The sequence below is a fragment of the Pieris napi genome, chromosome 7 (assembly GCF_905475465.1).
Source record: "Pieris napi chromosome 7, ilPieNapi1.2, whole genome shotgun sequence".
Classification (NCBI taxonomy): domain Eukaryota; kingdom Metazoa; phylum Arthropoda; class Insecta; order Lepidoptera; family Pieridae; genus Pieris; species Pieris napi.
The window spans coordinates 12,783,996-12,905,891 of record NC_062240.1 but is presented as its reverse complement, the minus strand read 5'-3'; the positions used below and the strand labels follow the sequence as shown (position 1 = coordinate 12,905,891).

Below are 121,896 nucleotides of genomic sequence, written 5' to 3'. Positions count from 1 at the left end.
CGGGCCCCCATTCGCCTATGAATTTAAAATAGAAAAAGAATATTATATATATTTATACAAAATATGTGTATAAAATAAGGTCTCGCCCCACAAGAGTCGGGGATATTAGGAAATTTGACTACAATAATAAATAAAAAAACATAGGCATCAGCAAAACAAAAAAACAACGCGCAATTTCATAGGGTAAAGGTTCTAAAAGGAACTATGCTGTTTAGCCTTTACGAATTGTAGGTTTTTATGTGTGTACATTTGGTTAAGTTCTTATACTTAGTTTTATTTTTGAGTTCTAATGTAAAGAAAAATCTATGTTCTAATATAATCTATATGGGTTAGTAATGTTTAACATCATTGCTTGCAGTCAAAGTTAAAAAAACGACGCTTTGAAATATACTAATATAACCGCGGACGCGATTAATTTGTTTAATGGAAATGATAAAGCTTTAAAATATTAGGGTTGGATAAGTACGGTTCCATCAATTAACTGCTATTTTATGTAACTGGTTCAGATATACGGAAATTTGTAAAACTAGTTTTTAAAATTTTATACACCATATTTATAACTCTGTCCATGACCCAGAAATAAGTAAGGTCAAGTTAAGACCATGGAACTGTAAAGTTGAATATATAAATATCTAATATCAATACGTAACGCTTGGTATATAATGGCTTTTATATTATATAATTATGCTTATTTGGAGCTATAGTGTTTTAATGAGATTCAGGTGAAATATTTGACTGTGATAGTTTCTTAGACTGAAACAAACTTACCCTCGCATCTATACGAATATTATAAAGAGGCAAGATTTGTATTTTTTGTTTCAATTATCTTTAAAACTACTCGAAAAATTTAAATTTTTTTACCTATAAAAATTATACAATAGCTAGTTGGCTTATTTTTATTATCTACAGTAATATTACAAACAGGAAAGATATTTTGATTATTTGTTTGCATTGGAAATGCTTTAAAACTACAGGACTTATTTGAAAACTTCACCATTAGAACCCATAGCATTAATGGCCGAGAGCAAGGTCAACTCTAATCATGTTAGACAACTTCCACCACTGTCGTCTGTAGTAATATCAAAATATTTTTTTCGTATATAAGATCAGTGTCACAGAGACAGTTTATATCATTCATCAGTTGAAATTCATATCAACGAAACATGTTTTCCAAAGTAAGTAACGCAAAAGTAGGCTAAAGATTTATATAATCTATAAACATTTTAACATATTTTACCCGTGTGTTTATAGGTGGTAGTTCTCTGCGCCCTGGTGGCTGTGTCGTCAGCTGGTCTTCTCCCAGCTGCCGTTCACTACTCTTCAGCTGCGGCTGTCTCTTCCCAGAGCATTGTCCGTCATGACCAGCAACAAGCCAAGCTAGCTATCGCCGCCCCTGTAGCTTACCAAGCTGCCCCAGTCTACCACGCTGCTCCTGCCCCAGTTGCCTACCACGCTGCTCCTGCCCCAGTTGCCTACCACGCTGCTCCTGCCCCAGTTGCCTACCACGCTGCTCCTGCCCCAGTTGCCTACCACTCCGCCCCAGTTGCCTACCAAACTGCTCCAGTACACTACGCCGCTCCCGTCGCTAAGGTCCTTGCTCACGAAGAAATCGTAAGTTATATACAATAATACTACTTTGGTTCTTTTTTGCATTTGGAAATTCTATAACTTACTTTTAAATCTCTTTTATTTCAGGCTTACCCCAAATACGAGTACTCTTACTCCGTGGCTGACCCCCACACCGGTGATGACAAGCAGCAACAGGAGGTCCGCGACGGTGATGTTGTAAAGGGCTCTTACTCTTTCCACGAAGCTGATGGCTCCATCAGAACCGTAGAGTACTCCGCTGATGACCACAGCGGTTTCAACGCAGTCGTCCACAACACCGCTCCCACCGCCGCCCCAACCCTAGTCAAGGCCGCACCTGTCCTCCTTAAATCTCCCGTCTACGCTGCACCCGCTCACCAATACTACCACTAAGATTTAAAAACACTTTATAAGTGTTAAACATTGATTGGAGTTAACAATGATTATTTATTATAAAATATAAGAATGTAAAAAGTATTTTATGTTTTTATTTAAACAGTTTTTAAATTTAATTAACATCTTTTATGACTGAGCTCATAAAGAATAATTATTAAAACATAAGAAATAATGTTTAAAGTCTCTTCACAATTTACCTTTTATCTTAAATCCCAAGTGCCATATAATAACACCAGCTAAAAACAAATATTGAATTTTGAGGTCTCAAACCTACGTACAGGTACAAATAGCAGTGCTCCAGTACCTAGTCCTCAGTGTGCCGGATGGTTACGTTAGGAGGCGCCATCGACTGCGTTTACTATTCGTACCCTCAACGAAATCTAACCTCTCGAAAATGTCTTAACAGACGTTTTTAATCGTCCGCTCAGTTCACTGACAAAAGGTCAGGATACCTCAGTTCCTATACTGTAAGAAATTGTCTTTTTGTAAATATTTTAATCTATTACTGTTTTATTTACTATGTGTATGTATTGTTTATATATGTGATATAAATGTAAATAATGGTAGCTTATTTTATTAAAAATAAAAAGGTACACACTGCCATTCATCCGTGGTTTTTTTTTGTATAATAATTATGTTGAACTCTACCTTTTCTTTAACTGAATGAAGCATATTAATATAAACGGAAGTACACTTTAATCGTTGTTATTAATTTCCTGTAATTCAAGGTTCCAAATACTATTTCCCAAAGATTTACGTAATTTCCTCGATAGAAACTCGTTCCATTGACATTATTAACTCATCTTCACACATTTTTGACGGAAATTTACTAATTTAATAATATTATTACTTCCTTTATAACATTATGAAGTCGCACCGCACCGTGTGAAATTTGACCGAAAAAACATAAATAATATGTTCAATTAGTTCATTTTCAGACCCAAATAAATGTTTTGAAAAAATATATATCTAACATTTATTAATTCATTTTCCTATTGAAATGCCCGTTAGTTCACTGTTCTAAAAAAATGGACTGAATAATTGTTATCTAGTTACCCATAACGTTACCCACAACCATTAGGGTCTAGCGAAACATCAATTTTGTCACAACCATATTTCTGTCATGAATAATACTTTTATTAAATTCTTTTAAATGTATTTGATTTTTTAATCGCTGAAAATCTCTTAAAATGTCGTGTTTCATTTACATTCATTTTAAAATTTGTGGTCGTTTTTTTTAATTTAAAGAAAGTGTATATGCCACAACGGTTTTGCAAATATGGTTACACCAATTTATTTTTCAGACCCAAGTATTCTATAATAACAAATGTTTAAGTGGTTGTTAGAATTGGAATAAATTAATACCTTTCCTACCATCTAAACACTAATATGATTAACCTTCTTCTGAGTTCAGTGAATTATGCAGTTTTCCTTAGAATAAAGTTAACCAACTCAATGATTTTAAATAACGTTTATAATTTAAATTTTGGTGGTTTCAAACAACATCACAGAATTTATTAGTATTCAATATCATGGGTTTATCAAGTGTTGATATATTATTATTATTTATATATCATTGCTTCTATCAAAGAAAGGAGAATCTTCTACAGTAATTAAGTAAGCATCTGGCTGAGGCAGGAAGCAAGCTCGCTGATAGTTCTATCCACACGGAGTACAGTGCACACAGTGGAAGGAGAGTGCATGTACAACATTTGTTCCACGTTTTTCACTTAACTTCAAACCATGCGAAAGATGTTTTAACAAATTAATAATCTAATAATAGCCGTTTATTTCATATACGTTTACACTTAAACACATTTCTATCTTCTTTTAGGTATCTGTGTGCACTTTTTTAGAAAAGGCCTCCTACAAATCCCGCTGTTCCTCTCTGCACTGTGCCACTCTCTTCCATGTACCACCTACTGTTTCCTTAATTTGGTTTATCCACCTTGGGCACCAGTTTAGTACTTTCATCCTCCACTTTTCTGTTCCTCTTGCCATGTTAACCTGCCAACATCTGCTACCTTAGTTATTCTTCCTAAAGCTGCATTATTTATTTTCTCCCTCTTCTTTTATCAAATTAATAAATCACAAATAATGTTTTTTTTTTCATTTTCATTTTCTAAATATATTATGGATTGATATTGGAAAGTTCAAGGTCACATTTATACGAAATCAACTAATCTGAGTTTGATTTATGTTGACTAATGCGTCACGCGTAGGCATGTCAATGAAAGTAATCTATGTAATACATTCCGTTGAAGTGCCCTCAGGCAAGGTAACACAAGAAGCTAACCTATAAAATATGATCGACATATCGAAAAAATATCATTCGTCTAACAGAACAAAAACAATTAACATGTTCTCCAAAGTAAGTTTAAAAATAAATTAGATTTTATTTTATTTAGTTGCTCGATATCGGTCATCCGTTGCAAAATTTTAACGGTTATATTCTTTCAGTTGGTAGCTCTCTTCGCTCTGGTGACAGTGTCGTCGGCTGGTTTACTGCCAGCTGCCGTTCACTACTCCTCCGCTGCGGCCGTCTCTTCCCAGAGCATTGTCCGTCATGACCAGCAACAAGCCAAGCTAGCTATCGCCGCCCCTGTAGCTTACCAAGCTGCCCCAGTCTACCATGCCGCTCCCGCTCCCGTCTACCACGCTGCTCCAGTTCCAGTGACCTACCACGCTGCTCCTGCCCCAGTTGCCTACCACTCCGCCCCAGTTGCCTACCAAACTGCTCCAGTACACTACGCCGCTCCCGTCGCTAAGGTCCTTGCTCACGAAGAAATCGTAAGTTATATACAATAATACTACTTTGATTCTTTTTTGCATTTGGAAATACTATAACTTACTTTTAAATCTCTTTTATTCCAGGCTTACCCCAAATACGAGTACTCTTACTCCGTGGCCGACCCTCACACCGGTGATGACAAGCAGCAACAGGAGGTCCGCGACGGTGATGTCGTAAAGGGCTCCTACTCTTTCCACGAAGCTGATGGCTCCATCAGAACCGTAGAGTACTCCGCTGATGACCACAGCGGTTTCAACGCGGTCGTCCACAACACCGCTCCCACCGCCGCCCCAACCCTAGTCAAGGCCGCACCTGTCCTCCTCAAAGCTCCCGTCTACGCTGCACCCGCTCACCAATACTACCACTAAGAACTTACTATTAGTAGTAGCTCTGACCAAATGATTATTGACTATTTATTTAAAATAATAAACGAAGAATTTATTTCAATATACAATATCATTTTATTTTCAAAGTAAATATACAAGAGAGCCCAATAAGTAATTAAAACTATAAATATAAGCTATTTGCGACATTAAGCATTTGAAAAAGGAGTTTTCGCCCAGCCTGGCTAAATGATACCAATACAATAAATAAATATAATTGATACATGATAACAATCTAAAGTTAGATGACAAGACTTTAAAGCCTAAATTGTTGGGCAAACCGACCTATCCGGTCAAATTGCACACTTCTCTGATTATCTGAAGGTTGATCTACATTTAAAAACCAGTAGATAATGGCGCAATTATTAAATATTGTCTGTCGTATTATAATTCATTTAGTTGTCTAGTGATAGTTGGGTTTCATTTTATATATTACCTGGCTGACCCGGCAAACGTTGTTTTGCTATGTATATTATTTCTAGGAAATCTTTCTTAGTTCAATAAAAATAACTATCTACTATAATGAAAAATAGGAGTTAATCGTAGAGGGGTGAATTTTAAGGGTTACAGTATGTATTTTTAATGCCACGTAATAAAAGAAAAACATAATTTATCTATATAATTAAAAAAAAATTGGGGTGGACACCCCTTATCACTTAGGGGTTTGAAGATAGATAGTAGCCGATTCTCACTTACTGAATATGCATTAAAAAATTCATAAGAATCTATCGAGCCGTTTCGGAGGAGTATGGGAACGAACATTGTGACACGAGAATTTTATATATTAGGTCCTTACATATGAAATTGGCGTTTTACGTTTGGCCACTTTGACCTCAAATATCTCCTCTTTGGTTAAGAATTCCAAATTAAAATTTGTACAGCTATTTACTCATGTATTTGTGCTTCGATGACCGTCATTCATTTATTTTTTTCTTCTGTTTTTTTCTGTTTGCGTCACTCATTTTACAAAATGGAAAACTTAAAGTATCGCATTATTTACGAGTACGAGTTCCGCCGTGGCACTAGTGCTGTGGAAACGACTCGAAGGGTGAATGATGTGTATGGCGGTCATGTTGCAAAAGAAAACTCTGTTCGTTTTTGGTTCCAACGTTTTCGTTCTGGAAATTTCGACCTGCAGAACAAGCCCCGTGGACGGCCTGAGACCCAAGTTGATAATGAAGTATTGAAGGCTATTGTTGAAGCGGATCCATCGCAAACCACGTCCGAGTTAGCTGCAGGCTGCGGTGTTAGTGATAAAACTGTTTTAATTCACTTGAAGCAAATTGGGAATATTAAAAAGCTTGAAAGATGGGTACCTCACGAATTGACTGAAGCGAACCGGCAAATGCGCGTCGACTGCTGCGTTACATTACTGAACCGGCACAATAATGAAGGTATTTTAAACCGAATCATTACCTGTGATGAAAAATGGATTCTTTACGATAATCGGAAGCGCTCAGCGCAATGGTTGGATCCTGGCCAGCCAGCCAAATCCTGCCCCAAGCGAAAATTAACCCCAAAAAAGTTACTTGTAAGCGTTTGGTGGACTAGTGTCGGTATTGTTCATTGCAGTTTTCTCAAATCTGGCCAGACTATTACGGCTGATGTCTATTGTCAGCAATTGCAAACCATGATGGAAAAGCTAGCGGCTAAACAACCTAGGCTGGTCAATCGCTCCACGCCACTGCTACTTCACGACAATGCTAGACCACACACTGCACATCAGACGGCTACCAAATAAGAAGAGCTTCAATTGGAATGTCTAAGACATCCTCCGTACTCCCCGGACCTTGCTCCAACAGATCACCATTTTTTTGGAAATTTGGACAACTTCTTGCAAGGGAAAAAATTTAACTCTGATGGGGCAGTCCAAATCGCCTTCACAGATTTTATTGATTCCCGTCCGACTGGTTTTTTTAGTAAAGGGATCAATGAACTACCTATGAGATGGCAAAAGTGCATAGAAAACAATGGTTCATACTTTGATTAATTAAATATATTATATTTAAAAATATTCCACTTTTTGTTCCTCCCATACAAAACGCCAATTTCATATGTAAGGACCTAATATTAGATAAGTTCTATATCTTAATAATAATTTGATGAATGAGATTTATATAAAGTATGACAATACAAACTTACAAATAGATTAATAATATGGTTGTGGAGAATGACAATTATTTTTATTAGAATGTGAAGCTAAGAAAGTTTTGTGAAAATTTTTCTCGTGTTGCGAAGTTATTTTTCGTAACAACAGTTCGTTTATGTGAGGTAACGCCTTATGCGGAATAAACGCAAAGTTGTATGCGCGTGCAACGTTCAGATGCAGACGAGGCGTTTTAACAACAAGATATGGTTGAATATCTTTTGACTCCAAGTCTAACAGGTTCTTAGGATATCTGAAATGAATAGAAGATAAGTTAAAAAATATATGTTATAGTTGTACTATAGGAGAGAACTGCTGACACGAACGGCTGAACTTTTGCTAACATGAGGAAGGGGATAAATTGCAGAAAAAACTGCAGCTTTTGACAGTGAAAAAAAAAACATGTTGCATATTTTAGGGTTCTAAAATGACCGTAACTTAATAAATGTTGAGAAAATTCACCTTTTATCGCTTTCTATGATGTTATTTCTGTTTAATCGGCCTTCTTCTTTATATTTCATATCCGGTCTATCCTTTTGCATGGAAATAACGTTGTGCTGAATATTGTTACTTTTAAATGGAATTCTGGCTCTTTCTTTATCTATGTTATATTCTAGGATATGGGGTAAGTGGTTTTTTACCTGAAAAATTGATTTGTAAAGGCATAAATCGAATAATATGAAAAATTATTAATTATTTAAAGGCTGAAACACCGGACTTATTTCAATTAGCATTTTATAGGCGACCTGACATTTTTATTTATGAATTGGCAGTAAATGTAAATTTAGAGCATTACTTTTTTAATATTTTTTATTTATTTATAAGTGTTATATGCATTTTGTTAAAAACAGGATTTTGGTTTTCATGTTCGAGTTAAACGAACGAAACAAAAAGTACATATTTACTGATATGTAATACTAGATGACCTTGTGAACTTCGTATCACCTACATTTATTTGTTTCAATAAATGTTACACATTTTAAAAGGCCAACGAGATCGGAACTTATACTATAGCTATAAAAAACAAATTTTTGAATCTGTAAATAAATAAATGACGACTAAGGGACAGTTTGTTTATTTCTAAAAAGAGAAGTTTTTATTGGAAAATTCAAATGACTTTTTTAGTATTTTTCTTTACGTATTTTTATGTTTCCTACATTTTAAACTTTCTCTGAACTACCACAAATATTTCAAGATCAAATTTAGCCAAATCGGTCCAGCCATTCTAGAGTTTTAGCGAAACGAATGAAGAGCAATTCATTAAATGTATATAGATAATAACACTATTTTAAATTACATAAAAACTTTAATAACGTTCAATCAATACCTTGACATTTTGTTCCGTTCTACTTTCCTTTTCCAGAATTCTTTGTAAGTCTAAATTATAACCTGGTACAAAAGACGGAGGTTTTTTTGGGCGAGAATCTTCATCATAACGTGGTTCCAAATAGGAAATATCCTCTTCATAATTTTTAGTATTCTCATCATATTTAGTAGTTGCTGTATAGTCATAGTTATTTTCTGGTGGATTTAGGAGCAAAGGAGCGTATTGCATGATTTCATTGTTAGCTTTTGGTTGCCTTAGAGATCGGTAAACGGTAATCTTATTTGGAAAAGGATATCTAGTATAACCTTCAGGAGAACTTTGATTAGTTTTCGCTACCTGTATGATTGTGAGTATAATCTGAAAGTAATAAATTTTTCAAACCTATATAAACAAAAGTCGCCGATATATATACACGCATAATTACCGAATGGATCTTTATTTTCAGGACGAGGAAAGAAATAAAAATAATATATTGGAAATTGGTGGCGGGGACGAGAGACAAGTGTAAGAATTTGATGGCCTCCGTTGGAGGCTGTGTACTAATGTTAAGCATAATGCCATGGACTTAATATAATCCCCATTATATAGTGCTCGAATACAGGATATTTTATTTTTATTATATAAAAAGTGAGTGAAGGAGACAGAAGACTGAGTGGGTTTTTGATATACATTGACAAACGAGTGCTCCATTATTAGAGAAGGCTAAGACTACCGAATTGTCGTGTACGAAGCCGCAGGTCATAGCTAGTAAATAAGTAATAACTTTTAAGTATAACTAATAATATAGTAAGTGATAACTTCGACTTTGTGTTATATTGAATATGGCGAATTCGTTCTAAAAACGGCCGTGGGCCGATGGGTTTTTGTGCGTAATGAACACTCAATTTCGTGACAACATCGCAAGGACATTTGCATGTTTTATAAACAAAAATTGATTAGCATCAGGCATAGAAAGCCGATCACCTACTTGCATATAACGAAACATGCCAAGACACCGTCGTAGCGGTCCAAAATTACAAATAGTTTCACAAGCACTTACTATTAAAAACATGATGATATATTAATTTTCTTATAACACATTCATAGTTTGTATCACAGATTTACTTAAAATTTCCTTTCAACATCTTTAAATAAATATATTTAGACCACTGATACGTTAGAATGAATGGATATTAATGATTGACAAGACGAGATGAGCTCAGTTTGTTTAATTTCAGACTATAATAGACTATTGTCTTATATATTTATATATGTAAGCATTGGTTCCATTATAATTGGATAATACGAGTATATGTATTACGTATTGAATAATAAAACCGTATATAACGTTGTCATAAATATAATAAAACTTGATGTAAGTTCGTTAAAAAATCATGTCGCTACAATTCTTGGCTTTGGCCTCAGCAATACCAATAATGTTCCTGACGTTTTTAAATGCAAGTTCAATAGAGTTCAATATCCGTACAGCTGAAGTCCCAACCTAGGAACGCACTTGAAGTTAAATATATGTGCTCAGTTTTCCGTATCTGTTTTGTGATCATTAAAGTCAAATCATTTATTTCAATTAGGCATATTAAAAGCACTTTTGAAAGTCAAAATTACAAGTTACTAGTTGCCCTTCCAAAAGTTAGTTTCATATGGAGAAGTATGGACAAGAGATAGAAATATCTTAGAAAATAGTTTTAACAACATTTTGTATACATTGATTTGATAATTATATGTGAAGACCATGTACCTAAAATACATAGTGTTCAAAAAAATAATGCAGCAGATAACTTAATTATTATGTCGAGATATTACAAAATAATTTGAATTATTATGAATATTTTTTTAAAAGGCGAAGGCCTTTTGTTTCTAACAAATGCTGTCGTCTGTTTGGGTCTAAGGCATGCCGGTTCCAAGTAAAATAAATATACGATAGAAATTTCACTATATTGGATAAATGTTTGATTCAAAAATAGTTTTCTGACACACCAATAAGGCAGATAACACTGTGTTTTTGTATGTAAGGACAACGTCTGTCGGATCCGCTAGTCTTGTATAAAATAATAATATAACAATATAGTATACCTTGATACCTTCATTTTAATACTCCAAATGTAATAATTTCACAAAATAAATCTTACAATTTATATTACATAAGACATCTGCAGAGAATCCTCTCGCCCATGACTCGTCTTCATTCGAGGCAATGACCTTTCTATCGATTGAGATGGGTTAGTGACTTCTGCCTTACTGACCTTACACAACATTATTACTTCCTATTGTACAAGGAACCGGTTTGATAGTGTATTGACTAATACATTATAATGTATAAGCTTTTAAAAATATCGCATTTTTATAATAAATTTGTTTCTACATTTAGACATAATATAACATAGACATAACATTTATTACAAAAAAACACATACAAAATACAATAATCAAAGAAAAAAATAAAAAATAAAATAGAAAGAGAGATATCATATATGGGGTGAACTAATTAGCCAAGAATCAGAAATTCAGCAAGTCACCAAGCCTTCCTAAGCCTTCCTTAGCATTTTTTTCGAGGAAACTTACGAGGGATTACATAATTAACACAAAAAGCCCGTTTCGAGACTTAAAGCTATTGAAAATGAAAAGTGTGTTTCATTACATATTTTTAAATAATTCTTAAAGCTAAAAAGCTTAATTATATATTTATTTACTATTATTTATTGGTAATGAAACTAGTAGAAGAACATTTTTTCCAGGTTCTTCTTGTAGTTTTTACTATATTTCAGGAACCGGTGACTTTCCAGTTACATACAATAAGACAAAATTAAAATATATTAAGGACGGAGTAAAATTATACCTAATTATTACCGCGGTTAATGTAAATTCATACTAATTGTTTTGTAAATGCTAAAAGCCAGTCTGTCTTTTTAATTGAAATTACTAAGAGATTGAATTCATATTGAGGTCTAATGTGCAGTAAAAAATTTCTACACGAAAGTGACACATGTAGTTTTGTTACAACTAGAATTAGAATGTTACAATATTTATTACTTATACTAAATATACGGATACCGAAGTATTAAAAATACAATGAAACATATTTTTTAATTACTTTTTTATTTATTTCGTAAAATCCTACAGCTAACATAAATTTTATACAACAAAAACCAATTATTATACTAAACATAGTCAAAGATGGAATACATAATATATACAAGAAGGTTCAAACATGTAATTTTTTTATAAGTTTTATTATACTCGAGAAAGTAGAGAAATCTGGTTAGACCTAATATTTAATTAAAGGAAAATCATGCCTAAATGCGAGTATATTAGACTCTCACTTTTCAAACTAACATAAGGCCGGGTTCTAAATGTGCATCGTGTCTCAACATCTATTAGTCCACTGTTTTCTATGAAGCTTGCCACTTTTGATGGCCCTCAAGACAAGATTTCAATATCAGATACCTTTTGAATACAGGCCTAACATTGGAATAGTGAAAGTACACGCCCAAAGGACTTTTAAACATGTACCAATAATTTGCACTGGTTTTGGTCTACCCAAAAACCTGACCCGCTGACCTCGACAAATCATTGCTTACATGACTTAGTATTTAAGCAAGTAGTTACAGTTTCAATGCATCAGTGAACACAGAAAAAATCAGTAAACATGTTCTCTAAAGTGAGTAAACATTTATTAAAAAAATATTTATTAAATAATAATAAAATATTGTGCTCTTCTATATATAACATATTTTTAATTCTCTTTCCAGATTATTGCTTTGAGCGCCGTATTGGCGGTGTCCAGCGCCGGTCTTTTGGCCGCTCCCGCAGTTCACTACTCTCCAGCTTCCGCAGTCTCCTCACAGAGCATCGTGCGCCATGAGCAGCCAATCGCCGTAGCCGCTCCCGTCGCATACCAATCTGCTCCACTCTCATACGCTTCTCCCGCTCGTTACTCCTCCGCTGTCTCTTCACAGAACATCGTCCGCCACCAACAGCCAATCGCTGTTGCTGCTCCTATTGCGTACAACACCGCCTCTTATGCCTCACCTCTCTCTTACGCGTCTCCCGCTCGCTACTCCGCCGCTGTCTCATCACAAAACATAGTCCGCCACCAACAGCCCATTGCCTACAATGCCGGATCTCTCTCTTATGCCTCACCTCTCTCTTACGCTGCTCCCGCTCGTTACTCATCTGCTGCCGCAGTCTCTTCTCAGAACATCGTTAGCCACGGACAGGCTATTGCTCCCGCCCGTCTGGCCTACCAAGCTGCCCCTGCTGTAGTCGCTCCAGTCGTCCACGCTGCTCCCCTTGTCCACGCTGCTCCAGCCCACACCATCATCGCCCAACACGAGGAATACGACGCAAACCCAAACTACGACTTCGCCTACTCCGTAGCCGATGGCCACACCGGTGACAACAAGTCCCAGCACGAGAGCCGTCATGGAGACGTTGTTAACGGTGAATACTCTCTGGTCGAAGCCGATGGTTCAGTCCGTCGCGTTCAATACACCGCTGACCCACACAACGGTTTCAACGCCGTCGTCAGCAACTCTGCGCCCGCCCACCACGCCGCACCCGCCTACGCCCACTGATTACTTTTATAAAAGCAATAGAATAAGATCGATGTTAACAGTTATATTTATTCTAAATAAATGCAATAAACTTTAATTTGTTACGTTTTAATAACATGAAAACCAGCTGCTTTGATACACAGTAATTTATTTAAGGAATCGTTGTTGTTCGAAAATTATTTCGATAGACTGAAGCACAACAAACCTCTTAATCATTCATTACATGTTACTTTAAATTTGTTATCATGACGTTAGTCTCGTCAAAAACTTGACTTACTCCATAAAATGTACAGAACACACTCATCTTAGTATCTAAAATAGTATATATTTGTTAAACTTTTGCCAAGTAAAAATTATACTACGGTAGACTGGAATAAATGTTACTTATTGAAATAACAAAAAGTTACATCCTCATCTCGATCGGATGAGCAGAAAAATCATGTTTTTTGAATCATGATAATATAAAAAGATAATGAAATTTTTTATAAGTATATTCATCCCTGAGGTCGTAGGTTCGATATCCGGCTGTACACCAATTGACTATCTCTCTACGTGCACATTTAACACTCGCACAAGTATAACATCGTGAGGAAACCGACTTGCCTTAGACTCAAAAAAGTCGACAGCGTGTGTTAGAAGCCTGATAACCTACTCTATTAGAAAAAAAAATTAAACAACGCGAAGCCGCGTACAAATTACAAAAATACAAACTTAATTAATTACCGTCTAAAATTCGTAATATTAGCGCGTTTAACCAATTCAAAAGGGCATTAAAGATACATATGAGAATGAGAGTAGACTAAAATTGGGACGGCTAATGGCGACGTGTATCTCGTTCGTATATACATATTAAGTTTCTCATGTAAATAAAATACATTCTTTTTGTATTGAGAAATGATAATAAATAATGTAAGTACTTCTAGAAATCTGAGGCCCAAACGTTAAAAGGTTTGCGCCATTTTTTTAAAATTCTTTCTTATAACTTAAATGGTTTTACAATACTATGAAAATACCACAAATTAAAATTTAAAAGCATTTTACGTAAGCGGTATGGTAGCACTATCTCAAGTTAGAAAATAATAAAGATTAAATTTTAAGAGATTAAATTTTCGCAAAAATATTCCTGGCTTATACCATACAGCCTACACCATCTTTATTCAGTCGATTATTTCTTGAGGGAAATAATCTACTAACAATTATTAAATTATAATTAAAACGATTATAAAATATTAAATTACGGATAGAATAAATTACGTGTGTTCGGTTCGGATGTTACAAGGCACTAAATTATCATGGAGGATGATGGGCCGGCGAAACGCTCCAGAATGACTAGTGGGTAACTTTCATATAGCACTGTCTTATGTCAACTAATAGTAATAATAATCTTTATTTATTTTTCTCACAAAATCTTCGTACATAAACAAGTGAAAGTTATATATTATTATAAATAAATAATTGTCTATCTTCTATTGAGGGAAAAGCAAGCTGTCAAGCTCTCTGCAGCGCACGGAAAACTGATGCACACGATGCCTCTGTGGAGACTGGACTGCAAAGTAAAAAGTGAGGGTAGACGTGAAACTAGGAAGGGAGAAAGGAACAATTGTTGGAAAAATATTTGTAATTTTGTTCAAACAACGTTGGTCCAATAAATTAAGACTTAAATTTGAAAGATTTATATATATTCTAATTTTTTTTAGGTTTGGGCCCAAGTTTTCTGTGTCTGTTTCATGACCATTTGTCTAATAGGTTAATAGGTGATCAGGCTCCTCTGCCTGACAAACGACGTCGACTTTTTAGTTTAGGCAAGCCAGTTTCCTCACGACGTTTTCCTTCACCGTTCGAGCGAATGTTAAATACGCACATAGAAAGTCCATTGATGCACAGCTGGGGATCGAACCCACGACCTCAGGGATGAGAGTCGCACATCAATAAAATATCATAGTCGGAATATACAAGAGTAATGGAGCAGGAAAATAGTAGAACATAGAACTGCGTGGTCCCAAATTGAATTGACTATAAAATAAAAAATAAAACTTAATTTGAAACTGGTTTTATTTTTTAATATAATCTCCACTAATAGTCCAAGTCTAGCTGCAGTTTCCCTAATCTATGAACGGCGGTCACTCGATATCTCCTCTTATATTTGAGCAATTGTTTCAGGAGTCAACATATCCACCGACCGTCATGTACTATGTCTTTGAAGGATTTTCTTCCGATGTGGTCATTCACCCATTTGTTTACTGTACTGTAGCAAAGACTCCTTGCACATGCTATTTATTGAATATGTTGTTGGGTTATACTCTGTTAAAAATTCATGCTAAACTGGGTCTTTTGCAGGAAGCTTTTGATGTGTATAAAAAACATACTATGCGATGTAACAGAGCGTGTATTGACATATTGCGTAGAACTATATCAGGCCACTAGGTTCTTTCTGGGACCACCTAATAGTTGGACTGAAAAACGCATAGGCTAACATAAATTCATTATTCTTTACTATTACATGCATTAAAATTGGCTAATCTACGTTATCTATAAGCTTTCTATTTGCTAGCAATCACTATGTAAACTTTTATAAATAACTAGCTGGCCTGGCGAACATCGTACCGCCTAACAGTCGATTCTTTATTTTTTTTAAATACTTTTTCTGCTATTCGGGACACCGGTCTAGCTAAGATAAAAAAAAAGAAAGTTGATAAGACAACAAAGACATTATGTCAAAAAATAAAAATTTACCTTCCCGGAACCCCTCCACTAACACTTGAACTTTATGATATGGTATTAAAGTTCAAATTGACTTTAAAGTATTATTACGAATATTATGTATGGAAATATAGAAAAGTGTTGTTTTTAGACTTTTTCACTCAATTTTTTTAATTTTTCTCTCCGTAAGAACCATCCTCGTACTTCAAAGAATATTATAAAAAAAGAATTGGCCAAATCGGTCAAGCCGTTTTCATGTTATGTCGTGACAACGGAAAACGGGTTTCATTTTTATATATATAGATAACCGCTCGCATAAAATACGTATAGGTACAGTAGCCTTATGCAAGAATAAATTCTTATAGTCAAAAGTCAAGTTTACTTGAACAAAATCAAAAGTAGACCAAAAGACTTGTCGACCTTAAAGTTCAAACGGCACTTCGGTATAAAAGTTGATTTTTGCAAATAATAATTATCATTCGAACAACAACCTTACAAACAACATGTTCTCCAAAGTAAGTTTTTCTAACTGATATTTTAATCAATAGAGCTTTTATTCAAAGTTATGAAAATATGTAGTGTAGTGTTTTGTTTTTATAAGTGTACTTATAAAATTCTGATCAATGTACTATTTCCACAACAACTAATATTGCTTGATATTTCAGATTGTTGGCATCAGCGCTGTTTTGGCGGTGGCCTCTGCAGGCCTCCTCCCAGCTGCCCACTACTCACCAGCATCAGCAGTGTCTTCACAAAGCATTGTCCGCCATGAGCAGCCAATCGCGGTAGCCGCTCCCGTTGCATACCAATCTGCTCAGCTGGGATACGCCTCTCCCGCTCGTTACTCCGGCGCTGTCTCATCTCAAAATATCGTCAGCCACCAACAGCCCATTGCCTACAACGCCGCACCTCTATCTTATACCTCACCTCTCTCTTACGCTGCTCCCGCTCGTTACTCATCTGCCGTCTCCTCCCAGAACATCGTTAGCCACGGACAGGCTATTGCTCCCGCCCGTCTGGCCTACCAAGCTGCCCCTGCTATAGTCGCTCCAGTCGTCCACGCTGCTCCCCTTGTACACGCTGCTCCAGCCCGTGCCATCATCGCCCAACACGAGGAATACGACGCAAACCCCAGCTACGACTTCGCCTACTCCGTAGCCGATGGCCACACCGGTGACAACAAGTCCCAGCACGAGAGCCGTCATGGAGACGTTGTTAACGGTGAATACTCTCTGGTCGAAGCCGATGGTTCAGTCCGTCGCGTTCAATACACCGCTGACCCACACAACGGTTTCAATGCCGTCGTCAGCAACTCTGCGCCCGCCCACCACGCCGCACCCGCATACGCCCCAGCTACTGTTCTCGCCCACCATTAAATATCAAACATTCAAAAAAATATCGTACATTAAGTAATTTATTGTGAATAAATGAACTAGTTTTACTGACTGATATTTCTGAATTTTCATTAACATATAACAAAAGTATTTTTTGAGCTTTAAACACAGCACATGCAACATGTGTTCAAAACACATCATTTTCAACCCTCATTGTTAACATTGCAACACTCTGCACTGTTCTAATAGACAATTGTGAAATGTTTTCTATTGTAGTGTGAATTCCTAGAAATTATTTTTTTTTAGTATATTCAAGTCTTATACAGTAGTCTTATACATTGAATATATATTCTTACTTCGGTTATTATTTTAAAGAATGTAGAAAGGTTGCTTGATGAATAAATTCAATTTTGTTTAATACCTTCCTTCCTTGCTACAAACATTAAAAACCTTGTGTGACCTACTACTTACTACTAGTAAATCTATTAAGAGTTTGAACTATTTATTTGATACGTTTTTGTAATTTTCACATACATTTTTTATTAGTTCTCGACGGGTTGTTTTTTTTGTCCAACAATCTGATATTTTTAGTGCTCTCAGTACCTACTCAGGCATTGACCAGTCCGATGGTGAAAGAATTTTTCAAATCAGTCGAAAAGTCCTTGTCTTCGTTCGTAGACAACAAAACAACAAACAATATATGAGCCGTTACTTCACTTTTTTCTTAACTTACTTGACTTATTTTGGCGGCAGAGGGTGTCCACAATGCTTCGACGTCTCGTTCTTTCTTGAACCGCGCACCTAACTTCGGAACACGACAACTTTATGCTTTATGCCTAGGTTCCCCTTTTTTTTGGAGTCCAATCTAGTGCCTGTTTGGGGTTATGGTTGGGCTTCAAAAATTGTGTCCCTTCTATCTCCACTTGCGACCAATTATGGTGGCTGATTGGCGTTTCCCAGTATAGTTCTGTAGTTATTCGTTAGAAATCTTTCGGTGGATTAGCTGGCTTGGCCACTTCATTACCAACTCAGTGTTGTAGCTAGAACGCTGGAGACATTACTTTGACAATGTTTATAAGGAATCGACTGAACCTGTCCAATCTACCACCTCATAATGTCTTCTTCAACGACACTTTAGTCCCTTCATAAGGGGAGGTAGAGGATGCAATCCAATATTTGAAGTGTGGTAAAGCACTAGGAAAATCTGTTAACAGCGGAACTATTCAACGCTGATATAAAACTGCTGCCGAAGCACTAACGCCCCTTTGAAAATTGAAAAGATTTGGAAGTCTGAGACGCTTCTTGGTGAGTGGAACAAGGGTAATTTAATCACAGTTCCAAAAAAAAGAGATGTTAGTATATGTAGAATTGGAGGAGCATAGCTCTGCTCTCTATTTCTTCCAAGAACTTCTGTAAAATCCTACACTACAGACTTACGAGAGCAGTTGAATCGATCCTCAGTAATAAATAGGCTGGCTTTTGACATAGTCAAGTGGACTAGCATCTGGTCGCATCGGAAAAAAATTGGTGTACCACACAGAATTAGAAACCACCTAAAGGCTATCTACAGCAACTACTCGTGTAAAGTTAGTCACAACGGCCTTGTTTCCGAAGATATTGTGGGGTAGGCGGGCATTACGCAGGGTTGTCTTCTACTTAACTTTTCATCAGTGGCTTTCGTATGTCCGTGGTTACTGTAAAACTTAGTCCAAACTACTAAAGTTTCAGGTAGGATAGACCTAGAATCATTTCGCTGCACTGAACAATTTGGATTCGCAAAGACAAGTTTCTGCAGAGATATTCCTTATTAAGATACTAATCAATGAACTCAAAAAAATTGTTCAAGTTATTGACAGTTCATAAAGTAGTTATTTGTTTAAACTAGACGTAATACATTTTTAAGCTTATTAAAAGCTTATCTTTTAAGTTTATTTATTTCATATATTTGTTTCACTCATCGGTTTTCTTCAAAAACGAATTCACAGTCAGCCTTCAGGGCGTTAATGTGGGTCAAATCAATTTCAGGTGCGGGTTTAGTTGAACAATGGAGACGGTAAAGCATGTCTAACTCTTACATTAAAAGAGATACATATCAGGAAAATAAATATTTCGGACGTATTGAAACTCTAAGAATTTTAATAAAAAATGATAAAAGGAGTGTTTTTGAATGAATTCTTGAACTTGATTGCCAAACCTGTCTTCGAACTTTCACTAATGTAAGAATTTTTGCATTCAACCCAATAAATTATGCTTATACTTTATACCTCGTCGACCTTGGAAATCTTAAAACTTTAGTATAAAACTTGCACTAAGTCCTTTGATGAATCAGTATCAACCAATTCTGTCTTTCAACATGTTCTCTAAAGTAAGTCTAACTGTTAAATTATTATTCATTTTTGATTAAGAAAATGCTAAATAATAAAAATATAAATGTTTACTTTTTTTAGGTACTTGCTTTAAGCGCGGTGTTAGCGGTGGCCAGTGCTGGTCTCCTGGCTGCTCCCGCAGTTCACTACTCTCCAGCTTCTGCGGTCTCCTCACAGAGCATCGTGCGTCATGAGCAGCCAATCGCCGTAGCCGCTCCCGTCGCATACCAATCTGCTCCACTCTCATACGCCTCTCCCGCTCGCTACTCGGCCGCTGTCTCCTCACAAAACATCGTCCGCCACCAACAACCTATCGCCGTAGCTGCTCCCATTGCCTACAACGCCGCTCCTCTTTCTTATGCCTCACCTCTTTCTTACGCTGCTCCTGCTCGTTACACATCTGCCGTCTCCTCCCAGAACATCGTTAGTCACGGACAGGCTGTTGCTCCCGCCCGTCTGGCCTACCAAGCTGCCCCTGCTATAGTCGCTCCAGTCGTCCACGCTGCTCCCCTTGTACACGCTGCTCCAGCCCGTGCCATCATCGCCCAACACGAGGAATACGACGCACACCCCAGCTACGACTTCTCCTACTCCGTAGCCGACGGTCACACCGGTGACAACAAATCCCAGCACGAGAGCCGCGACGGAGATGTTGTACGTGGTGAATACTCCCTGGTTGAAGCTGACGGCTCAATCCGTCGCGTAGAGTACTCCGCTGATGACCACCATGGCTTCAACGCTATTGTCAGCAACTCTGCACCCACTCACGCCGCCTCCGCATACGCCCCAGCTGCTGTTCTCGCCCACCATTGAATTTGAATTATTGTTCTTTAATTCAAAAGAAATGTATTTATTCTTAGTTCTAAATAAATGTAATTAAAGTACATGACTACTTCTCTAATTAAATAATCCATGATACTTAATGATAAATCATCAGAAACTATTCTATTTAGACATTGAGATGCATAAAGAGAAGTTTTGATAGCGACTGTTCGAAATAGATACTTTTTTCCATTCTATATATATTCCATATTTTATATCCTTATAGATTACTATAAGGGAAAGTATTTTACATCAAAAATTACACGTTGAACCTATTCCTCTTTTCCTATGTTTTTTATACGTAACTGAAAATTTTGTTAGTGTTTTCGTTGGATTGAGTGAAACCAATGACATATTGCAAAATGTGTATTAACGGCCACCGAATAGTTCCTTGTACAGCGACATTCATATCATATATTCTAATGAGGAAACAAATATATATATGTAGTTATTGGGTCAAAGAGTTCAAAAAATATGGAACTTTCGTTCAAATTTGAAAAAATATGCGTTTTATATTTTCCTAATTAAAAGTGCGTAAAAATAATATCATGAACCCTTTGCACTCGAGCGGCGCTCAAATAAGAAGGTGAATTTGTGTAAGGTGCGACCATGTGTACTTTGATTTTTAAAGAATCTGTAAGATGATACTTAATTTGGCCAAAATCATCTCGAGTTGGCAGTTTGTGCAAGCGAAGAAGGCCTCGAGTGCGAGTGGAAACACAACAAAAATAAAAAATAAAAAATGTAAAAAAATAGTTAATAAACAATTTTACTATTTAATAAAACAATAAAGAAAACAGAATAACAAAGGATTTGACGTATTTGAAACAATAGACTTCAACTGAAATGAGATCAGGCTTTAGCTTCCGTTTCCTGTGGCTTTGTGCGACTAACCACAGCGTTAAAACCTTTCACTGGGTCAGCGATGTATTCAACTCTTCGTAGAGTTCCGTCAGATTCCAGAAGTGAGTATTCACCGCGAACAACATCACCTTCCCGGCTCTCTTGGTGTTGCTTGTTGTCTCCAGTTTGGTTGTCCATGACGGAATAGGCAAAAAGGTAGTGAGGTTTCTCCTAAAACGTATTCATTTACACATGTCATTAAAATAATAGGATTTTATTCTAGTTTTACGAAGGTGCAAGAACAAATAAATAATATAATATTTAATAAAAATAATATGTATTATTGTTTTTTGGAAATATTTTTCCAATATTTCAAACTTTGAAGATTGAGAAAAGGTTTTAACAATAGGAATGTAGAAACTAATTCAATACCTCGATTTCCGGTTTCGCTTCGATAACAGCCTCTGGGATAACGCGCTGATGTGAACGTAATACAGGTTCTACGTACACTACCGGCTCGTTAACGGCCAGTTCTTCAAATCCAGGTGCGTATTGGAGTGGGGCCAAGGTATATGGGTAGTTAGTTGGGGCATATTGGTATTGCTGGGGCAGATTGGGGTACAAATTAGCTGGATAGTTAAAGGGGTATTGATAGGTTAAAGGAATAGATGGGTTGGCGATTAAATTAGCCAACTCTGGTTGAAATGGGTTAAGTGCGACAGAAGGGAGGCCTGTATGTATAACTCCTGCGTTGGTGAGAGCCACTACAGCACAGAGAGAAAGTACCTGAAAAGAAAATAAGATAAAAACTCAGCGAGTTAGACCACTTAAACATTATAATGATTTTCGGAGATATGTTGTTATTAAATAAATTTATTTGTATTTTGAGACGAAGTGAATTAATACAAATATGTATATGTCATATGTGACAGACTAACTGAAAACCTCAAAGGAAACAGTTATATTATGTATTAAAGTAATAACTAAACTAAGTAACTACTAACTTTAGAGATCATATTGATGAGTTTGAACTAAACTACGAACTACAACTGATGCCATTTGAAAATGTTTTACAGCTTAAATAGTTATGACTTTTCAGCATAACAAAATAGGCTTGTCTATCCCTTTGTGTCAGATAAAATACGCCACAAATATTACTTCATACACACATACATAATTAGTGTTCTGAAAACGTCTAAGTATTATAGAATTCTTTTGTAACTATTGTCTGGAAGTATAAAAACTGAATTCGTTCCACAACGAATGGTTGAAACGTAGCAAATATTTGGGTGATATTTTGTAACGTGCTGAAGATCATATTTACACGGAAGATCATATTCATAAAATCGCATATTATGTTTTTATATTTAAATTTTAGAGGCTTAATTTATTGATTTGATAAATTTGGTGCATCTTTTTGTTATTAAAATGTATGATTTATGTTGTTATGTAAAATGTATGTTGATTATTAAAAAGTTATAGTTATATATTATAGTTATTGTTACTTATTATAGTTCTTGTGTATCTTATTAAATTACTATATAATAGTGAAAGTAGTAGTCGATTAAATGAGTGTTAATTAATATGATTTGTGAAATTTACCAAATTTTTAATTTTTGTTACAATAAAATAATAAACATTAAAATATCTGTACTAAAGCAAAGTTGATTCTATTATTAAAATCCACATTTTTAAATTGAACAGTGTTTACCTGAAGTAACCTAAGGAAATCACTAAAAAAATTTTGAGGCTTTTAAAATACAATATTATGTACTAATGTATCCAACATTTGTACATAATACTTTTATTGTTTACCGAATTTTATACATAAAATCGATGAAAGGTCACAATCTAAAAACGATTTGACAATGAGAGTTCTTTGATGGAGATATTTCAAGAATTTATTTTTTATGAATAAATGTGTGTGCTTAAAATCCATAATACTTTATATAAATAAAAATTAAATATTGAGTTATTGGCAGGAAGCATTAGCAAAGTCATATGGTAAATGTGCTTATTATGTCAGCCTGAATAGCGTTCTCATCACTCATATCACATCTGTGTGATGTCCGGCTTTTCTACTGGTAATCCTATATTTTTTTATGAAATATTGTGTAAAACAGCAATTCAACAGTAATATCTAAAACGTTAGCAACTCTCTCTGTTAGCAACCATCTCTTCTCATCCCAATTAGCAATATTTGTGATTACGCAAGAAACTTGTGGTAGGGGATACTTTTAATCCTTACTGAAATCATTATAATTATGAATAAATTTTTAGGTACATTCATATATTTTTCAGTTACACCAGTTCTCCAAATAACAATAATAAAAATGTATAGACTGTAAAAATATACTTCCTTGAAGATAATATACAAGTACAACGTCTAATAAGTAATAGAAGACTTCAGTTTTTAAATATATTTTAATTATATTAAATATTTAAATTATATTATATCACATGAACACACTTGGAAGTTATTGGTTACTTTAATTATTTAATGGTGAGCAAGAACGGCAGCTGGTGCGTAGGCAGAAGCGGCGTGAGCGGGTGCAGAGTTGCTGACAATAGCGTTGAAGCCATGGTGGTCATCAGCGGAGTACTCTACGCGGCGGATTGAGCCATCAGCTTCCACCAGGGAGTATTCACCACGTACAACATCTCCGTCGCGGGTCTCGTGCTGGGACTTGTTGTCACCGGTGTGGCCGTCGGCGACGGAGTAGGAGAAGTCGTAGCTGGGGTGGGCGTCGTATTCCTCGTGTTGGGCGATGATGGCGCGGGCTGGAGCAGCATGGACAAGAGGTGCAGCGTGGAAAACGGGAGCGATCACAGCAGGGGCAGCTTGGTAAGCCAGACGGGCGGGAGCAATAGCCTGTCCGTGACTAACGATGTTCTGGGAGGAGATGGCAGATGAGTAACGAGCGGGAGCAGCGTAAGAGAGAGGTGAGGCATAAGATAGAGGTGCGGCATAAGATAGAGGTGCGGCGTTGTAGGCAATGGGCTGTTGGTGGCGGACGATGTTTTGAGATGAGACAGCGCCGGAGTAACGAGCGGGAGAGGCGTATGCCAGCTGAGCAGATTGGTATGCGACGGGAGCGGCTACGGCGATTGGCTGCTCATGGCGGACAATGCTTTGTGAAGACACTGCGGACGCTGGTGAGTAGTGGGCAGCTGGGAGGAGGCCTGCAGAGGCCACCGCTAAAACAGCGCTGATACCAAAAACCTGAAAAGATAAATTTTATTTATAATAATTGAAATTTTAACTTTTTGAATATAGCTTAACCATACTGGTCTATAAAACACTTTCTATCATTTGAGTACTTACTTTGGAGAACATGATGTCAATTTGGTTGTTGTATGAATGCTGATTAAATTGTGCAAATTTTTTCTTTTATACAGCAATATTCATATTACTTTAAGGTCGACAAGTTTACGATCTACTTTTGATTTCTTAATGATTATACCTACTTGTTACTTTCAGCTGATGAATAATCGCATACCAGATACGCATATTATGTAACCTTCTCACCTCGTTCAACTCAAGTTTAGTGTGCCATTCATAGAATTAAAATATGAATGTTGATTGTTTTGCTTTATATCCATTTATAGATTTCATTGTTATATGGCATATAAATATTATGTATATGTATCCTCAAGTACTATTTATATCTTTATATATATAATTGTACTGTACGTGTGTATGTCACTGAACTCCCCTTAAACGTCTAGACCGATTAGAATAAATGTTTTGGTTGCGCTTGGCGCTACTCCTGCAAGGTTTAGATAGAATGATTTACATAATTCGATTTTTTTTATATTATGAAATACGTATGTGTGTAGATACCTACATTATATTTATGATACGAATATATTGTCATTGTCTTTAATTTAAATCAAAAGCAGCCCAAATAATCTAGGGTTGCCTGGAAGAGATCGCTTATTAGCGATAAGGCCGCCCGTTGCATCCCTTATAATTTTTATGTATTGTGTTATTTGTGTTTCTTTTATTTTTATTGCAACGAAGTGTAAATAAATAAAATAAAAATAAATAAATAATTTATGACCAAGAAATTTTGTTGCGTTACCAGTGATTCCGTTGTCTTCAGCGACTATTAACTATGAGATCGTGTGTTCAAATCTTGGTTAAACCAATAGCTTTTTCTTATTATGTATTAATTACAAGTCAATTAGTAGTCTTTAATTTTATTATTTATTACCACAAAAATAAAAGAGTAGTAGAAATTTCACTACTTCAGGATATTTCCATAATTTTGAAGAAATGTCTTATTACATTAAAAGGTAAGATGAAAAACCTGATAAAACTGACACGTGTCGTTATAAAGAACTTTAGAAATATATGCAGAAATCTACGGCTCATTAAAGGTCATAGATATACGTTTCAAAGTCAAAGTCAAAATCGTTTATTCATATAGGTAACAAAATCTACACTTATGAACGTCAAAAAAAGAAATACACATTAAACCCACTGTAAACTTATTTTCATCATTATACACCAAGTATTAAATAAATGTTAAGTCACAAAGTACTGAAAAATCTAAAATTCACATGTGGAGCGATCCTGATTATTGGGATGTCGGACAAGTGCCCCTAGACAAACGGCCTTATAGTTATGTAGAATAAAAAAGGTAACATAAAAAATGTATGGGCTTGAAATTTGTTTACGCTATATTGATCTAATATTCGAATAAATAATTGGTATCAAAATGTTATTAAGTGTAAAGTGGCACTTTTAACAGGGGAAATTGAGTACTAGCGTTTTGCCATATAAAAATTCTTACAGTACTAATATCACTATTAAACATTGGGATTTGTGGTAGAAGAGTGAAAATAACGGTTATACGTAATTTAATAAGTACAATTAATTTGTATCATCAATTAGTGCAAATAGTATACGACATATTAACTTACAATTTAATTAGTAACATTAATGAAAATATTGATTAATTTCACAATAATATTTCTAACGTGATTTTATTTATTACGCACTAATGAGGTTTAAATTTCTATTTAGTACCTGTGTTTTTTGACAACTGTTATTTATTGTGCGAGTATAATATGTAATGTATGTATAATGTTTACTTACACTTAAAAAAATTATAAACGTATACTGTTATAAGATTTGTTTTTATTCAGCTAAGTGTATAAGGATGTTCACGTAAATAAAAAGTAAATATTACATTTTCATTTAGTTTTATTTGTCTATTTTATATTAAAACGAAAATGTCATTTTATCACATACACATACACAAGATGCCGAACAGTAGTATATTATGTGGAAAGTCGAAAACTAAATTTCGTTGTTCTTTCATCAACGTCACCGTGGATCAAATGACACTGATGCAGGATTCTCTGTACAATTCGTCATAGTATTTTGAACACCATACGATAATGATTCAAAATAAAATTGTGAGATTAATACTAATAACTGAAGGTTAGGAAATCTCCAAGTGTTCTATGCTATTAAGTACGTACTTAACAAAGTTGTAATATCATTGAAATCTATAAAGCGAGAGTAACAATAATGACTAAAATAATTATACTTAAGTGACGATAAAAGTAAATAATATTGTTTAATTGAAGTAGTTACCAAATACGCTGAAATGTAGTCTTCGTAATTAACTGTGCGTAATAAATTTTTTTAGATTAAAGGAATATTTATAATATACCTAAAACAAATCTCTACATTTGTCAAAATGTCAAGTAATTTGAACTTTACTAACAAAACCAGTGACAAAGTTCGACAGCTATCGAACAATTGAATCGACTGAGCGTTCGACAACTCTACGTATACTACGTTTTGCTACCAATTTTATATCGATAATGCTACAGAGCTTTTAACTATGCCGCTTGTCTAGAGGGGAAGCTCTGTTGCGAATAATTATCCTATAAAATCTATTCAGAAAAAGTGAATAAATAAATCAATTGCCCTCTGTAGGTGTTTCTTTTTTTATTGTTCCATATTAGGGTTGCCTGGAAGAAATCGCTTGTTAGCGACAAGGCCGCCCGTTGCCTAAAAACTTATGTAACCTGCTTTTTTTATATGTATGTTTTTGTATAAGGTAACGAAGTGTAAATAAATAATTTAATAACATGTGTGAAGATTTATATAGTTCACAGCAGTGAAAAGACGTTAACTTTGTGTTTGTATGTTATTCGAGATATGGCGTTGCTTTTTTTCGCTTGTACACATATCTTTAAGATCACTCTGTGCAATAAGTACCGAAGAGAGCACCATCACCTGGTTGCGGCACGTAAAGTCTATGTTCGAAAAGTGAGTTACAGAATCGCATGGCTGTACCTAAAGCTCATCTCAATCTATCAATATATACTAAAATTTGTACAAGATCAACAGACATAATATGTAAAGTAAACTACTACGAAGTGAACATCGCACTAGTGTTGTGGTGTTCATTAAGTTTAAATTTGCCGCGTCGCCGCTGCCTCCTGATAGCTCAATGTCAATAAGTGATATCCAATAAGGTTTTTAGCGATGAGACAGTTTTGTTTTTGTGGCATATGTGAGTGATGGATAGTAAAATTTAATGCAGAATTATTGTAATCCTGAAAAAATGGCATTGTAAATGCAAATCAGTGTTGAACCTTTTTTTTGTTACTATTTATATATATCAATACATATAATACGATTTTTTTTTTAAACACAATGCAAACATGTTTTTTTAAGACAAAAACTTCAAAATTATAAAAAGCTAAGGATGTAGAAATAAGAGGCCTTATAGGATTGTAACAACATGTTTTTAATAAATAAATGCTTACATTATTAAGCTAAAGTTTCAGTCTAGAGATTACTCAGTGTGCGAGGTTTGTCTGAGTGTGAGCGGGTGCAGAGTTGCTGACAATAGCGTTGAAGCCATGGTGGTCATCAGCGGAGTACTCTACGCGGCGGATTGAGCCGTCAGCTTCAACCAGGGAGTATTCACCATGTACAACATCTCCGTCGCGGCTCTCGTGCTGGGACTTGTTGTCACCGGTGTGGCCGTCGGCTACGGAGTAGGCGAAGTCGTAGCTGGGGTGTGCGTCGTATTCCTCGTGTTGGGCGATGATGGTGTGGGCTGGAGCAGCGTGGACAAGAGGTGCAGCGTGAACAACGGGAGCGACCACAGCACGGGTAGCTTGGTAAGCCAGACGGGCGGGAGCAATAGCCTGTCCGTGACTAACGATGTTCTGGGAGGATACTGCGGATGAGTAACGAGCGGGAGCAGCGTAAGAGAGAGGTGAGGCATAAGAGAGAGGTGCGGCGTTGTAGGCAATGGGCTGTTGGTGGCGGACGATGTTCTGAGAGGAGACTGCGGCAGCAGATGAGTAACGAGCGGGAGCAGCGTAAGAAAGAGGTGTGGCATAAGAGTGAGGAGCGGTGTTGTAGGCAATAGGGGCAGCTACGGCAATCTGCTGTTGGTGGCGGACGATGTTCTGAGAGGAGACTGCGGCAGCAGATGAGTAACGAGCGGGAGCAGCGTAAGAAAGAGGTGTGGCATAAGAGAGAGGAGCGGTGTTGTAGGCAATAGGGGCAGCTACGGCAATCTGCTGTTGGTGGCGGACGATGTTCTGTGAGGAGACAGCGGCAGCGGAGGAGTAGCGAGTGGGAGAGGCGTATGCGATTGGAGCAGATTGGTATGCGATGGGAGCTGCTACGGCGATTGGCTGCTCATGGCGCACGATGCTCTGTGAGGAGACCGCGGAAGCTGGAGAGTAGTGAACTGCTGGAGCGGCCAAAAGACCGGCTCTGGCCACCGCTAACACCGCGCTTAAAGCAAATACCTTGAAAAAGAAAACATTTATTAATACAACATACTTTAACTTTTTTTTTTTTTTTCAAAATAATAATTTAAACTTACTTTAGACAACATGTTTAAAGAAAAAATCGCTTGGTACTGATTCAATGAAGGGCCTATGCAAGCTTTATACTAAAGCTTTAAATTTTACAAGGTCGACATGTTCGATATATGATGATATAAGTTTAAAATATAAAATATTACTATCAGCGAAAGTTTTGCGACTGGTCTTGATAGCAAGTTCAATGACTATTACAAATGTATATTTTTAGCAAACCCAGTCTGTTTTTTATGGTACAACTTTGAAGTGTATTACTTCTATTTAGATTATGATTGATTACTATAATTATTCAAAAACATAATTATTGGATCTAGTTTGCAAAATATTTCACTTGTTGCTTGCATATAATTCTTATAGCCTAAATCCTATTACACTAACATAGTACTGTCACTTCATATTCTTTTTTATACTTACTGATTATATTCAAATTATCGCATGGACCGTTCACATCATTCTAAGCTCAAAGTGATTAAAGCGTTGTCTATAATGAAAATGAAAGAATTTTATTTATTTTGACCCTTTGCTCCTAACACATCCTATCCTGCATCCACGATACGACAATATACGAAAATTTAATATTTCAGTTTGCTACAATATTATTTGTACGGTTCCTGGGTCATCGGGGTGCTTTAAATAATATAGTATTTTATTTTACTTTATATTAACGCCTCGTGTACAACAATAGAATATAAGCAAAATAATGAAATGTTTATTGCCATGTTAAAAAATATTTTTAGTGACAGCCCCATCGGCCACTTGTGGAATAACCTGTGACAAAGGTTATTTCACCAGAGCGATCAGTCAACCCCGATCCTAGTGGGAGTGCCATGCTGTTGTTTTCAGGCTTCAGCCAAATGGGCTAGCACTACCGGGGCAGTACCACTGTCTCACAGGAAACCGGCGTGATGCAATAGGTTCACCTCAGCATACGGTGGTGGCAGCAGACTGCCCTTCGTATTCTGAAGTAGCAACTCTGCGCTCTATGACTTCCAAATTCAAAATAAGTCTCTAATATATCGATTTCGGGGCAGGCGAGCAAACTATCAACGGTGCCCTCTTCCATACTCACTGTGAACTTCACAAATTATATGGGGCTTTCATATATCCACGCATCCATTCCAACATCCACCCTGTCCACTACCATTTGGAAAATGTGAAGGCGCCCTTGCTCTTATTAACCGATACTCAGGTTAGAAAAAACCTCTGGTATAAAATCTGGTGATAAAATCTCGCGGAAAGATCCTTTCACGATTTTGCTTTGGTATACGCCTTGGCACATGTGGTCACCAGTATACCAGATATGGATGGTCACAAACACTATGTTGGACTTTCTGCTGACTTCATAACTACCCACCTCTCTTCGGGGACTCAAGCCATCAGGCCTCTTGTCAAAATTATTATTTTTTTATTCTCCGCGTATTTGCAATCAGCCCTAAGGCTATGAGCGAATCTGTGCTGTGGTGCTGTGCCAAAATTATCTAAGGGAGATTTTGTCACCCCTTCATTCCACCACTGCACAGGAAGGATGACTCGCTATCCCACACCGCGTAGGAGAAGTCCGATGTTCTGGACTGTCTCTTCGCGTCGAACTCGACTTTGGATAACTAAGGGAAGTAAGACTGAGTCCTATCTAAAACCCTGTTTCTTCTGCATATCAATGATATGTTAAAACTTATCAACATTCATTGCTTTGCGGACGATAGCATCGCTGGCAATGCAGGTCTATCTTGGGCAGTTCTCTATTAGGAACAAGTTTGTATCTTAAGTCAAAACTCTGCAACGTGCCCGTCCACTTAATCTAGTCCAATTTAACCCTAATAAGACACAAGTCCGTCGTTCCAAAACTGAGTGTAACTTAAGGCACTGCCCACTAAAGCATTTCCGAACCAATTCGACTTCCTTCAAAAAAGATCGAACCAATTCTTAAAATGCTGAAATCGCATTTGCGAGGCTTCTGGTAATTTGAGTGTCCACGGGCGGCAGTATCGCTTAACATCAGATGAGCCGCCGGCTCGGTTGCCCCCTGTTTTATAAAATTTTATAAGAGTCTAATATTAGTTGTAATATAATTTTTACACTAACAAATTTTTAACTAATATATACACATTGATTTTAGTAGGAACGAAAATTTAATAACGATTTAATTAATGCTTTATATAAAATTTCAATCTTAAATATGTCTACAATACTTACAATAAGGCTGAATTTAGTATCACGCCGACCGCACGCGCACCGTCGGCGCTGATGGTCGAGATATATGAACTTCTAGGAAGCGTTTTTGAAAGACGCGTAGCTATCAGCGCGCACGGTGGTCAGCGCGGATGGCTGCGCGGCCGTACGCGTCGCGCGTCGGCGCCGCGTAGCTGTCAGCGCTGACGATCGCTAGAGCGCCTCTGCTTTCAGTGAGCGTTGTAGTGTCGAACGGACGTCGTCAGCGTGTACAGAGATGGCAAATCGCGAATTGGATACAGGTCGAGTAAGGCGGTCAGTACGATACTAAAACGAACCACGCTGAGCGTCAGGGCTGACAAACTACGCGCTGATCTATGATAGACCAGTGCAGATAGCCTTTAAAATAAATAAAAAGTGAAAAAAATTACAGTAGGATGAAACCCATTAGAAAAGGAGGGGAATATGATCAAAATGAAAGGAAAAATAAATTACGGTCGATCTGAGGTCGGGAAGGGGAAGGGGGGGGAGTTTTATGGGTAAATAACGGTTTATCTCGATTTCCGGCAAAACTAAAAGTCCTATCGAAGAAAGTTAAATGGCAAAGTTGTAGGCAATAAAAAGATCTACAACTTTTGTATTTGCAGATTTTTCGCATAACCTCAAAATTTAGGTGAAAAATTCAAAAAACCAACTATTTGGTTTTTTATTTCTATCTTTTACAAAAATTTATTTTTTTAAACGAAATTTGGTGAAAACTTACCTTATTATGTCCCAAATACACTGTAATTTATTTGATTAAAAATATTTATTTTTTCACCTTATTTTGAATTAATATCGAAAAAACACCCTAATTTTCAATCGAAAATTCTGACGTCAAAATTTCAGCTTTTTTCAAAAAGGTGATGTGCTTTCAGTGCGTTGAAATCTCTTCTTTCCTATGGCAAAAAAATATATATATATTACCATAGTAAATCTTCTCAGAAAATGCAAAAAATCGTATGCAGTAACGCCCAGACCCGTCATCCTTCCCTACTTCTCTATGAAATACGAAAATTTTATTTATTTATTTATTTATTTATTTAATTATAAGTAATCTTACAGCTAACATACAAAATATTACAAAACAAACACTTATACAGTACAAAAAGCCAAAACAGATTACATAGATATACAATATTATATAAGAAAAATGTAACAAATAAGCGCATCAATAGAAAAAATATATGCAGAGAACTGAAATTTAATATTTAAAACAAAAAATAATACCAAATACAACCTAAACAAAATTCGAGTCTTCCCGCCCCTTCAAATATTTTCTCACATGTTCCTTGGTGAGGTGGAAAATATCAAATTCCTCATAATTAGTGTTATAGTTAGATAAAACCCGAAACATTGGTGAATTATGCAGGTAATTCGAGTTCGTACGAGGCACATGGAACAATTTTGAGTGTCTTGTCGCATATTTAGAAGGAATTTTAAAAGAAATTAACGACAGCAAATAGGGGCTATCGATCCGCCCATTAAGGATACCATGTAAAAAAAGCAGGTCTTGCTGACTTCGCCGACTTTCTAATGAGTCTAAATTAAAATAATTGCAAGAATGCGCATAACTATCGAAGCATTGGTATTTTTTAAAACTAAGGAATTTTACAAACTTTTTTTGTATATTTTCTATTGCTTTTTTATACTTAGTATAATATGGAGACAAAGCAAAATATAAGCTTTTAATGCAATGTATGTTATTAAATGTCTTGCATGACCGCTTGACAAATCCTAGTTGCATATACGCTTTGCCTGTTATGTCATCTATATGTTGTGATAGGCCCATTTTTTCATCTAATAGTATTCCCAGGTCTTTTACTAATTTTACTTGTTTTATTGGGGTGTTATCGATTTTGTAAGTGTATTGAATTTTTTTGTTTTTACGCGAAAAAGTTATCTTATTACATTTGTTTATATTTATTGAAAGTTTATTTTGTTTATAGTATATTTCTAACCTATTAAGATCTTGTTGAATTTGATTACAGTTATCTATTGATTTTATTCTTAAGAAAATTTTTTGGTCATCCGCGAACATAAGATGTTTAGAAAAGTAAAAACAATATTTTATATCGTACAAATAAGCATTAAATAATAATGGGCCAAGTATTGAACCTTGGGGTACTCCTGATGTAATGTTAGTGAACATGCTTTTGTACCCGCATATTACTGTTGCTTGCCGTCTGTTAGTTATGTATGACTTTATCCATCTGTAAAGGTCACCACGTATTCCAAGGGAGAAAAGCTTATGTAACAGGATAATATGATCAACGCGATCAAAAGCTTTTTCTATATCCGTGTAGATAGCGTCAATTTGGTCATCCTCATCCATACCTCTCAGTATATAGTCAGTAAAAATAGTCAAATTAGAAACTGTTGAGCGATTTTTAGTAAAGCCGTGTTGTTGCTCCGGTAGTTGTTTTACAGCTTATTATGTACTAGTTTTTCGAACAGTTTGCTAAAAGAATTAAGGATTGAGATAGGTCGATAATGGTCAATTCTGTTTTTGGAGCCTTTTTTATGAATAGGAACTACATGTGCTTCTTTCCATTTTAAAGGTAATGCACAGAATGTGTTAAGGGACAGATTATATATATGTGATAGTGGTGCTGCAAGTTCCTTACTACATCTTTGTAGGAAAACTGCTGGTATTCCGTCACTACCTGGACCCTTGTTTATATTTAAATTTTTTATAGCTTTAAAGACGTCGTGTTCCGTTATGTGAATGTTATTATATATGATATCTGACTCAGGTAGTTCAGGTAGGTCATAAGTATCGTCAGGAGAGTGGAAGACGCTGTTGAAGAATTTATTAAAACCCTCACAAATCTCAGGCTCCGATTTATATGACTCATCTCCAAGAACTAGCATACTAGGGTACCCAGATTTACATTGCCTCTTGTTTCTTAAGTATGACCACAACGCCTTAGGATTCTTAGCCATGTTATCTTGTACATGCTGTTCATAAGATAGCATGCACTTTTTGGATATACGCTTTTGCCTACTACGTAACAACGAGAACTCGTCATAGTCTCGCGGGTTCTTGTACATTTTCCAACGCCTATGAGCTTTTAGTTTTTCTTTTATGACGTGTATCAGAGACTTAGTGTACCACACGGGGTACTTATTATTGCATTTATTACGGCTTATTGGGACATTGTTTATAATAGTTCTATTCACAATATCATAAAATTTTGTTGTAACTTCATCTATAGTGTCTCCATTAAGATGCTGTGTCCAGTTGACCTCGCTTAGTTCCTGATTAATAGCTTCGTAATTACCGCGATAGAAATTATACTTTTGACCAACTTTTGGAGACATTTTGCGCAGAAGTAAGTCAGTTGCATCAATACTTAAACAGGGGTGGTGCATATCGGGCTTAACCAATGCTATGTCAGCTCTGGTATTATCTAGAGAGACATTACTTAATATTAAATCCAACACATTGTTACAAATATTGGGAATAAAATTATGTTGTGTTAGGCCAGAAGAATTTAACTTTTTTATGAAATCTTCGGAGATTTCTTGTAACTGGGTCGTACCCTGCTTTAAAATAATAGGTCCCGTGGGAGACCAGTTAATGATAGGAAGATTAAAGTCACCAACAATTATGAAGTAATCATTTGGGTTTGATTCAATTATATGACTGAATGAGGAAATAAACGTCATAAGTCGTTGCGGCTGCTTAGAATCGGGAGGTATATAGACCAATCCAATATGAAGATTACGCCGACCATTAGCTCCAAGTGAATTTTCTGGTATAGTAAGCCACAAAGTTTCGACGTTAGTGCAGTTCCATTCAGGTCTTTCATAAGCCTGCAATTTAGGAGATATAAAAATTAACAAACCTCCCCCATATTTTTTATGTGATGTTTCTTTAGTTCTATCACGCCGAAACATAGTATAATTACCCCCGCAAAGTTCGCTGTCGTAAAACTTATCGCTTAACCAAGATTCAGTTATTAAAACAATATCAAAAGTAGATAAGAGTAGATTGCGATAAAATTCAGTCGTTTTCGTCCGTAAGCCTCGCACGTTTTGATAGAATATGGTTAGGGTTTTATCCAACATTTAAAGAAAAATCTAAACGTACCAACGTTTATGCAAACATTTTTATTTAGGTAGGAAGATCTCGAATTCTGCGTTACTATTAATGTGAAATTGTAAATCAAGAAACAAAGCGCTGCTAAAACCACTGAAAAATACACGAACGATGCCGTAAAATAATTAGTTAAATAATAAAAATACAAATGCAAAGTTGAATCTAAGAAATTTTTGATAAATCCCGCTCCGAATTTATTGTAATGGCTGGGGACTCTTCGTTTCTGCGTAAAAAAATGCAACAGTTTCTGACCCAAACGAATTTGTAACCTTTGTTCGTAGCCATTGTTTTAACCTCTTTTAGCAGATATTTGTTTTCAGGGGTCAGGTGCTCGTTTACAAAGAATTTCTTAGAATTACCAGCCAAACCAATATCAGACGTTTGAATTCCTCGCCTTTTTCGTAAACCGGACAAAATTTTATCTTTAATGTCGCGAGATCTGAGACGAACAACAATTGTTTTTGGCTTTCCTGGCGTTGATTGCTTCGGCTGTACGCGATTGGCGAATTCAATATCGCCCGGTTGCAAATCCACGTCAGCATGTTTTGCAATTTTTTGTATTAGTGAGCGTGTCGACTCGTTGCTAGTTTGAGGTAAACCTACAACCTCAATATTATTCATTCGGTTCCACTGCTGCTGCTTAGAAATTTGCGATTTTAGTTCACTTACAATGGCATTGCTATTCGAGAGATCATTCCTTAGTATATTTAATTCCTCCCTTAGAGATTTTGTTTCTTCAACGAATGGAATCATGAAGGACTTAATTTCTTCTCTCAATTCCATAATAAGAGAAGCTTTTAGAGTTTCGATCAGCTTATTCTGTATGTGACCCAGTTTAGCGTCGATTGCCTGGTTAATTCCCTCTGCAATTACCTTCTGCAAGTCATCCCTAGACAAGTGCTTGTCGCTTTGTCCTGGATCCTTTTTATGACGCCTCGTGGAGGCTTGTGGATTTTCAGGCGATGCATCAGGGCAGCGCCGTCCTCTACGCATGCAAGGAGGTCATATCCAAGTGTCACTTGATTGTTCCACTGTAAGTCCTGTACAGTTACTGTGACAACCTCTAAAGCACTGTATACATTGAATCTGCGTGCTTATGTCTAGGTCCTTGGAGCATGCAATGCATTTGAGCATTTTATCTATTCCTCAAATTTTCCCTTCCTTATTATATAGAAGAAAAAGGAAAATATAAAAATATAAAACAAAAATAAAACCTATATGTGTCGACACTCAGGATCGAACTGGCTTCAGTTAGATTTTACGTTAAGAACTTTTGTACGGAGCCACAACGTTCGTGACAAGTGATCTGAATAAATCGTATAGTATGATAAATTTTAGCCCATCTAAAGGCTAAAAAAATTTTTTAGGTCACTCAGGTATATATAACTTATCTTAAAATAGTAATAAATAGGCATCTAATTATAATTTAAAGAAGATTTTGGCAAAGGCTTATATTATAACATACATTCCCAAGATATAGTAATATTTTTACTGAATTTTCTTCGAATAATTTAGTATCGGAAGCGAATTAAATATCTAAAAGCTATCTATCGGTTTGAATATTTGAAAAATATAGTGGTTTTAAGCTACTTATTTATTATAAAATAATTGTTATTTAATATAAAATTATTGACGTTTTTATCTCAATATTTAATTCTTCAATATTTTTGGTCGATATTGAACATATACGCTCAATTTCGATGCAACAAACATTTAGGCTGAATTTAGTCTCACGCTCACCGTCAGCGCTCATAGACCAGTGCCGATAATTTTTGAAACCAAAAAAAATTACAGTAGGATGAAACCCATTAGAAAAGCAGGGGAATATGATCAAAATGAAAGGAAAAATAAATTACGGTCGATCTGACGTTCACTATTTAGGAAATATTTTTGCTATGAAAATATTTTCAGAAATGAATTCTCAATTTGCGAATTTGAGTTTTGTCGCTTTATTTATTTTAAAGACTTTTATTTTGTTAGGAATAACTTATTTTTATACTTTATAGTTGGTGTTTTAAATATTTATTCTTATTATTTAAAACACCAACTATAAAGTATAAAAATAAGTTTTTTTTAAAAATTGTAATAGAATTTACAAGAAGTTTTGGTAAAGTTGCGCAGCGAATAAAAATGCAGAAAATTTACTTTGATTAACTAGTGTGTTTATTTACAATAAATAACTTAATATCTATGATATCATTCTTAGATTGTTTTGCTGATGTTTAGTGGTGAGCAAGAACGGCAGCCGGTGCGTAGGCAGGGGCGGCGTGAGCGGGTGCAGAATTGCTGACAACAGCGTTGAAGCCATTGTGGTCATCAGCGGAGTACTCTACGCGACGGATTGAGCCATCAGCTTCAACCAGGGAGTATTCACCACGTACAACATCTCCGTCGCGGCTCTCGTGCTGGGATTTGTTGTCACCGGTGTGACCGTCGGCTACGGAGTAGGCGAAGTCGTAGCTGGGGTGTGCGTCGTATTCCTCGTGTTGGGCGTTGATGGCACGGGCTGGAGCAGCGTGGACAAGGGGAGCAGCGTGGACGACTGGTGCAACGAGTGCAGGCGCGGCTTGGTAGGCCAGACGGGCTGGAGCATAGGCCTGTCCGTGACGAACGATGTTCTGGGAGGAGACTGCAGTGGCAGATGAGTAACGAGCGGGAGCAGCGTAGGAAAGAGGTGAGGCGTAAGAGAGAGGAGCGGCTACGGCGATAGGCTGTTGGTGGCGGACGATGTTTTGTGAAGAGACAGCGGCGGAGTAACGAGCGGGAGACGCGTATGCGATTGGAGCAGATTGGTATGCAACGGGAGCGGCTACGGCGATTGGCTGCTCATGGCGCACGATGCTCTGTGAGGAGACCGCGGAAGCTGGAGAGTAGTGAACTGCGGGAGTAGCCAGGAGACCAGCGCTGGTCACTGCTAACACCGCGCTTAAAGCAAGAACCTAAAAAAGAAAATCTTTATTAGTTAATTATTTCTTATTTTCTTTAGTTATTAATTAACAAACATTTTCAGTGTCACTTACTTTGCAGAACATGTTGAAAGAAAGACTTGCTTGATACTGATTCATTAAAGGACCCAGAGCAAGCTTTATACTAAGGTGTTAAATTTTCCAAGGTCGTCAAGGTACAAAATATAAGCATAGGTAATTTACTGGCAAAAAATTAATCGATCAGTGAAAGGATGGGGACAAGTTTGGCTAGCAAGTTCAATGACAGTTGTCATATGTAGTAACATAATTACCCTTTTTCGTTTTATTATATCTCTTCTCTCATTCTAGATGTCTTATTTAGATGAATAATATTATGTGGATGTGTCCATAGTATTTTGTAATTATTATTTTGGATATCCTCAGTAATTCTAATAGACCAGTGCCGATAATTTTTGAAACCTAAAACAATAATAGTAGGATGAAATCTATTGGAAAAGGAGGAGAATATTATAAAAATTAAAGGAAAAATAATTTACGGGTGATCTGAGGTCGGGAAGGGGAAGGGGGGGAGTTTTAAGGGTAAAAAACGGTTTATCTCGATTTCCGGCAAAACTAAAAGTCCTATCGAAGAAAGTCAAATGGCAAAGTTGTAGGTAATAAAAAGATCTAAAACTTTTGGATTTACACATTTTTCACATAACCTCAAAACTTATGAGAAAAATTAAAAAAACCAAGTTTTTGGTTTTTAATTGTTATCTTTTACAAATTTCTTTTTTTGTTAAAGAAATTTGGTGAAAACATACCTTGCTATGTCCCAAATACGCTGTAATTTATTTGATTAAAAATATTTATTTTTTCACCTTATTTTGAATGAATATCGAAAAAAACACCCTAATTTTCAATCGAAAATTCACCTGTCAAAATATCAGCTTTTTTCAAAAAGTTGGTGTGCTTTCAGTTCGTTGAAATCTCTACTTTCCTATGGTAAAAAAATATATATATATATTACCATAGTAAATCTTCTCAGAAAATGCAAAACATCGTATGCAGTAACGCCCAGACCCGTCATACCCTTCGAAAATTAGGGTGTTTTTTCGATATTAATGCAAAATAGGGTGAAAAAATAAATATTTTTAATCAAATAAATTACAGCGTATTTGAGACATAGAAAGGTAAGTTTTCACCAAATTTCGTTAAAAAAAAAAAAAAAATTTGTAAAAGATAAAAATTAAAAACCAAAAACTTGGTTTTTTGAATTTTTCTCATAAATTTTGAGGTTATGTGAAAAATGTGTGAATAAAAAAGTTTTAGATCTTTTTATTACCTACAACTTTGCCATTTAACTTTCTTCGATAGGACTTTTAGTTTTGTCGGAAATCGAGATAAACCGTTTTTTGCCCTTAAAACTCCCCCCCCATGCCCCTTCCTGACCTCAGATCGCCCGTAAATTATTTTTCCTTTAATTTTTATAATATTATCCTCCCTTTCCAATAGGTTTCATCCTACTATTATTTTTTTCACTTTTTATTTATTTTAAAGGCTATCTGCACTGGTCTATAAGGCGTAATTCAAAAAATGAGAATTTAAATATTTGCAATTTTTCCACTGCGGCTTGTTTTTTGAATAAAATGCTTTTATTTAAGTCATCATTATACAACTTTACAGATTTGTTCGTTGATAATGTCACTATAGAAAAATTAATTACAATATTAATAAATTCTATAAAACACAATTGATTAAAATAACTTAAGTTGGGCCCATATAGTACAAAAAAATATAACAAACATTATGTAATACACAGATTCAGTCAGGTATAATACCTTGTAACGACTGCAGGTTTTGGAAATATGGGGACCTATAAAAGACCTACAAACTTACTACATTATATATCAAATCAAATATGATTTGTTTTAATGAAACTCATCTGTTTTATTGACAGAATTGTACAAACCCGAATTGCGCAACATTTGCACAGTCTAACTTCTTTCTATATGGACACTTTACTTATTAGTAAGTTGTAGCAGTGAGATTGATTGGGGTATGCGCGGCAGGTGTGTGAGAGAGGCTCAAATATGTGTATTTTTGTCTTTTTTCTTTCTCTTTCAGGGCTAACTGCTGGAGAATTTTTATGCATATAAAATCTTACTTTACTAAGAATTGAAGTTAGGCCCTTGTATTATTAAGCGATATATTCAATCCATCTAGACGGATCCCCAGATGGACCGACTAACTAAACATCTATGCCTTTTATATAATGGCTATAGCTATAAATGATTATTAAAAAGTAGTATCATTCCTCAATTAACCATTATTTTGCTATAGACGCCACCATATTGACATAATCTTTGTCTAAAAAAAATAAAACCCGGTAGATATTGTAACAAATATTCTAAAGAAGTAAATTTCAGAATTTAGCCAAACTTGCCTGGCCGCGAGGCCTTGGATAAAAACGCTTTTATCAATAGGTCTATCTGTCATGAACGATGCTTCATATATGGTATATCCTATACGAAGCTGATCCTTTTTGTGATAATCTCCATGTCTTTAAGCGTTAGATACTGTATTTATTGTTCGGGCTTTAATAAAAAAGGTTAACTAAAAAAAAGTTATTTTTTAATATTATTAAGTTCATCATTAAGAATTGTAATTTTGTTTCGGGAGTAATAATGTATATTTATCTGTCAAGTGTGTTGTTGTTGTTAAGCAAATGTTTCGAACATGAATTTTAGGAGATCGTGCAACAACAACTGAATATAATCATGCTTTTCAGTAGAACTTAAAAAAAACGCGGAGAAGGGGAGATTATACTATGATGTAAAAATGTACTTACAGAATATTAATGGCACTTTTTGCACTAGCTGTCTACTAAAGTATTTCGGATCCGATTTGACTTAGTGTCCTTCAAGAAAAGGTGTTCCAATTCTTCAAAGGCTGGTAACGCACTGGCGTGCTTTCTGGCATGACTGTATCACTTAACATCAAATAAACTTACGGCCCGTCTGCCCGCTGTTCTTTTTTAAAAAAAGTAATGTCAAATAACAATTAAATAATATTCCCATTACTCACTTGTAATTAGTTTTGAGTCTTAAATTTGAACTGGCACAAAAGGTTTTACCCTTTTTAATCTTCACATTGAGGGCGAGCAACTCGAACAGCATCGATATTTCGTGAAGAAGCCTCTCTGGCTTTGGCATATTTTTTAAATTCTTAGTCGACGCTTTCTACAGTTTGTAAAGTTATTTCCCAGGGTTTCATTAACATGATTCATGTTAATATAATACAACATTATACTCGCGTTGTAATTTACGAGTAGATAGACAAATAGGTAGGTAGGATAGGTAAAGGAAAGAAGAGAAAATTTACTTTGATCAACTAGTGTATTTATTTACAATAAATAACTTAATATGTATCGTGTATATTTTTAGATTTTTTGGTTGATGTTTAATGGTGAGCCAAAACGGTAGCCGGGGCGTAGGCAGGTGCGGAGTGAGCGGGTGCAGAGTTGCTGACGACAGCGTTGAAGCCGTTGTGTGCATCAGCGGTGTACTCTACGCGACGGATTGAGCCATCAGCTTCAACCAGGGAGTATTCACCACGTACAACATCTCCGTCGCGGCTCTCGTGCTGGGACTTGTTGTCACCGGTGTGGCCATCGGCTACGGAGTAGGCGAAGTCGTAGCTGGGGTGTGCGTCGTATTCCTCGTGTTGGGCGATGATGGCACGAGCTGGAGCAGCGTGGACTAAGGGAGCAGCGTGGACAACGGGAGTGGCGTGGACAAGAGGAGCGGCATGGGTGATAGCTACAGGGGCAGCGTGACGGACAATGTTTTGGGAGGATACGGCGGAGGAGTACTGTCTGGGGGCAGAGTATGCCAAGGGAGCAGATTGGTAGTAAGGTGAGGCGACAGCAATTGGCTGCTCATGGCGGACAATGCTTTGTGAAGACACTGCGGACGCTGGCGAGTAGTGGGCAGCTGGGAGGAGGCCTGCAGTGGCCACTGCCAAAACAGCGCTGATGCCGAAAATCTGAAAAAAATAAATGTAATTAATTGTTATGGAAATTATGCAATTGAATAGTTGGCTTCTTTTTCTTCTTCTTTACTTCTTATATAAAAATATTTATTGATCAACGGAAGTTAAACCTCTCTTGAAAACTTACTTTAGAGAACATGTTGTATGTAAGGTTGTAATTCGAATGATAACTATCAGTTGCAAAAATCAACTTATATAGCATGTCATTTGAACTTTGAGGTCGACAAGTTTTGAACTACTTTAATTTCATAATAAATTAACATGACTTTTCTGAAAGTACGTAGAAAGACGACATTTAATTGTTATCCAGAGAAATGTGTTTAAATATGTTACGTTTTTTAGGCAAAGGAGGATCAAACTTGTAGTAACAACAACGAAGTTGCTTTTGGCCCTTATCTAAACTTTTATAATGAAGATAAAAAGCCTTGTTCTACTTCCTTGTTTGCAGTATACAATATACATTCTATATAAGAAAAGAATTCCTCTTCTAACATCTCTCTTTAATTACTTTAAGATACCGTGTTACGTCATTGTTGCAAAAATCCTGAACACTAAAAGTTAATTTTATAAAGAATGACAAATAAAGTGTTACATATTATGTAAGTTTCAATAATTCATAAATTATTTTTGCTTACAAGGCTGACCTTGTTCTTCCGTAGCGCATTCTAAAGTCATCCGGTTTTTTACTATGGCATATCCTCATGAAATATTAACACACAAATTTTTACATAATATACTAAACTTAGCGCTTCAACACCAATTTGATATAGCAATTTGTCACTCAAATGAAATCAAAATCATTTATTCACTTAGGTAACACAATGTAGTGTATATGAACGTCAAAAAAATACATATTAAATGCTTCTAATTTTACATTCACTGCCAGTTCTCAAATCAAGGGCGTAGAACGGAAGAGAAGGACTGGCAATAAACTGTCCGCCAATCTTTTAAAACTATAAAACCTGTCACAACAATGACAACAAGCGATTGACCACGAAAAAATTCCCTTTGCATTCGTGAAAATGTATTTTAAAGCTCCTTCGAAAGTTGACGCTGGCAATTTCAAGCCTAGGCCAGATGTTAACTTCTATTTTTTTGCATCTGATACATCCGCAATCTCGTAGTTTGTAGAATAAAATCTAAAGATTTACCTACTAGACTGCTAGATTTGTGAGAAGATGAGAGAAACGCTGCAAGAGCTACACTTATCTTGCGTACTCCTCATCCTCCAACGCGAATGGGGAGCGATGCTAGATTCCGTTTCAAAACGGTTTTAAATAGATTTCTCAGTTTAAACTCTAAAATATATTTTCTTGTATGGCTGTTAATTTTTTTTTAAGAGTGTGGGTCTCCTTGCCCCTTCTTCACAGGAAATTCCTCTCTATGTTTCCAGACGGATTAACGCTGTTGGGGTTTTGTAAATGTATATAATTATATAATTTCGATATTTTTACTATCAGTGATTTGATTTTTTTTGCGTATTCCAGATGTAGCTATGTCTTAGAGAACCGAAAGTCTTATTATTGTCTACGAAAGCCATATGGTATGATAACCATATTATTTTAGCTTTTCGATAATTTATTTTATGACGAAAACATGATCTTTGGTAAAGTAGTCTACCGACTACTTCGAAAAAATACTCCAGAGGGTAAGAGGATACTCTGGGTTGGTTTTCATTCAACTGTTTTTATTATATTTAGAAAAAACTTTGTTTTATAATTATAATATTTATCTATACAAAGTTAAAGTTCTCTGTACTGTTAGTTATTTATTACGTTTTGGTGAGTGTTGTTCTATCCGTTTCCATGTATAACATGCTGTAGAATTTGGTGTTTTTCGCTTACCTAGCTAGATTTTACTTGTATATTTGGTGGTAGCCATTGTAAGTGGCCTGTAATTTGTTTCAATGCTTTTGTAGTTGCTATTTCAACTAGTATTCTGTAGTTGTCTGGAGTGGACAGATTTTTGTGTTTTCTTATTAATGTTTGAATATTACCACTGATTACTGCAATCATGGTTTTCTTTTCATTTTTCTAACATATGATTTCTCTCTTCCATTAAAACTATCGTTTCTTCTCCTAGTTCGTTTTCATTCTGTGTTGAAAATAGTTTGCCTATATGTGTTAGTGTTTTCTCTAGAGAAGGATCTTATTTATTTACCTATATACGTATATATAAGAACACTTCGAGGCTAAAAATAAAGTTATTAATAGGTGTTTATTAAAGATATAGTATAGTTGGCTTAAGATTTAGCTGACTCTTCTATTATATATGTGTAAAATTTGTGGTGTAATATTTCCTTGTATTATTTTATTCATACACGTTGTTTTAGAACTCATAACAATACGTAATATAAAAGATTAGTGTTCTATATTACGACTTTATAAATTTCTAGTACGAGTAACGTAGTAGTGATATCCAATGACAAATTTAGCTAAGTTAATATATGACTTAGCCAATAATATTTTCATAATTAAATTGAAATGTTACGATAATATGAGATGTGGGTATGAACATTAGAATCACACATACCTACATGATAAGTATTGCTTGAACTATAATAAAAATATAACAAAGTAGAGTTTAGTGCTTTTATTTTTTATAAATAGAACTCTTATAAACGATCCTATTCTACTCTATAGTAGGTCTCATTAATGGTGGGCGAGAACAGCAGCTGGGGTGTATGCGGAGGCGGCGTGAGCGGGTGCAGAGTTGCTGACGACAGCGTTGAAGCCATGGTGGTCATCAGCGGAGTACTCTACGCGGCGGATTGAGCCGTCAGCTTCAACCAGGGAGTATTCACCACGTACAACATCTCCGTCGCGGCTCTCGTGCTGGGACTTGTTGTCACCGGTGTGGCCGTCAGCGACGGAGTAGGAGAAGTCGTAGCTGGGGTGTGCGTCGTATTCCTCGTGTTGGGCGATGATGGCGCGGGCAGGGGCAGCGTGGATAAGGGGAGCAGCGTGGATGACTGGAGCGACTACAGCAGGGGCAGCTTGGTAGGCCAGACGGGCGGGAGCAATAGCCTGTCCGTGACTAACGATGTTCTGGGAGGAGATGGCAGATGAGTAACGAGCGGGAGCAGCGTAAGAGAGAGGTGTTGCATAAGAGAGAGAAGCGGAGTTGTAGGCAATGGGCTGTTGGTGGCGGACGATGTTTTGTGAGGAGACAGCAGATGAGTAACGAGCGGGAGAGGCGTATGAGAGTGGAGCAGATTGGTATGCAACGGGAGCGGCTACGGCGATTGGCTGCTCATGGCGCACGATGCTCTGTGAGGAGACCGCGGAAGCTGGAGAGTAGTGAACTGCGGGAGCAGCCAGGAGACCAGCGCTGGTCACGGCTAACACCGCGCTTAAAGCAAGAACCTTAAAAAGAAAATCCTTATTAGTTAATTATTTCTTTTTTCTTTAATTACCAATTATTAAACACGTTTACAGTGGCACTTACTTTAGAGAACATGTTGAAGGAATGAATCGCTTGATACTGATTAATTAAAGGACCCGGAGCAAGCTTTATACTAAGGCGTTAAATTTTCCAAGGTCGTCGAGGTACAAAATATAGGCAACTGGCAAAAAATTCATCGATCAGTGAAAGTTTGGCAAGTTCAATTATTAATTTCGAAACTATTTTTTTTCGTTTTATTATATTTCTTATATTATGCTCGTTATTTCGTTTAGATTAATAATCGGCGGATGTAATACGGAATATGGAATATGTAATACGGACAGTATTATATATTAGTACACGGATGGACGGATTGACCGCCATTTTACTAAACCGTTTATTAAGTGGTCTTAGTTATAAATACGATTATTAAAAAAATACTGGCTTTCTTATTTAACCATATTAAACCATAAAACCATATTAACTAAATTATTTTGCAGTAGACGCCGCCACATTGATATAATTTTTGTCTTGAAACAATTATGAAATGGTAGATTTTCTAAGTCTAGTTATACATTTGCAAAAAAATTATCAGACTTAAGCCAATTTTTGTCCTGGCCGTGCGACTTACTTTGCTTAAAAACGTTTCTCTAACTAAGTATTAGGTCTCTGTCTTGAACGATGCTTCGAGAATATATGAAGCAGTTCCTTTTTGCGATAATCCCCATGTTTTCAAGCGTAAGATGCTGCAGTTATTGTTATAGCTCCTATAAAAATGTTTCATTCAAAAAAAAGTTTTTTAAGCAAATGTTTCAATTTTGAATGTTGCGAGAATGTGCAACAATAACTCAATATAATCCGTACATAATGGATACTACTGCTATAAAATATGTCAACTCCTGAGCACAACTGATCTCACACCAAGTTTAACCAAGCCTCACTTTGACGGGCATAGAAGGCCTTCGCCTTAAAGAAGAAGAAGAATCGTCGCCTTGCTTGTTATTGTCTTATGGATCTGTTCTATACCATACAAGTTGTTAGACTTTCCACGCATGGGTAGTGCACGGTTTCCATCGTGTTCTTTAAATAATAGAGGATTTTATTTTTACTTTATATTAACCACTCGCTTATAACAATAGAATATAGGCGAAATAATGAAATGTTAATTGCTATGAAAATAAATGCAAAGTAACAGTTGAAGAGAGTGCCTACGTCTGGCAAAACTTTCGGGGCGTAACTCCGACGATTCAGGAAATCGCTACGCTTATGAAACTAAGAAAGCCTGAGTGAGCAAAATGCCCACCCTCTCGTACAGGGAGATTATGTGCCACGATAGAAAACTAGGGGGAAATAATCGGTGAAAACATTATCGTACTATCTAACGCGTTATTTTTGGTGTACCCCATTGGTGCACCCGGTTACTGATATTACGACCCATAATATATTATGGCCAGCTCGGTAATATGACTCGTTTGATACCTTTTACTTTTAAGATTTGTTTTACTTAGAATCAGGGAATTGATTTATGATTTTCATTTATTAAAAAGAAAATAAACTTTAATCATAATGCGATTAATTAATATAATTTGAAAATTAATTCGAAAAAGATTTATAATCTCAACTGACGATTGCATGCAAACTTCATAATCACGAATTCACACTCGCGAACATATTGTAATACATTTGCATAATGAGAGTAATTAACACTAGTGAGATTTTTTATTGATTAAAGGACTATTTAAATATTTACTTATGTACAGTTTCACACATTTCCGTTTTTCAGGGCACATTTTGCAGTGCACCACCACTATTTGTTCCAGCTGCCCACTGAAGTATTTCGGATACAATTTGACTTAGGGTCCTTCCAGAAAAGAGTGTTCCAATTATTAAGGCTGGCCACGTTCGCGAGCCTTCTGACAGTGTGACCGTCCATTGGTGACTGTATAACTTAACATCAGAAGAGCCTTACTGCTAGTTTGCCCTCTGTTCTTTTTAAAAACAAGTTATGTCTTAACATAACAATGAAATAATGTTTCCAGTACTAACTTGCATTTCAGCCCTGCGATTCTGTAACTCACTTTTCGAACTCACACAGTGGTTTTTGCATCGGCGGTCGCTCTGAAATTAGTCGTGAAGCAGTCATTTTATGATTTGGCATTCTAATAAACAATAAACTACAAGCTCCCACCTTTTCAGAATGCCAAATCATAAAATGACTGCTTCACGACTGATTTGAGAGCGACCGCCGATGCGAAAACCGCTGTGTGAGTTCGAAAAGTGAGTTACAGAATTGCAGGGCAGTTTTGATTAATCTTCACAGTGGTGTCGACGAACAAGAACGGCCTCGACATTTGGTGGCTTGGCTTTTTCAATTCTTAGACGCTTTTTACAGTTTGTAAAGTATAAGTTGTAAAAATCTAATTTGAGATTTCGATTATCAATTTGTTTAAGCCGTTTTGGAGTTAGATAAAACACATTGGATTTATGTTTATAAAATACAACATTATAACATTCTATACGCGATATAATTTAGATAGACAGTAGTGAAAGAAAAAACAGAAAATTTACTTTGATCAACTAGTGTATTTATTTACAATAAATAACTTAATATGTATCGTGTATATTTTAAGATTTTTTGGTTGATGTTTAATGGTGAGCCAAAACGGTAGCCGGGGCGTAGGCAGGGGTGGCGTGAGCGGGTGCAGAGTTGCTGACGACAGCGTTGAAGCCGTTGTGTGCATCGGCGGTGTACTCTACGCGGCGGATTGAGCCGTCAGCTTCAACCAGGGAGTATTCACCACGTACAACATCTCCGTCGCGGCTCTCGTGCTGGGACTTGTTGTCACCGGTGTGGCCGTCGGCAACGGAGTAGGAGAAGTCGTAGCTGGGGTGTGCGTCGTATTCCTCGTGTTGGGCGATGATGGCACGAGCTGGAGCAGCGTGGACTAAGGGAGCAGCGTGGACAACGGGAGTGGCGTGGACAAGAGGAGCAGCATGGGTGATAGCTACAGGGGCAGCGTGACGGACAATGTTTTGGGAGGAAACGGCAGAGGAGTACTGGCTGGGGGAAGAGTATGCCAAGGGAGCAGATTGGTAGTAAGGTGAGGCAGCTTGACGGACAATGTTTTGGGAGGATACGGCGGAGGAGTACTGTCTGGGGGCAGAGTATGCCAAGGGAGCAGATTGGTAGTAAGGTGAGGCGACAGCAATTGGCTGCTCATGGCGGACAATGCTTTGTGAAGACACTGCGGACGCTGGGGAGTAGTGGGCGGCGGGGAGAAGGCCAGCAGTGGCCACCGCCAAAACAGCGCTGATGCCGAAAATCTGAAAAAATAATATAATTAATTGTTATGGAAATTTATACCACTTAGTTTATAAAAAAATATTGACTGTTCAACGGGAGTTTCCATTAAGATGAAAAAAAAAATATTTGCTTAGTTTTTAACGTTTAAATAAAAACAATTTTTACTATTCACTATTACTATTATTTGAACCTCTCTTGAAAACTTACTTTAGAGAACATGTTGTCTGTAAGGTTGTAATTCGAATGATAACTATCAGTTGCAAAAATCAACTTATATAGCATGTCATTTGAACTTTGAGGTCGACAAGTTTTGAACTACTTTAATTTCATAATAAATTAACATGACTTTTCTTAAAGTACGTAAAAAGACGTAATGAAAGCGACATGACATTTAATTGTTATCCAGAGAAATGTGTTTAAATATGTTACGTTTTTTAGGCAAAGGAGAATCAAACTTGTACTAACAACAACGAAGTTGCTTTTGGCCTTTATCTAAACTTTTATAATTTAGAAAAAACCGTTGTTCTACTTCCTTGTTTGCAGTATACAATATACATTCTATATAAGAAAAGGGTTCCTCTTCTAACATCTCTCTTTAATTACTTAAAGATATCGTGTTAAGTCATTATTGCAATAAATCCTAAATACTAAAAGCTTATATTATAATGAATGACAAATAAAGTATTACATATTATGTAAGTTTCAATAATTCATAAATTATTATTGCTAACAAGGCTGACCTTGTTCTTCCATAGCGCATTCTAAAGGCATCCGGTTTTTTTATTATGGCATATCCTCATGAAATAAATAAAATTGTTTACACAATGTTTTGTATAATATATTAAACTCGGGGTTTTTACACCAGTTTGATATCAATGTCACTGATGAGATTGATCACGAAAAATTTCCCTTTACATTCGTTAATTTTTTTAATAAAATGATGTTCTAAGTTAAAACTTAATACTTGATAAAATCAAAAGGGAATCACAAATTTGTAGATTGATTCTATATTGTGTCTTTTAGAATTCAGATCTTTTTGTAAAAAATATCGAATAACACGCAAATAAAGAGTATTTACAATATTCGTAACTTACATGATAATATTAATACTTAAAACAGAAAACCAAAACAAATTAAAATAGTTCTGGCGCTGGCAACCTTTAATGTTAGCAGCATTTTTTCGCTGTATTACGATACTTATTCGTTGAGCGAGGAAAGCCCCAGCTCAGGTCACCGGTATTATCTACTAGACGTAAACTTACGAGTAAATCTTATTTAGCGCCTGTGCACTTTAAGACTTCCCAAGAGTCTCAAACCCAGTGGAAACCAAATAAAAGTTGGTGAAAAGACTTTCATATTTTTGCAAAAAATAATAAATTATGGCTGGAATGTTTACGAAGGCAAGTGAGCGGCGTATGATATCGTTGTGCGTGTAAGAAAAACGACATGCACTATTTTGGCAAAGGAGGCCAAAGTGTTCAAGGCTACTTACTTCAATGCCACAGGGACATGGAATACACATGGGCACCTTCCTAAGTGAAGCCCGATAGCAATTCGAAGGGTTTCAGGGTCCAAAAAGGAAACTGGCTTCCGACAGTGTATAGCTAAGGATAAGCATTTTACCTAGATCCCATTACCAACATTCTTCCGCGGTCTGTAATTGAGTTGTGAAAGAGGATCATCTCAGCTTCTTTTAAAGTTATCGCTGGAAGACTAAATCAAGCCTGGGCCAGATGCTAACTACGCATTTCTCGCATCTGTTAGATCCGCAATCTCGTAGTTTGTAGAATAAGATCTAAGGATTTTACCTACCAGACTGCTAGATTTGTGAGCAGATGAGAGAAACATTGGAAAAGCTACATTTGTTATCTTGCGTACACCTAAGCGGAGCGATGCTTGATTCCGTTTCAAAACGGTTTCAAATAGCAATCGCAGTTTTAAGTCCAAAATATATTTTCCAGTACGGCTGTAAAAAGTTTTAAAGAGAGCGGGTTTCCTTGCTTGACCCCCTCTTCACAGAAAATACCTCTCCATGTGTTTGGCCAACTAGTTGGCTTGTCGCTACTGAGTTTTTGTTAATTTCTTTTATGATTTCTATATATTTACTATCAGCTTTTTGATTTTTTTACGTTCTTCCAGAAGTAGCTACAAATTTCTTAGAGAACCGAATGCCTTATTATTGTCTACGAATGGCATATAGTATATAATGATAACCATTATTGTTTAGTTTATCGATTATTTATTTTACGACGAAAATATGATCGATGGTCAGCACGTCAGCACTCAGGGTTGGTTTTCATTTAACTGTTTTTCTAATCGGTCAAGTATTATTCTTGAAAAAACTTTGTCAACATTGGCTATATCTATGGTTTGTAGTTAATTATTAAGTTTTTGTGAGTGTTGTTTTATCCGTTTCCATATATAACATGCTGCAGAATTTTCTTGCTTCCCTAGATTTTACTTTTATATTTGCCATCCATAGTCTTGAAGTTGTTTCAAAGCTTATGCATTAGTTACTCAACCAGTATTCTGTAGTAATAAGTTTTTTGGGTTTGCTACTGATTACTGCGAAGTCTCTACTGTTTGATTCCTAGTTCGTTTTATTTGTTAGAGTTTTCTCTAAGTATTATTTAGTATAGTAAAGCATAGTGGTAATTTTATAATTAAGTTGAATTGTTATGATAATATAAGATGTGGGCATGAACATTAGAAGTAATCCTACTTACCTACATGATAAGTATTGCTTGAACTATAATAAAAATGTAACAAAGTAGAGTTAAGTGCTTTTATTCGTTATAAATAGTACTCTTATAAACGATCCTATTCTACTCTATATAGTAGGTCTTCTTAATGGTGGGCGAGAACAGCAGCTGGGGCGTATGCGGAGGCGGCGTGAGCGGGTGCAGAGTTGCTGACGACAGCGTTGAAGCCATGGTGGTCATCAGCGGAGTACTCTACGCGACGGATTGAGCCGTCAGCTTCAACCAGGGAGTATTCACCACGTACAACATCTCCGTCGCGGCTCTCATGCTGGGACTTGTTGTCACCGGTGTGGCCGTCAGCGACGGAGTAGGAGAAGTCGTAGCTGGGGTGTGCGTCGTATTCCTCGTGTTGGGCGATGATGGCACGGGCTGGAGCAGCGTGTACAAGAGGTGCCGCGTGGACAACGGGAGCGATCACAGCACGGGTAGCTTGGTAAGCCAGACGGGCGGGAGCAATAGCCTGTCCGTGACTAACGATGTTCTGGGAGGAGACTGCGGATGAGTAACGAGCGGGAGCAGCGTAAGAGAGAGGTGAGGCATAAGAGGCAGTGTTGTACGCAATAGGAGCAGCTACGGCGATCGGTTGTTGGTGGCGGACAATGTTCTGGGAGGAGACTGCGGATGAGTAACGAGCGGGAGCAGCGTAAGAGAGAGGTGAGGCATAAGAGGCGGTGTTGTACGCAATAGGAGAAGCTACAGCGATCGGCTGTTGGTGGCGGACGATGTTCTGGGAGGAGACAGCGGCGGCGGACGAGTACCGAGCGGGAGAGGCGTATGCAAGTGGAGCAGATTGGTATGCGACGGGAGAGGCTACGGCGATTGGCTGCTCATGGCGCACGATGCTCTGTGAGGAGACCGCGGCAGCTGGAGAGTAGTGAACTGCGGGAGTAGCCAGGAGACCAGCACTCGATACCGCCAATACGGCGCTCAAGGCGATAATCTGGAAAATAATTATATATTTATTAATATTTTTAAATCCTTTTTCTGTAATTTATTAACATATAATAAATACTAACTTTGGAGTACATATTGATTGAACGATTTTAAACGATACACTGATAATTTTCAAGTTTCAAACCTGGTTTTTATAGCTACTCAATTTTGAGATTTACCTACACGAATTGGCTTGTCGTCCTTGTGGTTTTTGCACTTACTTTTCGCTAGTTACTTTCACTAAAAATAAAATTGAACAAGTCTCGCCTGGGTCTGGTCTTGGGTCCCTCAAATAGAGTAGACATATTGTTCTGTTTCTAAATTTACATTTAAGAAGCATGTATTTTAATAATTATTATTATTAAATTGTTGATTAGAAATATTTATGCATTTCTTTTCCTCGACATTCGAATAGCAAAAAAAACATTACATAATTATTAATTTATTTCGTAATCCTACAGCTAACATAAATTATATATAACAAAAATCCATTATACTGATATTCCAAAAATGGAATACATAATATATACAAAAAGGTTCAAACATTTACGAAAAAAAAATCAATAAAATTATCAAATACATTTTACTAAGTAACACCTAAATCGGCTGTGTTGTGTGATGTACTTGAGGATATGTATGTGCTCATGATGCAAGTGATTTAGCGCTACAGATGTTCTTAAAACTCCATTAAGTATATTCCGCGATAGTTTAAACAAGTCAAGGCTTAAATAGTGGTCGTTGTATGTTCGGGCTGCGCGATACAAAACTGAGTTTTTTGCATAGGTGTTCCAGGAACATGGAAGTGCAATTATGTTTAATGAGACTATTTTCGTTTATATTCATTAATTATGTGAAAGAAGCGTAGGTCGCCTATAAGACCCATTCAAACATAACTGTCTTTTTGAGATTATATTTGTATTAATACTTAAATTTTCAGTCAACCATTAAAAACCTTGAAGAGAAGAGAGCCTTGAAAACTTTTACGTTTGAGGTAATTTATTTTTAGCCGTCTTACTGACCGCAACGACTTTTGGGAGAAAGGTGATTCAGATATTATTTGATCAGGAATACCGCAGATTAAACATTCAAGGATTTTCGTTAAAATAGTATACAATACATATAAAACACATTGCATTTGTATACGATTTTATACCGTCTATGCATCGATTTGAATGATTGATTGTCTAATTTTATTACTACAGGTACAGATATAGTAGCAAACAAAACAGGAACTAAAATGTGTACTGTATGTATTGTATGGGAAACGCGAGCTGTGGTTGCTAGGAAAGGTTGTAATACTATTAAATTGTTATTGAAAATTTACTTCCAAGCTCCATTGGGAGTCCGCGAGAGAAGATAATAATAAACTTCGATAATAATCCATAAAAACTCTTTTGATTATTCAGGGCAGGGCGTCTCCTGCGAGAACTAGAGAGTAATCACTAATCAGTGTCCGGTGAGAGTCGAGGACCTTGGCTTTAGCATTTGCGGGGTGGTCTATCGCCTGAAGTGCAGAACGGAGGCTCACTGGAGTGAGCATGATCTTTCGATTAAAGGAACAGTCACCACTATGCACAATCTAAGTAAAACAATATCGCGTTCCAAATGCAACTACTGCCATCTAGTGATTGACATGAGTACTAACTAACTGATTAATTAGTTATGTTTATATTAATATTTTTACTTCGATTCGATGTTAGGATACATCTGAGAATGTGCGGGTATAAAATAAAAATAAAAATACTTTCTTGCATTTGATTTTCCTCTTTAATACCAATATATAAAAACGGTTAAACCTAGTTTAAATAATACTCATGAGTGTTAGTGGTGATGATGAGGAATGATGTGATGGGTCCCAAATTTCACGTCCGCGTGGAATCTGCAATCAGTCAATATGAGTGTAATTATTTATTTAATATAAAAGAATGTTAGAGTGAATTTGAGACTGTTTACTCAAATTAGGACTCAGTGCCGAACGAATAAAGTATGACTGTAATCGATATCCAGCAAAACCATATTATTCGGTTTGGGATAAATATGAGTAATAAAGACTTGCTGACTATTCTTATCAAAATATATAAAACAAAGTCGTGTTAGTTACAACACTTATAACTCAAGATCGGCTGGACCGATGTTAGTCATCTCTTTTTTGGTGGATTCTTCTCCGCTCCGAATAGCAGAATAAGTAATAAAGTATTGGATAAGTTATCGAATAATAAAAAATTAATTAATTAATTTTACGAATGCAAACAGCATGTGGTGCCATCTGTGGACAAAACTACGCATATAAATAAAATTATCGCACAGATCAACAAAATAAATTGTACTTAGTTAATCATTGTATTATGTACACAATTTAACATTTATTTCATATGAAAAGATTGAGAAATTATTTCTAAGACGGCTGACCTGAGAAAGGTTTTTATGAAGAAAAAAAACTTGAAAAATTACTCGGATAAACCTAAAAACAGGTTTTATTTGCTGTAATTGTGAACGCAAACAGTTTCTTTGGGGTAGCATAGCAAAATATACCATAATATGTTGGTATGTAGCTACTAAAGAGGTAAGCTAAGTAAAATCATATTAAGGCGAAACGAAGTTCGCGGGGGCAGCTAGTAGTATTCTTATATATCCCTGCGAACCAGTACTTGTGGTACACTTTGTAAGAAGATATCACATTGTAAAATATTTACTTTTCAATTTATGAATTCTTACCCAGTGTGATGGTCTCCGTGGTAGTGCACAATCCTCTCAGAGCCATCAGGCTGGTGCAGAGCGTACACACCCTTTACAACGTCCCCATCACGGTGCTCGTGTTGAGATTTCCTGTCTCCCGTGTGATGGTCTTCCACTTTGTAACCGAATTCATACTTGGGATGAGTCTGTGAATAGAAAATACATTGTAAATCTAATATATAAAATTCTCGTGTCACAATGTTCGTTCCCAAACTACTCCGAAACTGCTCGATTCTTATGAAATTTTTTATGCATATTCAGTAAATCTGAGAATCGGCTACTATCAGCTATCTTTCAAACCCCTAAGTGATAAGGGGTGTCCACTGTCCACCCCCAAAATTTTTATTTTATTTTGTATACATTTTTTTTTGTCTTTATTTTTGTATGATACAGCATACAAAAATACATACAACCCCTAATTTTCACCCCTCTGCACCCTCAAACCCTATTTTTTATTCTTGAAGATAGTTTTTTTTATTGAACTAAAAAAATGTTTACTAGAAATAATGGCAAACGACGTTTGCCGGGTCGACTAGTAAACTATGAAATATTAACAAAAAAACGTTTGCTGTAACGACGAGGCGGTAATTATTTTACTCGAATACCTTCCATTTTTACTTTGAATGAAATGAGAATCTAATATGAGCGTAATCAGGACCGGATTTAAAGATCTGGAGGCCTCGAGGCAACAAAGGTGTAGAGGCTAAATTGGTTTATTGGCTAAATTATTTTCCAAATAACATGATTTTTAAAAAAAATTTTCAGTCGTGTTTTTAAATCAAGAATTTATTGTGAAACCAAGTAGATTATGTTAGTATTTAATATAGAAATATAAATACATGTTTGTACAAAGGTAAAGGTAAAACACCGAAACAAATTATTATCAAAAGAAAAGTTACTAGTAGTTAGTGTGTACTAGTCGGAATTTAAAACATTTTTTCCGAAGTCTCAATTGTGGGGCCCCTCTTTTGTGGAGGCCCCGGAGCTGTAGCCCCGGTTGCCCTCCCTTTTAATCTTTGCACAAACTCCAGCAAAAAATAGCAATACTTTGCTACACGGTAATAGTTTATTTCTTGGTAAGTATTTTTTACGTTATTAATCAAATTGTTACTTAGAGTTTAAATAATTAAACTTACATGGTAATCGACGTGACCATGAGCGTGATGACCATGAACATGTACTATTTCAGGATGACCGTCGTGCTTCAGGAAATGCTGAGAAGAAAAGGCAGGTCCATGGCATGGCGTGAAAAGGTGGGAGCTTGTAGTTTATTGTTTATCAGAATGCCAAATCATAAAATGACTGCTTCACGACTGATTTGAGAGCGACCGCCGATGCAAAAACCGCTGTGTGAGTTCGTGAAGTGAGTTACAGAATCGCAAGGCTGGACGGCCAGACCTTCGTTATTTAATAAAAGCTGAAAGTTCTTCTATGCGCGTCCCCTATACAGGTAAGAACGACCAGGGACTATAGAGTTTGGGTAGTGGTTACTTGGGTAGTAAAAGTGTATAAAATAGTACCTTAAAATCGTTAAAGTATAAAGCTCAATTTTTTTATATTTTATTAGGGATAACTTTAGAAAACTTTTTTTTGCATTTTTGTGAAGGAAAACATCGTGAAGAAACCGACATGTCTTAGAACCAAAAAGTCGACGTCGTGTGTCAGGCACTGGAGGCTGGTCACCTACTTGCCTATTAGATTTAAAAATGATCATTATACAGATTCAGAAATCTGAGGCCAAGACCTAAAGAGGTTGTAGCGCCACTGATTAATTTTAATAATGGATTATAAGATTAATGAACACTGCACTGCAATATTAAGTGGATTTGGGACAAATATACAACTATTTTCATTTTTAAAGAAAATATTTTATTTTTATATTAAATATTTTTAGCTTGTACACCTCAAACTTATACACATTTATAATTTAATAATTTAATTTAAATTTAATTACAAAATTCAGGAGTTTCAAACAATTATTTGTATCTTGATTGTCACGTTATATTAAAGTAAATATAATCTTATAAATAGTGACCATGGGGAGCGTGGTGGGGGACGACATGGTGCGTGCCATATTTTACATCTGCGTGGAATCTGAAAACAAATGTTTATTTATTACAACTTCAATTAACAGACAGACATTACATTTATTACTAACGAAACACCCACACAGAAACACACAAAATAATAATAATAATCAAAAAAGAAAAATCATAAAAAAAATACGAAAATAAAAAAAGGAATACATTTTAAGTGGTACTTCCAATCGAAACGATATAATATATCTCTCGTATAGAAATCATTATTTTGGTTTAAATAAACACGACTCTGGAAAACACTACGCCATGACATACAATGCAATTTGTCGATAAAACAGAGCAAGTGCGGGTGTCGGTTTTTTGTGACGGTGTGCGCGCGTATTGTATAAATTTATTCTCATAATTTTTCCCTAACGCGCCAAAAGAAGCATAACTTCTAAAATTAATTACCCTTTTTGGCTCAAACTCATTAAATAGGTATTGTAAATGCTGAAGATCATGAAAAATAAAATAAAAATTTACCCAGAATGATCATCGCTGTAGTAATTAACAATCCTCTCCAGTCCGTTTGGTTGGTGGAGAGCGTATGCACCTCTTACCACGTCACCGTCTCTGTGCTCCTGTTGGGACTTAATGTCACCAGTGTGGTGGTCTACTACTTTGTAATCGAACTCGTACTTAGGATGCGTCTGAAAAATATATTGGTAATAATTATTAAATAAGTGGCGCTCATAGTTCTGGGCCTCTGATTTCTGTATCTTTTTCGTGATCATTTGTTTTGTCTAATAGGGAATTAGGTGATCAACCTTCTGTGCCTGACATACGCCGTCGACTTCTTGTCTATGTTTTCCTTCACCGTACGAGCGAGTGTTAAATGCGCACATAGAAAGAAAGTCCAGTTGGTGCACAGCTTGGGATCGAACCTACGACCTCAGGGATGAGAGTCGCACGCTGAACATTCAACATTGTTCTTCTTAAGCTCACTGCTGGTTTAGTGATCGGGTTAAATCGGGTATAATCTTTAATTTATAAGAAATAACTCGACATTTAAAATAACTTGTTGTTAAGAAATCTCATCAATGAATGGCTATGATACGCCTACAGGTGTATCGCGTAAAAATATTGAAAGATGTTGTTTTAGAAAACTTGATTATTTCGAATAATCTTTAGTCAAAAACTTTATTCTGCATTTCCAGAATGTATAAAGGCACGTTTCATAGATTAAAAAAATATTTTTCACATTAGACTATGCCGCAAACTATTAAACAATTAAAACATTTTAGTACATTAACTAATTTAGAATTCGGAGTACATAAATACATATATCTATATTAGAAACGCCAATTGATCACGCAGTGTACGTACGACCTTTAGAGTCTTCTGAGTCATAATATGTTATAAGTTATAATATTGCATTAACCGAAAATATTAATATTTTAATTTCACAAAATTGTACTTGAGCGCTTGCGATAAAATCACCATCATACATTACGAAGAACCAAATGCTGATGGTTCTAAACAGGTCTAGATTGGAGACCAGTTGGCGTAGGGCGGCCTTCCACTAGGTGGACTGGTGTCATGGTAAGGGTGGAGGGAAAGCGTGAAGATTAGGCTGAAACCATGATGACCAGTTCTCTATTTTAAGTGCAATAATTTGTGTAAAGGCGAAAAATAAAAGTATTACATACATGATAGTCAATCTGGTGTCCGTGTCCATGGTATCCTCCAACGGGAACTACTTCTGGATGACCATCGTACTTGATCAAGCGTGCTTCAGATTGGGCTCCATGGCTTGGTATGTAATTACCAAACACAGCCGCGATGACAGACGCAAAACAAAGCACCTAGAAATCAAACAAATACCCTGTTATGAAACAAGTATTGTTTTGAACGACCGAATAATGAATGCTCTTGTATTAAATTAAACATGTATTGCGTGTACGCCTTTGCGTGATGAACGTAATTTTTTTATTCATAATAAATATACTTTGTACACACAAGATCAAATCATGTATACCAACTAGCTGAAATCCGCAACTTCACAATACAATACATACAAATATATATAAATAATACAAAAGGCAAATTCTATGAGTTTTTACAGCTGTTTTAAATTTGGTGTTCCTAGTGCAATCCAAACATGTAATACTTCAGCTAATACACGGTCAAATCGTTTTAAAAATATTACAAAAGTTAAAAGTCCAAGTGCAATGGCAAGTGCATGCCGATTATGAGGATCATTTAAAATAACAAAGGGTTAATTAAAACGGTTGCAAAATACGTCATTTCCCTTCAAAGGTCGAGTGTTGATTGAACAAATTAACCTAGATTTTATAATTGACAATCCTCATTACAAGATGTTTCATACGTGTTCAAGCTTAACCTTTAATAAAAACACAGATTTTAATGAAATCCAAAGCATCTTACGATCCTCAAGTAAGTATTAATCCCCAATAAGGGTGATACAAATGGTGAGTAAAAGTTACGTCCGGTAACAAAAGTAGTCTTATCTGATATACCCATCGTGATATAAACACTTTTTTATATAATACGGGGGCAAACGGACACCTATTTTTAGTAGATGCGTTGCCGGCCTTTGAGAGAGTACACTTTACTTTTTATTTTAACTGACAGTTATTAAATTTTCGAGAAGATTGCCTTAGGGCAGTAATAGGAGAAATAAAAACGTAATTTAATCAACGATATATGAACACTAAACTATTCAAACTTAAAAAAAATTGTCACCTTTGAGAACATTTTTCACTAGATTCTAACGTCCTAGGTAAAATATTAAACTGAATTCATTAAGGATTATTTTTCAATTTTATACTGTTGGCAACAAGGTGAACATCGAAATGTAGGATTTCTCTCAATTATTGATAATTACTGTTTAACCACGTAAGAGTAAGTGATTAAGCCTTATAGGATGTGATAATGATCATAACATACGTTATTTGGTTCGTAATGAATATGTAATTATATACAGTTATAATTTGGTGCGCTAATAATATGTTGGTTAAAAAGGAAAAAGATACATTAAGATATGTATTGTTAAAATAAGAATAAATAATAACAAGAGATAGCGGGTCTTGGCAAGATGATATCCATTTTACTGATTTTTATAGGCAAGTCTTCTAGGACTGGTGTCAAGCACAGAAGATATTTGGGTCTAAGCCGATTTCTTCACGGTGTTGACACAATAGTTGGACGCACAGAAAGAAAGTCAAGATTTGTACATAAGTTTTAAAATAGAAAATTAAGTATAACCTTTAATTAAGTAAACAAATACATAACTTTTGCTTTTATAAATAATATGTATATCTAACATTATTATATATCACATATTCACGAATGTGATTTTGGTTAATGTTATTGAGATACATAATGTTCAGATAATAAGTCGCGACAAGAATTCCTATGCATAATAATAATTCCGTGTTATCAAAGTCCTGAGCTGTCCATGAGCAGTGTTGGCCTAGTAGCTTCAGCGTGCGACTATCACACCTGAGGTCGTAGTTTCGATCCCCGGCTGTGCACCAATGGACTTTCTTTCTATGTGCGCATTTAACAATTGCTCGAACGGTTAAGGAAAACATCATGGAGAAACCGCCGACCCAAAAAGTCGACGGCGTGTGTCAGGCACTGGAGGCTGATCACCTACTTGCCTATTGGATTTAAAAATAATTATAAAACAGATTCAGAAATCTGAGGCCAAGATTTAAAGAGATTGTAGCGCCACTGATTTATTTTATTTATCAAAGTCCTAAATTTAATTAAGTTAATTAATAGTTATTAAGTTAAAAAAAATTAGTATTAGATGTTCTATGAAATAGGGGGCAATCGGCCCTCCTGATATTAAGTAATAAGCCGCCCATGGACACTGGGTGCGTTGTCGTAATGTTTTTCCTACTATTTGCTGGATTATTGCAATACGCTTTTAAACTGAAGTCAAGTATATATTTTTTACTATCCGTAATTAACTATTTCTAAAGAAATATGTTCGTACTAAAATTATAATCTGCAATATTTCCACTTAGAAGGATAAATAATTAAAAATATATTATTTTATAAAAAATTTAATGAGCTTATCCTAAATATATAACAGTTTGACTAGATTGCTGCTTAGTGGTAGTTGGGGGCCTGGTGGGAAGATTGTCCTTCACGATGCACGACGGCGTTGAATCTGAAAGATCATAAATTATATTTTCATACATATTTTGAAACATATATCTATACATTTGCCATAATATGAACGAGTGTTTTGTACTTTACAACTTTTATTTACAAGGAAGACTTTTATATTCAGTCTGTTCAGTTTTGTATATTCTTTAAATAGATGAAGGGAAACGGCTTTATCCCGTTTTTCGTGTCCTACCCTAAGGAATTCTACAGTGAACTAAGTCATAGCCTGATCTGATCCATTTTGATTCAGTTCGTCTATTGCCTTGCCATGAAAGTTCATGGTAGACCACCTGTTCTGCCTTAACGAATAAAGGATAAAAATTACTAATAATAATTATATTACTAGCTTAGATTTCCTGATCAAAATACTGACAATAGAAACTTACCCGCTGTGTGGGTCTGCGGTGTATTCTACACGTCTGACGGTGCCATCGGCTTCGTGGAGGCTGTATTCACCACGAACTACATCTCCTTCCCGAGACTCGTGTTGGGACTTGAAGTCACCGGTGTGAGGGTCCTGAACGCCGTAGTTGAAAGAGTAATGAGCTGGTGCCTGTAAATCATAATAAAAAAGTCAATCATTATTTTATATTTCAAACTTGCTGTAATTTTCCGCGTTAATTTCTACGTAGTGTGATGTTAGACAGTCTTAGGCCTTTCTCATTAATTGACCTGTCTAACAATTTTTTTCAATCCAAACCTGTAATACCTGAGATAAGCCCCTTCTAACAAAAAATAAATCTTAATATTATATTTATATAGATAATTGACGTATATAAATTATCACTAATTAAATCCAGAAATGAGACAATAAAAATTCATGTAAAAGTTACATTTCAACTATTAATGTTATTATGTATTTTACACACTTTGCCGTTTTATTCCTTAAGGCGCAATTTTATTAGTAGCAAACTTCAGAGACTCAATATACCTGGCCAGTTGTAATTGTAATAATAAACACTTTATTTACATCACCAACAATACCACAGAACAGGTAAAAATAAAAGAAGACAAGGGATGCAAATGGGCCGTCTTACTACAAAAAGCAATTCTTCTAAACTTAAACTTGTTTAATTAGTGTCCAAAGCAAAACTATATTACTATTTTCTATTAAGATTTTCTTGTAAATTTTCCTGCCCCACATCTGGAATATTAAAAGAACATTGTAATTAAATATAACTTACATGGTAATCTTGTTGAACAGCAGCAGCGTAGTGTGGTTGATGCTGAACAAGATTGTGGGAAGCCTGACCATAGCCATTGTTGTATCCATATTGCCCGGCGGCAACAGCGATGGTGGCAGCAATTACTAGGACCTGAAAAAAGAGTTAAAATAAACTAAAATATTTCACAAATATTTATACATGTTGATTGCTATAGCTTCAATGTTGGTACGTCGGATTCTAATGCCAAATGGAATAGTTATTTCAAAAATTATTGTTCTATAAACAAGGTATTTACTGTACAGTACACACAAATTGCCTGGAGATTTCTTTAGCCAAAATGTGTTTTCTTTTAAATGCTTAATAATTAAACAAAATAAATATTTCATCACAAAATTCCGTCGATGTTAAGATAATAAAAATTAACATACCTTGAAGTACATATTTGATTCGTAAGTTTACTGTTTGCAATGTAATATGTTAATGGTACTTACTTGATTATAATTACAGCTTATATACTTTTTGTTTCAATACAGCTGTAATAATGAAAGTTTTTAAACTGGTTTCGGTTGACACCCAATCGATTTTAAGTTACGCAGTTCAACGTATTATGTGATGTTTGATTTAAACAAAAGCCTATAATGACCACAATTTGCCATGCTACATTTAGCATAGAAACTAATATCTAGATTTCTTCTCGGTAGACACACTATTGTATTATTATACTGCACGGTGCTTTTGCGTTAAATATCAAGAAATACTTACGGCATTGTGGTATGGCACATTAGCCACATTTAACAAAATATCTCATATTAGCATTTAGCGCTACTGGTTTTCTGTTTCCGACAAATATTGGTCTCTTATCAAAAACTCTATTACTCAACAAAAAAAAAATGTTTTTGACTACAACTACTTAGTCGTGTTATACGTAAATCTCTATTAATTTGTAGGATATCATAACATTTTTAATTGGATAGTAATAGATGAAATATAAGAGAATTCTTCAATTATTTTACAAGAATTTTTACAATGGCTATTTTTCTTAAATAAACGTTTGTAGTATTCTAAGCGTTCATTCATTTCAAAGTTTATTGGTTTAATAAAAAACATAAATATTAAATTCATTTCATTTTATTTGAACACATGGGTATATAAAAAAGTAACAAAAATCATATTAACAGCGATTCCTTTCTCAGTAATGTTGATGATGATGTGGGACGATGTGATGGGTACCGAATTTCACATCAGCGTGGAAACTGAAAATATTATATAGTTTATAATTATAATTAATTTATAACATTATTTATTATACGTAAGCCATGACACTTTGTAAGATGAGGTTATTTGGCCTTTCTAAATAAAATTTAGTAGCAAACTAATGTATGATAATTATTTAGTTTGTGGAAAGTCAAACTTCGTAGTGAAATAGCGCCTCAGTGAGGGATGTTTCCCTCTTCCGTAGTCCAATAAGAGCATGATAAGCTTTCGATGCCTTTACTATTTCTACGAGAAGCGAAGTCAAGTTAAGGAACATAGTTGAACCATGGGTAAGTTTATAACAATTGAGCAACGGTCAAAAGGCATGTGACCTCGTTGCAATTTCGTACTTTTTTTTTTTTTATAGAACGGGGGGCAAACGGGCAGGAGGCTCACCTGATGAAACTACCTACCTACTTTTCTTTTTGTAATGTTGAATTATATCCATAAGTACTTTCTTAAAAATAAAGTCTTAAGCGAAAGCTTCAGAAGTTTTAAAAATTAAAATAAAACCATTGCTTGTATAAAAAGTCTCACCCGGTGTGGTGGTCTCCATGGTAGTGGACAGTCCTCTCAGAACCATCAGGCTGGTGTAGAGAGTAGACGCCCTTCACGATATCTCCATCCCGGTGCTCATGCTGCGACTTAATGTCTCCTGTGTGATGGTCTTCAACTTTGTAGTCGAACTCGTATTTGGGATGAGTCTGTAACAACATATACTCAGTAACTCAGGCTTCATGCAAAACGGTATAGAAATGGTATTATAATTACATGATAGTCATGATGTCCGTGATGACCGTGGACGATTTCAGGGTGTCCATCATGCTTCACAAAGTGCTGGGAGGAGTAACCATGGCCGTACCCGTGGCCATATTGGGCCAACGCTACTGCGAACATGGAGACGAAGCAGAGTGCCTGAAATAATAAAATCAACTTCAAATCCCTCTTCAGTTGTATTTGCACTGGCTTTGTTATGCAAAGTATATAAGTTGAACTTCAAGTATGAAGTACCAAAACTTTGTTTTAAATATCGCTTCAACAAATAAAATAAAAACATATTAGGTATTTAAAGATACCTAGAGATATTTCTTAAAATAACCAAAAAGAATATAAATTAAAACTGCTTTTCAAATTTTTATACTTTAAGTATAATTAAAATACCTTTAAAAACATTGTGAATTTGGCTGTTGTAGTAGACTAACTGAAATAGTTGTTTAGAATGATCTACAACAATAAAAATCAATCTTTTATATCTAATATTCAAGGAGAGCAATGCAAGACAATATCGATTTCACCTACATAATTGCCGTTCATACTCATGACGAAAATTTTCGTCACATACACTTTTAATATGAGTTAAATATATATAATGAAAACATAGTGTTACGAAGATGGACTGCAATATTTCCCGATATTTCAATTAGTTAGAGACGTTTTCAGCAAGTTGAAATTGTATTTCTGACCGTTTCAGGAGAGGGTCAGAAAATTGTAATTTGCATAATGTTACCCTCGTTTTCAGAAGGCTTGAACATTTTTACAGGCAGTTTCAAGTGTAGTGAATTGGTACAGTTTTCAGGGAACTCGTTAGATTAAGCTATTTGCTCTATAGTCAATTTCAATTTGCCTAGGCCGTTGCGATGGCGCGAATATTTGAGTTACCTACTTACTTAGTTACTTATATTTAAATAAATCAGAGTAGTAAGGACTTAGACGACGTGCAACAAGACCTACCTTACATGAAATCAGCGTAAATATGTTTAGTCTTTAGGCGAGTAAATAAAAATGTTATTTATTCTTAAACGACATACATGCTTAAAAATAGAAAAAAATATGACGTTAGAAGTTTTATATATACAAATATAGAGATTATAAATAAATAAATATAGCCTTTATTGACCATCCTGTAAGTTACATTTAATCTTACTTCTACTTAGTTATTTATGAAATTTAGTTAAAGTAAATGTAAATATTATCATATTATTTCCTATTAGACACCGGTTTCTGAATCGTCTTCTCCACAAAGTTCTGTCTCTTGCTTGATTTCCTCATCCATGTCGCTCCTGCCACCTTTTTAATATCATCTTGCTATCTACAATGTTGTCTACCTTTACTTCTCGTTTTATGCCTAGGGCACGATTCCATAACTTCTTTGCTCCATTTTTTATTTTCAGATAATAGAAATACATAAAAGCAGAAAATAAAACGCAAATTTTCACTAAAACTCAAAAGAAACTTTTGTTTATAGAAAATGTAAAAATGTTTTAATCAATATACATTTAATAATATTCTTGTCATAATATTAAAAATAGATACAAAAGCAATTAACTTTGATAAGATTTTGCAAGCTCTATATTAAAGTTTCTACACACGTTGCGGTTTTGTGCCCAAGTATCAAGAGTGAAATCAATTTTACCTTGATGAATTGCATTGTCTATCGATATATAAGACATGGAAATAATTCATTATGTATCAGTTTGAATTTTATCTGAGACAAATAGTAAAATAATAAAAATGTACTCAAAGGTAAATTTAAAAATGTTTTTCTAAAACTTGATTGGTGGATTCATTCTCAAAAGAGAAATTCTCGAAAGAATTTTTTTAAGAGTTCCTAAATACACATGGTTTGGACAGTTACGGAACATAAAAATATGTAAACTTACCTCCTTAGTAATTTCAAGTGCAATTTCTTTACGAGTTTTTCTTTACAGATCCTCTGCTTTACGACCCTCCTTGCTGTGGTCGCTGCCCAATATGGCCACGGCCATGGGTACTCCTCCCAGCACTTCGTTAAGCACGATGGACACCCTGAAGTCGTCCACGGCCATCACGGACACCACGACTACCATGTAACTATCATGCCTTTTATATTTCTTCACTCAGATCTCAGTTATTATAGGGTTATATTTCACAGACTCATCCCAAATACGAGTTCGACTACAAAGTAGAAGACCATCACACAGGAGACATTAAGTCTCAGCATGAGCACCGGGATGGAGACGTGGTGAAGGGCGTCTACTCTCTGCATCAACCTGACGGTTCCCAAAGGACTGTCCACTACCACGGAGACCACCACACCGGGTAAGAATTAACTTGGTATAAATACACGTTCTTCTTGGTGTAAATAAATATTATTTTTGGTATAAATAAGGTATTCACTTTCTGTCAAATTGTGTTTAGATTGTGATAAAACTCTCGTTGTGATGGACTCTTCCTTTATTATACTTAAATAAAATTTAACAACTATAATTGCAGGTTCCACGCCGACGTGAAATTCGGAACCCATCACATTGTCCCTCATCATCATCATTATTAATTTTGGTACAAATCTTTATCTGTTTTTATACGTTTATAAATTGTTATCAAAGGAAAATGAATAAAATTTATTTAAAATATGTTGGTCGTATATTATTCTCTTTATCTCAGCAATTAAAACCATGACAAATAAAATAAACTTCTTCAAAATATATAAACCCGATTGCTGTAATTATCATTTATAGCTTTCGAATACTTTAAAGCAGTTTAATTATTTATTAATTAATATAAAATCTAGAACATTCCACTTGCTTCTCTAGAAACGCTAACAGAAAGGAATACGTTAAGTGTGTTTTCTCAAAAGTTCTATATAATTTTGAGCAATTGACGGGTATATTAACGGTATAATAGTGGAAATATTAAAAAAGACGAGAAAAAGATGGCTGCCATAAAAATAAAAGTCATTCGCGTCATTTCATTTAGGGTGTACGACCAAGAAATTCCAGAGAAATTTCTAAAAATTTTCTATGGTGCAAGTATTGCTTTACAATCTTAATTAAGGTGATATGACAAAGAACGGTTCGGTGGCCGTCCATACACAATTTATACTAAAATAATAAGTCCTGAGTACATATCTCGTTACGATGTATCCTTACCAAGAAGAAAGGCACACAATATTCTCAGTCGTATGGATTTGGAGAAATTGTATTAGTTTGGGAACAAAGAGAGGTTAGAGTGATACTGATATCTTGCCTCACAATAGTTCGCAAAAACGCACAACACACTTACTATAAAGTTATAAAATGAGGACGTAACTATTAACAAATGTAATAAAAAAGTATATATCAAAATAACAATGCGTCTAACATAACCCGCGGAAAACTAAGCAGTGACTAACAAAAAAATGTGACGATCGGCCGAGTAAAAATATTTTGGATCACCCTAATCAATTTTTTACTGAATTTTTTTTTTTGTTAACAGACATCAAACCCTTAAGTCCCAAAATGCGCGGGCTGCGTGCAGCCCAGTGAACCTTTAGCCTCAAGCTAATAAATTTTCTGAGAGCGCAAATCATTCGAATTTGAAACTATGTATTTAACCTTTTATAGATTTTTTATAGAATTTGATAATATTTTCAATTACTTTAACTAAATTTCGTTAATAACTAAGTAGAAATAAGATAAAATGTAACTTAACAAGATTGTCAATAAAGGTTATATTTATTTATTTATTTAAACTTTAATAGATATTGCAATATTTTTACCTTTTCCCCTAATTCATAGGTAATCCGAGACCAGACCGCTACACTACCATCTTGTTGCCTAGTGCACCACGTACCCTCGACATAAGGATTTAGATAAGTATGGAAAGTGTTGGAAATATGAAAGAATTCACATGTATTGCCATTGCGGAAAAACTAAGTCCGTTTGGGAAATGCGACCTTTTCCATATTTTATATAACCCTGACTTGGTAGACATGATGATTCATCTCACGCGCATCGTGCGGGTCAGCAACATCTAGCTATTTATGAAACGAAGAACTTGAACTTTACATTCAAAATAAGTGAAAGATAAAAGTGAAATTATTCAAGATAAGCCAGTTTTGCGTCACATCTTTTCATAAACTTTTCGTATTTAATACTTTGTCAAATTTCAAGCGCTGAACACTTTTGATCTAGGCGGGTAATAAGGATTATAAATGTGGCACTTAATTAAACGGATATTTATCCAGGGCTTCTTGTTTGTGGAACGCCAAACACAATGTTTGATATAAGAAATACATTGCGAATTACGACAGATAGACCATTGCCATAATAGGCTAAGGAGACAGTCAAAATTAAACAACAATAAATATTGATAGTTGCCAAATTCATTGAACATTGAAATGATCAGTTGAATTCTTAATTTTATTTAAATTTTCATGTATGGGATGATCAAATCAAGAGAAGTTTTTGGTAGCCGAAAAAAACTGAGGAATTTTCCTCAAAAAGGTTGGGATGTGGTTGGAGGTTTGAGCGTCAGAAATGAGGAGATTAAGAAGAAGGTATCGCATGGCAACATTTACATCGTCCTCCTTTATCCAACGATTATGTTTTTTACAAAATATTATGATTAGTATAGTACATTTATTATAGGAATTCATTCGTTGAAGTTAGAGGTTGAAGGCTGGAATTCGGTACTAACTAAAACAGTGAATAGTATTTTATTCGCCTAAAACTTAGCTTTAATCAGTTTAACTGCACTCTTTTGACTAAAGTAGCCTTTCTTTCTGACATATTTGTTTACGATGTGATGTTAAGTGACAAAAGAGTAAGTAATTAAAAATTTTTTTGACGTGACAACGTCTTATAATTCGATGGAGCCGGCTGCACGCACGAAAAAACATGACGCATGCGGCGTTACCTCGCCGCGAGGCGTTACCTCTGAGGCGTTCCATTTAAGGCTTGAAGTGCAAGCGAGAGCGAGGAACGAGCGACAAAGGAGCACAAAAGAATGACATAATTGAATTTATGCGTACAAATAAATGTAACTTGATCAATTCAATTGTGATTTCCATTTACCTCCTTCTCTATATCCATACAAAATATCTATCAAACAAAAAAAATTCTTTTGAAAAAAAATGCAACCATTCCATCAGTATTTTCTTATGACGTTGTCACGTTCAACCATCGTCAGTAAACCGACTTTACAGACAACCGATTTTTTTTTATAAATTATGGGTTTTAACAGGAATTAAAAGAAAATAATAAAATCAACAATTTATTATTTCAGAAACACACAAATATTATATACAAGTTAACATAACATGAGGTATTGAATTAAATAATTCCAAAGCACTTAATGGTGATGATGATGAGGAACAATGTGATGAGTTCCGAATTTGACATCTGCGTGGAAGCTGCAAAGAAAAAGTATTATAACAAGATGAAGCAATTACGAGTATGAGATGGTAATATTCGTCAGGTATATATTTTATTATTTATTAAGGGAGCTGCAAGCCCACCCGTTTTTAGGAACTTACATAACAGCGCCGCCTATGGACACACTGCCAATTGGCTTGTGAGCACGTGGCTGATCCTTTAAAAGGTCAGATATCCAAAATAATTTCTGTTATGTTTTCAAACAATAGTGCTCACCCAGTGTGATGGTCTCCGTGGTAGTGGACAGTCCTTTCGGAGCCATCAGGCTGGTGTAGAGAGTATGCACCCTTCACCACGTCTCCATCTCGGTGCTCATGTTGAGATTTCATGTCTCCCGTGTGATGGTCTTCCACTTTGTAGTCGAACTCGTATTTAGGATGAGTCTGTTTAACAAATCTTAATTAGGAACTGGGATTCTGTGTCAAACAGTATTGAAGAAGTATTATAGTTACATGATAGTCATGATGTCCGTGATGGCCGTGGACGACTTCCGGATGTCCATCGTGTTTAACGAAATGCTGGGAAGAGTGTGCATCACTGTGGCCGTGGCCATATTGCGCTGTCACAACAGCAAGGAGAGTTGTGATGCATAAAGCCTGTAAAAAACAAAAGTTATAATAAAAACAAAGTTACAACAAAGAAGCAATAATCACAAACTATATGGCCGAAATTAGCTACAAATTAGTAGCATTCTCATCCAGTCTTAGAGAGATTATTATTTTATTACATAGCTTATCCACAAATTATTACTTTTAAGTATCAAATGTACCTTTGCAATCATTTTAAGATAGATAAATTTTGTATGAAAGTGTAATTGAAACTGATACATGTTAATCAATTTCACGTCTTTTATAATAAAATACTGTGTGATATGATCAAGGTAACACTGATTTCACACTTGTTTTCTACAATGTTTAGAAATTGTTACGAAAAGAATGTTCATATGAATTAAAAATATATCTAGTCATTAAATAACTAATATCGGATAGATATCATAAATCAATATGACATCATCTTCATGCTGACACATGGATCTCTCGGCAATGATGCTGCCGAAGAGCTTGCAAAGAGAACATCCGGAATGATGCTAGTACCCGCTAGGCCCGTACCCGCTTCACTTGCTCTTCTTAGCAAGTACGAACCTGGATTCGCCAAATCCACAAAACTCCAAAACGTGGACTGCAGACAGTCCAAAATGGAACTGCCAGCAGTTAACCAGATACTGACAAAGTGACTTCTAAGCCTCAACATAATTAATCTAATAATTATAGGGACAATTACGGGCCACTGTCTTCTTTATAAAAATAAATTCTTAGTGCGGCCGACAGTCCCTTGTGCTGTTTCAGCGCAATGGAATCAGTCAGCTACATAGTCCTGGAATGCGTGGCTGTGGCTTCAAACGACCAGAAATCAGTGAAGCCTGCGAAGTGACCAGGAAACTTCTGAGCTTCTAGAAGGAGCTGGGCTGGCTAGTGACGAAACACACAAAAAGTGACGAAATACAGTACTGTAAACTACTACACGCATGTTTGTAAGTCACCATAGACCACATAGTAATGATACCAGGACGCTAAAAAAATTAAAACCTGTATTTAAACCCTTTGTTTACACCTAATGTGAACACCAATTACAGAGGAAACAGCTTTATGATTAGGCCGGCGGGTAAGTTTAACAATTTAACTGTTGATATTGACCTGTTCGCCTCAAGGGTGGTGTCGGCAAGGAGAGCTCTCACATCTGAATTCTTCAGTGGACCAAATAGTGTATTATAAGATTTGGCAAGCGTATAAGGTATACTACAATAAGTGTTTATCAACTAATATAGTTAGTTTATTGCTCTCTTTGATAGATAGTTGTATTAAAATTATTTCATTTTTACCAATCCATTTAATTATTAAGAACTTATTTATATGTAAAAATTTGTTTAATGGCGTGATAAGAACTTTATATTTAGTAAGTGTAAGTTATAAGCTCTAAATCTTTCTCAATAAATAAAAAATATCAAACATATATTAGATATTTTAGTTTATTTTGGACCTGGATTACATTTTCAGCAGTGTATTGTAAATAAAAGTACTATTAATTACCCGTTCAGGGTCTTTGTATTTAATTAATTATTTTAGAATAATAGCTTTTTACGAAGAAATGTGTTAAACATAAAACCTTTTTCCAAAAACAATTATATTTAAGTTCATATAGTTTTCTAATTCTCCACGAGACTAATTTCACATAGTCTTTTTGTTTTACAAGAGATAAGGCGAAGATTATTTTGTTAGATCTTCACGCTGGATAACTTTAATTTTGGTATAATAATAGGAATAAGCAAACAATTTTTACTATCATATACCGCCGTTATTAAAATTTCGTTATAAATCTAACGACCGGTGTTGTCATATCACCTTGATTGAATAGCGGTTAAAATTGGATTATAAAAGTCTCGTGCTTAATTTGATATGTATCACAAATTTACTGAACTCGGGAAAACAACAGTTCAAAATGTGGCCTAAGGTAAGTCGTATTTTCAGCTTTTGGCGGCAATGAAGATGGGCTGCGGGATCGACATCTCAGGCCCTTTCGCTTCTTCTTTTATACTAATGACCGTTTCGCAAAGGTTTTCTAAAATCTTCCACCGGCCGTCGTCATATGCGCCCCCCCCGGTGGACAGGTGAAATAGATGAAAACAACAAATATGGAAAAAAATTAACCCGGATTTTTTAATAACACATTTTTTTGTACATTAACATCTTTTGACTTCGTTTTTAAATTTTACTAACCTATCATGTAAAATATATTTTATCCTAACTAACATATTATATTTATTTTTCTAGATTATCTGCTTTACAACTTTCCTTGCTGTTGTGACAGCGCAATATGGCCACGGCCACAGTGATGCACACTCTTCCCAGCATTTCGTTAAACACGATGGACATCCGGAAGTCGTCCACGGCCATTACGGACATCATGACTATCATGTAACTATAATACTTCTTCAATACTGTTTGACACAGAATCACAGTTCCTAATTTTATAATTTCGTTAAATAGACTCATCCCAAATATGAGTTCGACTACAAAGTGGAAGACCATCACACGGGAGACATGAAGTCTCAACATGAGCACCGAGATGGAGACGTGGTGAAGGGCGCATACTCTCTGCACCAGCCTGATGGCTCCGAAAGGACTGTCCACTACCACGGAGACCATCACACTGGGTAAGCACTAATGTTTAAAAATATAACAGAAATTATTTTGGGTCTCTGACCTTTTAAAGGGTCGGCCACGCGCTCATAAGCGATGTTGGCAGTGTGTACATGGGCGGCGGTGTAATTTAACATCCTAAAAACGGGTGAGCTTCCAGCTCCCTTAATATATAATAAAATATACCTTACGAATATCACCATCTCATACTTATAATTGCTTCATCTTGTTATAATACTTTGTCTTTACAGTTTCCACGCAGATGTCAAATTCGGAACTCATCATATTGTTCCTCATCATCATCACCATTAAGTGCTTTGGAATTCTTTAATTCAATACCTCATGTTATGTTAACTTGTATATTATATTTGTGTTTTTCTGAATGAATAAATTGTTGATTTTATTAATTTTTTTTAATTCCTGCTATTGTTTAGTCGGATGGGTATTTGATTGAAACCCATAATTTATAAAAAAATTGTTTAACTAAAATACTCTTTTATCACTTAACATCACATCGTAAACAAATATGTCACAAAGAAAGGCTACTTTTGTCAAAAGAGATTCACTGTTCCTATGCACTAAAAATATTTAATATTATTTTTTTCTATTTATTTGATTGGTATTAATACAAATTTAGAAATTCAATAACTTAAATTAATTTACAGACTCCTCATTTCCTCTGACACTCCAACCTCCTATCTCATCCCAATCTTTTTGATTGATTGATGAGGTTGGAAGTAAGAATTTTCTTCAGTTTTTTTTCGCCTACCAATAACTTCTCCTCTTGTTTGATCGTCAACGCCCTACATGATATTAAAAAAAATGATTCAACTGATCAGTTGGATGTTCAACATATTTAGCGACTATATATATACTTGTGGTGCTACTTATGGTGACTGGTGGGACTTGAATTCGTGTATGCGGTGATGTTAGTTATTTCGACTATGTATAAGTGCGTGTTCCTATTTCACCTAACAACATACTGCTGATAGAGGATAATTAATGTTTTTTTTTTCCTTTTTATTATTATTAATTATTAAGATATCATCATGTGGTACATGGTGTAATACAAACATTTTGTAAAACAAAAAATTGGCGATTAAAAATAATGGCGGAGAGTTCATTCTCGTCCGTTTTGTGCCATTGATTTATAATGTATTTCCTCATTGACGTTCATAAGTGTACGTTATGTTACCTAAATAAATGATTTTTAATTTGACTTTTTCCTTAATTTTGACTGTCTCCTTAGCCTATTTAGCCAATGGATAGACCATTGGCCTATTTAGCCAATGGATAGACCATTGTCGTAATTAGCAATTTATTTATTATACTATTGTGTTTAGTATTCCACAAACAAGAGGCCTTAAAGAAATACCTATTTAATGAAGTGCCCCATTAATATTTATATTTTCTCAAGAAATTAACCACCCCTAAAAGAGCTTTAAGTTTTTGATCAGTTTGCACTTCCATATCACAATTCCAATAATCACTGGGAACCCTGGGACTAAACCGGAATAAACCCTGGGACGTTGAAGAAAGAAGCGAGGGATCAGGACGAAATTTCATGTATACAGATGTAGTGCACGAGTGAATTAATGGAGATAAATAAATTTTCAGCTTGATGGCGACAAAAAAACCAAATTTAAAATTATATGGCAGCCATTTTTTTCGGCCGTTATATTTTTTTCTACATATCATTTGCTCAAAGTTCTCTACAACTCTTGGGAAAACTGAATAAACCTATTTCTTAACGTTTTCCCAGGTTGTTGGCGTCTCTAGAGACGCAAGTGGAAAGTTCCTGATTTTATGATAGTTAATTAATGAAACAGTTTTTTTTTAATGTCTGTGCTCTCATAAACAATTTAAAAAAAAACAAAAGCGTTAAAGAACAGAGTAAAAATATTACCATTTTGTCTATACAAAATGGATTTGTATCCAGCCAAGTATAGCAAATACAGAATTAGCGACAATAGATAGCATTATTACAGCAACTTTGTAGGAGGCATGTTATGGGTGATAGGCTTAATCCAGAGATAAAAAGAATAATATAAGAAAAAAATATTTAAAGAATTATTTTATTAATTTTCCATTGATTACAATTTATAAAAATCGAAGAGAACATATCTCAAAATTACTGAACTTCATTAACTTATCACAATGTAAACATAATTTGACCGAAAGTTTAGACCTTATTTATACCAAGTAAAACCTTACCCGGTTTTATGATCTCTATGGAAGTGCACGGTCCTCTCCGAACCATCAGGCTGATGTAGACAGTAGACGCCCTTCACCACGTCTGCATGTCGGTGTTCTTGCTGCGACTAAACGTCTCCTGTGTGATGGTGGGCAAGGGTAGAAGCAGGTACGGGCCAGTCGGCATCATTCCGGATTCTCTCTTTGCAAGCTCTTCGGTGGCATCATTGCCTACAGTGCATGGTGACACTCCAGTATTAGTTGACTTACAAACATTATATTCACCGTTTTCCATGAGTGCACAAGTCGTGTAATTCAGTATTTTTTTTTTTTTGTAAATTACTGGCGAATAATAATTATTTCAAGGCACACACAATTATTTTATCTGCTATTAAAGGATTAATAGGACTCGCAGCATGAAGATGAGCTTATAAGCTCTTCACATGATATATCATACTAATTTATAATATTTATTCGATATTAAGTGTCTAATAATGACAAGATACTTTATAAATTCATATGAACATTCTTTTCGTAACTATTTCTAAACATTGTAGAAAACAAATTAGAGTGAAATCAGCGTTACCTTGATCATATCACACAGTATTTTATTATAAAAGACGTGAAATTGATTAACATGTATCAGTTTCAATTACACTTTCATACAAAATTTATCTATCTTAAAATGATTGCAAAGGTACATTTGATATTTAAAAGTAATAATTTGTGGAAAAGCTATGCAATAAAATAAGAATCTCTCTAAGACTGGAAGAGAATGCTACTAATTTGTAGCTAATTTCGGCCATATATTTATTGATTGTTGCTTCTGAATTTGTTTTTATTATTACTTTTGCTTTTTACAGGTTTTATGCATCACAACTCTCCTTGCTGTCGTGACAGCACAATATGGCCACGGCCACAGTGATGCACACTCTTCCCAGCATTTCGTTAAACACGATGGACATCCGGAAGTCGTCCACGGCCATCACGGACATCATGACTATCATGTAACTATAATACTTCTTCAATACTGTTTGACACAGAATCCCAGTTCCTAATTAAGGTTTTGATAAACAGACTCATCCCAAATACGAGTTCGACTACAAAGTGGAAGACCATCACACGGGAGACATGAAGTCTCAACATGAGCACCGAGATGGAGACGTGGTGAAGGGCGTATACTCTCTGCACCAGCCTGATGGCTCCGAAAGGACTATCCACTACCACGGAGACCATCACACTGGGTAAATCTTATATTTATGTAAGGAAATAGTTTGAATGTTTAGCATACTTATAATCACTTCTTTGCAGATTTCACGCGGACGTAAAATTTGGGACTCATCACATCGTTCCCCATCATCATAGCCATTATTAAATTAAGCACTTTAAATTTTAATTGTCTGAAATAATAAATCTTGTTATTAATATATATGTTTTTGTTTTTACGGTTAATTAAAATGTATATAGATAAAATTGAATCTTATATCACTACATAAATTCTCACCAGCCAGATGAATTTATAAATTTAAGCGGGAATTTATACATTTAAACTGTAGGTCATTTGGACAAATGCTTTTTAATTTGCTGCGTTGTTCGCTATTAAAATCATTTTATTTCTGTAAATATCTTTAGAATATTTTGGTGGTACGATATAAAAAGATATACGCTTAAATTTCTATTATAAAAGAGTTGAGTACTGTATGGTGTTTTGATAATTATTTACAGTAAAACTTTAAGAAATTCAATTACATAATTCATTTCGCTTCTTTTGATAGCATTACCAATAAATTGTAGTATAATACGTTAATTACATTTTGTGATTATAAAATAATACAAGTTAATTATTCTCAACCTTTAATAGATTTCAAAATCCAACAAATTGTACAAAATATATAAAAATATCACAGCAGTTTTGGTAAACAATACTTAGAGTTAGTAATGTCCGTCGTGTTGTTTTGGTACAACATGATGAGTGCCATACTTGACATCAGCGTGGAAACTGTAAAAAAGAATAATATTAGTATGTGTTTTAATATTTCGTTTGTTAAAACAATGTAAGTAACATTTGAGTAATGGCAGAGTGTATAATTATGGGCCTTTGCTCTAATCTGTGGTTTCAACTCTATAAAAAATCAGTGGCGCAACAAACTTTTAAGTCTGTTTGATGATCATTTGTCGACCTAATTGGCTTATAGGTGATCAGTCTCCTGAGCCTAACACGCGTCGTTTTTGGGTCTAAGGCAAGCCTCACGGTGTTTTCCTACACGAGCGAGTGTTTAATGCGCACATAGAAAGAAAATCCATTGGTGCACAGCCGGGTATCGAACCTACGACCTCAGTGATGAGAGTCGCACGCCGAAGCCACTAGGCCAACACTGTGCTGGTTTTAACTACTTCTATAGCAAAGTTTAATATATCTGAAGTTATAAGAAAGTGGAAAAGCGTAGTCCCACGAACGTGTGTTGAGATAGTTTATTGGAAAACTTTTGATATCATTTTAATGTATATGTAAATATAAATTTTTAGACATACAGCGATGGTATTAATATGACATATAGTTACCCAGTGTGTTTGTCTCCGTGGTAGTGTACAACTCTCTCAGAGCCATCGGGCTGGTGCAGAGCATACACTCCCTTCACCACATCACCATCACGCACCTCGTGCTGGGACTTGATATCTCCAGTGTGGTGGTCTTCTACTTTGTAGTCGAACGCATATTTTGGGTATGCCTGGAAATGAAAAGAAATATTTACTATTCATGTTTTAAATAATTTTATCTGTTTTAAGTATTAATTTGCAAGATCTACTGCAACGTGAAAACTTAAAATAATTTACAATCAGAGAAAGGCTACATTTTCTAAAGTTTCTTCTACAAAGTTATTGATAACTCCTGGCCCCTAATAATAAAATTATTTGAATGATGTGTTCAAAGCCTGAAGCTATCCCTATAAAATTGTTATAACGCCTAGACGGATTCTGAGCGATTATTGTTTCTGAGGCTAGCTTATAAAATACCCTTATAAAATTGTTATGACGATTGTAAGCTTAGGATGGATTCTGCGGCGATTATTGTTTCGGAGGCTTTTCCATGTTTATATGGAAATCATTATCTTAATATACTTGAATCTTCTGGTATTTACCAGAGCCCTTATTGTCACTTCCAATTATTAATAGCCATAACGACAACGATATCGATCCTAATAACGAGTTTTTGTTTCGCGTAATTCAATTGTGAGCAAACTACATTGAACTTGCATACATAAACGTCGGGGTCGGTATTGCTATTGAAGTTACAAAAGGAAAGAGAAGAGCGCAGAGCTGGAGAAACTTAGACCACAACAAGTTCATTCCTAAAAGTATACTACAGTAAAATACACACCTTACCCTACTGGCCGGGATACTTCCACTAGACCTCCGTATTCAAGAAGCCGCTGCCTTATACGAGATAAGAAGGGGGGTCAGCACGGAAATACTGGAGGGCGAAGAATTAGAGAGGAGAGTGAAATACGTAGATCTCCCACACCCGGCGAAACAAACAAAACTGGACTACAAGATGCTCACCAATCCGGAAGAAATCGAAGGACACGGCGGCACACAAATCTATACGGACGGCAGCAAAACAAGTATAGGAGTGGGTGCCGCTTGGACGGAATGGAAAGATGGAATGGAAATAAATAGCAAGATGATTAAGATGGCGCCCCACTGCACAGTTTTTCAAGCTGAATTGACGGCACTACGAAACGCGACTAGCCACATAAATAAAAATAAGCGTGACGCTAAAATATACAGTGATTCTAGGTCAGCATTAGATGCTATTGTAAGTGGACGATCTCTCGATCCCCAGGTAGCCGAGATCCGCCGGAGCCTGGAAGAGTGCCGCAAAAGAGGAACTCATATAAGCCTCTTCTGGGTAAAGGCGCACGTTGGTACGCCAGGGAACGAGAGGGCGGACACGTTAGCAAAAGAAGCGGCGGAAAGACTAAGGTCAAAACCTGAATACGCCGCATACCCCCTGTCATATGTAAAACATCAGATAAGGCAAAAGACTCTAGATGTATGGAATGAACGCTACCTGGGGGGTGAAACAGCTGGAACTACAAAATTATTTATCGCAAATGTTAGAACTGCGTACAAATTAATAAAAGAGAAGCGTTTCACACCCCGGATGGCGCAAATTCTTACAGGGCACGGAGCCTTTGCACATTACCTTCATAGGTTTAAAATTAGGACAAGCCCAGCATGTGAGTGCGGCGATGAAGAACAAACAGTAGAACATGTGCTCATACATTGCCCTATTTTCGCATCGTCCAGGCACGACCTGGAGCAACAAATGCAGATGACTGTAGACCGTAACGGCCTACAGGACATGTTAATAAAGCACAGATCGTGCCTGGAACGGTTCTGCGAAAAAATTGTGGAATATATAAAGGCGGCAAACAAAACCCCAAGAACGGGTCTCGCGAGGAATTGCGTCCCGGCTCGCCCATGAATATTGTTAACAAAAATATTACAGATGTAGCCGGGGCGTCTTTCGCGAGACGTGTGATGTGCAAAGGTCCCTGGACACAATGGCAGGGGAGTAGAAAAGTGATATATTATAAAAAAAAAAAAAAAAAAAAAAAAAATACACACCTTACATAGTTCTTAGTTGAAATAAAAAAAAATACTTGCCTTAATTTTTTTTAATGTAGACCTAATTTTATTTATACTCTTGGCTCCTAGATATGGTAATGTTAAAGTTTCATATAATCAAAGTAGAGCAATGATAATTTACTGTAATCCTATCTCGTCGAGAATATTACTGACTATATTTTTTTTTTCCTACAATAAAGTTCACAAAAGCGTGACTTTACTTTACATGAATTACAATCTAGCCTATACAATAATTATGGCTGATAATATTATGTTGACTTAATTTTTTACAATACTAATGAATAGCTTAAACTAAGGTAATGTTCATTAACGGTCTTAGTGTTCTATAATGTATTGAGACTATGTCAGTGTGTCCGAGATACCGCACTTGCACTTATATTCACTACAAATGGTTTATTAACTCAAAAGGCTTAGTTCTCTTTACACCCCGACTTATTTATGTACCGACTTAATATATAAAATTCTCGTGTCACAATGTTCGTTCCCATACTCCTCCGAAACGGCTCGACCGATTCTTATGAAACTTTTTGTGCAAATTCAGTAAGTCTGAGAATCGGCTATATTTCAAACCCCTAAGTGATAAGGGGGGTCAAGCCCAATTTTTTTTTATACAAAATAGTTGTTTTTATGATACAGCATACAAAAAAACATACCACCCCTAATTTTCACCCCTCTACGATCAACCCCTTTTTTATTATAGTAGATAGTTAATTTTATTGAACTAGAAAAGAGGTTTCCTACAAATAATATACACGGCAAAACGTTTGCCAGGCCAGCTAGTATAAATAAGTTTTTGTCTTTCTCTTTAAGAATCCTTTAAAAACAAACCAGCATTTAAACAATACTCACGTGGTAGTCAACCGTGTCATAATGTCCCTTGCCGTGATCGTATCCCTTTACATGAACCACTTCAGCTGGGCCGTCGTGTCTCGAAATATGCTGCGAGGAGTATGCTGGTGCATGACCATGCGCATAGCATGCCGTCACAGATACCAGAGCAGCGAGGATTATCTGAAATATTGATTATTATGTTACAGATATTTAACAGGTTTAGCGAATTGATTTGATTAATTGATGAAATACAACAAAACATTATACCTTGGAAAACATTTTAGTTAATTTCAACGTCAAAGTCAACTATGAACTGATGCAGTTGACATAGAATTTGTCTTTTATATTAATAACAAAGTATCAATCAAGGTGATATTGATTTCACTAATGTTTACTCTTGCATTCTTAACTAGTGATTGCTCCGGCTTGAACAATTCGTTACAAGCACGGCTTGAATAGCCTAAAGTTGCCTATTATTTTTTTTCAAAAAAACATTAGACAACAAAGAATTTTTTAACATAAATTTAATTACTGTCGTTTTTTGTTTACCATTTTATATAAATGTGTTTTATGTATATACTTTATATCTGAAGGTCGTGTTAGTGGCACCACAAAACTTCCTCCACTCTTTCCTGTCTTCGGCAAGCCTCAGAGCCAGGGTAATAGTAAGACCTGTAATGGCCTTTACTTGATCAGTCCAGCGAGTAGATTCTTCTTCTGTATACAAGGATTATTTATGGCCTACTTACTATCTCTGTAGAGAAAGATTATTAACTTCTGTAAAGTTTGCTCGAATTACAAATTATAGGTGGGTGTTGAATAAATATTAAAAAATTATTTATTCACACATATTATATCTATTATAACCTTATAGGATACCTAAAATATTTGAAAAACCGCAGCTGCCAGGACTTCACCATTAAGTTTTCCTGCTAAATAGTTATAAAAATATTATATAATTATTATTTTATGTACAGACTATAAAACCTTTTGATCTGAAGACAAATAACTGCTTTATTTCATTAATGAAAATATAGATTGACTGTAGCTACGTACACTTATTGAGTATATTTTGTAAATGTAACAATGACGAAAAATTTGCAACTAACATTGTATGACGTTGCAAAACACGTCGCCAACATTCATTTAGGCAAGAGTTAATAACTAATTTTAAGGTAACAATATCACTGAGATTGATTATTATAAAATTGAATAAAATCTTTGGTACCTATTACAAAAGCTCTTGGAGTATAAAGCCCCGTAGTCCTCAACTTGAACAACACAGACCTATGCGTTACTAGAGAATTTTTCGTTTTCAGACTCTTCCTACAGTAGTTACTGGCACATTAAAAACCGCCCTCGCGGCAAAGCCAAGATCCTTACTTCGTACTTTGCTCACTCCAGTGAGCTTTCATCCTGCCCTGCGATTAATCACCCAGCGTCCAGATGATGCCCGAGTCTCACAGGAGACGCCCTAGCGCTCGTCGCGGGAAAAGAGCCTATTCCAGCCGAGCCACGTTCGCCAAACAGCTCCTACTGAGCTGTCAATGCCATTCAGACCAACAGCAAGATTCCATTAAAAAAACACTCTCTCATAATCATCTCTGGAATTGTCATTAAATAGTTATTTGAAGTTAAGTAGAACTTATCTTCCTTTCTATATGCTAAATATTTTAGCCTCTGGTACGAGTTTTTACAAAAGTTTAAAACAATATCAATACTTTGAAGTATTAACATTATGGGGTCAATGAATTGTCGCGTAGTTATTGAGAACGACATGGCAATGACATGGTTAGTTTTTGTACATCTCAATTGAATTTTTTTGTGGACAGTACCCCAGAGCTGGTTTTTGCATAGCGTATTTGCGGAGGAGAGAATGTATTCGAGAATTTAAATAAAATGCTTATTTGCTTTATATATTAGTAATTGGTGATGAAATAACATTGTTATAATTTCGACAAAGACCCGTTGGAGCACGCATGCCTCAGATTTATATATTTTTACGGAGAAGTTGTTTGTGGCTACTAACTCGAAATAATAGTTATTTTGCGATCAAACCCAAAACCTCCTTAAATTACATTATATAATTTGTACAAAATGGTTTTTACGAGATTTTAAGTAATAAATTTAGTTATTTACATTATTATATTTTCAGTTATAATACCACAAGAGCTTCAAAATTATCGGGTATTTCCCGATAGGTTCGTTGCAAACAAATATAGTACGACTTATAGTCGTCATGACGACTATATTTTTTTGCAGGGAACCTTGAGGGAAATGCCCGATAATTTTGAAGCTCGTGTGGTATTCGGGGGATTATTTTTCCGACCCAAATGTCGGCCAATAGAATTGCACCATGAGACGAAATGTACAGTTAACAAATAAGAATTTCATAATGAATAAAACAACTACTTAATACTTTTCTTGAAGCAACGACCAGAGAAAATTTTCACAAAAAATTATCAGTATAATACCATGTAGGTTGTACCACGTGACGTCGAATGGTGCAATTCTATTGGCCGATATTTGGGTCGGAAAAATAATCCACGTAATCAGTATCAGTATAAGCATATTATTATATCGATATAAAATAATTGCAAAATATTTTTTTTAATGTGTATAGAATTTTGACTACTAAATTGATACAATAAAAACTTCATTAGCACAATGTTTTTTCACTGTCTCCGAAAATTTAATGTTACTGAACGGTCAAATGGAAGAGTTACCATACGACGTAAGATGTGGTCTGAATTTATTCACACAATCAAGGCATAAAAAATGCTAAGTACTTTCTAAGTATATTCTAAACGGTTAGCGTCGTTTATTATTGTAACGTTTATTTAATTCAAAATTCACAGTGTATCTTCCGCTGTATTTAGATAGAAAACTAGATTTCAATCGGATCTGAATACTAATAGTGAGCACTAAAGCCTGGGGCTTTGCATTTTGCACGTCGGAAAATATTACGCAATTTCTAAATGACGTTTCTTAATTGTCTAAAAAGTCATACAAATTTAGTCAAAACTACTTTAACAGATATAAACGCAGTAAAGCACTCGAAACGTCCTTGTATGTTAATAAATAAATATATGGTGCTTCATTTCACCCTTCCCCTTCATATGGTGGTTCATTCATTGGTGCCCAGCTGGGGATGAAGCCACTATAATACACTGTTCTGTTAAAAATGCAATTAATTTCTTACCCGCAATTAAGTTTTCTTTAGTCAAATGACACGAAACAAACACATTTACAAAAATATACATTATACATCAATTATATAATGTAAAACACATACATTTTATAATAACAAAAACAGTTATATTCAAACAAATCTGACTTATTATAAGCGAAAATGTGACGGCGCGAAAATTAAATTTTCATGAAACTTTTTAATTTATATCCTAAATCTTTCCACCTAACTTTTAAAAGTATGGATTATGACCGGTACGCAGATAAGCCAAATCAATTTAAGATCATACACATACAGGACTCGCATTTTCTTTGAACTTGTATAGCTCTCTTCTTTAAATAAATAAATTACGTTCCCGCCAGGTGCTACATCAGACGTTGACAAATAAAATCACTTCCTGACGATGCCTGTATATTGTGTAGTTTAGTAGTTAAGAGTATTTTTAAATAACTTTTAATTTTCTTAACTTAAATCCTTTCCTATCTAATTCCCACATTTGTGACCACTAGTGAGTTAATTGTGTTATTTTTTAAAAGTCAATCAATAGTTAATCGTCCAAATCTTAAATGAAATATTGCTTACAGATTAAACTTTAGACTGAAGCTAATTTATAGGAAATAAATTAACTAAAGCATTGTGTTTACTTTCTATTTGAAATGTAATGGCTAATAGAATTTATGCCTTACAAAAACAACTGCTACATTTAAGATTAATTCTTAATTGTGTGTTGGTTTGCAAAAATTTATGTAACTTAGTGGGAATATGTATTTAAATTTAAATAAAATATATAAAAGTAATATTACATAAGCATTAAGCATAATTAATTATTATTTTTAAGTACGTAATATTAGGGAAAAATTATATTTTATTTCTTAGAAAAGTACGTATATGCTGGATGAATTTTTTTTTGTATTAAAACACATTAACTTCCTTGTTAGTATGACTTCTTAATCATCATTACAATCAAAGGTCTTTACTTAAAAGACATCAATTTCAACCAATACTTAATAGAAAAAAAGCTTCAGTTAATATAAATAACATAGTATATAGTTACATATAACATAGTACATACTATGTTATTATTTGTATATTTGTCATTATAAAGCCTACAGTAATGTAATACAATAGTTTAATGCGTTCAGTAATCATCGTTACGTTAAAAGATCAAAAATAAAGTTGTTAAAAAAAAAGGTTAATTTAGTTCAATTCCACAGGAAATGAACTTAATTGCAATTCATTTAATTATAAGGATCATTGTTCAGAACATCCGCTGTACAACCTTCACATTGATTACGTAAATTACGTCATGTAGACTCAAAGCGTGCTGCGGGTTACAAATTTGACGCCCCAAGCAGTAAGATTGATACAATTCTCTCTCGTAACGTCTCCACTATATATTGAGGTTTATACCTATGCTAATTCAACAGTTTCACTGCCGAGGTCTTAGTAGAAGGTTCAAAATGTTCAAAGTACGTCTAAATCTTTTCAAATAATTTAATTAATATTTTAAAAATAAATCTAACCTATTATATTTATTACAGATCTTAGTTGTTTCGTCAATTATTGCGGCCTGTATCGCCCAGGAACATGGTTACAAATATAGGCCAGTACACGCAGAGTATAGATACCCTCAACATGCCAATGAACCGGCACCGATACGCGAAGAAGCACATGCAGAACATGGCCATCCACTTTCCTCACAGAGCGTTGTGCACTATCCAGCTGTGACAGAAGAATCTCAATCACAGGAAGCCTATGAATACGTGACACCGGAACCAGTATACAAACAGTATTACCAGGCTAATGAACACGCACAGGAAGCCCACAAAAGCGTTCACGCTCACTATCCAGCACCCCAGCACCAGCAACAGATCAAATACGTTCATGTCCCCGTTCAACAGTACCATGCCCAGGAGGAACATGAAACACCGGTCTACCATCAAACCCAAGCCCATTCTCACGACGAGCCTATCGACTATTACGTAAGTCTGATTCGTTATTTCGTATACGGATATCCGCCTCTCATTTAAAACTTTCCATTCATTTCATTCGGATCACACTTCATCTATTTTAATACCAAATTAGATTATCGTATCTATTTACAGGCTTACCCGAAGTATCAGTATGAGTACAAAGTAGAGGACCCTCATACTGGAGACAATAAGTTCCAACATGAGGTGAGAGATGGCGACAGTGTCAAGGGAGTTTATTCTCTTCACGAAGCTGACGGGTCTGTGAGAACCGTCGAATACAGCTCAGACAAACATCATGGGTAAGAAAATTATTTAAATAAAATAATTACGATTATAAACGGGAATTCATTATTGTTATACGAGTATATAACTAGACGTTTCGAGGGGTTTTCAGTAATTGAATTTATGATTGGAACCCATTAAAGTAAACCAAAGATTTATTTATATTTCTAAGAAAATAAAAACACGTAATAAGGATTTTCTTAAATTCAATAATACAATTTGTCAATATTGTTAAATTAATAATAAAAATATATTATACCAATTTTAATAATCCGTGCACCAGATATGAAACACCGTATCATTGAAATGCTTATATAATAATTATAAGCACGTTTAAAAAATAATTTTATGAATGCAAAAAGGTATTGCAAGATTATTATATCATATTTTTTATGTCATTTCAGATTTAATGCAGTTGTGAAACACTCGGCTCCAGGTCAACATGTCCACATCGAAACTCATCATCAGAACTGATATTTTTAGTTATAAGTGTTTTGCCTATTATTTAATTGTTGATACATGTGTAATTTATTAGATCTTTAATATAGAGCATATATAATAAATTTGGGTCTATTATTTCAACTCAATTATTAAAAAAAATTGTTTAATATATAAAGAGTACCTATGTACATATACAGATATTATTACACAAATATTATTTGAAATAACAATACGCTGGAAAAAAAACGAGAAATGTATGTTACTATGTAATTAACCATTTAGTTCATTTGATTTTTCTATTAATATATCTTTACAATATAAATATAAAAACGGCCGTGGTAGTAAAGAGTTTCATAAGTTCACTATAGATCTAATCAGAATATTATTTACTTATTAAATAAGACTATTATACTTTCTTAATTCACTCACTAACTAAACGAGATTAAGTTATAGACTTATGTACAAGGCTGTACATTTTGGTCCCTCAAATTTTCTTTATTTTATAAGCGTAGCGATTAGCTAAATCTTTGGAGTAACGCCCCAAGAGTAAAGCCAAACGTAGGCACTCTCTTCAGCATTCATTAGCAAAGCATAGCATTTCAATTCATTTATTTCATTATTTCATTATTTATTCTTTTGTTGTATGCGAGTGATAACCGCATTCAAATAGACCATTGTTTTTTAAATCTTAATTTAAAAAACGTTTATACGAAATCAAACTTTTATTCAAGATTGATAACGCATTTTGAAACAAATTTCAATTCACGTACTTGTTGATTGATAAAGAAAAAGTCTACTTCAATCAAAATAATTGACTTTATATAACTTGAACAAATATAATTTCAAGTTCGAATTGCACAAATCATTAGTGAACTTATAAAACTAATCGTCAAACATGTAAAACATACGCATAATTCGTTGCGTATGTTTTCACAAATTAATTAAAGGAATGTGGTGAAAGGAGAAGACGCGGAAGCCGATACAGTCCAACGAGGTTAACGTACACGAGACCGTATTTTACAAACCGCGCTGACGCATACGTCACTCTATGCAGAATTTCTTACAGTTAGATAAGTGGTGCTTAGTTTCGCCAAAGGCGTGACGCGTTCAAAATCACTAGGTTTATCGTAGTAATAGGATATCTATACTAATATTATAAAGAGGAAAGATTTGTATGTATGAATGTTTGTAACAAATTGGCTTAAAAATTATTGGACCGAGTTTAAAAATTATTTCACCATTTGAATGCTACATTATCACTAATTAATATAGGCTGTTTTAATTGCAAGAAAAATGTCAGGATCCCTACTAAAATTACAATAATGTTACCCAATGTGTAAAAAAATGCCTATAAAATATCTTTCATCGCATGCGCTGCGAAAACGATTGATGATAGAACAAGAAAATGTTCCACAATATTAAAGAACATATCAATATCTACAAAAAAATGTTTTAAAAATAAATTTCCACCCGTGAGAAGCCGGGACAGACGGTCAGTAATAATGCTTCTACTAAGAAAAAGAAGTAAACAAAAAATGCAAGGTCTATATGAAAAAAACATATTAAACAATTTTCTAACGCATCACACGTATGTGTGTATTATATCATGTAATAGCCGATATGGACGCAAAGAAATAAAAGATAAAAAATAATATCACAAGACTAGATTTATTGAAATTATTATGCTAAATATTAATGGTAGGAGGAATATTGAGCGATGGGCGCGGAATGAGCAGAATGAGAGCTTATTGGTGTGACATGAGTATATAGAGGGGCAGCATGAGTGAGAACTGGGGCAGCGTGTGAGATAATGGGAGCAGCATGGGAAATGACTGGCGCAGAATGAGAAATGATAGGAGATGCATGAGAGACAACTGGAGTAGCATGTCTGGATGGCTGAGAGTTTTGGACTTGAGCGTTAAATCTGAAAAAAATATTAGTATGTTAAGAAAATGTAACAGTGCCAATATTTAGAAATGAAAATAATAAGAGACTTACAGAGAATAAATGAGAAAAAACTTATAAGACATTCACGTAATGAAACGGTATAATTGTCTCACAATTGTTATTTTATGATGAAAATATGAATCTTTAAAAGTACAGAAGTGTTCACCAAGCTTAAAAAAAACATACCCGCTGTGTGCATCGGCGTTGTAATGTACTGTTCTCACGGAGCCATCAGCTTCATGAAGACTGTAAGAGCCAGTGACGCGGTCGCCATCACGGGACTCGTGCTGAGACTTAATATCACCAGTATGAGGGTCGTTCACGCCGTATGAAAATTCGTATCTTGGGTAGCTCTGGAAGAAGATATATTTAAATTACTTGCCTTGTAAAATTAGATAAATCCTTTAAAATTGATAACTCACGTTATATTCCTGGTGACCCTGTGCGTATTGCTGGTTGTAAAGACCAGATCCATGTTGAAGAGTCAGAACAGGGGAAGCGTAGGCGCGAGTAGGAATGGCATGTTGGGCAATTGGTGCAGCGTGAGTAATGTAAGGGGAAGAATGAGAAATGATAGGTGAATGAGATGAAATGACAGGGGCTGAGTGAGAAATGAGAGGGGCAGAATGAGAAAATATGGGAGAGGCGTGTTGTACAGTTAAAGCAGATTGAAGGGGGGCAGATTGGTATACTGGAGCGCTGACCGCTATTGGTTGGTTATATCTGTGGCTTTGCGAATTGTCATGACGAATTATTGATTGAGAGGATGTTGCTTGTCCATACGAATAGTGGTCTTGTGCGTTTACTGCAATGAATGCAGCGGCGAGAAGAAACACCTGTAAAGTTATTTTTAGAATTACAAGCTTATTTTGTTTCACAGAACATCAAATTAGTTTAAAATGAAAACTATTCCCAGAACTCAATTTAAAAAAAATATTACTTACTTTCGATATCATGTTGTGTTCTTGATAATTGCTGAAGGATTTCGAAGGAGAACTGATACCGTTTTAAAAAGCCCTGAGCTTTTATATTATTCATTTATGGCGATATTACATAGTCCTCACGTAATGTAGGGTAAGAAACGGGTTTTGTTTTTGAGATAGTTGCTTCAAAGGTTTTGAATGCACTTTTCGAGACAAAAACGAAAGTATGTATGAAAAAAATATATTTAACATCGAGTATTAACCGGATTCCCTCAGCACCTCGTAGGCATTGTCTAACGTTTCATAAAATGTATAACAATGAAAAACATGAAAGCTTACAAACTACTAGAAAATATAATACAATAGTCAAGACTCGAATGGAGCGATATGACTTTGGGCCTGCGTCCCAGAAGATACACCTTATGAAACGCTGTGCCTTTAAGCGTTCGTTGTACCATAACCAAGCATACATTTATCGTTAGAAGCTTATCCTAAGTAGATTAAGTCGTCTATCCATGAATAAGACCGCCATGCCCGGCTAATCCGAGGGGAGCGTGCGCTACAGCGACGGCTGGGCCGGGATGCGCTGCGTGTCCTTGCCTGCTCACCACCGCGTTGAATCTGGAATGACATATTATTTATCATTGAGTTTAGAGCAGCTTAATAATCCAGTTTTTTTCACGTACATGCTTTTACGAAAGAGTTAATAGAAAAATTACTAAACATGCTTCTAGGCTATTTTTGTGGCTATATTTTTTTTTAATTTCGTCGTATGTAAGACACTAACAATTAATGTTAACCGACTAAAAAGTATTTTTCTTAGTACACCGTGTATTGTTTAATGATTATTATAATTATGTACATTAGCTCCAGGTAATTCTTATACTTGAAACAGGTAAAAACGTGTTTTTTGAAGACTCATAAAAAATATTCATATTAAGTTTTTGTTCTAATTCAAACACAAGTAAATGTAAATCAGATTTTTCGCCTCTTTTACAAAATGTAGTAATATTTTTACTTAAATGTTATAAACAATTGAAAATAGTAAATTTACTGTCGACTCATTTACGAATGTCCCCTTTGGTACACTCTTTTGTATCAAAAGCCTATAGGATTGTAGGAGATATTTTTTGGACTCACCCGTTGTGGTCATCAGCGGAGTAGTTGACAGTGCGGATGGTACCATCAGGCTCGACTAGCTGGTACTGGCCCTTGACTACGTCTCCATCCCGTGATTCCCATTGGCTCTTCTGGTCACCAGTGTGGCCGTCGGCAACACCGTAATTGAATTGGTAGCGGGGGTGGGCCTGTGACATGTGTCAAATTTTTTATTTGAAATGTTACATTTTGTATCTTTTTTTCCTTCGCGATTGTTTGAGAAACATCCGATTAAACCAAATACTTACTTACTAAAGAACGTGGTAGAACAAGATACCGATGGCAATATACGTACTAAATATCCCACCAATCTACGATTTTTATAGTGGTACGAAATGTAACGTGTTATTAATTTAAAGTTATAAAGTAATTTATTTCACCTATGCATTTTTTTTCATGTACCAGGAGGCAAATGGGCAGGAGGCTCACCTGACGTTAAGTGATACCGCCACCAATTGACACTCACATTACCAGAAGGCTGGCAAATGCGTTGCTGGCCTTTACGAATTGCTACGCTCTTTTCTTGAAAGACCCTAAGTTGAATTGGTTCGGAAATACTTTAGTCCAGCTGGTTCCACATAGTTGTGTTCGGCACAAACTGCCTAAAACGATCAGTTGTGGAATGACCTATATCGAGGTGATACAGATCATATTTTGTATTCAGCCTTGAAGTCCGATGATGCACCTCAGCTGCAGGTATTAGTGCGAACAATAGGGCATAGGATAAAAATATTAGTTTGATAAAGTTTCACGATAAGGCCCACAGCTTTCAGCCTGATATGGTCCCCATTTTAAATATTAGTAGTCATATAATTCTAATGGTTTCTGTTGACATTAGTTAGTAAAGAATACATACATATACTTCAACAGGGGCAACGGCGTGGGCCAAAGGTGCATGGACGTACGGCGCATGCGCAACCACTGCTCCGTGACCTGTAACCGACCTTGAAAATAGGTAAGGCAGGTAAACTAGACACATCGTTGTCCATCCAATATAATTAGTTATTTAAATATTGATCAGTGAAGCTGCAATCAATTTATATTTATACATGAATGTCTGACTATTAAATGTCAGATAATATGGCTCATTCTTATCATACCTAGACCTAGACCATAGCCAAGACCACCATATCCATAAGCTGGTGCAGCAGCTACAGCTGGTGCTGGGTGACCCAACACAATGCTCTGAGAGGAGATGGCGCCATGAGGGGCAGCTATCAAACCTCCTTGCGCCACCACCAACAGCGCACATGCAACTATGGCCTGAAAAAAATAATAATTTGTTTACTGCTTACAAAGTTCGTTAAGCTGTTTGAACCAGGTTCGATTTTTGTGAGAAACAATTAGGTATTGTTTTGGATTGGAACTTATCAGAGTTATTCAAGATATAATAAATTTGTTTTTTAAGGTTCACTTAAGGTAACAAAATGTTTATAGAATTAATATAAGATATCATATAAAAATCTTTTATACGCTACCTTCGCAAACATTTTGTTTTTCTAACTTAGACGTTGATCTAGAAAGCTAGGACTCGATATGTGCCTAAATGTCTGATAACTGGCCCTTATATACTAGACTAGATTAGTGCTATATGTACCTATGTATGTTTATAGGTACGTACCTTGGATCGCCAATGGTATAATAGTTTCAAATGCTGGGCCGCTGGCTAACCATTAGATTTAATGGATATGGTCAAATTTAATATTATTTATATTAAACAAAAGACAAAACCGTGTTAAATATAAATGAATAATAATATTATGTAAGGAGTTTCTGAAGTAATAACTTTGTAATAAAAAATATCACAAATCATTTTAACTTCAACAGTTAATTGTAAAGGTACATATTTTTGTGATTGCTATTTTTATCATTCCTCCTTTGTAGATATGTCCGATAGCGACTTCTCTAAAAGAATACCAAGCTTGTTCTGTACAAAACTCTACTGCGACCAGTGCTCACTTATGGTTCTGAATCCTGGCCCCTTAGCAAGAAAGACGAGATTTCTACTCTTCTTTTCGAGCGGAAGATTCTTCGAAAAATCTCTGGTGGATGAAAGAATGTTTGGATAGCTATAACGAAGAACTTTATACCATCCTTGACGACGCCAACTTCGTCCAATTCAAAAAGTGGTTGGGACATGTGCACCGAATGCCAGACGACAGAACCTCAAGGTCCTTACTGAACTCACAAGCCGGTGGCAAGAGAAAACACGGTAGACCGAGGCTGCGTTGGGGGGATGGACTGTTCAAGGACCTCGAAACAATAGGGATGCGAAGTTGGACGCTGGAAGCACTGTATAGATTTCGATGGCGAAGTGTACTTGAGGTGGCTAATGTCCACAAGGTGCTGTATATATATATATAGTTAAAACGACCATAGCCATATCCACGCTATGTTCAACGTGTGGACAATTTAGCCAAGAATTACTTTTCATATTGTCCAACACATACACGAAAACAGAATTCTGAATAAATTAAACCTATAGTTGCCGTCAACTAGCTTTTTGCTCGCATTTATTGTCTTGAGTTTATTTATTGCAGTTTTAAAAGCCAATTAATTTCCACACTTGATAAGGTATTAAGACACAAAACCAGGTTAGAGTTGAGTGATTAATGTTTTAGTGTATTACAAATTATGAAATGGATATTGTACTTATTTCCAACACACAAATATATAGTACATATTTAGAATATTCTTAACCTACATAGTAATAAAATTTATAAATATAAAATTAAAACAAAATTAAAATGATTTCTCCCTGTGGCATCTGTGTACCTTAAATCCTAGCAGCATTTATTTTATTTTTTCTCGGTGTTTTGCGAAAAGAGTATTTTTGGTACGTAAAAAAGAACACCAGTAGGCATGGAACAGAAGACTTATTACATAAAAATACAGCAATTACACGACACAAAAAAGAATATAAGATAAAGGAATATTAAGTAACAATAACAATGGATAATAAATAGAAGTAATTTAACAAATAACACAAAAATATACACACAATTTATTATATTATTCTCATTCAGTAAATAAATTAAATTATTCTCTGTGTGAAAAATAAAGAAGAGATTCACTATGCAGTAGGATTAAGGTCAAATACTATATTTAAAATTAGTTTAAAAAGTTGATAACATTGTTTAAGTTTCATAGTTAGGTCAAAATTAAATAAACTTAATTATTCAAAACTAAATTGAAATCGTGTTCAATTATTTAATTGATTTTACAACTTCCAGCCCAGTTTTAGATACGGGAACTAAATATAAAATGTATTAGTGAAAGATCAAAACAACATATAACAAGACAAAACTTCTCTTTAATTTTTTTTATCAAGAATCGAATCCTAGAGTTACAAAGTATTCAGAGCGTTTCTATTAGGGTTATAGTTAGACGTTTACGAAATGATCTGTTGCATAAGTTAAATCATAATTAATAACGTTTAATACATAACCCGGAAAGTCATAAATTAATTTCGAATTCAAATTTATTTGCAAGTTCTCAATCATAATATTATAAATGAGAAAGTTTGTCTGTGTATATACTTAAACTCTGTACTAAGGTTCCGTTTGAAGCAAATAGTAGATGATTTAACTATTTCTATTTTTATTAAGTTATTGTTTTATCAGGCTAAAGTCTGGGTTTCATACTTAATTTTACACCGACTACATTTCGTGTTCCAGCTCATCGTGTATAATGCTATATCTACAGTGTATGATACATCTTTTCTAAAATACATGACAATTATGGTCAACATATTACAAAAAATAAAAAGATGATAATTACATTACACTTCCAATTTTAGACTTGACTAGTAATATTAGATGAAGTTAAATGTTTTCTGTATTTGTAAAGTGCAGTCCTGCAAACAGATTTGCCGCAATAACCCAACTACCGAACTTTTATAAAATATTCGTATACGTTTACTTAAATGAACGTATGATATTGTTTATACTAAAGGTAAAGCTTTCTATAAAACTTATTTGAGCTGTCAAAAATTTACATTATCGTATTAACATATACAAATTCTTGAAACTCAGGTTAAGTTCCCAGCCTCGTTCTGATTTTTGTACTTTTCCACGGTCGCAAGGAAAATAACCCTCTTATTAAAAAAATTATAAGTCCAATAGTGTCGTATTAACTAAAGTACTCAACTGTCCCTTTTCCTGACAGCGTAACACCATTTGACAGAAAGATACCAAGTATTTTAGCTTTTATGAAGAGGGCACGAAGCTGCCGATGAAACACCAATTGGTAACCAATGTTTATCTTTATTCCAACACAAAAATTACAATATTCTTAACCTACACAGTAATAATAATAATTAAAAATTAATAGAAAATAAAAACAAATTTTAAAAAGTTTGTCCCTGTGGCAGTGTACCTTTACTGCCTAAATACATTTAAGACATCGGTATGTGGGAAAACTAATATATAATAATAGCTATATATTAATTACTTATATAATTACTTTTAAATAATTAAACCCAGGCGACACATATATAATATTATATCATTATAGTCGTTGATTATGAAAAGGTGTCAAATTAATACTAAAACCGGTTATGAAATTGCAAAAGTGTTACACTTGCTCATGACAGGTGCTTTCTGCAATTGATACGTACGTAGTTACTATACGAAAGTGAATTTGTTTCACCTCCAATAAATTGGTGTAGTTTATGTCAGATAATAAAATATGTTACTTATCTTATTTATTTGGTATTCCTACAGCTAATATTTATTATATACTAGCTGACCCGGTAATCGTTGTTTTGCCATATATATTATTTATAATAAAAAATAGGGGTTGATCGTAGAGGGGCGGGGGGGGGAAATTAGGGGTTGTATGTATTTTTTAATGCTGTATCAGAAAAAAAAAATTTTTTTATCTAAAATTTAAAAAATAATAATTTAGGGGTACTACCCTTAACATTTAGGGGGATGAAAAAAAAGATGTTGTCCCATTTTCAGACATACCCAATATGCACACAAAATTTCATGAGAATCGGTAGAGCCGTTTCGGAGGAGTTTAACCACAAACACCGCGACACGAGAATTTTATATATTAGATATATATAGAGATAACAAAAAAAATCATACTAAATATATCCAAAGATATACAAAAAGGTTCAAACATTTCCATAAGGAAAACATCAATAAAAATTATTCAATACACTTAAGTAATATAAAGTAAGAGATAACGAATAAAGATTATTATTATAATATCTGATTCGGTTTTGTTGTATGATGGTGTGAAACAGAGGGTGTGTATGTGTACCTAATAAAAAAAATATTCGCGTTATTTTCTTGATTTGGAGATTTATCGTTAACAATGTGTAGCGTAGAGTATAAACCAATGCGCAGACCATGAAATGAACTGTTATGCCTATATCCGTAAGGTTGTTGCAACATTACGCCGGCCTTGGTCGATATTTTTTATGTACACCGTTTTTTATTAATATTTGAGACTTGATTGACTTTGTGTAAGATTTCGACTGTAGGTTAAGATTTCAAATTTGCTTGTATCGTAGAAAGATCTTTACCGAGCTTTTTTAGGAGTTATTTAACGATAATTGCCTTAAAATTAGTAGTAAATATCATGTTACATTAGCGGCATATTCCATATGCATGTTAAATAAAGGGTTTATTGAGAGCAAAGAGCGACATTTGCACATGTGTATTGCGACAATAGCGGTGTCACGGGCGCGCCCACAAGTGAATGTCGCTTGCGTTGAATAATACATTAAGTACACATTCGTGAGATATTGTGTCGAATTTTATCGTATTTCGCTGATAAAAAGATAAGATTTAGGGCTGGCTTTAATGTAGGTAACCGACAACTTTATTGTTTATGTATTTTAAGCCCTTATTTATTTGAACGCCTATTGTCTGTCTCAATTCTACGACTGCTTTGCTTATTCACTTAGGAACTAAACTGACACGTTTTAATTATTACGTACAAAAAAAATATTGGTTGTTTGTAAAGTAGGTTTACGATCGAGATGTTTACGTGATAACGTCTTATTGGTAATATAAGTTTTTGGGAAGTAAGGAATTAATGAAGATAACAATTTTTTCAAATTTTAAATTACATCTATCGTTTTATTCACACTTTTGATGATAAATTTCGGGTGTAAAATGACAAGTTTACTTATTCGACTATGATATACATTTTTCTTCATACATTCACGGAATGACTGGCAGCGCTCGAGATGAGACGGGAGATCGGTCCGTCTCTCTCTCGTTATACCTGCGATCGCGCTCGTGAGGTTTTGGTGTGACACAAGTTTCTGAACATGTCACCCGACTAAAACGATTTTAAAGACGTTATCACGTCAAAAGCTTTAAATTACATAATTGAATAATATCTCATTTGTGATTCTGATAAGTTTTTTACCGTTATAACGACCTAACTGATAAAAATGTATCAGAAATAAGCCAAACGTCCTTGTCAAGCGAAACGAGAGCAACACTCCCGCTTGTTCCAGTTTCGCAACTTTCACTATCATTGTGAGGTTGCGCAAGCGCTTGTCAAATTTTAATTAGTATTTGTATTTGATGTTTGACTGACGCGATTACTTCTTTAGTACTTAGGCTTTGATAACCAAACGTGTACTCTTTAGTATGAAAGGCTGAGCAGAAAATTTAAAAAATTATCCGTTTTGTGTTCACACAATTGTGATATTTTTATTAATAAATGAATGCTCGGTGCTGTTAACAAATTGTGTCTTATTTACAATAAAAGTGTGATGAACAATTACTCAGTGGACATTTTCAGCAACACCATGGAGTCGTTTCAGAAACCTTGCTGTGTTAAGTTTATTATTATTTTTAGCAATTTCCTTCTCAATTCTAGACAATCACTGCTATCGCGTTGGAGAACTGTATTTTTTTGTCTGCCACAAGAGATTCCAAGTTTTTTTATAAAATTAAAACAATTTTTTTCTATCAAGCGAAGTTATTTATCTTTGATCTTTCAAAATCTTTCATAAACTACCCAACACCACCATATATTATTTCCATTCTCCCTACTTCAAGAAATGATGACGAAAAATGGAAGGAAACAATGTACGTTTTTGGAGTTTGGCGACCAGATCGATACTTAAGTTCTCATGTTATTTTTACACATATCTTGTATACATAGTTTTTTACGTGTAGATCCCTTCTATAATAAGTACTAGCGGACCCGACAGACGTTGTCCTGTCTTAACTATGAATATTGATTTCAAATTGGTATAATGAATTAAAAAATATTTCAGAAACAAAGTGTTTATTATTCTAATGCTTTATAGTTTATGTTATACAACATTCTTTGTTTGTTTTTCTGGCTCGCATATTATTATATTATCAATATAATAACTCCGATCGAAGCATTTATTTTGAACGATATTCATTTTTCTTACATCCTCTGACGATATTTGCAGCACGCATTCTGTCAATGTTGTGTTATGTCAAACGCCATAAGGTTACACCAAAAAGTTCGAACTGTATGGTGGTCAAGTATTCTTGAATTTTCTAATTTTCTGCGCAATTTTTTCTTTTTTTCTTTTATAAGAACCTTCTCCTGACAATTACAAACACAACAAAAAAAAATCAGACAAATCGGTCGAGCCGTTTTCATGTGATATCGTGACAACGAAAAACGGATTTCATTTTTATATATATAGATTATTAAGTATCTGATTGTCTGTGTAAAATGTGTGAAAAAATAAAATTTTATGTTTGATACAATACTAATGAAATATAATTAAAAATGTTTTATATACATGAAAAGTTGTTAATAGGTGTTAAAAGCTCCTTAAACAGACGATCCAAAATCTTAATCTATTAATAACTAGCTTCGATGTAATAATCTGAATAATTTTATACTTGTACATATTATTAAAGTTTATTTAGATTAACAAAACATATAACCAAGGAATTATTTTGCGCTTAAATATGTGGATAATGTTCGACACAATTGTAATCTGATACACTATTCAGACCATATGTTATGTAAATTACTTCAGCCTTCATTATGTTCATTGGACCTATAAATACTTTATTTTTTGATATAAGATATACTTTACATTCTTTTATTTTTAACAGTATTAAATTTTGTTGTTCGTAAAAAGTTTTTAACGCATATTATGCAAATTAGTTGTTTTTTAGGTAAACCAGACCTATAGTAATAGTGAAAATATAATGATTTCAATATAATAATTATTATGGCGAAATGCATTTCCATTAAAACAACACACCAATAATAATCGTTTTACTATAATAATTTAAGTAATCAGTCTGTATACAGAATTAACGCAAGAATAATTGAGATAACCTATTACATAAAACAAACAATTGTATTACTAAGTAAGATTAACTTGAATATAATATAAATAGGATCACATACACTCACACATACTAAGAGCTTAATCTAATTTGTATTATATGTCAAATATGTCTAAGATATTTATAACTGGTTTCTTTTTCACTATTTTCTTTACAATTTTCTCTTCCTTTTGAGGTCCTGTGGGTCCTCGTGACGGTCGTTGGTAGCGGTCGTCTTCATATTCATCATCATAGGCTGAGTATGGAATCCGATGGTCGAAATCTTCCTCAGGTTCTGGTTGGTAATCGTCGACTATACGCTGAGGTTTTTTCAATTTCCTTTTTGGAACCAGAACATAATCGTCTAAGTTCTCAGGATCGTAGGAATCCGGAATTCTGTGTGGCCTAAACTTTTTCTTGGGCCGAGGCGGCAAATAATCAGAATAACTCTCTGGTGTTGGCAAATCATGAAGGTTTGGATAACCATACTTTGTTTGTGGTTCATTATATTCATCAGGTTTCAGAGGTTTGAAACCATGTCTATAGCTATTGATATATTTCTCTGAGTCTATAGATGACGCCTCCGACTTGTATTTGTCACTATCATATTTGGTCGGTTCTTGGTAAGGTGGATATTTTTGTTTTCTAAAATCTAAATCTGCTATACTCCCATAGTAATTACTTTCCGGCTTATGTTTTTTATTACAATTTGGATCTGTGCTATACCCCATGTGACTATGAGGGGAGTCCAATCCATCGTCACGCGGATGTTTAATATTAATACTGTGAGTGTACTCACTTGCATCTAAGTCTGAAGGATGTTTGGGCCGCTTGCTATAAGAATAATCGTTGTATTGGGTTTCATATGGATATCTTTTTCTTTTCTTTTCATTCGTTTTATAGGGTGGGTCGAGATCAGCGTCTTCAGAGAAGTCATAGTATCTGTCGTAATCTCGGAGTGCCTTGTCTTCCATTAAATCTGGATTTGGTAGTGGAGAATCCAGTGGTTCATTTTGGTTAGCATCACTGTTGGCAGCTATAAAACCTGTATCAGGTCCCGCTGAATATTCTACAGTCCTCATAGAACCGTCTGGTTCTATCACGCTGTAGTGACCTGAAATAAAATATACAATCATTTTTTATACTCGTATAGCGTTTCTCATACAAGTCAGCTAAACAGTATCTATATGTGGTGTCTTATCAAATAGAGCATATTATTACCTTTAAAAGTGTCACCGTCCTTTGATTCCCATACAGTCTTAACATCACCGGTTTGCGCATCGGAGACTCCATAACCAAACGAATAGCTTGGATTAACCTATAAAAATTAATGAAATTAAATCAATGGCGCTACAACCTTTTTAGGTATGGGAAGGTTTCTGTATGTGTTTCATGATCATTTGTCAAAAGGCAAGTAGTAAGCTTCCTGTGCCCACTTGCCGACAACTTTTTGGATCTAAGGCTGGTTTCCTCCACTGTTAGAGGGAATATTAAATGCGCACATAGAAAAAAAGTCCATTGTTACACAACTGGGGATCGAACCTACGACCTCAGGGATGAGAATCGAACACTAAAGCCACTCGGCCAACACCGCTCTAGATTTCCCTATAAAAGAAATTAATTATAGTCTATGAAAAGGAAAATACGTAAGACATCGCGTGTACAATCCCGTATTTACGTTTTGACATTCATCGCATGTGTAATGGCTGTTGAATAAAATGAATAATTAACTGCTTATTAATCATCTCAATAAAATTGTAATATAAGTGCTTTAATGTAAATATCACTGTCAGTTTCATTAGAGTAATAGTCAACACTTTCGACACTTTCAATTTCGTCACGCCAAATACATTTTAAGTTTAGATTTTTTGTAATTGCGCAATATAATAAAGTTCTAATTTTTAATAAAATGCCAATAATAAAAGTACATTAGGATTAACTTTGTTTTTATATATTTTCTGTTTAGGACCACTATTTTGACCGTACAAAAACCGCATAAAATTGAAGCCAAAATTTTAAGAATCATACCAATTTAACCAAACGTTACCTAATACGTATTCGACGTATACGGGTACGTCATATTACAGTTTAATTACACTTGAAAACTAGTTACTATGTTTGCAAACACGTTTAAATGTCGCGATCCCCAAGTTCAAGATGAGCGGTGCGTGCGCATCGCAATTCAATGTCAATGACAGCGGATCGTTGACTTTCAATTTCATACGTATTTATTAGGCGTGAATTATGCAACAATTTAATATGCAGTCCAATTAATATGACAAATTACTGCATTCTCTTTTTCTTTGCGGAGAAATCAATACATTTAAACATTATTTATTTCGTAATTCTACAGATAACAGAAATTATATATAACAAACAACAATTATACTAAAAATATAGCCAATGATTAAATACATAATAAATACATAAAGGTTTAAACATTTACAATAGGAAAAATCTATAAAAATTATTCAATACTACAAGGTATACCTAATTCGGCTGTGTTGTGTGATGGTGAAAGTGAGGGTGTATATGGGTTGTGCTCATGATGCAGGTGATTTACAGCTATGGATATTCTTAATACTCCTTTTAAGCTTATTGAGCAATAGCTTAAACTAGTCAAGGCTTAAATATTGGTAGTTGTATGTCCGAACTAAGCGATATAAAACTGAGATTTTTGCATTGTTCGTGTTGATGCGTTACAACCTATTAAGTCCTTTTAAACATTATTCAACATAAAAATGTTTTAGTACGAGCCTCGATATTAGGTCTAGGCCTGAAGAGCCCAGACATACCACAGTTATACCTCTTTGTATATATCAGTAAAATACCCATAGAAAAACACCGTACCCTCTATGTGAGATGTTTCACAAATAGACCCTATAAACCGGACATTACAAATTTAACTTTATGTAGGCTCTGACCAGGAATCGATCCCTATTCATGAGTTACGGTTTTAGAAAAAGCCTTACCAGACCCTCATATCATTAACCTGTATCGATAATATATTGCAGTAATATAAGTGCTTTAATTTAATAGTGAATACATGTGCTAAAGAGAAAAGTGGGTGAACAACACCAACTGGTTGAATGTTTCAACACTGACTTACTTTCGTTAGGCATTTAAAGCACGACATATTATTACGTAGGGTTTATTTTAATATTGTGAGTTTGTTAATAATATTTCAAAACCAATACGAAACTTATGAAGTCCCGTAAGGATAGCCAAAGACAGACACGGACGAACAGACGCAATGTCTGTTTCATTGAACTTTATAGGCAAGTTTATTAGAGTTTTATATATTTTCATTTACGTGTGAACATGTTCGTACATATTTATTGAGTAAATACATAGGCTCAGGTTTCAAATACACGGCATGGGATTTAATGAGAGATTTAATGACAAGATGAGGTAAAAAATTACTTAAAATATAAACTGTATTTTTTCAGTTTTGTTGAAAAATATTTTTATGGATCGAAACTTTACAAAACATTTTAACTATCCAAAGATGATAGAAATTAATTTAAACATCTTATGTTTCATTTATTTTTATTCATAAATCAACAATTACCTATAATAACAATTTATAGGTAATTATTGGTGTCATGTTAAAATGAAGACCAATTATGTGGAATAGGTATTTTTCTTGGCCATAAAATTAAACAAAAAAAATAAAAAAATATTTTTCTTTTTAAATTAAAAATAGAATATAAGAAAACTATCGAAAATTATATATGTCTTTTGTGACTATCAAGCAATGTTTAGCATAGTAATATAACAAAATTCTAAGGGATAATAGGGGCTTTACGGGAATTAAATTGAAACACGTAAAATACTCACTTCACTTTGTTCTTGGCTTAAGGTATCTTGTACATCGTAATCCTGGCATATACACACAAGTATACATCCAAAAAGCACCTGTGTAAAAAAATAATAATATTATTAACAATAAAGAACAATAAATAATTCAAAAATACTAATTTAATAAATTCTATATGTAATAATTTTAAACAAAATGTAATAAATAAACAAAAATATATTTCCGTTATTTGATCACTTACCAAGAAATGAATTAGATTCGCCATAATCACAAAATCACTTTAAGATTTAACATTCACAATCACAAAGTTATTTCTTCGCGAAAATCAACATAAACCTGTCCATTATCCAAGGTTGAACGTGAAGATGGCCACCGATCTCCACCACTCACCTATTTATAAACTCACACATCGTTGACGTCACGTGCGTCTACGCACACACCAGTAAAAATCACTAGAGGGTGGCTAGACTAATTATTTTATTGTCTAGCATCACAATGTTATCCAACCCCGGATGAAAGACGCTTCCCAATAGATAATATCATTTAATTAATCAATGATTTTAACGCAATTTTACTATTATATGTTAATCTATCATTATAATGAAAAGGTTTGTAATCTTGCAAACATTACGAATAAAATCAAAACTAATAAATTGATTACAAAAATTTATTTCCCATTAAAAGGCTATATTATATATGACAAATAAACGGCTTTATTTACTTCCAAATCATATCACTACATAGTATAAAGCAAAGTCGCTTTCTCTGTCCCTATATCTCTATGTATGCTTAAATCTTTAAAACTACGCAACTGATTTTGATGCAGTTTATTTTATTAATAGATAGAGTGATTAAAGAGGAAGGTTTATATGTATAATAACATCCATTAAATAGTGAAGAAATACTGTTATTTTTGAGGATTCTAATGTGATGCGAATGTAACGCGTGCGGGCCACGGGCAGTAATGAATAAATCAAAACTACTGGATCGATTTTAATAATTTTTTCAGGGAGTGACATAGGCTATATATTTCATACCCGCGCGAAGCCTGAGCGGGCCCGCTAGTTATGAAATAAACGTCTAAATGACTGAAAGGTGGGACTGGCCAGTAGTCTGAAATATTTGATAGACTTATGAGTTTGTTAATTTAGGTAGAAACTTGTCACTTTAATTCTTACTCCACTGTACCTAACCTAAAGCATGGGAATGAAAATTGAAGCAAATTTTATTGAAATTGTCTTAGTGAATGAATTAATTCGCAATAATTTGAATTGATTATAAAAAATAAAAATAAATCGGGCGCCGTTCTTTCAGATTTCTGCATCTGTTTCATGATCATTTGTCAATCTAATAGGCAAGTAGGTGATCAGGCTGTATTTATTATTTAAAGTATTTCTTTAGTAACTCCTTATTTGATTTCCGCTTTTTTTTTACATAACAATAAAATTCTTAGCTACTTTCTACCTACAACGAATAGTAATTGGTATGCCGAGTGCTATTTTAAATACATAAGAGGAAATTTAATGTAGAGAACAAGAGCGTCTAGCGTGCATAGAAATGACTAAATATGCAATCACTACATTACATTTATTCTTATAAATCTGATATGCGTCATAAATTTTCAAGCACTGCAGCACATACAATCAGGATTTTATATCATGAAAAAACAAAAGACGGAACAAGTAGCAGATGACAAAAAGATGAACTTTTCCATTCCATCTGGAAAGTTATATCTCGGCCAAATAGTTTCAGACCACAATACAATGATGCATTAAAGATTAACATGACTTAACTTATTAATTGCATAACAAATATTATTTATTTATTTATAAAAGCTTGGCAACTCCCAGCACACTGATACATTGGTATAAGAACAATAAAATACAATTTTTAATGTGGCAATAAAAATAAATAACGAAACAATTAAACTATAAAAACTAAATGAAAAGTGTGAGGGACATCGGTGAATTTTGGCCAAAACGCGTTCTCCGGAAAGGGACAAATAAAATGATGACTGTTTATGGTGTCACAATAACGAATAATTAGTGATTCTGAAATATTGCATGAAATACAGGGCTTATTTATTTATAATTCTTTATAGTAGTAGCCATAAAATGGCTTCTCAACAACTGCTCGTGTACAGCGGTAATTTTAGTAGAACATCGTTTAGATTGACAAAGGAGAGGTGTCTAAGGATGACCGTCAGTACTTAAAGAGAAACTACAAGCTGGCTGGAAGCGACTCTCCTTCATAATGCGATGATACAACACGTAATTGGGCAAACGTAGTTAATAATGATACGATATAGAATAACTACGTTTGCCGTAATCTTTTAATGAAATAAGTATTCATTATGTTGTGATAATACGGATGTGCCGTTAATAATCGTATTACGTTTTAGTCAATTTAATAGAAACCACTGAATAAACATGAGGAAAATAATTGAACTGAGTCTGCAACGTTTCATTATTCGTATGAATACTAATGAATCCTAAAATATTAATAGCTATTCGCGACTTTGTCTAGGGCGATAAATCTTATTTGTTCCTTAAAAATATACTAGTAGTGGTAATCTATAGCTCTCACAGATTGCATCTGTGTCTCCGATCTACAAGTAATTGAAGGCCTAATATAGTCTCGAGATCTCCAAGAAGAAAATCAATTGCTGGATTTGAACGTACGACGTCGGGTTTGAAATACGCATAAACTACTAAACCGACACAACTCATTACAGTTAGCTACAAATTCAAAATGACAACGAAATTTAGGGCCCAATTTGGTACTGACTTATGAAAACATAGGGCAGTGAAGATCTAGGGTTTGAGAATGTTTTTTATCATTGTGTAAACACAATTGGACAGAAAGAGACGGTCACTTTTTATGATATAGTATACAAATACATTGGCTCACAAAAAAACCTTAAAATTCCTCATAGTAAATATTATTAAAATGGTTTTATATGAATAAAAAAAATATAAATATACAAACATTCGTTGTTACTACTAAAAATGGTTCCTACGATTAATTAAGTTAAATTAATTGTAACGGTAAGAATTTATGATGACAGAATTATCAATCAATATGCCTAGCATAGAATTGATCGTTTTAATTTCCTTGATCAAATGCATAGACATTATTGGCGATACGAAGCGACGTAATCGTAATCCACAATAATTTTTCTCCATAATTTATTAGCGTGTTTTAAAACTAATTTAAATTTGCAATTGCTAATTTACCTAATTTTAGGAAAATGTATAAGTCATTAATGAATATTCCTTATTGATTTTTTGTTTGTTATTTTAACATCATGTCAATCAAAATTCATAAAACACGTAGCGTAAAAACTTATATTTTTGAGTAGAATAATAATACTGAGTGACCTTTCAAAATTTGTAAATAGCTAAAAACCATTGGCGCTACCTCATAGGTCACAGGTAGGCCTCAGATTTCTGTATTTGTTTCGTAATCATTATTTTTCTAATAGGCAAATAGATAATCCAAATCAAACCTTCTGTGGCTGTCACACCCCGACTTTTTGGATCTAAAACTGGTTGTCTCACGATGTTTTCCTTCACCGTATGAGCAAGTGTAAAAGGCGCACAGACGCATAGTAGGAGTTGAATATATCAGAATGAAATCACACAATATGCTAATATCCTTAAAAAAACAGTGGAGAATTTCACACAAAAATTTAACAATCCTTGTTAGTGAAAAATTTTAACCTACCGTCATTTACAGTTTGGAAACTAAAAGAGTTTTCTAATGAATCTTTGAGAACATCTGACATGGCAACTGACAACTTAAACTGTCAAATTTCAAGCCAAGACGGTACGGAGTGGATACAAGGATTTTGGCCCACCTCGTTTTAGACTTGCGCCCGACTCGTCGCACCAATAAATTATTTTATTTTATTCACCTACTCATACTTATTCAATTAAAATTCAATCTTAAATTACGGAGTTTTATGATGTTTTCGTCGGTATATAAAATACACTACAATTATGGTAGGTATGCCTGGATGAAAAACGGTTCTTTCGCTAATTCATTTCTTTAATAAATTTGCTCAATTAGATTTGAAATTCTCATCGCTAACGAACTTGACCAATGCGAATACGGACACTTAAAATATAATATGTTCTTTTCTACTTACTTACTTATCTACTTAAAGAAGATTCTACTAATCTCACATTTTCCTATCAATTAAAAAAAAATCCGACACCTTCACAATAAAATTGAAGCAGTAACGTTTTCTATATCAAATAATCTTCCTAAGAAGATAGCCTGTTACGTGCAATAAAATCATAAAATTCAACGTTTATAGAAAATTTATACAATTTGGTAATATTCGAGACTACGATGAGTTCATCTTGGTAAGAAACATTTATGTAAAGTTGTTCAAAGAAATACCTACAACTACTATTAAAGTACCATACTTCAAGACAAGGCATTATAACAGTTTGAACTATTCTTCCAAATTTCAGTATGGAATCTTAAGTTTACCAATGGTGTCGAAATAATAGATTCCCTTAATCCACCTACGTGACGTTCACCCATGACTTATCTTCACAACCAGCATCTGTTGTAAGCAATTGGCAGAAATCATTTCACCATGTTGATAATACTATTAAAGGCGGAGATCTCAAAAAGAGATCTGAGAGAGAGTTGGTAATAACTTGCCGCACTCGCTATTCCCATTTTTCTCTTTGTCTAAAGGAACCCCACACAAGACGAAAGAAGCCAATAACACCGTATCGGTGCTATCAAAGCTCTAAAGACTCATGTCGAAAATGACAGACCAATCGTAAATGTGTGCTAAAATCTTAGAGAATCTTGTGGTAAACTCTATTTACAAACTCAACGCCGCAACACCAGTATCGTCGTTTGGTTTGATCGAAGGTTGTAGCAGCATTGCAAGCAACTGGCACTTGTTTTAAATTTTAAAAACACTTTTTTATAATGGAAACCTTTATTGAACTATCATAAATAAATACTTAATCCTAAATATAAAGTTACAGTAACCGTTATTTTGAAATAACGCCATCTAGTGGAAACCAAAATAATCAACTGAATTCAATTCCTTGTAGCCTTGTGGAGATGGTGCGAAACCGATTTTTCGAACGACTGCTCTGAAGCCATGGATTTTGTCTGCCGTGTACTCAACTATGCGAGTGCTGCCATCTGGTTCTGCTAGCGAATATGCGCCTGTAAAGACAGTGAGTTGATTTAGAAAGTAACTTAACATGTTGGGATTTCAATAGATGGCGCTATAAATATTTAACAATTACATAAATTTTTAGAGTTTTTTTTGCTTCTCTCTAGCGTCATAAATATTATAAAAATCTTAATTACACACGGGAACCTACACACTTCTTACTTTAATACCTATATATATTAACTCATAATCTTAATCTACATTAATTAATGTTATGACACTTGACATTATATTACAAATTATGTGTTTTAATTCTAATCTTGCTCACATTCGGCAACGAATCCATAGTGGGCATTCCAGAATGCCCACTTCTCGTCGGTTTTGTTTTAATTAATTTTTAACTTTAACTATTAGTCTACATTAATCTAAAGTGCATTCACTCTTAAAAACACTTTCTTATAAACCTAACATATAATCTTAATTCAAATTGTCTTAAAAGGCCGGCATCGCACTTGCGAGTCTTCTGGCAATATGAGTGTATGACGGCGGTATCGCTTAACATTACATTAACATCCTGCCCGCTTGCCTCCTATTACATAAAAAAAATCTAAACAAGAGTGAAGTTTATATATCTCTTACCTCTGACAACATCACCATCTCGAGTCTCCCATTGAGCTTTGTGGTCTCCGGTGTGGGGGTCACTTACTGAGTAATCATACTGGTATTTTGGAGGAGACTGAAATGTAAACATGAAGATACTGATTTAATGTATAATTCATAAGATTTTGTATAAATATAAACTGCAATGCCCGATCATTGCAATTCCCCGAAAATAAGTGATTTTGTCTTCTATTTATGCAATAATTACTTACATAAAGTTTTGTTTAATCATTTATTCTTCTATTCTATCTCTATTATATCGACGACTCATTGGTCTTGTGGTTAGTACCCCTGATTGCGAATCCATGGGTCCCGGGTTCGATCCCCGGCTGAGACGAACATCGATGTGATGAGCATTTGGTGTTGTGCTTAGGTCTTGGGTGTTTAAATATGTATTTATATGTCTATCCATCTATAATATGTATGTATATTGTATATCCGTTGCCTAGTACCCATAACACAAGCTTCACCACAGCTTAGCATGGGACTCGGTCAATTGGTTTGTATATATATATTATTTCGCAATAGATGAATTAAACAAATATTTAAATTAATGTTATTTATATGTAAAACTATGTGAATCACTTTTAATTTCATGAACAATCAGATAATTAAATGAATCATCAATATGAATCATAAGAAATCAAATGTCATATTATAGATACAGAGCATGTAATCTAACAAACACACAATGGTGCCATTATCTCTATTAAAACGCGTCATGAAGCATGCAAGAGTCAATCTGCCTCAGGGTGCTACCGACACCCGCATACCGTCACAAAAAACCGACACCCTGAAGTTAGCACCGTCGACATTATAAAATAAAAAATGTCCATCTTTATCTCATCATGTAGAAATATTTTTTTTGTGATATTCAAACAAACTATATTTAACTAGATAATGCGTTATAATTAAACTTTCAATGTATAAATACCTTTCAATTGTTATATATTTCTTAATATAAGCATGCTTGACTTAATATGTTAGCAATAAAAGTATTTCGATTTCATCGCACTGTAATTGGTATTTTCCGACCTTGCATAAAGTTTGTCAACACGTGAATTACTACGGAGCTACGCATATTAACGGTGATGTAACTACGTCACGGCGTGTGATATTTTGCTGTCCTGAATTTATTTATAATACCAGCTTCTTTTTAATATGGAACAAGTTATAGAACAGTGTTTCCCATGTACATAATTTATACAATAAAATGAAATAGTTTACTTAAGATTTAGGTTTTGGGAAGAAAGCGCTAAGAAATTGTAAACGAAACAGTAAGTAAATTTTCAAAACATAATGAAAAACTGTAATTCAAATTCCAAATAATTTTACTTATGATTTCTAAATTAATTTAGTAAGATTTTATATTGAGTTCCAATTTGGCTAGCTGAAGTCTCCACGTTGCGTTATATCCAGCTAATTTTGATTGCACTGTTGTAAAAATTTGTTTGCTATGCCATGCAATAACAAAAACCTTCAATTTCTTCAAATCTGTTTTTCGTTTCACTAAAATTCTTTCTTCCTCCGTACTTTAAACAGGGTTAGTAGGTGCAAAGGGTGTATCTCAATATATGCCAGATTGCGGGATTTTTTTTATAGAACAGGGGGCAAACGGGCAGGAGGCTCACCTGACGTCATAGTCACCGTGATCACGCACGCTGTAAAGCACGCGAAACGTCGGATAAATTTAAAATTATGTTAAATAATTGTAAATTTATAATAATACATAACTTTAATCCGGTTAAAAAGTTTTTACTTTAAATATAAAATATATTATGTCTTACGTTATAAGATCCAGCTGAAGTGACTGGAACAGCTTCTTGGTTATACTCTGGATAACTTTGAATGTCCGCTAATCCATATCCCCTCCTAGCTGCTCTGCCAATATAGCCAGAGTGAACAACTGCACACAAAACAAAAAGGCCAACAACCTGAAATAAAATATTACAATATTAGGAGTTAACTAGATAATATAAGAATAATACATTATAAATTAAACTTCAAACTCTAAAAATGAATTTAATTTAAAAATGTTAATGTAGCGTACATTGTCGTTTTGTGATGACCAGTTTTTAATGAAATACCTACCTAGAAAACAAATTTAACAAATTTTTGAATGAGTTAAAAATGAGTTTAAAATTATAGTAAAATAAACTATATTTATTAATTAGTATTTATTAAACTATTGAAAATGTTTTTGGATGAAATGGATGTGGAATTATTTAATAAATTACCGATGAAAATTCCGAATAATTTAATGTTTAATGAATTTAAAAGGGCATTAAGAAACATTAGAATGAGACCCAGAAGACTAAGGACCACTGATGTGCATTACGTTGGTATACATACTCATATTGAATATCAGGAAAGCACCATTTACGCGTGTCTTGCACACCCTGAATATTATTGCATGTGCGACGGATATATTTAGTTCCACACGGGCTGAATTCAAAAGAATTGCATTATTTATAAAAGGTTTAGGTTTTATGTTCTTGTTTTATTTTCCTTAGTTTAATTTAATTTTTCTATTGTATTAGTATTAGGTTACCGGACCAAATTTCTGGGTCATCGGGGTGCTTTAAGTAATAGAGGTTTTTAGTTTTACTTTATATTAACCACTCGCGTACCATAATAGAATATAAGTGAAATAATGAAATGTTAATTGCTATGTAATTAATGAATGCAAAGTGACAGTTGAAGAGAGTTCCTGAGTCTGTCTATACTCTCGGGGCGTAACTTCGAGGATTTAGGAAATCGCCACGCTTATAATACTAAAAAAGCATGAGTGGGAAAAATGTACAGCCTTGGCTCGTACAGTAAGAATGAAAAATAAGAAAACAAATATTAAGTTTCTCATAAACAAAATTATCATTTTAAAATAAAGTTCTTATATTTTCAATCCAGTTTTTCTATTTAAATCACGTAATACAGACACAACCGTGTAACGGAGCAAGTTAAATATAAAGAGCAAGGTCAGTAATAATTGCTTTAAAGTACACGACAAAACAATGCGTCTCAAAATGCAGTTTATGTTACGTTTAAGATTTGAAATATAACAATGGCTCGCAAAAAACAAACGCAGGAAGTGTATAGGTAATAAATGATAAATGTGTTCGACTTCCGCTAATCAAGGCACTTGCACTTTACTATTGTTGCGTGTGTAAAAATTCGAGATATGTGTCATATAAGATTAGTGCTAGCTACCCATATCAACGTATAGTAGATCTATTGTTTTTAGTTTCAATTCAGGGAAGAAATCTGTGTTGATTGATTGTTAGAGCTTTATTATTAAGGCGACTTTTAACCTTCGGCGTACTACACCCATGCACCAATGTATTTTATTCTATAATCAGCACTTGTTTAGATGGTTAATCAAATATGGTTAATTGGTTATGTTGACCAGTCTGCTACTGGGGATGTCTTTGGAGTGGAAGGAGTGTGTCAAGCACAGAAACCTTCTTACAGACCAATAAATCGTTAAAGCGACACCAAAGTGTGTGCAGAAAAAGAATTATCGACTTGAGAACGCTAAATTAGCCTTACGTTATTAAAGTTCGACAGTAACCATTCATAGGAATAGGTCGAGCCGTATTGGAGGAGTATGGGAACGAACATTGTGACAGGGGAGTTATGTATATATAATTATATATATATATATATATATATATAATTATATATATATATATATATGTATATATATATATATATATAATTATATATATATGTATATATAGAGATTAATTATTACTTGTGTTTTGTAATTTCAATTTTATCTTTGAAGTCAACTCGAAATACTGAAAATATTGTATTTTAATTTATTATTATTCTTGTGTTAGTTTTTTTAAGCAAAATTTTTACTTATGTTTTAAGTAACTGTTATTTGACCAATTAATAAATAAAAAATAATAGTTCGTATAACATCCCAGCCACTTCATACAGGCTCTCTAGATGATGATAATGACTGCTTTAAGTGCTAGTTTAACTTTAAATAAATATACTTGAAATTCGTAGATATAAAGATTTTAAATACTCAAACACCATAATAATATAACATTTTTCGCCAAGTAAATTAAATTTGCTGCAAGATCGTTGAACTCTTTTATATTCAACGCGGTTGACATGCGGTGGTTTTTTGATGTTATTATTTATTATTTCACATGTGTATTAATTATATATTTTGTTCTTATGTAGTCAACTAATTATCTAAACTAAACTTTACAAGAATACTCTATCAGTTTAAACACCATTTAAAAATTAATCACCTACTTGTCAAAAGATAAAATTATCAGTGTCAGAGATGCATCTTCATTTTCTCTTTTATATTTATTTACATTTTTTTTACTATATATTACACATTACATCTACTTGAATGTTCAAACTTTACAATAAACCACCCTATAATAACTAAAAATACTATTAAACTAAAATTCACACTCGACTTACTTGAACACTAAGCATTGTAACACTGTTTTCGTCTTCAGTAGCACCGGGAGTAGAAATAATACTGATAATAAAAGATCCGTAGCACAGTTTATATAAGCTACTGATTACACCACACATAGTAGCTTACTCATTCGTAAATTGGTAGTTTTTAACGGAAATTTAAGTAAAATTTGTTTGCAATAAATAATTTTAAGATCGTGTTAATGCAAACTAATTATGTTTCTTTACAGTTTGAAATCTATATTATTTATAAGGTTTTATTTCAGAGAACCAGCAATGTTGGCCTACTGGGTTCAACGTGCGAATCTCATCCATGAGGTCGTAGATTCGAATCCCGGCTGGACCAATGGACTTTTTGTCTATGCGTACGGTGTACGGTGAAGGAAATAATCGTGAGGCATGCCTTAGGCCCAAAAAAAGTCGGGTGTGACTGACACAGAAGGCTGATCACGAAACAGATACACAAATCTTAGGCCCAGACATAAAAGGTAAAGCCACTGTTTTCTTTTCAGCCAATAGTGGTATATTATTGTTGCTATTGCATGTTCTGTTTAATGCGTCACACGTTAGTGATAATAAAAAGGTGAAACATTATTACTGCTATCCAGATGAATATAATTAAAATTTTAGTTTTAAATCATTATTTGTTCTCGGGTGAAATGTAAGTCACGCATTCAAAATGATTAATTTGCGATTTAATTAGAAATGTTAAGTGCTTGTCTTAATACCAATAGTTAGTCAACATCTTTCTTTATTTGTTTTTGCTATAGATTATATTGGAAGATAAAAAAATGGTTAAAGGCAATTGTGCAGGTGTAATTTTGTCGAAAGTATTTACGAAACTTTTTACACAACTTTTTAAACAAATTGGTCTTACTATGAGAAGCAAAAAACAGCCTGGTTCAACTGCTAGCCTAACAGTTGCAGAAGCTAACAAAAAATTCGAGACATCACGTTTTAAATAATTAATTTATACGCAATATCTCACAAACCTTGCGTTGTCATATTTTATTAAAAAGTTTTTCAGATGCATTAAATACATGGGTGTATAGTGTTTTATTTATAATTGAAAAAAACCACTACATATTATAACTAATAGAGCAAATATATGTATTTTTGTGAAACGAACAGACTCCACTGGACTATTGACTATTGAGCGTGTTTTTTAAATTCTTATTTTATTAACAAAAGGTTGCCAATGCACAGTGATTTGTAATATAAATATTTAATACAAAATTTAACGTTACAAGCACGAAGAAAAAAAATCGATTCATAAATTATAAAAACTAAAGGAAAAGTGATTTCAAAGTGTGAGGGGAGCAATTATGGATATCCAGATATAACTCGTTTATCAAAATGCTCTATCTGGACATCGGTGTTTTTTGGCAACAACGCGTTTTTCTAAAAGGAAGAGATTTTACACCATTAGAAAGCCCATCAACATTTGTGACTAACATAATCAGTATAATTAACAATTTTAAAGGTATTTAGAATGTAATTCGCGTTTTATTTCAGACGTTTTCTGAAAATTTTATAATTGTATGGAGAAAAGTAAATACGGATTAATGTAGTAGTGTTGGAAAATAAGAGGCGATTTGTCACAATTAAAAATGAGCTACGTATGTCAAGCAAAGAAGACCTATTTGCCTCTAAAAAACTAATCGATTCAAAATATGCAGAAATCTGAGTCCATGGGTCTAATAACATCTTGAAGGTTCCTGTACGTCGTACAGTTGTATAAAATAATATTTACTTAATTGAAACAATTTATTTAATTAGTAAAGATCTATATTTTTATATCATTCATCAAGTATCCCATACAGTGATTCAGTAATTACCATACAACACAAGGTCAAATTTTAGTGCCGACCGTGTGAATATACCAACTTAGTTCCACCGCCCTACTTTCAATGGACAGTGCTAATATAGTACGCAACTAGCATCTTTTCTGAAGACTTATGTAACTAGCAAAAAAAAAATCCTTTGTTTTCATAAAAACAACACATTTATTAAGTTATTTCATCCTACAGCTAACATATATTTACCAAAAAAAAACTAATTATACTACAGATATAACCAAAGATTGAATACAAAATATGTATAAAAAGGTACAGTACAAAAGGAAAAATTCAATAATAATTATTCAATACATTTTATTTATAGTAATATAATACTGGATTTGGTTCACGTGAGTGATACACATTTAATTAAACAACAGAAGAGATTAGTTAACCACGACTGCTAAGTATCTATTTGAAACGACGAGTTATGTACGTTCGTTTATATATGGGTATATAATAGAATAATTTTATGTAAAAGATAGTTAAATAGTTATCCTTTGGGTATTAAGATGACAAATATTCGTTTTAGAAAAGTATTTTAACGAATGACTATGAAATATATACTTACTGTGCCCATATATATATGATATGTGTTCATACAAAGTAAAACATGTTGATGCACTATAAAATATGTCTTACTTATGATAAAAATGTATAAATATGCGTGATCAGCTTATAAAGTTATAAGTGTAAGGATGGGTGTTGAAATACAGTTATGCGTATTAATCTCAAAAATGTGGTACTGAAATATGAAAATAAATTTCAATTTTTCACTTTTGATATTGACGCCATCTATCCTCCATCTACCAAACTACATGACAAATATGTTACATTATGCGTTATATTTAATATAAAAAATGGTGCATTGAATTATATAAAAATAAATAAAAAAAGAAAAATAAATAATAATAATAAAAATAATTAATAGATAAATTTAATTAATACAGTTTTTTAAATTGTTATTGACGCCATCTACTCTCCATCAACCAAACTATTTCTGATTAAATAACACGCTGAACGCAAAACTTGTAGGCGAATGTAAGCTCACAGTTAATAAGGTAGTTCACACAGTTTTACACCTGTTCATAGAGATGTCGCCACCCTACATTATTTATATATAATATGGTATATAATGCTAATCTTACAATTAGATGCTTAAAAGACCTGTTCTAAATGTTTTTACGAATAATGTTTCTTTTATAGTCCATATTTATAATTTATAAAAGTCAAATCAAATCAGAATTGTTTTATTCCTGTTTGAATTCTGTTACCTGACCTGATGTGAATACAAATATAGGAGAGCCAAAACGATGGCGCGTTCGCTTTATTTATGATTAGTCAATTCGTCTAAAATCAAAATTAAAGAAGAAAGAAACTTTTGTTGTTTTCCTATATCAGCCATCCACGTAGACCTGGAATGCCTGGCTGTGGATAACCAACGTACAGAATGCCTGAAAGAATGTTAGTTAGCCAGGACTTTACGCACAACGGATCTAGTGAGAGTCTGTGTGAAGTGCCGAAACTGATTCCACCAAGCTTTAACCTTCTACCTATATCGAGGTAAGTACAAATTAAATTACTATTTTTCCAGGTATTTGATGTTTTGTAAGTACAATAATCAATAAATTATATTTACAATGATATCAAAGGAAATGCGTCAATAAAATTAAAAATTATTAGTATCTTCTGACGTTACCTTCAATTTTTTATTTTCATTTTGTATTTACTTTTGGACAAAACCCCTTTTTTATCACGACAATTTGTATCGTAATAAAATATGGTCAAATGATGCAATACTTACAAGAAATTGGCTCATACATTCTATATTTATCACTTATTAATTCATTAAACATAAGAAATATGTTAATTCGGACTAAATTAAAAAGTATTCCTTCACCGGAAGTGACGTATGTAACGTACGTAACGAATCAGATGCTTTGTCTGTAACTGAAATTAAATTTTGATAAAAAAAAACATGTTTCTCATATAATCAACGTTCTTTTTACATGCACTGACAACTATTGCGCTGCTTTATAGAAATAGAATCTTATTTTCAATTGGCCCATTAGCCATGGCATTTTTTATTTAAAATTAATTATTTCTCTAGTGGTAATGGTATGGTATGGACTCAGTTTCTGCACTTAGACTCATATACTCGGTCCGTTGTCCTGGCTAATTAAGCTAGCCCAGCTCCTTCCAGAAGCATAGAAGTCTCCTGGGTACTTCGCAGACTTCACGGAGCGACCTCACTGCTCCGAGGATTCTGTGTGGATTTAGGCGAAATCGCAGTACTATCGATCAGATCTTCCTACTCCGTCAGATCATGGAAAATATCATGAAATACATCCAAAGCGTTCATTCGCTGTTTTTTAACGCCACGAGCCTAAGATAGCAGTGACATAAACGCGATAGACATCCTGAGGGGATTCCAAATACCAATAAAGTTAGTGAGGATGATCATAGAAAATCAGTTTATAAAATTAAATTGGTCCTTACATATGAAATTGGCGTTTTGTATGGCAGGAACAAAAAGTATTTATTTTTAAAAATAGATTATATTATTTAATTAATCAAAGTATGTATATTATGTGAGCAGTGTTAGCCTAGTGGCTTTCGCGTGCGACTCTCATCCCTGAGGTCGGAGGTTCTTCTGTCTTTCTTTCGGCCCAGACCTAAAAAGGTTGTAGTTCCACTGATTACACGTGTGCTATCTTATAGGTTCATTGATCCCTTTACCAAAAAAACCATTCGGACGGGAATCAATAAAATCCTTGAAAGCGGTTTCGACTGCCCCATCAGAGTTGAAATTTGCAAGATGTTATCCAAATATCGAAAAATAATGGTAATCTGTTAGGGCAAGGTCCGGGGAAAACGATGGATGTCTTAGGCATTTCCAATTGAAGCTTCTCTAATTTGGTAGAAGTCTGTTTCTGCAGCACTGTACTGACAGCACTGGTTTGTGGTGCCACTGTGAAACTTGTACTCGTAAATAACGCGATATTTCATATTTCCATTTTATAAATAGAGTGACATTTCTTTCCAAATTTTGTAACTAAAGAGGAGATATTTAAGGTCAAAGTGGCCGGTACAACAAAACGCCAATTTCATATGTAAGGATCTAATAGTTACTGGAAATTCGTGAATGTATCAATAATATTTCAACAGCAGCCCTGCGATTCTGTAACTCACTTTTCGAACTCACACAGCGGTTTTCGCATCGGCGGTCGCTCTCAAATCAGTCGTGAAGCAGTCATTTTATGATTTGGCATTCTGAAAAGGTGGGAGCTTGTAGTTTATTGTTTATCAGAATGCCAAATCATAAAATGACTGCTTCACGACTGATTTGAGAGCGACCGCCGATGCGAAAACCGCTGTGTGAGTTCGAAAAGTGAGTTACAGAATCGCAGGTCTGAATACCAATATTCATGTTTCATTGTAAAATATAAAAAATTCCATTGCTCTTTCCATTTTATAAAAGTTCAATCACAATCTTACACCTTAAACTTCTTGTATCCTACCATATGTAATTTATAATGATACTTAATTGCAACATAATAATACCATTGTGGCATTAAAGGTGAGTAAGATCCGACATAAATTCATAATTGTAATTAACAATTTTAATCAGCATTTCAATTTTAAGATGAAATTACATGGCTTTAAACTTATAAGCTTAATTATTACTAATCTTCAAGTAAAATCAAATTTTCGTCGCCGTTATAAAACACATCTACTTACTTTACATATTTTAATCCGTTAAAAATTATTTATTCATCTATTTCTTATAGTAGTTTTAGTAACAATTATTCATATTTTTTTTACTATATACTTTTACACACAAATCTTCCAAGACTTCTTTACTTACACTAACTGTTGTGGTCTCTGGCAGAATGACAAGCGCTGTGGAACACATTTGCTCCACAGTATAATGCTGAGCCAGGGCCAGTTACTACCACAACACACACACATGTACACACTTAACATATACCTTATTCCATTTTTTCTTTCCATAATTTTTTGATTATTATTATTATTTTGTGTGTTTATGTGTGTGTGTTTCGTTAGTAACAAATGTTATGTCTGGCTGTCTGTAAGATATTCCCAAAGTGTCTTTAGTTGATACCGTCATAAAATTATTTAAAATGCAAGCAATTTTTTTATGTTTATAAGCAGTACAAATATATAATAATATAAGTCCAGCAAAAATTTACTTCAGCGAAAACTTACTTTTGACAAAATACCAAGGTTTTTGCCTGCCACCTGCGCCTTACACTGAATAAAACGCCCAAAGCTCAAAGAGATTGGACGTCAGGGTAACGCCAAGCAACTCGAGACGGTCAGCTATTTCCAAAAAAATGCCCTGGAAGGTTAGACTGAATCCTAAAGCACTTTTTTTACAATTCATTAGAGCCTAGGTTTTATTAGTTTGGGCTTTATTTATGATAGTTCCATCATGGGCATAGCCGAAAATACTTGATTTCATCATGTCGTTGGTATGTATCAGGAAGAGAGTCACAGAAAGAATAGATCCTTGTGGTACTCGGTGTACCAACATTAACATCCACTAGATCAGAAGACCAGCCATTGATGACCGTCTTTAGTGAGCGGTCCTCCAATAAATCTGCTATCCATTTGCAGAGATGATAATGAGAGCTTGACTAAGAGGGTTGCGTGCCAAACTTTATCGAAGGCGTTAGAAATTTCAAGGCCTACAGCAAGTGGCATTCCAAGGCCTCCACCATTAGGTGAGATAAGCGTATGATGGTCACCTGTAGATTGATTACGACGAAATTCATTTTGACGATCGCTTAACTGGTCATTTTCTTCCAAATATCCAAGAAAGCTATTATTCAACAAATGCTACACAATTTTTCAAAGGAGAGAGGTTCCCGAAATTGGTCGATAGTTAGTAGGGTTCGATTCGGCTATCTATCTTCGCCACAGCCACAATATTAGCAAGCTTCGTTTGGGAGGTAACGGTTAAAACATTTAAGTTTTAAAAAACTTCATTAATGATGTAATCAGAAGTTGAAAGTCCCGATTATTCCTAAAATCAGTCTAATAGAAAATAATATCTCGTTTTTACATGTATAAATGTATTTTTCTACTTTTTGCACAACATTACGAAGTAAAAGTTACTTAGTAAAACGATTAGCAATCACATCCTAGTTACATGGATCTAAAAGGCTAATTTACCATAAAAGCCTATTTTGATGACATCAGACTGCATAATTAGACGGATCAGTCAAATAAGGGATAAAGTCTAGTCATGAGTCGTGAAATCGATTCCTTTTACTTTGAAATTGACGCAATTTTACCACATCACATTCTAATGTAATTTTTCCTTCTTTTAAACAATAATAAATTTTATCAACTTCAATACTTTTGTTTGACCGTGGTTAAAACGTATGTTGCGATTAAAGTAACTAAATAGAAGCCCACTCGTTTGTAAAGAAACTTTTTAATAGGACACCGTAACAATTTGACTGGCTGGTTTATGGTTACCAAAAATTTTACACGTAGTTCTGTTGATTCTGATATACTCTGAGTGGAGCTTACGAGTCCAGGCAGAAGACAGCACTGCTCCTATTACTCATACTACCAGTTCTTCACCAGAACTATATATTTGCGACAGGTTAAGGAAGATCGAGAGACGAGTATCAGATGTTTTTTTTTCTAGAAAGTTACAAAATGTTTTAATAATTCAAGACATTCTAAGTTAGTGTGAAATATATGACAAATTACTTGACATCACTTCACCAAAGTTAACGTATCCATCCAAGTAAAACTGTAAAACATCTCCTTTGGGATTTTTTAAAGTTGGTTAATAATTATGTTATTGTAAGAATTTTCAAGTTACAAAGGTTTTTTATGTATTTTTATTGACTTGAGCAGTGTTGGCCTACTACGTCAAACTTGTTATTGATGACTAGTAATTGAAGTCGCATAAAATTTTCGCAGCAATTATTTTATTATCATTGTTATTTAACTTGCAGCAGTGTAGTGACATAAGCGTGCGACGCTCATCCCTGTGGTCGTAGGTTTGATCCCCAGCTGTGCACCAATGGACTTTCATTCTATGTGCGCATTTAAAATTCGCTTGAACGGTGAAAGAAAACATCGTGAGGAAACCTTAAACCCAGAAAGTCGACGGCGTGTATCAGGCACAGGAGGCTGATCACATACTTGCCTCTTAGATTGATAAAAAATAATCATGAAGCAGATACAGAAATCAGAGACCTAAAAAGGTTGTAGCGTCACTGATTTTTTTTATTTTATTTTATCATTATTGACTATTTATAGGTATTTTCACGTTAAAGTCGTCCTAGAGACGCCTCATAGCATTAACTTGTCAATGCTGGTCACTTTATTATGCAATTAATGCGATGCCTCGCCACAATAGACCTTGTACTCTTTTCTATTGAATACAGCTACGTGACGATGTCATGAATAAAATAAAGTTTTTTCTTCGAAAATACAATAACACATTCGTATTGGAAGTTTCTTTTACACACGCAAGATTGTTATTAATTTTATGGAAAATAAACTACAATGATAGAATTTTAT

At 34.6% G+C, this 121,896-nt stretch overlaps 23 protein-coding genes across 24 annotated transcripts; 7 read left to right on the top strand and 16 right to left on the bottom strand.

The window, feature by feature from the left end:
• The first annotated feature begins 1,132 nt into the window (after positions 1–1,132).
• Positions 1,133–5,196, top strand: LOC125051291 (cuticle protein-like). The gene is made up of 5 exons (XM_047651506.1): positions 1,133–1,175; positions 1,252–1,611; positions 1,696–1,965; positions 4,444–4,773; positions 4,858–5,196. The coding sequence occupies exons 1-5, from the start codon at positions 1,164–1,166 to the stop codon at positions 5,140–5,142; spliced, it is 1,257 nt and encodes a 418-aa protein (XP_047507462.1). The 5' UTR covers positions 1,133–1,163; the 3' UTR covers positions 5,143–5,196.
• Positions 5,197–7,268: 2,072 nt separating this feature from the next.
• On the bottom strand, positions 7,269–9,787 carry LOC125051015. Its single transcript, XM_047651136.1, has 4 exons — positions 9,670–9,787; positions 8,631–8,987; positions 7,766–7,944; positions 7,269–7,556 (listed from the first exon to the last, which is right to left on the bottom strand). Exons 1-4 carry the CDS (start codon positions 9,679–9,681, stop codon positions 7,307–7,309), a joined length of 798 nt encoding a protein of 265 aa, XP_047507092.1. The 5' UTR covers positions 9,682–9,787; the 3' UTR covers positions 7,269–7,306.
• Positions 9,788–12,255: 2,468 nt separating this feature from the next.
• On the top strand, positions 12,256–13,277 carry LOC125051013 (larval cuticle protein A1A-like). Its single transcript, XM_047651134.1, has 2 exons — positions 12,256–12,285; positions 12,377–13,277. Exons 1-2 carry the CDS (start codon positions 12,274–12,276, stop codon positions 13,199–13,201), a joined length of 837 nt encoding a protein of 278 aa, XP_047507090.1. The 5' UTR covers positions 12,256–12,273; the 3' UTR covers positions 13,202–13,277.
• Positions 13,278–16,366: 3,089 nt separating this feature from the next.
• On the top strand, positions 16,367–20,469 carry LOC125051290. The gene is made up of 4 exons (XM_047651505.1): positions 16,367–16,395; positions 16,546–17,250; positions 19,502–19,579; positions 19,662–20,469. The coding sequence occupies exons 1-4, from the start codon at positions 16,384–16,386 to the stop codon at positions 20,391–20,393; spliced, it is 1,527 nt and encodes a 508-aa protein (XP_047507461.1). The 5' UTR covers positions 16,367–16,383; the 3' UTR covers positions 20,394–20,469.
• Positions 20,470–21,158: 689 nt separating this feature from the next.
• LOC125051023 (cuticle protein 21-like) lies at positions 21,159–22,370 on the bottom strand. Its single transcript, XM_047651146.1, has 3 exons — positions 22,250–22,370; positions 21,678–22,031; positions 21,159–21,476 (listed from the first exon to the last, which is right to left on the bottom strand). Exons 1-3 carry the CDS (start codon positions 22,259–22,261, stop codon positions 21,255–21,257), a joined length of 588 nt encoding a protein of 195 aa, XP_047507102.1. The 5' UTR covers positions 22,262–22,370; the 3' UTR covers positions 21,159–21,254.
• A 1,173-nt stretch (positions 22,371–23,543) lies between these two features.
• Positions 23,544–24,612, bottom strand: LOC125051016 (cuticle protein 8-like). 2 transcript variants are annotated; one of them, XM_047651139.1, is made up of 3 exons: positions 24,571–24,612; positions 24,220–24,468; positions 23,544–24,183 (listed from the first exon to the last, which is right to left on the bottom strand). In XM_047651139.1, the coding sequence occupies exons 1-3, from the start codon at positions 24,580–24,582 to the stop codon at positions 23,743–23,745; spliced, it is 702 nt and encodes a 233-aa protein (XP_047507095.1). In that variant the 5' UTR covers positions 24,583–24,612; the 3' UTR covers positions 23,544–23,742. The 2 variants fall into 2 exon arrangements, with proteins under 2 accessions (XP_047507095.1, XP_047507094.1); XM_047651138.1 differs by having other exon boundaries at positions 23,551–24,468.
• A 3,461-nt stretch (positions 24,613–28,073) lies between these two features.
• LOC125051289 (cuticle protein-like) lies at positions 28,074–29,144 on the bottom strand. The gene is made up of 2 exons (XM_047651502.1): positions 29,120–29,144; positions 28,074–29,042 (listed from the first exon to the last, which is right to left on the bottom strand). Exons 1-2 carry the CDS (start codon positions 29,129–29,131, stop codon positions 28,074–28,076), a joined length of 981 nt encoding a protein of 326 aa, XP_047507458.1. The 5' UTR covers positions 29,132–29,144.
• An 8,426-nt stretch (positions 29,145–37,570) lies between these two features.
• On the bottom strand, positions 37,571–38,476 carry LOC125051018 (cuticle protein 21-like). Its single transcript, XM_047651141.1, has 2 exons — positions 38,451–38,476; positions 37,571–38,369 (listed from the first exon to the last, which is right to left on the bottom strand). Exons 1-2 carry the CDS (start codon positions 38,460–38,462, stop codon positions 37,653–37,655), a joined length of 729 nt encoding a protein of 242 aa, XP_047507097.1. The 5' UTR covers positions 38,463–38,476; the 3' UTR covers positions 37,571–37,652.
• Positions 38,477–44,966: 6,490 nt separating this feature from the next.
• On the bottom strand, positions 44,967–52,902 carry LOC125051288. The gene is made up of 4 exons (XM_047651501.1): positions 52,856–52,902; positions 51,928–52,779; positions 45,837–45,872; positions 44,967–45,754 (listed from the first exon to the last, which is right to left on the bottom strand). Exons 1-4 carry the CDS (start codon positions 52,865–52,867, stop codon positions 45,041–45,043), a joined length of 1,614 nt encoding a protein of 537 aa, XP_047507457.1. The 5' UTR covers positions 52,868–52,902; the 3' UTR covers positions 44,967–45,040.
• On the bottom strand, positions 48,311–49,319 carry LOC125051019 (cuticle protein 18.6-like). Its single transcript, XM_047651142.1, has 2 exons — positions 49,285–49,319; positions 48,311–49,097 (listed from the first exon to the last, which is right to left on the bottom strand). The coding sequence occupies exons 1-2, from the start codon at positions 49,294–49,296 to the stop codon at positions 48,420–48,422; spliced, it is 690 nt and encodes a 229-aa protein (XP_047507098.1). The 5' UTR covers positions 49,297–49,319; the 3' UTR covers positions 48,311–48,419.
• Positions 52,903–54,531: 1,629 nt separating the features above from the next.
• LOC125051287 (adult-specific cuticular protein ACP-20-like) lies at positions 54,532–57,428 on the bottom strand. Its single transcript, XM_047651500.1, has 4 exons — positions 57,412–57,428; positions 56,645–56,768; positions 55,488–55,654; positions 54,532–54,651 (listed from the first exon to the last, which is right to left on the bottom strand). The coding sequence occupies exons 1-4, from the start codon at positions 57,426–57,428 to the stop codon at positions 54,594–54,596; spliced, it is 366 nt and encodes a 121-aa protein (XP_047507456.1). The 3' UTR covers positions 54,532–54,593.
• A 39-nt stretch (positions 57,429–57,467) lies between these two features.
• On the bottom strand, positions 57,468–60,336 carry LOC125051035 (cuticle protein 7-like). The gene is made up of 4 exons (XM_047651156.1): positions 60,293–60,336; positions 59,236–59,391; positions 58,070–58,236; positions 57,468–57,602 (listed from the first exon to the last, which is right to left on the bottom strand). Exons 1-4 carry the CDS (start codon positions 60,302–60,304, stop codon positions 57,530–57,532), a joined length of 408 nt encoding a protein of 135 aa, XP_047507112.1. The 5' UTR covers positions 60,305–60,336; the 3' UTR covers positions 57,468–57,529.
• A 1,271-nt stretch (positions 60,337–61,607) lies between these two features.
• LOC125051039 (cuticle protein 19-like) lies at positions 61,608–63,416 on the bottom strand. Its single transcript, XM_047651161.1, has 4 exons — positions 63,324–63,416; positions 62,914–63,045; positions 62,116–62,282; positions 61,608–61,730 (listed from the first exon to the last, which is right to left on the bottom strand). The coding sequence occupies exons 1-4, from the start codon at positions 63,333–63,335 to the stop codon at positions 61,670–61,672; spliced, it is 372 nt and encodes a 123-aa protein (XP_047507117.1). The 5' UTR covers positions 63,336–63,416; the 3' UTR covers positions 61,608–61,669.
• A 591-nt stretch (positions 63,417–64,007) lies between these two features.
• LOC125051041 (histidine-rich glycoprotein-like) lies at positions 64,008–71,132 on the bottom strand. Its single transcript, XM_047651163.1, has 9 exons — positions 71,092–71,132; positions 70,775–70,918; positions 70,539–70,705; positions 70,264–70,300; positions 69,742–69,767; positions 68,713–68,740; positions 64,921–65,082; positions 64,687–64,853; positions 64,008–64,148 (listed from the first exon to the last, which is right to left on the bottom strand). The coding sequence occupies exons 1-9, from the start codon at positions 71,101–71,103 to the stop codon at positions 64,085–64,087; spliced, it is 807 nt and encodes a 268-aa protein (XP_047507119.1). The 5' UTR covers positions 71,104–71,132; the 3' UTR covers positions 64,008–64,084.
• On the top strand, positions 66,572–67,541 carry LOC125051038 (cuticle protein 7-like). The gene is made up of 4 exons (XM_047651160.1): positions 66,572–66,672; positions 66,858–66,995; positions 67,061–67,227; positions 67,402–67,541. Exons 1-4 carry the CDS (start codon positions 66,661–66,663, stop codon positions 67,460–67,462), a joined length of 378 nt encoding a protein of 125 aa, XP_047507116.1. The 5' UTR covers positions 66,572–66,660; the 3' UTR covers positions 67,463–67,541.
• A 1,580-nt stretch (positions 71,133–72,712) lies between the features above and the next one.
• On the top strand, positions 72,713–73,922 carry LOC125051037 (cuticle protein 7-like). The gene is made up of 4 exons (XM_047651159.1): positions 72,713–72,830; positions 73,151–73,294; positions 73,367–73,533; positions 73,771–73,922. Exons 1-4 carry the CDS (start codon positions 72,819–72,821, stop codon positions 73,829–73,831), a joined length of 384 nt encoding a protein of 127 aa, XP_047507115.1. The 5' UTR covers positions 72,713–72,818; the 3' UTR covers positions 73,832–73,922.
• Positions 73,923–76,388: 2,466 nt separating this feature from the next.
• On the top strand, positions 76,389–77,087 carry LOC125051040 (cuticle protein 7-like). Its single transcript, XM_047651162.1, has 4 exons — positions 76,389–76,409; positions 76,576–76,719; positions 76,790–76,956; positions 77,024–77,087. The coding sequence occupies exons 1-4, from the start codon at positions 76,398–76,400 to the stop codon at positions 77,085–77,087; spliced, it is 387 nt and encodes a 128-aa protein (XP_047507118.1). The 5' UTR covers positions 76,389–76,397.
• Positions 77,088–77,616: 529 nt separating this feature from the next.
• LOC125051286 (cuticle protein 19-like) lies at positions 77,617–81,475 on the bottom strand. The gene is made up of 4 exons (XM_047651499.1): positions 81,464–81,475; positions 81,215–81,376; positions 78,275–78,441; positions 77,617–77,711 (listed from the first exon to the last, which is right to left on the bottom strand). Exons 1-4 carry the CDS (start codon positions 81,473–81,475, stop codon positions 77,645–77,647), a joined length of 408 nt encoding a protein of 135 aa, XP_047507455.1. The 3' UTR covers positions 77,617–77,644.
• Positions 81,476–85,734: 4,259 nt separating this feature from the next.
• LOC125051017 (G-box-binding factor-like) lies at positions 85,735–87,197 on the top strand. Its single transcript, XM_047651140.1, has 4 exons — positions 85,735–85,855; positions 85,928–86,368; positions 86,492–86,658; positions 87,046–87,197. Exons 1-4 carry the CDS (start codon positions 85,799–85,801, stop codon positions 87,113–87,115), a joined length of 735 nt encoding a protein of 244 aa, XP_047507096.1. The 5' UTR covers positions 85,735–85,798; the 3' UTR covers positions 87,116–87,197.
• A 1,534-nt stretch (positions 87,198–88,731) lies between these two features.
• Positions 88,732–90,084, bottom strand: LOC125051014 (cuticle protein 18.6-like). Its single transcript, XM_047651135.1, has 4 exons — positions 89,974–90,084; positions 89,452–89,865; positions 89,216–89,382; positions 88,732–89,006 (listed from the first exon to the last, which is right to left on the bottom strand). The coding sequence occupies exons 1-4, from the start codon at positions 89,983–89,985 to the stop codon at positions 88,775–88,777; spliced, it is 825 nt and encodes a 274-aa protein (XP_047507091.1). The 5' UTR covers positions 89,986–90,084; the 3' UTR covers positions 88,732–88,774.
• Positions 90,085–90,179: 95 nt separating this feature from the next.
• LOC125051025 (larval cuticle protein A2B-like) lies at positions 90,180–92,678 on the bottom strand. Its single transcript, XM_047651148.1, has 5 exons — positions 92,589–92,678; positions 92,211–92,373; positions 91,967–92,043; positions 91,093–91,259; positions 90,180–90,573 (listed from the first exon to the last, which is right to left on the bottom strand). Exons 1-5 carry the CDS (start codon positions 92,598–92,600, stop codon positions 90,462–90,464), a joined length of 531 nt encoding a protein of 176 aa, XP_047507104.1. The 5' UTR covers positions 92,601–92,678; the 3' UTR covers positions 90,180–90,461.
• Positions 92,679–99,342: 6,664 nt separating this feature from the next.
• LOC125051342 lies at positions 99,343–103,608 on the bottom strand. Its single transcript, XM_047651589.1, has 4 exons — positions 103,472–103,608; positions 103,251–103,328; positions 100,632–100,728; positions 99,343–100,524 (listed from the first exon to the last, which is right to left on the bottom strand). The coding sequence occupies exons 1-4, from the start codon at positions 103,493–103,495 to the stop codon at positions 99,527–99,529; spliced, it is 1,197 nt and encodes a 398-aa protein (XP_047507545.1). The 5' UTR covers positions 103,496–103,608; the 3' UTR covers positions 99,343–99,526.
• Positions 103,609–108,183: 4,575 nt separating this feature from the next.
• LOC125051097 (cuticle protein 7-like) lies at positions 108,184–113,545 on the bottom strand. Its single transcript, XM_047651249.1, has 4 exons — positions 113,489–113,545; positions 110,830–110,976; positions 109,022–109,118; positions 108,184–108,432 (listed from the first exon to the last, which is right to left on the bottom strand). Exons 1-4 carry the CDS (start codon positions 113,501–113,503, stop codon positions 108,272–108,274), a joined length of 420 nt encoding a protein of 139 aa, XP_047507205.1. The 5' UTR covers positions 113,504–113,545; the 3' UTR covers positions 108,184–108,271.
• Positions 113,546–121,896: the final 8,351 nt, after the last annotated feature.

Bases quoted from the DNA above. Each gene is read 5' to 3' on its own strand.
- LOC125051286 (XM_047651499.1), bottom strand. The intron at 78,442-81,214 runs GTGAGTATTGTT...TTTCATTTCCAG, and splicing joins ATGACACGGTTGACTACCAC to GCATACCCAAAATATGCGTT. The intron at 77,712-78,274 runs GTAACTATATGT...TCTTTTTTACAG, and splicing joins CACGGAGACAAACACACTGG to TTTCCACGCTGATGTCAAGT.
- LOC125051038 (XM_047651160.1), top strand. The intron at 66,996-67,060 runs GTAACTATCATG...TATATTTCACAG, and splicing joins ACGGACACCACGACTACCAT to ACTCATCCCAAATACGAGTT. The intron at 67,228-67,401 runs GTAAGAATTAAC...CTATAATTGCAG, and splicing joins CACGGAGACCACCACACCGG to GTTCCACGCCGACGTGAAAT.
- LOC125051040 (XM_047651162.1), top strand. The intron at 76,720-76,789 runs GTAACTATAATA...TTTGATAAACAG, and splicing joins ACGGACATCATGACTATCAT to ACTCATCCCAAATACGAGTT. The intron at 76,957-77,023 runs GTAAATCTTATA...ACTTCTTTGCAG, and splicing joins CACGGAGACCATCACACTGG to ATTTCACGCGGACGTAAAAT.
- LOC125051288 (XM_047651501.1), bottom strand. The intron at 45,873-51,927 runs TAAGAAGACCTA...TTAATTAATCAG, and splicing joins CTGCTGTTCTCGCCCACCAT to TATCAAGCGATTCATTCCTT. The intron at 45,755-45,836 runs GTAAGTGCCACT...TTTCTTTTTAAG, and splicing joins CCTTCAACATGTTCTCTAAA to GTTCTTGCTTTAAGCGCGGT.
- LOC125051035 (XM_047651156.1), bottom strand. The intron at 58,237-59,235 runs GTATGTAATACT...TATATTTTTCAG, and splicing joins GACACCAGATTGACTATCAT to ACGCATCCTAAGTACGAGTT. The intron at 57,603-58,069 runs GTAAATTTTTAT...ATTTGTTTTCAG, and splicing joins TACAGCGATGATCATTCTGG to ATTCCACGCAGATGTAAAAT.
- LOC125051023 (XM_047651146.1), bottom strand. The intron at 21,477-21,677 runs GTATTGAATTAG...AATACGTTTTAG, and splicing joins AAGCGAAACCGGAAATCGAG to GAGAAACCTCACTACCTTTT.
- LOC125051097 (XM_047651249.1), bottom strand. The intron at 109,119-110,829 runs GTAAGACATAAT...TTTACATTTCAG, and splicing joins CTTCAGCTGGATCTTATAAC to TCTCCTCCAAAATACCAGTA. The intron at 108,433-109,021 runs GTAAGAGATATA...CTGTCTTTACAG, and splicing joins AGATGGTGATGTTGTCAGAG to GCGCATATTCGCTAGCAGAA.
- LOC125051039 (XM_047651161.1), bottom strand. The intron at 62,283-62,913 runs GTAAGTTATATT...TATGATTTACAG, and splicing joins CTGTTCAACAAGATTACCAT to GCACCAGCTCATTACTCTTT. The intron at 61,731-62,115 runs GTAAGTTTCTAT...ATGATCTTTCAG, and splicing joins ACCGCAGACCCACACAGCGG to ATTCAACGCCGTCGTGCATC.
- LOC125051017 (XM_047651140.1), top strand. From the start codon at position 85,799: ATGCTAATTCAACAGTTTCACTGCCGAGGTCTTAGTAGAAGGTTCAAA. The intron at 86,369-86,491 runs GTAAGTCTGATT...ATCTATTTACAG, and splicing joins ACGAGCCTATCGACTATTAC to GCTTACCCGAAGTATCAGTA. The intron at 86,659-87,045 runs GTAAGAAAATTA...ATGTCATTTCAG, and splicing joins AGCTCAGACAAACATCATGG to ATTTAATGCAGTTGTGAAAC.
- LOC125051015 (XM_047651136.1), bottom strand. The intron at 7,945-8,630 runs GTATTGATTGAA...TCAATTTTTCAG, and splicing joins GAACGGAACAAAATGTCAAG to GTAAAAAACCACTTACCCCA. The intron at 7,557-7,765 runs GTGAATTTTCTC...TATTCATTTCAG, and splicing joins ATCATAGAAAGCGATAAAAG to ATATCCTAAGAACCTGTTAG.
- LOC125051025 (XM_047651148.1), bottom strand. The intron at 92,044-92,210 runs GTATGATAAGAA...GGTCGGTTACAG, and splicing joins TGGCTATGGTCTAGGTCTAG to GTCACGGAGCAGTGGTTGCG. The intron at 91,260-91,966 runs GTATGTATTCTT...CACATGTCACAG, and splicing joins TTGCCCCTGTTGAAGTATAT to GCCCACCCCCGCTACCAATT.
- LOC125051290 (XM_047651505.1), top strand. The intron at 17,251-19,501 runs CATTAAATATCA...TGGAAATCTTAA, and splicing joins CAGCTACTGTTCTCGCCCAC to AACTTTAGTATAAAACTTGC. The intron at 19,580-19,661 runs GTAAGTCTAACT...TACTTTTTTTAG, and splicing joins CTTTCAACATGTTCTCTAAA to GTACTTGCTTTAAGCGCGGT.
- LOC125051041 (XM_047651163.1), bottom strand. The intron at 69,768-70,263 runs GTTCCTCATCAT...TCGTGCGTGCAG, and splicing joins AATTCGGAACTCATCACATT to CCGGCTCCATCGAATTATAA. The intron at 64,149-64,686 runs GTGAGACTTTTT...TAATATTTTCAG, and splicing joins CATGGAGACCACCACACCGG to TTTCCACGCTGATGTGAAAT.
- LOC125051287 (XM_047651500.1), bottom strand. The intron at 55,655-56,644 runs GTAAGTTTAATT...TTCTATTCACAG, and splicing joins ATGGTCACGTCGATTACCAT to ACTCATCCCAAGTATGAATT. The intron at 54,652-55,487 runs GTAAGAATTCAT...GACTGATTGCAG, and splicing joins CACGGAGACCATCACACTGG to ATTCCACGCGGACGTGAAAT.
- LOC125051037 (XM_047651159.1), top strand. The intron at 73,295-73,366 runs GTAACTATAATA...TTCGTTAAATAG, and splicing joins ACGGACATCATGACTATCAT to ACTCATCCCAAATATGAGTT. The intron at 73,534-73,770 runs GTAAGCACTAAT...TTGTCTTTACAG, and splicing joins CACGGAGACCATCACACTGG to TTTCCACGCAGATGTCAAAT.
- LOC125051014 (XM_047651135.1), bottom strand. The intron at 89,383-89,451 runs GTGAGTTATCAA...ATCTTCTTCCAG, and splicing joins AGGGTCACCAGGAATATAAC to AGCTACCCAAGATACGAATT. The intron at 89,007-89,215 runs GTATGTTTTTTT...TATTTTTTTCAG, and splicing joins AACGCCGATGCACACAGCGG to ATTTAACGCTCAAGTCCAAA.
- LOC125051291 (XM_047651506.1), top strand. The intron at 1,612-1,695 runs GTAAGTTATATA...CTTTTATTTCAG, and splicing joins TCCTTGCTCACGAAGAAATC to GCTTACCCCAAATACGAGTA. The intron at 1,966-4,443 runs CAATACTACCAC...ATATTCTTTCAG, and splicing joins TCTACGCTGCACCCGCTCAC to TTGGTAGCTCTCTTCGCTCT.
- LOC125051342 (XM_047651589.1), bottom strand. From the start codon at position 103,495: ATGGCGAATCTAATTCATTTCTTG. The intron at 103,329-103,471 runs GTAAGTGATCAA...TTTTTTACACAG, and splicing joins CGAATCTAATTCATTTCTTG to GTGCTTTTTGGATGTATACT. The intron at 100,729-103,250 runs GTGAGTATTTTA...TAATTTTTATAG, and splicing joins TAAGCCAAGAACAAAGTGAA to GTTAATCCAAGCTATTCGTT.